The sequence below is a fragment of the Acanthopagrus latus genome, chromosome 10 (assembly GCF_904848185.1).
Source record: "Acanthopagrus latus isolate v.2019 chromosome 10, fAcaLat1.1, whole genome shotgun sequence".
Lineage (NCBI taxonomy): Eukaryota > Metazoa > Chordata > Actinopteri > Spariformes > Sparidae > Acanthopagrus > Acanthopagrus latus.
The window spans coordinates 21,196,226-21,339,389 of NC_051048.1; the positions used below are offsets into that span (position 1 = coordinate 21,196,226).

General features: G+C 44.1%; 6 protein-coding genes, 1 long non-coding RNA gene and 1 other non-coding gene across 22 annotated transcripts in view; 3 read left to right on the forward strand and 5 right to left on the reverse strand.

Moving 5' to 3' along the window:
* The window catches only part of dennd4c (DENN/MADD domain containing 4C), a 32,541-nt gene extending 23,752 nt beyond the window's left edge, over positions 1-8,789 (reverse strand). For all 3 annotated transcript variants that reach the window (XM_037111345.1, XM_037111344.1, XM_037111343.1), the window contains exon 1: positions 8,431-8,789. The gene's annotated coding sequence lies outside the window, so the exon portion shown is untranslated. The remainder of the gene's footprint in view (positions 1-8,430) is intronic.
* A 1,947-nt stretch (positions 8,790-10,736) lies between these two features.
* haus6 (HAUS augmin-like complex, subunit 6) lies at positions 10,737-17,643 on the reverse strand. Of its 2 annotated transcripts, none has more exons than XM_037112461.1 (16): positions 17,174-17,643; positions 16,923-17,018; positions 16,757-16,835; positions 16,039-16,171; positions 15,719-15,863; positions 15,148-15,210; positions 15,015-15,072; positions 14,637-14,810; positions 14,102-14,298; positions 13,737-13,866; positions 13,452-13,554; positions 13,289-13,352; positions 12,452-12,593; positions 12,224-12,322; positions 11,928-12,063; positions 10,737-11,694 (listed from the first exon to the last, which is right to left on the reverse strand). In XM_037112461.1, the coding sequence occupies exons 1-16, from the start codon at positions 17,314-17,316 to the stop codon at positions 10,973-10,975; spliced, it is 2,484 nt and encodes an 827-aa protein (XP_036968356.1). In that variant the 5' UTR covers positions 17,317-17,643; the 3' UTR covers positions 10,737-10,972. The 2 variants fall into 2 exon arrangements, with proteins under 2 accessions (XP_036968356.1, XP_036968355.1); XM_037112460.1 differs by having other exon boundaries at positions 13,289-13,367.
* On the reverse strand, positions 13,088-13,218 carry LOC119027918. Its single transcript, XR_005077530.1, has one exon.
* Positions 15,356-16,591, forward strand: LOC119027343. The gene is made up of 3 exons (XR_005077354.1): positions 15,356-15,552; positions 15,745-15,929; positions 16,067-16,591. It is a non-coding gene; the product is annotated as an uncharacterized LOC119027343 (long non-coding RNA).
* Positions 17,644-18,325: 682 nt separating the features above from the next.
* Positions 18,326-23,364, reverse strand: plaa (phospholipase A2-activating protein). Its single transcript, XM_037112462.1, has 14 exons — positions 23,065-23,364; positions 22,469-22,662; positions 22,276-22,376; positions 21,945-22,065; positions 21,489-21,659; positions 21,210-21,345; positions 20,926-21,095; positions 20,634-20,785; positions 20,332-20,551; positions 20,127-20,192; positions 19,973-20,044; positions 19,729-19,836; positions 19,126-19,296; positions 18,326-19,014 (listed from the first exon to the last, which is right to left on the reverse strand). Exons 1-14 carry the CDS (start codon positions 23,211-23,213, stop codon positions 18,446-18,448), a joined length of 2,400 nt encoding a protein of 799 aa, XP_036968357.1. The 5' UTR covers positions 23,214-23,364; the 3' UTR covers positions 18,326-18,445.
* An 819-nt stretch (positions 23,365-24,183) lies between these two features.
* zdhhc21 (zinc finger DHHC-type palmitoyltransferase 21) lies at positions 24,184-30,813 on the forward strand. The gene is made up of 8 exons (XM_037113129.1): positions 24,184-24,293; positions 24,926-25,103; positions 25,197-25,295; positions 25,394-25,505; positions 25,890-26,028; positions 26,454-26,570; positions 27,055-27,098; positions 27,344-30,813. The coding sequence occupies exons 2-8, from the start codon at positions 24,950-24,952 to the stop codon at positions 27,474-27,476; spliced, it is 798 nt and encodes a 265-aa protein (XP_036969024.1). The 5' UTR covers positions 24,184-24,293; positions 24,926-24,949; the 3' UTR covers positions 27,477-30,813.
* A 9,392-nt stretch (positions 30,814-40,205) lies between these two features.
* LOC119027076 (nuclear factor 1 B-type-like) lies at positions 40,206-108,291 on the forward strand. 9 transcript variants are annotated; one of them, XM_037111918.1, is made up of 12 exons: positions 40,206-40,564; positions 44,791-45,322; positions 79,372-79,428; positions 81,193-81,261; positions 84,759-84,879; positions 86,004-86,125; positions 89,824-89,958; positions 90,122-90,306; positions 92,812-92,950; positions 93,499-93,581; positions 98,544-98,632; positions 102,446-108,291. In XM_037111918.1, exons 1-12 carry the CDS (start codon positions 40,547-40,549, stop codon positions 102,579-102,581), a joined length of 1,686 nt encoding a protein of 561 aa, XP_036967813.1. In that variant the 5' UTR covers positions 40,206-40,546; the 3' UTR covers positions 102,582-108,291. The 9 variants fall into 9 exon arrangements, with proteins under 9 accessions (XP_036967813.1, XP_036967814.1, XP_036967820.1 ...); XM_037111919.1 differs by having other exon boundaries at positions 40,547-40,564; positions 89,827-89,958; positions 102,446-102,581; XM_037111916.1 differs by lacking the exon at positions 40,206-40,564 and adding an exon at positions 42,190-42,216.
* A 33,746-nt stretch (positions 108,292-142,037) lies between these two features.
* Positions 142,038-143,164, reverse strand: part of LOC119027075 (B-cell scaffold protein with ankyrin repeats-like) — a 20,551-nt gene continuing 19,424 nt past the window's right edge. For all 4 annotated transcript variants that reach the window (XM_037111913.1, XM_037111912.1, XM_037111915.1 and 1 more), the window contains 4 exons: positions 143,041-143,070; positions 142,723-142,799; positions 142,468-142,499; positions 142,038-142,389 (listed from right to left, as the gene is read on the reverse strand). In XM_037111913.1, coding sequence (XP_036967808.1) covers positions 142,470-142,499; positions 142,723-142,799; positions 143,041-143,070 — 137 coding nt within the window. In that variant the 3' untranslated portion in view covers positions 142,038-142,389; positions 142,468-142,469. The remainder of the gene's footprint in view (positions 142,390-142,467; positions 142,500-142,722; positions 142,800-143,040; positions 143,071-143,164) is intronic.

Genomic DNA, 143,164 nt, shown 5'->3' on the forward strand with positions numbered 1-143,164 from the left:
ACTGAGACATCGCGCAGGCTCTAGTGCGTGTCAAAGAGGCTCACATTAGTGACCAAAGGTTTCCCTGCAGAGCATTACATTGTCACGAGAAAATCAATCTTACTCACTTCACACGTTTGTGGTTTGAATGTTGGTGGATCAGCACCTGCCTTACTCATAAAAAAAAAGTTTTACAAGTGTCTGCTCCGCTCAGCAACATGCATACTTTAACCTGTCACAAACATTAGCCTCCACAATTTTTCTGCTCTCTGAAAAGGTGAGGTTGGTATGAACACATCGAGGCTGTGAGTCACACATTTTCCCGACAGCATGGGCACACATTGCCACAATGTGCCACAGCAGGGAACAAAGTCATGCGAACAGAAAAAAAAAAAAAAAGAAAAGTAAACACTTCCCTGGGTGACCAGGAGATCTGTTTGGTCCTGATTGGGCTTTGAATGCTGCCTTATAATTGTTAATCGTGTAGGTGAATCAACATGTACCTCACAGAGCTCATAAGACACAACATCAACCTCACAATGTCACATACTGACTTTTATTTCATATTAGTTGAGACTTTTTTTTTTCAAAATGCTGTGCAGACCTAGAAACTAGGCTACCTGTACCACCAACGCAGATGTTATCTCCCACTATACACAACCACAGACACCTGTTTTTGTGTGAAGGCCCAACCCAAGAACCAAATCAACATCCTTCTTCACAGGAGGAAGAACTTCTGTCAAGATCTGTCAGAATAAGGATTGTTCTGAGAATTGTGGGGTTTAGTGAAGTAAACAGTCTACTGTGATAATTGTACTTCTCTTAGCAGGAGAATGACGTGTTTGTATTTCAGGGACTTCCCATGAAAACCAAAAAGAGGTGTATTACTGTCTTATTATTTCCTGTTCTTAAATCAAAAATAGGGTTGACTGTTACTGTTATAAGTCAGATTAGTCTGTCATGCTACAGAGGGGGAACCGTCACTAATAACACCACAAATCCCTAAAACACACCGGCGATGTTAGCAGTGTACATGCTTTTAATGCCTGAACCATTTGTGATAGTCTCACTGACCTCAACATTAACCACACATATCTCTTTGTGACAACCCCTGATAGACAAACATCAGCGCTGCCGAGGCAACCGAGCCCCAACAATGCCCGGCTGCACGACCCTGAGCTGCGACTAGTGTTACTCTAGCTGAGGAAATCGATCTCAGAGTTTTTCAAGGGTACGTTTAATATAGCTGACATGTTCTCTGTAGTGTGCTGCCATCAACCGCTGCCTCTGTTTTAGACGTAAAATGGCAATGCTTGTTTTATTGTCCACTTTTTATCGCTGGCGAGCAAATAAAACATGGTAGAGGCCATAAAGGTTGATGGCGTTGACAGGGGATTAGACTAAAAGCTTTAAAGCTACTGTAAACAGAAATGAAGGTAATATTGAGGATTTTCTGCTATTCTTGTTCTACCCTTGTGACAGCATGCAGGGGTGGAAAACTTTTCTGCAGCTTCTTGGTAAAACTGACAGACATGCTGGTCCATTAAATTTCCACTGTATTGAGTCTTGCGTTGTAACCTGAGCCCCTGCCTCTAAAGGTTGTGCTCCGCCCCTCCCTTCACATGTGAAAACCTGTTCCTCTGTTACTCCTGAGCCCCAGTGATCGAATGTCACGGTCTTTGTCTGCGTTGCACTGAGGACGGTCACTACGAACCATGACGAAGAAGTATTTGGACGAGTCACTTACAATGAGACTGGTTTCTGGCTTCCTTGTGGCCATGAATTCTTAAAGTGTCAGCCTTGATGTTGAGAGTGCCCTGCACACTTCCAGTTTTAATGTATGGTACACACAGCAGTGTACACCGTTTATTCACCAAATTAAATGAATTTATTTGAAAAATTCATTCATATAGAATCTTTATTATCACGGTTTTATCGTAGTGTTGCAACTCTTTGTAGATTTATTGATTAGACAAAATTCAATGGCAACTATTTTGATTACTGATCAATTGTTTCAAGCAAAAACGCTGAATAATTTATAGCTCCAGCTTCTCAATGTGAGAAATTGCTGATTATATTATAGCTGATGGAACTTTTTTTCCCTTATGAGGTCCCCTTGTGCTCTCAGATGATATGATGGGCATTTGCACATAATGACCATGACTATTAGTGACATAAATTGATCTGTAAATCCTCACGATCAAGAAGCTGGAACGTGAAAGCGTTTGACATCTTTGGTTGAAAAATGACTGAAATGATTAATTGATCTTACTCATTTCCTTTGATCAACGAATCATTTCAACTACTTGTTATGTGACTGCTGCTTCCAAATGTTTTGGATTGCACAAGCGGGAGGTTGTGTAAAAATTTCCTTCCATTAAAAACCAAAAAAACACAAATGATTCCAGAGCATGTTCACTCTGCCGTGCCAAATGAAAGCATTTCTGAGTATTCTGACAATAACAACTCATGGCATGCCAGAAGCCTGTGAATAAAAAGGAGTGAAAGTCAATGTTTGCAGCTGGCTGATGTGATGGGGCCACTCTTCACTTTTTATTCAATTAATTTCAAATGTATTTTTCAGACTTTGAGGCCAGTCTGTGTTATCTCTTGTTAGTCATCATTACCAATTGTGGGAAAGAAATGCACAAGCACTTGTAAGTAATATTATCTGATGTTTCAAGCTGCTCTGTGATCATTTACACAAAGGCATGCAGTGGAAGGAAATCTATCCAGATCTTTTTGATAAGAAAACACAATTTTGGGAGGTGTAATGCAATACAACAAGATGTAATGAATCACTGCCTCCAGCACAATGGGCTATTCTTTTTGTAGTCGATAATTAGAAGTACAGAAGACTATATTAACATTTCAGATCAGGAAAGAAAGCAAAAGGAGTAATCACTTGAGGTAAATCTGTGACATTGAGGTACGGGTGTATGACATAAAAGACCCGACCGGAGATGAAACATTACATCTATGATCACTCCTAGGTCTGAATCCTGAGTGGATCATTCCTCCAGGCCCATTGTTTCCCAGCACTGGAAAGACTCGTTCCTTGGCGGTGGAACTGGTCTTAACTTGCTTGCAAATGTGCCAAAAGGGTTGCAGCCCAACAGCCCCTGAGGGCAGAAGAAAACCCTCTAGCTTCTAGTTGCCATTAATAAAACCAAGCAGGTGCTAATCCTCGTGTGCACCAATCCTAATGTTTGTTCACTTTTAGCACTTGTGGTGTTAATGGCATTCACCTGGCCGGCCCCTTCGTATCCAAGCTTCCACACTGAAATCTAGGAGCGACCGAAAGACGAAAAAAATGAGACGGAGACGGACATAAAAACTGAGATTTCTCTATTTAAGTACACAGAGTGGAACCCCTTACTCCATCCCCCCATCGTCTGCCCCACAATGATCTCATCCCTTTCACACAAAAGAGCCTGGAGGCTTGTTCCCCTGGGGTGAAAGAGCCTGCCTGCGTGTGCGCGCATGCACAAGTCTGTGTGTTTGTGACGGAGCGTAATGCTGGACAACAGACAGGGCTGTGTCTGTCTCGTTCATTTCAGCAGATGCACTCACAGCTTGTCTGAAACAGCAGCTGAGCATGACGAGCATAATTGTCATGTACTACTGAACCTCGGACACTGCAAATGAGAATAGAAAGCAGAGTGTGTACAGATGCAGTAATTGTGCAACGGAACGAGTCGACCCTTGCTTATAAATTATAGGACAGGCTTATTCGTGATCGTGATGCCAACCCCTCTATTGTGACACGTATGCAGGCTTCTGTGCAAGTGGTACTTATTCATGCTCATGCAACAGGGCTGCTGAGAGCATTAAAATCATTCCTGAAAGCTCAGCTGAACAAAAATGAGTCAAAATGAAAAGGTCATTTTATGTCTGCTGTGCTAGCCTCCGAAACATTATCTTTTCAGCTGCGGTGGCATACACTGTGTCAGCTCCTGTGGCCACTGGCCACCTTAAGTGCCACTCTGTAGCTCTGGGCTTTGGAGGATCGGAGCAGCAAAGTGGCTCCTGCCACCTGTCATCACAGCGTGCTGTCGGCAGTGAAGGCCAGACTGAACGCAAGGTGCCAATGAGGTGCCGAAAACTTTATTTTACAATGCGGCTAGTGCAGAAAACCCGAGGCTCTGGGCTTCTTTTTTTGCGTGGGTTTTGAGAGGGTGGACTCAAATTAAAGGCAGTCGAGCTGCTGTCTGATTGAATTCATGTGTTGCGAGCTACAGCATGCGGTTGCTCATAGCTGGCTTTTAAACTTTGCTCTGTAAATACCTCTCCATGCTAATTAATCTTAACAGCCTGTTGTGATGAGACGAACAGCATGACACAGTGGAATGAGCCACATCAGATACAGAAAAATAAGTCATAACACATGCACAAATGTGCTTAAAAAACACAGAACCGTCTAATATTTGTTTTTCAGAGTGTGTGAAAAGTGGAACATTCAGGGTCTATCTGCTTTCTGGCTCCAGATAAGCCGGTGTGATAGCCTGGCAGTATCATACATATGCTAACAACACCTCTCTCGCTCATGCACAGCCTGAACAAAAGCATAAGAACAGCAGTGAACTCTGCTCCTCACTTGTGTTTGTTTTTGCCTTATGCTGATTTTTTTTTCCCAACGGCAATAAGTATAATCAGTTTTTATTTAGGCAGGAGAGCCATTAACATATTGTAAGAATAGGTCCCTGACTCTCAAAACGAGAATCATCACCATAAACTAATATCAGACAATGTTTGTTGTTTTCTCTACAAGCTATTTCATTTTCTTCCTTTGAGCATTTGAGCTTATTTTCTAAGCTTTGATTGAGCATTATCTGTAATGTTACTGAAAAACTATCCTGATATTTGGTGCAACTTATTGAACAAAACAAAAGAGGAATAATCATTTAATTTTTCCTCTGATATGAAATACTGCTAATGACCTGCTATCCTGTCCCTGAGCCCTGACAAGCTGTAACCAGCACATGTTTAGTCCTTTTACTTGATACATAATTATTGAAACTGACTGAACCTGCATTTCAGCGCTGTAACAGACATCAATTGCAACCAATAACAGAGGGCTCAACCCAAACAGTCTCTTCCGTTCAAGTATTTTATCTCTGTAAATCTTTGTCGTTGCAACAGCAATCCAGCGGCACTGGATCCCTGTTTAATGTTTTGTCAAGATAACATCAAAGTTACTGGTAGCAACCAGTGACTAGGCCCAATCTGGGGAGAGGTGGCACAAATTCAACAACTACAGCTGAAAATGTCCACTTCTTCTCGCTGCGGTTCTGTAGTCACACTCTACAAAGACCTGTGCACATGATGATTTAAGAGGCAGGTGTGCCTAAAAGAGAAAGTGACAGACTCTCAAGGGTTTAATGAACTGTGTTAAAAAGCAACCTTCGCCTGCACAGGCACTACACGTGACAAAAAGGTTAGACAAGGACAGGGATTTTAAATCCAGTCAAATTATTTAAAGGTTGTTGTCAGAAACGATGAGAAGCTGCGAGGTTAGGCTCAGCAGAAACGTCACAAGACTGCCTCCCTCCTGGAGCGTGACAGCCCGGCGGACAGAGAGCATTCTTTCCACTCTGAGGAGAAGGGAGAGAGGGCAAACTCATTACCCTTACTAACTAGCTGGGCCTATACCAGCTTAGACCCAGGCTGAGTGAAAACTAAGGGGCGGCTGAAACACCACTGGTGCATCACACCAAAGTAAAAGGGTCAAAGAAAAATAGGTTACCTGAGAGGGTTCTTTGGCTGGAAGCGACTATCTGGAGTTAATATGTCTTAAGACATGCAAACAGGACAGGCAGCTTAACAAAACGCACTGAGGTGTTTCAGGTGAACACTTGCCTAGCAAGCCAAAGATTGTGCATTGTAAGTAGTTTCAGTTTAAATTCTACAGTTATGTCTGACTTATTATGTTGCAGCACAATGTTACAAGGAACATTTTTAATAGTAACAGCAATGGTGAGAAAGATGATTGGGGTTGCTGAAGCGTCCTTGAGCCAGACAATGTCTGCCTACTAGCTTTGGGGATGGTATTATGCTGCTGATAATCATCCCAGAGTTCTTTAAGTAGGAAGATGTCCTTGGCACAAGTAAGCTATTAATTACTAAATAGAAAAAGACTTGATAGAAAGATAATGTCAACTCAAATGTGAGTTGAAGTGTGAAGAGCAATCAGAAGTGGAAGCATTGAATGAAGATGAAGTGCCCATTTTAAGGGTGAGTGTTAGTATCAGAGGGAACGTGTAGGTGATGAAATGACTTGGAGGCGTCGGGTGAAGAAGTCGAAGCGTTTCTATCTACCAGTTTGAAGCAAATCAACAGCCTACACAGGGTGACGTTTCGTCTGAAGTTAGTGGGATAGGCTATGTAACGCATGTCTGTAATAAACAGAGAAGAGGACGCAGGAAACATTTCTTCCTCTCGCCATGCAGAAATAACCGATCCAGTGTTTCCCACACATACAGCTTACTTCAACGGGCTGCCCAGGTATTTTAAGCAACCCAATTAAGCATTTTCATAGGCTACTTTTATTTTTTCCAGTCCTACCACGGGAACAACTCCATCCGCCATCGACTAACTAGGTGACATAAGCTCTCGCTCTTTCCATCTCCCATTAGTACATTTGCACATTTTTAAAGAAGGGAATCGAGCGTATAAACTTTTTGCAAAATTGAGGATGTTTTTCTGTTTCCATCTTCCTTTCTTAATGCAATACTTCAATATGCTAACGTCAGTCAAAGGGTCATTTGTATGCACTGACAGCAGCTGACGCAACACTTAAAGTGTAGGTGATGAATTGACAGAGTGTCCGTTAGAGCAAAAGTCCTGAAAGAAATGAAAGCCTGAACGTCAGTTGAAGTGTTGGCTGAAGTGCAAGCACTGAAAGCAGTTAGGATGTTCTGAGTAGGAACAGTGGAAAATGTGGGTGTTACAAGGGCTGAAAAAAAGTTTTTTGTTGTTCAGAAAATGAAGAACTATAACCTGAAAGCACAGATTGAAGTTAAGTGCTACGAAGAGTTGAAGATTCAGAGGAGCTGAATACTTTGAAAGGAGTTGAAATGTCGGTCAAAGACAAAGTTTTCCTTGGGAAACACTCCTCTCACTGTTCGACAGAATGAGCTACTGGCTTTGCTCACACTCATCAAAACCCAATTTGACTTTTTCCTAGGCAACCAGCAAGTCCTTCCACAGTCTGTAGCTGCTCCCTCAGCCAATCTACTTCCTTTCCTTGGTCACCTGACAGAGCCTTTGGACGACCAGCAGTGGTGACAAAGTGCAAGTTCAATGTACACAAAGCCAGAGTGCAGCCATGACCTACTTATACCTGCTGCCCGTGGCAGTTAGTAGGAGGCAACTCCCCTTTTCCAGCCGCTGTCAGGCCAAGCCAAGGTCAAGACAGAGATTTTTCTTCAGTGTTTCCACGTGTCAGTGGCTCAGCTCTGATGCAACTCTGCAAGAGCTATTTCCACAATTCACTCCCTCCACAAATCTCATATTTTCTGTCATAATCAGACTTTCCTGCTGCCATCCCAGGTGAAAAAAGTACCTAAATTAAAATATTAATCAAACAACACATGAGGAAGTGCTATCCTTGGCTCTGCTGGGACTTGTGCCACGGCTGTCATAACAGGAACATCACATGAATGACATGAATCACCAAAACGGTGATGGGAAGCTGGAGCTGGGACTGCACTGCTGCCCTTAAGGGTTGGACAGACTCACTGCTCGCTGGCAGACCATCAAGTGCTGAGGCATAGATATGCGAGCACCTTGGCGTTGCATTCAATGGCACCTAACACAGAAAGCCAACAGTGGCATCTTACACAGCTCTATGCCCTGAGGTTAGGTTCACACAGCCATGGATGAAAGCAAGGCACATGTCTAAAAGGAAGTCAGGTAAGCAGTTCCTTATCTTGGGAAGATTCTTGAACTGCAAAACTCCCTTTTTTTAAATGTAGGTCTGTGATTTCAAGTAGGAAATTCAGATGAGAGTGAGGCTAAGGGCAAACACCTGCAAGGTTAGGCAGGCTCCAGGAGAGTCTGGCGTCAAGGAGGGCCGGGGAGGACAGTGCTGGAGGAGGAGGAGGTGGTGGAGGACGGAGGGGGAGGCTCGGGGGGTGTTATATTCCAACTGTTGCATCCGACCCATAACTAGGTCAACTTTCGTGCAGGAAATACACCTCAGCCCGGGTTTAACAAAAGAAATGTCCTGCTGTTATTGGCCTGTGCAGTGAGACGTGGCTGCGTCTCTTTCCGCGGTTGGATAACACACGATGGAAAGTGTAGACCGCAGCAGCCTAATACCAGGAACACGTATTTTCAGCGGGGTGACCTTACTTACACACAGCAAAACTACTATTTTTAATTCCAGAGATAAACTTCTTCTTCTCACCCGCAGCTACCCTTTCGTATTCAAAAAATATGAGCACTTACCAGCTGTTTACACTGCAGCGAGGGACAATGTTGACATGAAGGCAACTTGCTGTTTTTTCCCTCCGCTCGATATATTCCCTGTTTCTACGTTTGCTAGTGGAAACGGGTCAAACCGGGACGGCGCGCGGAGAATAAAAGCCACTTAGCAAAACACTCCTGTGAAACTTTGCCGGCCACTTCTTCGCCACACTTTCATCTGAAGTTGTCGGCGGAGGCAGGCGCCATGTTTGTGTCTGCGCGGATAGTTTAGCTGCTGAGCCTTTTCCTCTAAACGTCTCTTTTCAGATGGAACCGCCCAGAGAAGAGGAGCGGCTACCGTCCCCCGCTGCAACCGACACGGCCAGCCAGGCGCGAGCGCTTACAAGCTAGCCAACGGTCGGCTAGCATCTTCCGGCGCGCCCTTTCAAAGTAAGACCTCTCCTTGGCGAATAAACGAACGTTGCAATTTTCAGATTAAAGTTACATATTCATGTAAGACTCAAATAGTAAATGTAAAATAACTAAGTGTTTTATTATTAATAATATTATTAGCAATAGTAATACAGCATAACACAATTATTACCGTATGTTAATAATACTCATTAATATTGTATTCATTAATGATGTACATAAAACATCAACATTATTAAAAGATGCAAATGACACAGTGTTTTTGCACCTGAGAGGATTTGCCGCAAAAAAGGTGGTTTGACAGAAATAGATTGTCATTGAATGTAAGCAAAACAAAAATCATGTTGTTTGGAAGTTGTAAATCAAATACCTGTTCAGATAGATGGTGTGACTGTAAAAACATTTCTTGTGTGTTCAGCACATTTGTATATATGTATAGGTGTATATGTGAACAAATGTATATTTAATATGTGGTTTATTAATTGTACATAAGGTATACTGAATTGTGTATAGTTAGATGGCAGCATACAAAGGTACAGGTTCAGGAATGGAAGTAAACTGATTATGATTAAATAAGTGTTTACTTATTTCTATTCCATTTTAGGCATGTCAGTGCTTGTTAATGGGATTTACTTTGTGACATGCTTTTCATTTAATTATGCTTATTTGTCAAACTAATTGAAGTTATTGTTTTGTTTTCACATGTCCAAAGTGCATTAATTCATTCACAAGTAGTGTATTCATTATCTAGTTAGCTCATTTAGCCATACAGTTAGCATTTCAGATTGTGAACTTGGTGCACACACCACTAGCACAGGAGCTTCGGGGACAGGCTAGCTGGTTAGCATGCTAACTTCAGCAGATATCTCCTAAACATACTGTGCTACATAGACATCATAACGTCAGAGCTCTTGTTTCTTCACATTCTGTTGATAATTCTAGTTAGTTTTTTTTTTTTTTTTTAAATATTTTCAACTAATAAGTATTATGTATTATCCCTTTAAATATATGTAAAACTGCTGTTTTTCATATAGTATACATTTTAATACATGATAAACATATATATTGATATATTATACAGTATTTAGTAGTTTCAGTATGACTCTTATGAGCAAAAATTCTACCTACAGCCAGCACAGATGTTTTACTGCACTGAATACTTACTATGGCCTATACAATAGCACATTTTATGCACAATGCACAAATAATGACCTAAGTGTTGCAGTGTATACATCTTTTAAATGTAGATGTCCTCTCTGGTAATCCATAAAGTCCTGTCATTAGATTAATAGTTTCATCTAAGTCTTTTTCATGGTACAATAAATGGAATTTAGAGACTCTAAAGGCCCCTGATCGAAAATGTTTTATTGTGAAGGTAAAATTGTTTCGACTTCCGGCATTTGAGTTTTTACTGCTGCCATGACTTTTTTCCCCTTTGCTGTGTTGTGGTTCCTGACGCCCCCCATCTTTGAAAGGGAGACGTTACACCAATACAACAACAAAAAAAACAAAGCAACAGGTGCATGAGAAAACTTTGATATTTCGATATTTGTTGCTGTCATGAAAAGTCACAAAAGACAACATGAAAGGTTCTGAGGCACTGCCATAATTAACTATGTTCATTACTGGACAACCCATCCAGATATATGTTGACTACAAAGAGAATAAAGAATGTTATGCATTGTTTTTATTTCCGAATGTTTTTTTTTAAGACATATTCCCATCAGCCTGACTGACCTTGGTTCATCTCATATATCTAAATTAATTTTAACATCCTGTAAAGACACTGTGCAGTTAGAAACAAAGCCAATACTGCATCTAATCTGCTACCCAACATTTAATACAATGACCTACAAAAAAAACACAAAACACAAAAACACACACACACACACACACACACACACACACGAGTTCCATCCTCAAGACAGTCTGAAGTTAGCAATCTTTATTTATACACAAGGAAATGAACCATATTATTCAAGCAGCTCATGTCTTATTTTAAATTAAAACATACTTATGCACAGAAAACTAATATTAAAGTGGGACAGAAGTAGGGTTATTTCACAGCTATTTACAAGTTTGTTAATTGAGTATAAAATCAGGCCAAACAGTTTAAGACCGTTGAGGCTGACAAGTGGTTTTTAATATGTAGTTAACACTTCATGTCGTCTATTGGAGAGAATGTGATCAGTTTTGGGAGGCTGAACTCCTGCTTCTTTGGAGGTGAGGCTGTCTCCAGTGTGTCTAGGTCTAGTGAGAAGACCTTATCTGTGGCTTCCACTGACTCCATTAGCCAGTCTCTGTCCAAGCCAGAAACCATGTGATCAGACAGAAGACCCTCTGGTGTCCTCTTCCTGTCGTCCATGATGGATTCATTATTGATGGTCTGCCGGAGCTGACCAAGATGATAATCCGTGGTTTGCTGCGATTGCTTTTCCTCCATCTTTAGTGAAGGGATGAGCAGCTCGTCATCATCCTCGCTCTTCACATCCAGCGCTTCATCATCGAGGCTCAGCAGACTGTCACAGCTGGGCAACTCTGGAAGAGTTTCTTGCTCGAGACTGAAATGAACCGCGCTGCTGCCTGTGCCACTGAAACTGTCGAGGGCCTCGGTGTTGAAGGTGTCCCAGAGCAGCGAGGATTTGTGTGAGATCCCCTGATGGCAGACAGGATGTTTGCTGTGGCTTGTGACAGTGGGGTAGATACTTCCGGAGACACTTGTGGAGGGAGCATCGTGGCTCAGCAACACTTTGTCAGGCTCATAGAGGGGAGTGAGCCGCCCTGTGACACTGTCGTTACTTGTGAATGACCGCCCCATTTTCTCAGCTTTGTCCTCCTCAAGTGCCTTACGCCAGGAGCTCTTCACATCCATAACTTGAGGAAAAAAAAAAAAGAAAGTAGAAGATGCTTTAAAATTTTACCAACTGAAACACTGGTGATGAAATGCCCACTCTCCTAATCACTATAGCAACTCTTCATATGCGAGGCCATATTCATCATTCTTAAACCATTATCCGGTTATACATACAGTTACACCCTTCATGCATTCTGACAGAATTCACCAAGATTTTAGTCTGAAGGGGCAGATGTGACAGCTCACGACTTACTTAAGCTCTCAGGTGTGCGTGGCAGCTGCTTTCTCGTGGAGAATGGATCTCCATGAAGAGTGTTGAGGAGGCCCTCCAGGTCACGACCTTTGACCCTGCCTTCTGTAGGACTGGCTGTAGTAACAGCATCTGCAAACTAACACATACTCACTTTAGCAAGGATAAAATCCTTCACTTATTTTTGTCTCATAACATCTTTCCCCTTTTCTCAATTACATAAGACAAACACATTCATAATCCCTGTACTCCTGCATTGCATTTTTGCACATCCATTGGATTGAGAATAATCAATATACCTGATCAGCAAGGTTATCACATTCCATGTCTAATATCTGAGTCTTGGTCCTCACAGGAGTTGCCTTTGTATGAACACGGACCGGCTTCCTCATGCTGGCCTAAAAAGAAAAGTACAAATTTGTTAAACACGGTTTATCAGATGCACAACTTCAGAAAGAGTAAAAAAAACAAACAAAAAAAACTACTGAATTTTAACTCAAAAAGGTCAGCTGAAATATAATACTGGCCTGAGGTGGTGGTGCTGATGGAGCCTTAAAAGGCGGAGATGGAGGTGTGTCAAAGAGCCAGTCAAGAGAGGTGTTTGCTTTGGACAATGCCTCAGTGGTTACAGAAGGACTTTCAGTCTTCTCAGCTGTTACAGGACAAGAGCTGTTTAAAGAAAGACAAGATTGACATGTTATTCATAAACACATTTTCATGGCATCTGCCCAGAGTACAGTGCATTTTCCTCACAGTGTCTAGGTCCAGTGGGAAGACCTTATCTGTGGCTTTCACTGACTCCATTAGCCAGTCTCTGGCCAAACCAGAAACCATGTGAGTAGACAGAAGACAATCTGGTGCCCTCTTCCTGTCTTCCATGACAGAATCACTGCTGCTCGTCTGCTGGATATGACAGAAATGACCTGTGGTCATTTGTGATTGCTTTGCCTCAGTCTTTAGTGAGGGGATGAGCAGCTCGTCAATATCCTTGCTCTTCATAACCACTTGTTCATCATCGAGGATCAGCAGATTGTTGCAGCTTGGCAACTCAGACAATACAGTACTGCATATTTTCACCTAATTGTGCAGCTAGAGTTTCATCTGCTCCACAAACTATTTTAGTTTCTTTGTGCATCATCATTTAAAAATCATGCAGAAATACAGAGTGTCTGCTCCGTATCTGTCCGTGGCGATTTCTCTCAATTCGCCGCGGTCATCAGAGAGCACGGATGATGTAGGGAGGACTAGTGACGGACAGAGCACTGCTCAGGACTGCCCAGGTATCTGCCTCCCATCACAAGCCAAACATCCACTCAAGCCAAACTTAAACTGAACATAAGCTGTTCAAAGATGGAGTAATGTACCTCTGCAGGATAGAACTCCTCAGCTGGATGTCTTCCTTTGATTTACTCTCTTCAAGCTTTTCCTCTGAAAGCTTCTCCTCTGAAAAATGGTAAGCATGATTAGATAGACCAATGGAAATTATGTGACAAATCAAATGAGTACATGGTATGATATTTTGCTCACCAAGCAGTGTTGCAGGGTACTGGGAGAAGACACTACTTCTGTAAGTAGCATCCGCAGCCGGTTCAAAAGACAGAGGAGCCATTGGTGAGAGGAAGCCAAGAGCCTAAATTAAAAAGTTATAGTGGATTAAGACATGCAACTACAGTGAAATACCTCTTAAGCTGCATAGAAAAACTCTTGCTAACCTTTTAAAATGCACACAGAGCTTTTGGCACTACAGATATGACTATACTGCGATTCTGACAGGAAGGGTCAACAAGTTCAAACCTCCCAAGGACAACTCACAGGATCTTCATTAAGGAAAGAGACGAGTGGTGTTTCTTTCAGTGTATCCATCCACTTCTGGTCCCACTCAGCCTCCAATTTTCTAATGGCACTCCTAACCTCAGGAATTCCTTCCTTGGAAATCTTCTGCCTGGTGGAAAAATAAATGAGTAGTTGGTTTATTGCCCATGATTTTAAATATTCCATTATCCATCACAGCTTCTGAACAACCAGTTAAAGGTTTATTGACATCGATATCCACCTCAGCTAAGCCCTAATTAAGCTGCACAATTTAGGATTCACAATTAAGTCTAAATACAAAAAAGAAAAAAAAAAAAAAAAGAAAAAAATTGCAATTAATATCAAACCAGTATGTCAATATGTACCTGATGAGGTGGAGGTTCTGCAGTGTGCGGGCCATCTGCTGACATTTCTCCTGCAGGTGCTTAGGACTGAGCTGGGGTTTGGGAGCGTGAGCAACTCGACAACGCTCCTCCCTCAGGAGCTGTAGTGCATGGTTCATCAGCTCCAACACACACAGGGCGTTCAGCTGGCCGGCCTCATAAACATTCCCTGAACTCAACTGGAAAACATCCACAATCATAAACAATGCTTTGACTCAAATAGTTTGGCGCACTGATCTATGTCCATGTCTGCAGTGCCATTACAGCTTTCTCCATCTCTGTATATAGCTTGTAATTATGACCATTCAAAATTAAGGCAAAACTGTAGTGAATTTATAACAATTTAAAATTTGATATGGGGGGGGGGGGCTGTCCTCTAAGACAAATCACTGACAATGCATAACATGAGATAAAGGTGAATCTATCAACTTAAGAATGAAACAAGAACCGAATGTGCAGTGTTTAAGAATTAACGGACCTCTGCTAACAGAATAATCTGACTCATCTTCACCCTCACCTGATGTGGGAGCTGTTCAACTCGCTCCAGCAGACAGCGGGGAATTTTGAGGGTTTGATCCGTCCCGTCCAGGACGTATTGGTCTACATCCCCCTTCAGAACACTTGCCATTGAATGCTGCTCCTCTTTGGTAGTTGCCAGCATGTCATCAATTGCCGACCATAAAGAGCGTACCTTGAGACAACCAGTAAAGAGCAAATTTGTTTCAAATTTCAGAATTACTAAAGCTTCTTTCATACTTCTGGAAAACTGGCCACAGTATAAAGGGATTAAGAAAAGCAGAGCAATTGCCATCAGCACTTTTAGGTCTTAACACTTGGGGAATACAAACCATGTCTTTTGTTTTGTAGGAAGTTTAACAAATAGAACATTACATACCCTTTTGATTTTCTCAGCTGGAGAAGCTCCCTCCTGTGTAGAAGCACCACTGTTACGCCTGGAAGCAGATAATCCTTTTAAGCAACTATCAACATATACGCTGGAAGTACTGAGAAAAGAAAATCATACATACTTGAGTAAGTCATCATACTTGGCACCCTCAGCTTTGATGTCCTTCATAGACTTCACCAGGAGCCTTTAAAAGAAGAAGAAGAAGAAGAATTAACAAAAGCTCAAACATTTCAGCATGTGATGGCAGGAAATGTACAGGCTTGGCTCTCTGGTATGGCCTCCTTTAGTGGGACAACTGACTGGGCCCTCGCTAACATAAACTGTTTCACCTGTTCCTGTCTTGCTTCACCAACTCAACATGACTGAAGAATGGACACTGATTGCACCTTCAGCAGCTACCACCTGAGCTCGTTAACCAGAGGGTTACTAATTAGTTCATATAAAAACAGGTGGAGCAATGAAACATGCAAAATCAAATGCACTGACAAGATACCTCTGAAAAGAATGATATAATATATCCAGCAAGGTAAAAGACCAAAACATGAGCACATTTGTAAATGTTATATTTTAATTTGTATTTATCACACATGATCTGAAACTTTTTTCATTGTGGTGTTTTAACAAGGTGTACTGTAGCACTATTTAAATATATAATAACATCTAGCTGATAAGATGAACTATCAAAGACTCACTGAGCTCGTCTCTGGTACTCGTGGAGAAACCGATCCTGATCCACTGCAGTTCTCAAAAACCTGGAGGTGATCAGGTTGAGTCTCTTCTCTGCCATGTCGAGGGAGGAAGCGGGCATCGCTGCAGCCTCAGGAACCCAGGTGCCATCTGAGAAAGAAAATACTGAACATTATACAACAGTCTTGTGTGCCAACTCCATGACATGAGATTTAAGTAAGCAATGTTGGGACATCTCTTTGTTCTTCTATAGTTTTGCATTAAAATCAGATTGTGAACACAAGCTAGGGATATTGGGGAATAAAAGGTTTTCTAAGAGACATACCTGTTTTGAATGTCTTCATTTCCTGCAGCATGACATGATTGGCCAACTGTAGCATCAAGCTGATGAACTTGGGGCCTCCGGGTGAGAGGAACAACGATGCCACCACTTTGGATCCTGCGTTAGCAGTTTCATCCTATACACAATTAGAAACAGTCATTAAATTATGAGTGCGAGGGACTGAACTGCACCAGTGGAATACAATAATGTTTTCTTACAGTTTAGACAGTTGATGTGTTAGGAGAGAGTGGAATGACATGCAAAGTGACCGCAACAGGAGGTGAGGACACTGGGCAGCAGACATGGATAACAGGAAAGCCAGAAGGAATGAAGAAAAATTAGAGATGACCAATGCTTGATTTGTAGGGCTGATGTCAAGAAATCTATTAGGGAGTACGCCCCTATTTCTTTAACTATTCTTCAATGTTGTTACCACACACTTAAGGCAAACATTTGTTAGTGAGGCAGGACATTTTACGGTTTAACATTACACTTTATTGTCCTAAATGATATTGGTGCACTGAAACAATAAACCGCACAGGGAATTCAATGATAATACATTTTCCAGTGCATCTTTTTTCTGCTTTATAATGTGCATATTTCAGAAAAACCATATATACCCATACAGATATATCGATGATAGGATAATGGTCAATTCATCAGTCCAGCCCTAAAGAAAATAGGATAGGATAAATGTACTTGAATAAACTTGAATTCTTACCATTATTTCTCGCAGCCAAGAGCAGGTAACTTTGCGGAACTCAGCATCTGCTTTGTGGTTCAAAATAGGCCAACAGTTCCTAATCCAAAACAAGACGGACATTTTCCTTACAATACATTTTCCTTCTTATACATGGCTGGCAATAGTTGATCGTGTCCAAATTTACCTGTATGCTTCATTGAATCTTGTCGGGTTGAGCTTTTCCAACAGGAAATGGGTTACAAGGTAGCAGGCATCTTTGTTTGGTTTGTCGAACATATTCCTGGTGACATCAGAATTACATGCAACGTAGTTAGAACAAAGCTTTAATGATCTTGTAATGGATATATCAGACGTATCTGGTAAAGGCTGTGATCAATACTAACGTGACAACATGTCAAAAATATGTTAACGTTATGACAACACAAGCAGACTCACGGTCCCAGGTTCAGGTATTTAACATTAATGTTGGTTTTGCCGGCGATCGAAGATGTAACGACGTCTGGTTGAAATCCAAGCCCGATGAGAGCAAACCACAGATATTTCCCATTCTTTTTCTGCCATAATACCGGGTTCGCCATTATTCCACGAAGTAGCGTGCGATTGTCCGGTGCTCAAAATGCCAGCCTGGCTTAATATCAAACAGCTAGCCGGTTAGCTTTAGCTGCTAGCTAGTCACAAAGTTTACCGTTAGCTAAGTTAGCCTCCAAACTTGTTTTGAGTTTGTCAGCATGCATTTAACACAATTATGAAATTAGAACGCGCTACCGATGAACAAAGACAAGCACGATAAGAGCGGACTCCAGTTAGGTAACCTTTGACTTCATATTTGTCAAACTAACGTTCCCTAATTTCAGTGAAGGCAACGGAAACGCAGCAGCAACAACGCAGACCGCCAATTTTTATATTAACCCGGAAGTTGTTTAAATTACTTCCGGTGAGCGAATGGGTCACATCGTCCAAACGCTTTTAAAACTAAAAATATTTCATCTTTAATATGTCAACAAAAGTCTGTCACCAACGATTTCTTTATTAATGATTTTCTTATTCTGCCATTACCTGTTTTTACTTATTACTTTTTATTTACTTATTACTATTTTGCTCTCTGCTCCTACTACACTGACATGGTATAACTGGTCATTTTTATTATACTAAATTTAAAAAATAACGTTTAATAATTACTAGCTATATATGGAGACTTTTTTATGTACTATAATTAAGTTAGATATAACCAGCATGAGTTTCTGTGAGAACCTCGTTACACCCAACCATGCGTACAAGTGTGCCTCATTTTATTCAATTATGGACAAGGCAAACTGGTTTTACAATATCCAAAGAAGTGTTGAGGCTTCAGGCCTGTTTTAATATTCTGTAAACAAGTGGTCAGGTAACAGTAGCAGTCAACTCCACAAAGTGGGTAAAATAAAACATGTTGAAGGTGAAACAGATTTGACTTTACACAGAGTATTATTATTTCATACACATTTATAAGCCACTTTTACATGCATTCAACTTACATTTACCCAAACAGCAAATCATTCACGGGGCCCCTGAAATGTGTTGCAATAATAAAAACAAACACTAAACTTATGCAGAGATTTCAATTGTCCTTTTTTATTGCAGAACATACAATTAGAGTCCACCACAACTGATTAAGCAGAACAGAGTAATAGTAAGAAAAAAGTCATCTATTTTTTCTAATCATTCACATCACTGAAGTTCTTTTAAAACCAGCTGGCAACACTCGGCCACCTTAGATGGATCAGACACTGACGAGTACTTGGAAATCTGAGAGTTGACACCCAGGGAGCGAGCCAGGTCTCTGGCTGTCTGGTCTGAAGCCACAGTGGTTCCCAAGGACACCAGCAACCTAAACACAGCCTCCTTGTCTTGAACCGTCTCCAGAGCTCTGCTGGCCACAGACAGGCACTGGGCCTTGGCCTCCAGATCAGGTTGGCTGTGGAGGCAGCCAGCGTAGTTAAGCACCAGAGTGGCCAGGGCAATGTGGATGTTCTTATTGCAGACAGTGGCAAGGTCGGCTGCATGTGATAGCACCGTTTCACGCTGGGCCATGAGGAGGGCTCGGCCGTGCCTGCCGCTGAAGCAGTTACACAGAGTCCGCAGCGCCAGCATCTGGTTGGCAGGGCGCCCCTCGGGCCTCATCAGACTCAGCAAGTGGTTGCACAGCTGGACTCCCTCTGCCTCTCCACAGAGGCTCTCGTTAACCAGCGGGTGGCGCACTGCCAACCTCATAATGTCCAAGACTGGAAACACGATGTCTAGAGCCCAGGGGGAAGGAGAGTTTAGTTAGTGAACAGCAATGAACGAGGGAAATCATTTTCATATTCGTTACAAACATCATAAACTGGGTCAGGGTGCTGTTGTCGTACCTTCGGGCCAGTGAGTGGCCTTCCAGAGCAGGTTGATCTGTTGGATGGTGGGGGGAGGCTTCGAGGAGACAGGCTCACAGACAGCAACCAGCAGCATCTCCAGGCTTTCCAGATTGTCTTCAGAAAGCTTGTGCTCCTGAGGGGCACCTCCATTCAGCTCCTTCAGCTTGGCTGGTGAGGACAGAAGAAATGATTGACTTCGACACAGCAAGGAAATTTGGGAATGAACCAGGGGAGATGGAATTTTTGTTATATATCCTTATGACAAGAATAACAATATTTACTTGTAAAACCCCTGATTTGGTATAAAATCTTGTGCATTTTTCTATAACGTGAAATATTCAGGACAAAATAAGCAACATTTAATTAAAAAACATTTAGATATAATTTATTGAGACTTAAATTCATTGGAATGATTACTAAAAAGATGTTCTATGTATGGCTTCTTCAAAATCTACGTGCATGTCAGGCTGAGATTTACTACTAGGAAAATTAAGCTCTTTCTGATTTGACCAATTCAGAATCTTTAACATAGTTGAGAGTGATGATAACCTGATCAGCAAGACTTCATGTAGACATCAAACCAAAACTTGAAATACTCACAAATGATCTGTATGCTGTTGGCTTGCTCAAAGGTAACACCGTCAGTCTTGGGGAAGTAGATGTTGGTAGCTGTCTGTCTGAGGGCTGCCGAGGAGTAGGCGCCTCCTCCTGCACAGCAGAGACGGGTATAAATCAATTTGTGTCACTCTCAATGCAAGGGTTCAAAACAAAATTGCCTTGTATCATCTAAAGTACATGTGTCTGCCACTGAACAGCTGCCATAAATGAATCATAAGTGACTCACCTGTGAAGGGGTCTGCCACGCCTACAGGACCACTCGGGTTTGGACCCGACCCTGGGATGTAGCGACCGGAGCCTGTGGGGAGGAAAATCAAACGTGTAAAGAAAATCTCTGGTGATGTTCAGATTGTTAACATCTGTAAGTAAACATACTGTACCTGTAAAGGGATCAGCTCCAAAGCCCGGCTTATCATCAGCACCCCCGGGGATGTACCTAGCTCCTCCTGCCATATAAAGAGACAAGACACTGTTAAGAAAATATAAACAAATATATACAATTAACAACCTTTAGACACTGTGATGAAAATAAAACAAATTTAAAGTGTATGAGCCAAGACATGGATATGTTTCTTTTGGCCTCACCAGTGAATGGGTCACCTCCAGCGGGTTGGGCCGGTCCCACCACATGTCCTTTAGTGTTCTCTATTATAAAATTGGCAACCTGGTCGAGGAACATGGGGCTGAGGTCATTCTTCTGCAAAAAGTTATGTGCCGTCAGCCAGGGGTCCTCTGACACATTGTAAGGCAGCTTCATGGAAGGCCCTCCCTCGTTCACATCGATGGTGAAGACGTAGTCGTATTCCTGAGGGGAGATGGGAAGTCATCAAGGACTGTTCTCATTCGGTGTGCATAGCTTGAATTGTCATTAAAGCAAATCATCTCACCTTTCCCTCATACATCACGCTCTTGGAGGTCTGCTGGTTCGAGCCTCCGACCACATCTCCGATTTTCATCCAGCGGCCATCACTGACACTCCACTGATATGCCTCCACCTTCTGTCCATCTTTAATCAGCCGTGTCTGTCCATCACGATTCCCTGAAGGAACCAGGAATACAAAACAATCTTGATGCGAAAAAAGCATCTGCATTTTTTCATAATCAGACCAACTTGTGCAAAGAAACATCAGATACCGCTATCATACATAAGATAAAATCAAAGTCAGTCGATTTTCTTACCAGGCTCATTAAGGTGTTCCCTTCCAGGAAGGTCCTCCATTTTGATATCTCCAAGGTCACCTAACTTGGGGTCTATGGTGGCTTTGGAGAGTTCATCCTCAAAGGCCTGCAGGTCCTCTACACTCGCCATGCGGTCCTCAGCCTCCGTAAACACACGGATAATGCCATCACTGTGGGCAGAGGAGGATTATCTGGGTTAGCCAGAAAAATACTTACTAGTGTGAAATTATCAAGGAAATTTATGATCAGACCACACATTAGCATGTAAAATGCAGTTCTGTTACCTTGCTCCAACGGCTATATCACCATTAGGTAGAATACAGCAGCACCAGACAGACTGGGCCGGCAGCCGGATGGTCTGAGTGCACTCTCCCTGCCTCCATATCCTCAAACTCCTGTCCTCTCCTGTGCTTATGAAATCTAAGAAGGAAAGCATCTGTATGAGTTCAGGGCGAGCCAGTCACCATATTACAGCAGAAAAACAAATGTAGTCATGTACAAATAACAAGTCACCCATTTCTGCTCTTTCACAGGCCTTTAATTATTAATGTAAAAGAACATACCTTCGCTATTAGGGAAGACAGCCATGCTGTAAATGTAGTTGGTGTGGCTGTAATAGACTTGTGCACATTCGCCTGTGGCCACCAGCCATCTTCTGATACTCGCGTCATTGCTGCATGAGAAGAACTCAGCATTGCTGATCACTGCTAGCCCCCTTACACAGTCCTCATGACCTAAAAAAGAAAAGATGAAAGATAGTGGTCAAAAAGTGTTAATTATTACAACTATTTGTTATTATGTGATTAGACAAGATAGTTTTCACTTATCACCAAAAAAAGGACACCATTTACAATCTTAAATGTTTTTATATGACATAACTGTTGATTATTGAAGTGTTTTCATTACTTAATAAAATCAGTTCTAACATTTAACAGAATCGAAGGTGAACTGTTAACTGTAATCAGTTTGAAACAAAAACATATTTTTTTCACTTATACTGTGTCTCTGCCAGCTCTCACCTACAAACGTCTTCTCACATCGGCCCGCTTTCCAAAGCCTGATGGTCTTATCCGCTGATCCAGACAGCATAAGGCCTTGTTCAGGTAAGATTACCACTGCCCACACTGCTGCAGTGTGTCCCTGTTGCAAACAAGCAGAGATTTGGCTCTATCACACTGCCAGATCATATGTATACTTGTTCCAGTTGCAAAGATGTAATCTCTATATAAGTACAAATGTCTACAGCAGTCACTGGCACAGAAAGCAAACTTTTGACTAACCGCATATTAAGGAAAACCCTCGTACGAGAAGATCAGAGTAACATGAACCATCACAGAAGCGTTATTATACCTCCAAGGTCATCATGCACTTCTCATTGAGCCACACTTTGGCTGTGGTGTCCCAGGAGCCACTCAAGAGTGTCCCAAACTTGCCAGAAGACAGAGTGCAAACTGTGGAGATTAAGCAATTAAGAGATGCTTCTTAATAACAGCAGAGCAAGTCAGATGCTTATTTGAATGTAAAACCCTGAGGCACACCTCACCTGTATTTTTGTGTCCCTTGAGGGTGAACAGGGGCTGTGGTTGGTCCAACGTGAAAACACAAATGTTATTATCATTTCCACCTGTGGCAATGAGTCCTCTAGGATATGTTTCACTGGGTGCTATGATGCATACACAGGATACAAAGTTTGAGTGTCCGGACATACAGTGCATCTCTGTGAAGCCTTTGTCTGGGCTGTCAGGAGGAGAGAGAGAGCAAAGGCATGTTAGCGTACAGTTTCTTGTGTGGGAACAAGTGGCTGACAAAAGTGTGGCTGTGGGTCAGTAAATTTAAATCGCTGACACATCAGCATTCTAAGGTTGTTGAACTTTAACAAGTATTTCAACATCCGCGCTGTGTGTGTACTGAATGAATGACAAAGCTAATTTGAGTACTCGTTAGCAGAGCTAGCCAAGTTAGCGACCAACGTTAACACGAGTTCATTACAAATAAATTACTTCACTTTGGGTTGTTGGGTCCCTTTTCTAATTTCGCTGGTCAGGGCACATTTCCTGACAACACGGCCACTTATAAACTGAAGTTAACAGCAGTCAGCCATCATAATTACTGAGTCAGTATCAGGCTAATGCTAGCTACCTTGAGTTTGGTACCCAGACTCTTCCGGTTCGGTCTCTGGACACAGACACGAAGGCTCCCTCTGGAAAAACAGCCGATACGACTCCCCTAACATCCATTTCGTGGCCCGGGATGGAGCACCTGAGTTTGTATGAGTTAGACGATGCCATTTTTCCCCGATAACACAATGAAACTACCACAGTGGAGTTGTGCTAAGCGGCGCCGCTGTCAACAAACTCCGGCAGCTAGCGGAAGTTGAATTACGTCACTGATCTCACCATTCGAATTAATATAATTTAATTTAATTCAATATGTGTGGTGGTAAGTTTAAATCACTGTCATTGATAAAATGTATTCACAAGTATATTTTTAAAAAAATAACAGGAGTGGCAGAAACAGACTGCCTCCTCTTGTATTGATCATGTTTGACCGGAAGGCGGCAGCAGATGTTCCCATAGAGATGATGGCGCACTGCGCTCCAACCGCCACCTGTCACCGCGGCTGCGTCAAGCTACCGGAAACAGGATGGAACAGGAAACTGGAGCAAAAGCCTAAACTTTGCAAATGAAAAAATAGGTTGCTGTCCAAATATATGTATAATATAATATAATATAATATAATATAATATAATATAATATAATATAATATAATATAATATAATATAATATGAATTAATGGGATATAGATAATACTTGTGATGTCTTATGGGCCTGTAGTCTTTAAGGAATTGATAGTCAATTATGGAAAGCATTTGATTAGAAATAAAAAACCGTATACTTCAGTACACCTCTCATCATGTCTTTGTATGTTAAAGAACCCTCTGTAGCACTGTGTTGGAGGAAGTGTGGAAATTCTGTGAATCACACACATATCTTATATTGCCCAATAACTCAAGAGTTTGGAAAATGTTCTATTACTCTATTACTTACTTCTACTGATTGCCAAGAATATGATGACTGTTGGATGTAAAACAGGTGTACACAATAGAATGGAGATGTGTGCTCAGATTTGGAACTGTGTTACACTTTAAATAAATAAAAGAAAAGAAAAGAAAAGAAAAGAAAAGAAAAGAAAAGAAAAATCAAATAAAACAAAAGTATGTTTTATTTTGTAAAAGTACCGGAAACGTCTTTTTTTCACCGCAGGTAACGAGACAGCGCTCCTGTCCGGCCCACAGAGGCTCGGATGAGGAAGTAGCCACATTGATAGGAGCGCTGAACTGGACCGCTTAAAACAAACAAAAACACAAAGTATGTACCTTTTCATTATTGTGTAGCGTATCGGCACTGACGCCAGAACACGTTGGATTATTTTAATGTGTGTGTGATGTGTGTGTTAGCCCGCTGCTGTTAGCTAACACAGTGAGGCTACAGAGCCCAGCCCATCGCGGCTGTCAGTGGGCTCAGTGGTGCGGGTGATGGAGCGGTCGATGGCTCGGTAATAACAAGGTAATAGGTGCAGACCAGCGGGTTCATGAGGGCTGTTTGCAGACTGTGTTGGATCTCCCTGATTGTGCTGATGTCAGATCTGTGTGTGAGGTGTAGAGGTGGTCCCTCCTTGTTTACACCTGCTCCATGGCTCAGCAGTCAGGCCTGTTCTGAGGTCTCATCTCATTTCATGTCATAGAATACAGTCAGCCAGGCATCTGTACGCCATGACTCATACTGCTATGTCACAGCATTGAAGGCAGAATGTCATGATTTAGTGTGATTTATCATTTGGAACAGAGAATTTTAAAGGAGCACTACGTAGATTAATAGTTACAACATCAATGAGGCAATGATACACATTTCTGAATCTCTTCTCCACACCTCCATCACCTACACTGTTCCTCCATGTAATGAGGAAACTGTTTTATGTGTGTGTGCTCTGTACTCTGTAGGTTTCACCTGGAGTCGCTGCAGCCATGAAGCTCCGACTGCACTTCGTGGTGGACCCCATGGGCTGGCTGTGTATCAGCATGGTGTTTGGGATTTGGCTCTACAACAGTTTCTTCATTCCCAAACTGGTTCTACTACCACACTACAATGAAGGGCACATCCCTTGGGCCATCGTGGTTTGTGAGTATCATTGTTGACGCTGTATGAGAGAATTGTTCAGGAGTCACTGGTTCACTTATTTAAAATCAAACTGATCCTTGTGTTTTCATTCAGGTTATTACATAGCGTCAGCACTCTGCATAGCGGCGCTGTTCAGAGCTTCCACGGCGGATCCTGGTCGTCTTCCTGTGGACCCCCACATACCTCACTCAGGTATGGATACGGTCATGTGGAAATAGAGGTCGGCTTCTGATTCTACCTTTAGGTTTGCATATGTTATTAGTGTCACCATGTTGTTTTTTATGCCACAGAGCGAGAGCACTGGGAGTTGTGCAACAAGTGCAACTTAATGAGACCTAAACGTTCTCACCACTGCAGTCGGTGTGGCCACTGTGTGCGCAGAATGGACCACCACTGTCCTTGGTGAGGCTACACACACACACACACACACACACACACACACACACACACACACACACACACACACACACACACACACTCATGTGGGTCTCACCTTATACATCACACATGTACAGCTTTGAAAATACAAATAGAAAGTCAAGCTTACCCTCCAACATCTGAGTTTAGGCATCCAGTGTGATGCTGGCATAAAAAGGCAGTGGTACAGTGTTTACTTACAATTAACTATTGCATCAAGAGACATAAATGAAACAGTAAATAAATATAATATATATGCAGAGAGATCATTTATGCATCATTTTAGTCCACATCATATCAGTCCAATAGTGATAAAAAAAACAACTAAAATATGAGATCGTATGTTAAATCCTGTTCGTGTCCTTCCAGGATCAATAACTGTGTGGGAGAAGACAACCACTGGCTCTTTCTGCAGCTCTGTTTCTACACTCAGGTTCTCAGTTTATTCACCCTGGTGCTGGACTTCTGCCAATACTACTACTTCCAGCCTCTGACAGAACTCGACCAGGTACGTTCTGCAGGAAGATAAGTAAATGTCACGCTCCGCTGACGTGAAGAGCGTTTTAGAGCTCATGGACTAAAAGTAATCGCTGTATTTATTTATTTAGTTATCTCAAAAACGCAGTGTGGCAACCAGCACTAAATTCTGTGTTACATGACGCTGGTGGAAAAGAAAGATTGATATTAAAGGTCATGTTGATGCAGGTCTTCAGTCCTCCAGGTCACAGTGATTCTAAGTGATACATCGTAACGACTCTGAAACTCCCACGCAGGGTTCAAAGCCTGCAGCTCCTTTTGTGATTTATTATTAGCCTTCATAAGGAAGAGATCATTATGACCTGTAACTGTTTAAAAAATCATTACGTAGAGCTTAAGGATTATAAACTAAGATGATTTTACACTAAATAATTGTTCTGTGTTTTCCTCCTCCAGGAGAAGTTTACAACACGCCATGAACTGGCTCTGCTGCGAGTCTCAGCGCTCATGGGTCTGGTCATGTTTGGTGGCATGTCCAGCTTATTTTACACTCAGATGACGGGCGTCCTCTCTGTGAGTACTGAACAATGACGTGAAGACTAAACCTGAAAAAGACTTACAAAGCTAACGTCAGTTGATGCTACTCGTTATAATTATATGCAGATTCATTTCGCTTGTTCATCCTGTGGAAAACAGGATCCAGCAAACGAGGCAGCAGCGCACAAAGCTTCAGTCAGGGCGACATGACGTAGTGCACCAAAATAAAACTATCAATCCCAGTAATGCAGGGATCAATAGTGAAGAGACAAGAGAGAAAGTCTGGGGTTGGGCTGTGTGCACCAAAGTGTTGAATTCTTAATATCTTTGATGACATAACAAAATATTTTTTCTTGCAAGACAAAGTGTTTTGCAAGCTTTCGTTAAAACTTAAATGCTGAGAAACAGCTTAATGATGCTGATGTTTTTGTGTCATCATCACACTTTAATCAAGGTCCCAGATTATCACGAAGGAGCTTATTTTGTGAAATGCATTGTCTCTTTTCCTTTTTCCTGACAGGACACTACCACCATTGAGAAAATGGCCCACTTCTCAAATGAGATGTGAGTCTGTTTAACTCTGACTTAACAGAAACACTTCATATTTACATTAAAGAAATTGGTTGACATTATGTGTAATACACTAATTCTCTGGCTGATGCATCATTTTAAAGTAATAGTGTGACCTTAGGCCATAAGCTATTTGAAACATATTTTGATAAAAGAATATCACGTACAGCTGCTTTAATACGCCCTATAAAACACACATTTAACATGAATAATTGTTTTTTGTTTTTGTTTTTTGACAGATTTGGCTCAAAGAGAACCTGGCAGTGGGCACTAGCTGAAGTTTGCGGCACTCGCTGGAAACTCCTGTGGTTCATCCCGCTCCGAAGCCGGCAGCCGCTTCAGGCCAGCCACCACTTCCGCACCCACGTGTAGGTCGGTAGCACTCCAGCACCTCCTACCTGCACAGACGGTCGGCTGCCACGGTGAAACACTGTAAACACACTTAAGAATCCATCTGCTCGCCTTCACCATCCTCTTTCGTGCTATGGGAGCTGGGCAGCAGTCTTGGTTTGTCAGTGGATACTTTAAGCTTTTTTTTTCTCCTTTTTTAGTTTTTTTAATTTTTAATTTTGCCTTTCACTACAAGACCCAGACTGGCAGTAAACAGGGTCAAGAATCACCTGTGGGAGTGATGGGAAATTGTTGCTTTTTTACTCACTGTGAATGCTACTTTCAGCATTTGGAAACCACTTTTAATGGCTAATTGCATCAGAAGGACGGAAGTCTTCACTTGAAATCAGCTGGGACCCCTCTCAGGTTACTTTAATAAAGAGCCTTCACTACTGACCTTTAATCAACTACAGACAGAACTAGGGTAACTCCAGTGTCTATTAGAAAGGCATTTTTTGTATGAATTTTGTGCCTTGTTTATTTTAACTCTGTCCATTTGATTTGTTGCGCACAAGAAGTGTTTTTGTTTAGTGTTTCCTGGTTGGTTATCTTCCAGTTTGGAACGCTGAAGGAACCTGGCAACAACTGCATTCCTGCAATTGGTAATCATGTAATGATCTCTGACTGGTCCTGGCATAGTTCTATGACTGTTTATCTATGAAGTATTGTTTTATGAAGCATGGCCACAGAACAAAGTTCTTTACCTTGACTACTGATATGATATGACATTATTATGACAAATGACCAGCCGTACATGAAGACGTGTGTAATAGTAAGCAGTCAACACTTCACCGTGTGCTGGTGGAGGTTCCAAAATTAGAAAGAAGTTTATACAATCAATCTTGGGCTGTAGACGCTGTTGTCAAAGCTGCTGTGTAATCGAGTAGTTTCTCTCAGTATAACAAACATTTCGCAGCCAGTTGATATCTGATCTGACCACTATCTGTTGTGAAATCCTTATTGCAGGTGTTTATCATATACTGTCATCAAATATCCCCCGTTTGTCCTAAAACACTAGTTTGACATTTTGGGAAATATCATAAACTTTTTTCCTGCAGTTAGAGGAGAAGATTGACTCTCATGTTCGTGGCACAGGAGCTTTGAACCTGGACAGCCTGTGGCTAGCTGGTTAGCATGCTAAGCATTGCAAAAATATAGATGTTATGATGTCCAAACTGTTATTCCTCCACATGCTGTCACTAATCTTAGTGAAGTCTGGAACGTTTTCAATGAAATTCCTACATACGGCACCTTTAAAATGAATAGTCTGCTCCACTTTTGAGGGAATTGGTTTTCACACAGCCAGCGGGTGTTTAGCTTAGCTTAGCTTAGTTTATCTTAGCATTAAAGTCATAAACACCCTGTAAAACCACAGCTTTTTACATTTATGCTTAACAAGATTTAAATCCCAATTAGTGAGCTGTTGACAGGTTAATTTTGTACTTTTTACTAAGCGAGGCTAGCTGTTTCCTCCTGTCTTTATGCTAAGCTAAGCTAAGCTAGCTGCCTGTTTACTGAAATTGATTTGTCGTACAGACATGAGTGGCATCAATCTTCTTGTCTAACTCTCGACGGAAAGAAAAAAAAATCCCCAAATATTGTACTAATCTTTTCAATTGTCTTTTTAGCGTAAGTTTGCTCTGTCTTTTAAGCACTTCTTTCATTTTAGGTCTGCTGACCTTATGAATTGTTATTTATACATTTTAGTGCTACATCTGTTATAGTTGTGTCTTTAATGTGTCTAAACCTGTGGCTTTATAAATACCAACCATTATATGAAAACTAGCAGATTAGCCTACATGTGGTGACATACAGCTAGTCAACACAACACGACACAACTTTTGACAATTTATTTAGTGTTTTGCTGTAACACTACGGTACTGTTAAGAGATTTTATTGAATTCTTTAAGAGTATACTTAAGGATAACATGATTCAGTGCAAAGTCATACTAGCATAGCGTGGTTGTCCCGGTCTGTAATACTTGGCAATCCCATAGCTAAACCTGTATGTTAGCTAAGCTTGCCATGTGTGGGTATATAATACATTATCCAAGCAGTTTAAGTGCCTTTCTAGGTCTTCTTTTTACTCTCATACTACATCACCATCACGCTGGTCTCCGTTAAAGCCAAAGACCTGGGGAAATGTTGCAATAGTCAGCGAGCATTACGTAAAAATGCATGTTTCACCAAATTTCTGAAGGTAGCGGTTTGATATTATGCACTGATTTACACGTTAGCACTCTGTTTTACTGCACCACTGGCACTCTTGAAAGAAAGTCTTTACTTGAAGTTATTATACTCGATGTTTATCCTCTGTTTTATTCATATCCTTGATCTTGATTGTTGGCATTTGCATGAGCGTGTGTTGATAAATTTGCTCAGTGGTTTTTATAACTCAGATTCAGGTTCTTGGATGTTTGTGTGAACAAGTATTATAACTATATATATATTTTTGTGGTGGTGGTGTTGGTGGGATGTTGGTTTGGCAAATGTGTGATTGGTATTTAAGAAGGGGGACTGACAGATTATGTTTACTGTTTATTTGTTGTTGTTCTGTTTGTTTTTTTTTTACAAATAACTTTATGAAAGCAATAAGCATTGTGTTTCTGCCATTTCTCATTGTAACATCAGTCCTGAAAATCTGACATGTATTGTGACGCATATAAACCGGTCGGAGGATTTTCGCTCGTTACTCACTAACCGCCGGCTACCTGACTTAATTGTTTGTCAGTTTGGATGAACGCTGCTGTAGCTGCTGCGTATAGTTTTACAGAACATCTTCAGTTAACGGCGTGTCAGCTGCGACGCCTCTTGCCGGCTCGAGTTCATCTGATTTCAACCCCGAGCTGCTGCAGTAAAGAGGTGTGAGCGTGTCAGAGAGAATCTCCTGACAGCCATTTGTCCCGGTGTTCCCCAGGGCTCTCAGTTCGGACCGGTGCTGTTTTGTTCACATTGTTAATTTGCTGCCCGTTGGAATGTGTTTTATTTTCTAAGCTTTATTTTTGTTTAATTCAGACCTCAAACACTGGAACAGTTATGTTTTGTGAATTAAATGAACACAACATAAAATATCCTATCCATTTCCTTATGCAGAGGAAGCATATATATATATATAAATATAAAAAATCATTGATTTATCACGAAAAGCTGTATAAATTGTGATTATTGACAATATCATATCGGCATTCATATTCTAATAAATTAGATTCTGGGTAAGTTTGAGTTGATTCCTTTCTTCTTTTTCAACTTGCTGCTCAAGTTTGGCTGCAGCTGAAGCTCTTTGTTATACTGTGATCAAATAAAATGGGGGAAATCAGAATGTGTTTGTGATGTTTGCTTCTTTCAGAAACGTAATCATGCCTGGAGGAGGCTGGACTTTATATAAGAGAACTGCGTTTGGAGCAACAGCGCATCAATTTTGGCTGAAATCAGAAGATGAATTTCTTCCTCTCCTGCGTCCTCCTCATTTTTTTTTCTTTGTCGTCGTCTTCTTCTTCTCCTTCCTCTGAATCAGTGGTAGAGAACACCCACAGTATCCACATTCAGTTTAGTCCTCATGTACATATTTGAGTTATTGGTCAAAAAATATGATGCAAAACTACCCTTTACTGTATAAAGAAGAGAAGATGATCTACATCGTCACCAGCCACAACATTACAATCTGCTTATATGTTTATTATTTAAATGTTTTCTGTTAATTCTTCTGTTCTTTTACCTTGTAATTTAACTTGTACTTCACTATTTCAGCCTTGGGTTGGTGATGTGATCTGAATTATCTTCCAGCCTGGTTCTCAATGTGCTTCCAGGTCAAAAATCTGAGTGACCTCCGCTGGACACTGATGCCTGTTATGTTTCTCGTGTCATTTCTGAGGAACAAGAACAGGTGACAAACTGAGGAAGCAGCTTCAGTGCTGCTTGTTCTCCCGGTCGATGAACTCGGCTGGAGGAATGAGCGTGATCCTTCCAAAATATGTTCCCTCATCTGGTGTTTTGGAGGTGGAGAAACCTCCCACCTGTTCAGTTTGGTTGAGATCTTGTGATTGTGGAGGCCTCAGCCAGGGACCTTGTGGATATGGAAGCATCTAAATATCATCTGTCTGCATAAATCAGCTTTTTAAGACTTTAACAAGACATGAATTAAATCCACAGTTATGTGGTGTAACACAGACTCATGAGATTGAAGCTGATGAGGCAAAACATTTCATAAATCGTCTTTGTACTGTTTTCTATTTATTATATATCAAAAAGCATCAGTTTATTATTCTGTTTTCATGTTTACCACAGACTTGTTTTCTTCTATGGACAAGATGATATTCACTTTAAACAAAATAACAAATATTTGTATTCTTTTTTTCAGCTATCTTTGCAGTAAACACTTCGTCTGAAGGTCCCGGCTGCTTCTCAGCGTGTCACAATAAGAGCCGAGCAGCACTTCTGTTGTCCCGAACAGTTCTTAAGCCTCAGTGAGGCGTGTTTAACGTGTGCATGATCCATGAACGTAAGCTATGTGTGTTGTCACAAGTGGTAACATGTTCCACACACACACACACACACACACACACACACACACACACACACACACACACAGTCTTGCTCTCAGTCCTAACCGGGTCAGGAAGACGAGGATCTAGATTTTTATTCTTTACATCACAAGAATCGCGAGAACTATGTTTATATGCTTATATGTTAATTGACAGGGTTGTGACATTATGATGGTTCAAATGATAACAAGATAAAAAAAAAAAAGTATATTATTATAACATGAAACACTTCTTGTTATAATATAATCTTCAGTGCTGGTTCTATAATGTGAAAATATCTTGTTATCAGAAATACTTTGTTAAAGCAAAAAACTTATCATCTGATAACATGACAGAGATAGTTTTTCCTTTATAATATATATATATATACATATACACACTTTTTTTTAATGCCATCTGTATTAATTTTGCGACTGCTTGATGTTAGTGGAGGTACTTGACAATATGTTAAGAGAAGGCAAAGACAGCTTCTGTTGGTGTTTTTCAAGCTAATATCCAAACCGGTTATTGTTTAATCAGAAACACGCTCAGTGTGTTTTAATCGAGCCTGAGGTGAAATTTAATTTGGTGCCGTGTGATTTCAGGGGTCCAGTCTGCAGGGTTACATGTGCTCTTAATCTCTGGTAATGTTTGGTCAACTGGACTAATTAAATAAGTGACCACCTGCTACTTTTACAGTCTGACATCTGGCTGAACAAAAGAAATAATTAGCCACATGCTTGATAAACATAAACTATGCTTGGAGCAGTTATCTCTCCGGTTCGAGGCCGTCTTCCTGTCTAGGATTGGAGTTAGTGGCTTGGCGTGTTCTGGGGACATTTTGCCAAAGCCGAGACGAGGATTAAGTCTCGGAGATGGAAGATAACGTTTATTATCGGATCACTAATTATGGGAAGCATGATCATTTTTAGATTTCTATCCATATGGGCCGTGTATCCTGTATGATTTGTAAACGGGGTCATCCCCCTGCATCACTTCTGCTTTGCTTGGCGGCCTTTTTTTTTTTTTTTGTGACGCAGAGCTTCAGCAAAGATACGACATGTTTGTAGTCTTGATTCATCTTCCTTATCAATCAAGATGTCTCCAGTTTTCTGCATGTATAGAACAATCAGCTTTTTAAACACAACAGGATGTCTCTGTGATTCCACCTCGACACAGTAGAAATGATTCTGCCTGTTCTTCCACTATCAGTAAAGGCATAATTAGATTTTTCAGACCTCAGCGAGTCGTGGTGGCAGGTTGGCGGTGGCAGGCGTCTGCTTACGTTCCTCCATTTTCCAGCTCCACAGCTGAACTTCCTGAACACGGAGGTATTGATTGGCCTATTGATTTTCAAATAAGCTCTCAGTGTAGAAAGTAGAAATCCAATTAAAAAGTTGAACGTGAAACAGTTAATCCAATCAAGACGATGAAATGTATCGATTTTACCCTCAAAATCAATAAGCTGCACACGGCGCTCTCTCTCTCTCTCGCCTGGTCTTCGGCCCGGAACATTTTCCTTTCTCTAAAACAAATGAAGTGACGAGCAGCTGACCGACGTGTCAGAGAGGCTGATTATTTAAATTCTGTTTGTTCAGACTCTTGAAACACTTTCAGCTCCTGTGTTTTGTTGACGTTGGCCTCACTTCCTCATTGTTGGACTCCATTTCTGTATCCTGTACTTTTAAAAAACAAAAGATAAAAAGGTAAAATCACCCATTTTCTTCTGACCCTGAACCCAACATGAGTAAACTAACATGCCATACGTGAGAAGAAAAATTGATCATTTAGATAATCAGTAAATATGTGATACGTGTGTGACATAATAATGAGAAACATCTTGTTAGAACATCTAAAACATTTAGTTTACAACAATAAAATGTTTGTGTATTCTGTTTTTAGTGATCTAGAATATGGTAAATAACATCCACATTGAGGAACAACATGTAACGAGATATAACCGCTGCAGAATAAAGAGTTTTCTGTGGCAGCGAGGCTTTTGATGATTTCAGCCAAAGTGCTCGTCGAGACCTCGCTTGTCGTCTTTCATCCCTCAGCAGAATTAATTTGCCTTGAGCTGACATTTGCCTTCCATGATGACTGCTGAGTGTCTCATTGTTCTTTGTGTTAATCAACCAATTACACAGGCCAGCTCCTAATAAGGCTCCTAATAAGGCTCCTAATTAGCGCTTCATTAAAGTCAGGTGTGCTGTAAAGGTCAGCTGTGAACAGGTACTTATTACATTAACAGCAGCCGTACAGTGCAATCAGCTGTGAGGCAAACAGCACATGTTCCCTAATCGGAGTGGTTCACTCCCACTTTATTTCCATTGTGTTTGGAGTTTCTGAGGCTATTTACAATTAATTTTAAAACGTCTTCTGCGAGTTTAAACCCTAAGTGCTAACATGGTGTTCAGTAACTTCTCACTTGAGTGCGTATGTGCCCCAGAACTACAATATTCTTTGCCTCCGAACATCAGCTCTGTGTTTTTTCATCTATTTGTTGTAACTAATGCTAAGTTACTGTTGCTAAGTCCACCCACCGTCGCTGCGGGGAAATCCAGCTGCCACCGAGCGGCCTCAGTGAGGAGGATTGGAATGTGGCAGGGGAGAAAAGGTCTTTTCAACCAGCATTCAGATAACATTTACATGGACGCGCCAAACGTCTTAATTCATGGATCAAAACACAGTCGTGTCCCTGCAAAGCCTCCGACACAGACAGGGAGTTTAATTTAACGGGCCTCTGGATGGACGCTTGATCTTCACGGCTGCTCCACAGTCAATAGATGGGAGCAGTCAGCATCTCTCTTTGACACATCTTATTATTTTGAGTGACCTTTAGCTCAGAATCAAGCTGCCCCGGCTCTTGAGTGGATAATTCCCAACGCTGGCAGGTTTTTAATCACACAAATACAGGACTGATTGAAAACTGAGGGGCCAAATGTCAGCGCTGACTCACGAGCGGCTCGCTGCTGACTCTGTCTGGTAATTTTACTCAGGAACGATGCTCCTGCTGTCGGCCACGTCCAAATTCAAATGTTCAGGACAGATTTTTGCACCAAAAAAAAGCTGCTATCTTCATTGTGATTTTTCATTTCTTTTTATATAGGTCAAATAAATATCAATCAAACTGGTGTTGGTGACTCATTTTTAAGAATGTGTTTCATCTGTTTTACTCCACAAGTGGGAGGGAGGAGGAGGAGGAGGAGGAGGAGGAGGAGGAGGAGGAGGAGGAGGAGGAGGAGGAGGAGGCTGGTGTGGGGGGGAGGGGGGATGGTGGGGGTCACAGGGGTCATGGCTCTTGTAATTACCACAGTCAGGTTCAGGTCAAGTTTTTTTTTTTTCTCCCACAATGCAACGTTGTCAGGGACTGGCCCACATGCGACACAGCATGCCTCCACTGCAGCCGCTGTGATTAGGTGTCTCATCGTCCACCGGGCTGGTCACCATGTTGGCCGGGAGCACAGGGATGACCGGGAAACCGGCGGAGGGGTCTATTAAATGGCAGCTTTGTTATGACATGTCAGCCAGGACGTGGTGGATGGTGAGTGCAGCTCGTTTCTCTTCACGTGTTTTATTATGTTAAAAACATCAATTTCAAGCTAAATCAACTTAAAGGTGCAATATGTAGTTTTGGAGAAGAGAAAGATATTCATCAGCTGATTTTTATTGTGCTGAAAACAAAGTGAATAAACAAACTCTGTGGTTTCATAAAGTTTCAGAGTGTTTTACTTTGTTTGTGTGTGGCGGACCCTGCCACCTCTCTAGCTTCAGACAGTGTCGGGGAGCTTATTTTCCCTGAGAACAGCTCGTTTATTCACTTATAGAAAAATATTATTGCATTAATATCTTATTTGCTGTTAATATTTGTTTTCTGAGTTTGATTTTTTTCTGTGAAAACTACAGACAGCCCCTTTAAAAAAAATATTTCTTTCTGTAAGAATCCGAGTCTCGTCTCAAACTGTGACACAGTCCAATATCACATTACGCTCTCGAAGCTGAATTTACCTGCACTGTGTTTGGAACTTGTGGTTTGTGGTTGATTTCCCCGCAGCACTCGACTCGTGTTGTCACCCTCTCTAATTAGTCGGTCATGTGCTAAGTGCCGTCAACAAAGACGTCTATCAGCTTTCACCCCAGGAATATTTTCTACTTGTCACTTACGTTCATTTGAGTGAATGTGATCCTCAAGGCTAGAAGTTGTTAAAAAAAGTGATCATTGACACGTTTTGAATCCTCATTTCCCATGTGAAGAATCGAGGGGGTTTAAAGGTGACAAGCACTCAAATAGAGCTTGAAAAATAATGTTGTTTCTTGGCAGAGATGAGTGACTGCAGGAAGCGTTTCCCTCCCTTCAGTGTAAGAGCGTTCCTCAAGTGCACCTCTCTGTGCACCCTCTGCAGTGTTAACACGATAGTGTCGGACAAAGAGCCCTTGTCCAGCCCGCGCCTTTCCCATGCTGAAGAGGCAACGCAGGCTGACATTTCTTTCTGAATATTTATTTACTCGTCCAACTACAGGCGAGCTTTTATTGTGCTCCGTCACCAGGGTTTAAGTTGAAGTCTGTTAGTCTGTCCTCTATGCATATGTTGACCTTTCCTGCTCACATGCTGCTGCTGCTTGTGCTGTTTATAGTCGCTTTACATGTCAACAATGTGTGAATTTCATTTGAGGGATATTCATAAACATGCATCAAACATTTTCTGCACTTCCTATATATTTAACTGATGCAATTTTGAAGGGACAGTTCACCAGAAAATCAAAACGATCTACTCTACCTCTCACCTGTCGAGCTGTTTATCTGTCGAGATTATTGTGGAGTGAATTGCTGAGTTTTGGAGATATTAGCCACAGAGATGTCGGCCTTCTCGTGGATATAATGTAATCAGATTACTCAGCACTCAGCTTGTGGCGCTTCATTTGATAAACTCGACCCAGTCACTCCAGATGTTCCACAGACATTTTCATGCATTCATCCACTAGGCTAACCAAGCTAGCTGAGGTTACAGCTCAGCCACAGAGGACGCCTTAAATGTTAACGTCCCGCTCTGTCAGGAGCACGAGTAGATGCATGTCTCCGTCTGCGCTGTGATTCGGTTGTTACATGAGTGCCACCTCGTTCCATCAGGCCTTCATTCGAGAGAAGGCCAACATATCTCCAAAACTCCAAAAATACATATTTCTCCTTGCATCCTTAGTGTTTTTCACTAACTAAAACAGTAGCCAGCTTAATTAGCTAGCCTCTCATCTATTTTTTACTTAAACGGCTGTTGAGTTTTTTAAATGTAATTTCTGGGTGCCTCCAGAGAAGGCAGACATCTCTTCAGCTGATATCTCCAAAAGTCATAAACTCACACCACCACTGCTATAGGTAAGAAGAAAAATATGCTCTTTTGATTTTGTGGTGAACTGTCCCTTTAAAGGTGCAACATGCAAGAATAGGCCAGCTGTCAGTTGCACCAATAGGGGGCAGCATATCACCAGAGGGACCTCGAGCAGCTGTTAAGTGTATGTAGTTCGCTAATCTTGAGATACAAAATGGTGCTAGCTGGTTAGCACGCAAACCTCAAGCTTCAGCTTCATATCTGCAAGAGCTCCTGAGGGATTCTAAGAGCAGAGTCAGCGAAGATGCTGCGAAGTACATGTTGGTCAGAAACAGCAGCTAATTAAAAGTTCCTGCTAAAGGTTAGAGGGATATTAAAGGATTAAGAGCAGACAGGCTTACCTGCTGTCTCGTCTTCAAAACTTACCCCTGTTGTAAAAAGCTCACAGGAAATGATGCGACTGGTGGGAAATTGCACAACAACACAGCTCTGTTCTGGAGTTGACGATCTCATTTTAAAGGGACAATTCACCCCGAAATCAAAAACACATAATCTTCCTTTAACACAACACAAACTTCTCACAGCAAAACAATATAGATGGATTAAAAAACACTACAGATAAGAAGGAAAACATGTTCTTTTGATTTTGGGGTGAAACGTCCCTTTAATGATATCTCAATTTATATGTACATATACATTATGTCATATTGAATTGATACAAAGCGCTGGATTGTCACCAGATGAGAACAGGTGGTCACCACAGTAACAATACTGGTATATCGCCACCTGATGGTATTAAAACAGACCCTGGTGAGGAACATGCAGGCTCGATGTGCTCCGCCTGTCTCACTGGGACGCTTTAACACAACAGACTCATCGTTAAAGGGAAATCATCTTAAGATTTACATTATGAATGTGGTACGAAAACAAACTCAGGAATATATTTGTTTTTCTACACCAAGCGGTTCTCAGAGGAGAAGGATAACTCTGTGTTATTATAAGGACCTTCAGAGTATCTGAGCCTGTCTTCTTTTATTATCCAGTGATTATTATAACCCTGTTATCTGTGCCAGTCTTCAGTTTAATATATTTAAATGTCCTGCTGGCTTGTGTGGCACCAGCACACAGGCAGGTGTCGGTTGTGTCTGCGGCCACATGGGGGCGGTAGGTCCACATTGGAGGGGCTCGAGTGTGTGCAGGCTCCTGCTGTGTGTGCAGGGATGTCATGCTGGATTTTAATGGAGGGAGAGTTTAGAGTCAGGCTGTGCGATGAAGATCCAGCATTTCATTAAAGCACTCATTTACAGAAATTAAGAGGTGAAAGTAAAACTTTCTGGGGAGAGAAATAAAAATACAGAGCAATGTGAGTGTAAATAAAGATAAAGTGTTATGGAGTGTGCTTGAAACCTCCATTTAGCAGAGATTTAACTCAGTGTTTTTAAAGGCGTGATAGAGAGAAAAGATAAAGATCTATTCAAGTCAGCAGAGAGGTTTTCTTCAAGGCTACCACATCATGCATCAACACACCGACAGCAAGCCATCAGGAGCATAAAACCATCTCTACATCAGCTGACTGAACTGGTTTTAGTAGTGAATCATATCTGTGTGTGTGTGTGTGTGTGTGTGTGTGTGTGTGTGTGTGTGTGTGAGACATGACAACACTGAATGTTGTGTGAATATTGTCAGACTGCCCATTCACGTCACAAAGTCCCGCAGTGATCACTGGCACACACAGTAACGAGCAGCTAGCGGATGATTAATCAGAGCAACATTAACCTTCTTAAAAAAAAACAGCCAATCAGCTGCAGACGCAGCATTATAATACCATGTTAACCACTGTGTGAGTCACTTTTAGCACCACTGCACTGCTGTTCTTCTGTCTTAACGAGCTCATAACAGCACTGATGACATGACATACTGGAATATTAATTAAGTTTATTTTGTGGGTTTATAGCTGTTTTTGTTGCTATTCTATGACACAATTTAATAAATATTATTGAGATAATGGTACTACTTTATTAGCATTATTATTATTATTGTTATTGTTATTATTATTGTTATAGTTATTGTAATAGTTATTTGTGCCACAGTGATTACTGCGGTGTGGTGACTTCCAGGATGTCTGGGTGTCCGGCAGCGGCTCTGCTCCGTCAAGAGACCCGCACAGCACGTCAGAGGAGCGGAAGTGAGGGGCCCAGGGTAGAGAGTCCCGGGGCCACCGCGTCCGACCAATCAGAGGCCAGGCTGAGTGCACTGTTACGAAAAAAAAAAAAAGCTGCGTCAAGCTGCGGAGAGACAGACGGAGCGTCACCGGGGAGATCCTTTCAAAATAAGAGCGAGACGTTGTCGCGTTTAGAGGATTATAAATAAATAAAATAATTCTGATGTAACTGAGTTAATCCACAAATAATTAACTATATCAACAACATTAGCGCCATATATACTGACGTAGTAGTTTAGCTATATTTTGTATTTTTTTGTGAATTGTATTTTATTGTATTTTATTTTTTTTTCTTCATACTTTTTCATTATCAGTTAATATGATAATGATATCAAACAGGTAAATCATGAGCAGAACAAATAATAAATAATATGTATACATAAATAACAAAATATAAAATAGATAAACAATTATTAGTGATAATAACAGAACGACCAAATAAATAAATTAAAAAGATGTACGTAACTTTCATGCAAAAAGTGCCCGTGCTATTTATTCGTGAGTCAACGCACTCCAAAACTGGAAGAAGAATCGCTACATTATTTTGAAGGAGTCGCGCCGGAAGCCGCCGTGGTCAGGTGGTGTCCAGCTTGCCGGTGCGCGGCGGAGAGCCGGAGGGCGGCAGTCAGTCAGTCAGACAGTGAAAGTGAAGGCGGAGACCAGCCCAGTGCCGAAAACTCAGCCTCTTCTGGATCGCGTTCAACTTCACTGAACAACCCCAAAAAACCCGATCCAAAAAAAGTAAGACTTGAAGAGGAAGGAAGACAAAAAAAAGAGAGAGAGAGAAAAAAAACGCGAGGTGCTCCAAACTTCTGTTCGCCGCTATCTGCAGAGAATTGTCTTCCGGTGTTGACTTTTTTTTTTCTTTTTTTTTTTTGTGCTGCGAGAGAAAAGAGAAAAGCTCCAAAGCACAAAGTTGAACGTGAGAAATGTGAAGCTACCGGCTTGTGTGTTTCAACCCCAGGCTCCAGGATCCCCCATTAATCCATGCAGTACAGTGCGATGGTACGTGAACATGGATTATTATTGCTGTCAAATGTTGTGATGATGCCGACTGTTATTTATATACATATATATAAAAGAAAACAAGACAAATGTGATAGTGTTTGACTGAGTCGCGCTGGTGCTGTCCGCTCCGGGGGAGAGGAGGAGTGTGGAGGAGTAACACGGACCACAACACTGGCACGGTCGGGCCAAACATCGGACCAAACTTGGCACGGGTTCTCCGGCAGCCTATGTTAACATCCCATTCCCCTTAATTTGGCAAATGAACTCTATGTGGACTGCTGACAGCTCTGTTGGACACACAAACACACACAGACACACACAGACTCACGCGCTGCAGCAACAAACTCGCTTTAACTTCCAGTCATTTCTACGCGAGGCACACTTTAGCTGAGCCGGGGGTGTTTAAACACTTTTATTAAAGAGATAATTCAAGTGTCCAGGTGGAGGCCAGTTATTCGGCTCACTGGCAGCATTTAAAAATGTGAAATTATAAACAAAAAAAATCCCCCTTTTTTAAAAAGTGTGCGTAACGCGGCCAACTTTCTACGCGAGGTGTCAGTTTTACCTGTCGGGCTCATTCTTCCCCTCAGCTGGGGGGCCAAATAGAAAATGCTCCTTAATGTCTCCCTTACATACTGTTTGTGTCCTTATTAATTCTTTTGGGAACTTTTAAAGACGTTCCTGATGGAGCTCGTGTCGGTTTCCTCTGCTGGAAAGCGACTGTCAAGCAACAAACCACCTGAATTTTTGGTTTAACTGCTCAGTGAAGGCGCTTTGTTGGATGGTCTGAACTGGGAAATAAGTACAGTGAAGCGCATGTTGTTGACACGGGGTTCGGCTGGGGGGGAGAGTGTGAAGGTTGCCAGATCTGCGGGGGGAAATTTCCCCTTTTCCGTCTGTATGTGACCGAGGCTGTGCTCCAAAGTCCCTGAAGCTAATATATATATATTAAAAAAAAAATCTGGAGTGAGGCCGTAAATGTTTTCAGAAAGCTGAGGAGGAGGAGGAGGAGGAGAAGGTGCTGGATGGTGGATAGGGGCTGTGTGTTTGCAGGAGGAGGAGGAGGAGGAGGAGGAGGAGGAGTGTGACTGTGTAATTACGTGGGTGAAAGAAAAAAAAAAGGGGGAAAAAGTTGGGTCTGATTTGCTGGAATCGCGCAGGACCGAAGGTGCACCGGTCGATTTCATATCAAGTTTGGTGAAAGCAGGGGCGAACATCACACACTCGGCGCCCTCTGAAGCTCCCCACGATGCTTTTATGAACGAGATCTCAGAGCACCGTGACGCGCACAGAGCCCCATGTAGTAGAGGAGTACGCAGCAGCAGCAGCAGCAGCAGCAGCAGCAGCAGCTCGCACCGGCTCCGCGAGTAGAATCTGCAGAAAGTGCACGACAACTTAAAACTCTGCGTAAAAATCTCCTTTCCACTGCGGAGACGACAATCTTTGGATCGCACGAATTCATGGATGTTCTTGGATAACCTCGCATTGTTTTTTTTTTACGCGGATAGCTGCTCCACGGTCTCGCACGGCGCACGTCGGCCCCAGGAATGGCGCGATAAAGTGATCAGAGGAATCAGTCCAAGTGCATTCACGTTGTGCGTGTGTGTGTGAGCCGTCTCGTCATGTATTCTCCAATTTGTCTCACTCAGGTATTTGTGTCTCTCTTTTTTTAAACGCACATTTAATTGCCATGATTTGCATATTTGTGAGAAAATTGCCACAGACGAGTTGGATTGAAAAGTTGTGTGCACGGGAAATACTTTCATAATTCACAAAGGCAGCCTTTTAGGTAAAAAAAAAAAAAAAAAAAAAGAGTTAGAAATACTTCAATACTTGATCAGAAATGCGCAAATTTATGACACAATTGTGGTGATTTTTTTTTTCTTTTAACGAAAAATCGGTTAGAGTCACTGAAGTGCCAAACTTTACGCGTTCTTCGTGTGCGTAAAGTTGTGCGTAAAGATGATTTTTTAAAAGATCTCGCTCCATCTTTATAATCTTGTGCGCAATTGGCACAGGTATTCTCATCTTGTGTCAAGTTTAATTAGGTTATTTGCGTCCTCCAGTAACCTCTCTCACACACACATTCTCTCTCTCACACACACACACTCACACACACACACTCCCCAGCCTTGCTCGTGCTGTTTATATTTTCCCTCCACGTGTATATTTTTTATTTAGAGTAAAACCCCTATACTTCAGGGAAGTGAAGTTGGAAGAAGATAAAGCCACTTTCACTGTAGGAAGATCAAACGGGCGATAAGGTTGATTCAGCGGTTGGACAGAGTGGCTGACTGTTTTGGCTGACTCAGTTTTACTGTTTATATTTTACTTGGCATAAGTAAGTGATTGACTGAGATGTGGTTTAGTTTGTACTTAAGAGGATTGTGCTTTTATGGCCCCAGCTGAAGTGCACTGCACAGGCCCCGGCCAAGTCATTTATCTTTACAGCGCTTGGCTGTAGTCTGGTTGAAATAAAAAAAAAAAATTAACAGAATATTTAAAGTGTTTTTGAGCCGGAAAACAGAAGTGAGAAGGATTTCAGTAACAGTTGCTGCCGAGCACATTTACTAGCATTTACTTGTTACGTTTGTCAGTTTAATTGGCAGCGTTATGGTGAGGAGATGACATTTAAAGGAGTTCGGAATTTATTTTATTTATTGTTTTACCTCCCAAAAAGACGATGAATACGTATCAGATCTGTGGTGTTCATAGTAAATGTATTACAATTCAAGACCAGAATATGTAGAGAGTAAAATGTTTATTTGTGCCGTATTGTAAATGATTATAATTTGAATTTATCACACTGGAGCAGAGTTTTATTGGTCCGAACATGCGGAGCAGAAATGTGGCTTCTCAGAGGAGCACCAGCGGCCGGCACAGATAGGGAGTGGATGTCTGTGGTTTCCCATGCAGCCTGCCTCCCTGCCTGGCTGCCTACAAAAAGAACAATATGTGGTTTAACTCTTCAAAAGCCCACTCGAAAAAAAAGGGGCCCGCTCACACTTATTAAATTTGACATTTTAACGACCTAAAACAAAGATAAGTTGATGTTTCCACCTGTCACTCGGAGCTCCTGTAATTTTTCCTGACTTCTAAATCATCCGCACCACCTTGTGCATTCCTTCACCTACAGACAACGAGCATTTAGAGATTATTATAATTCGCCCGGAGTTCAGTGAATCTGCTGGGTTGATCTAGAAATGTTTCGCTTTTTCCTTTTCGTGAGGGTGAAGAGAATTTCTGTCAAACGCGGATTGAGAAAGTTTTCTTTTTTTTGCCTCACATTTGGAGAAATTTCTGTTGTTTAGAATGAATGATAATGTGTCTTTAACTGCAGAATACAACAGATAACCCGTATCAAAATGTAAAATTACTATAAATAAATATTAATCAGAGTCTTTGATAATTATTCCAAAAATATTTTTGAGTCAAACTTTACAAAAAAAAAAAAATAGAATAGAGATTGCAAATGTTCAGAGCAGGCCGTGGTTTTAACTTCTCTGTCTGTCCTCATGTTTTTGGAATGAAGCTGAGTGAGTGTAAGTCTTTGTGTTCACCTCAACACCTTAAATCATCTGGCATGAACTTCAAATCGAGTCTTAACTCGACCTAAGTAAATACCCTTTGCTCCGTTTGACACGCCGCCTTCCTCCCCTGCTTGTGTTTTTTTTAATGCATTTTGAACGCACCACGTTCGTGCCAGGAGACGAGCGAATCTCCTGCTTCCTATATTTTTCTCCCACTTGGCCGCTCAGCTCATCCTCCATCCTCTTCGTGACTGTGGGATAAGTTCACGTTGGAATGCGGGTAGTTTGATAAGAGAAATGCAACTGTGTGGGGCGCATGCTCGCTGTAGCAGGAGTCCCGCTCAGAGCATGCTCGGGGAAACCAGAGCAGAGAATGCGTTCAGTCACCGGGCCTGCTGCTATTGTAGTGCTGGCAGTTGATATAAACAGTGGAATGTCCTTGTCATACCTGCAGTCTGCCCAGAGACATCTAGGATGGTAAACCCAGAGTCGCTATGTGAAGAGAAACCACTGTTGAAAGTGCCAATAAGAAATTATGTGACTGATTATGAGGAATTGTTTATTTGTGGTCTGACTTCCCTTCTGCCACAGATTAGTAGCTGACTAAACCCATATTTCTTCTCCATGAGTTTCTGATTATATCTCCCTCCTTCTCTCTCCTCTCTCCTCGCTATGTTCCTTCGGATGCTCCAGGATGAATTTCATCCCTTCATCGAGGCACTTCTCCCTCACGTCCGTGCCATCGCCTACACATGGTTCAACCTCCAGGCCAGAAAACGCAAGTACTTCAAGAAGCACGAGAAGCGGATGTCCAAGGACGAGGAGCGCGCGGTGAAAGACGAGCTCCTGAGCGAGAAGCCCGAGGTCAAGCAGAAATGGGCATCCAGGCTGCTGGCCAAGCTGCGTAAGGACATTCGGCAGGAGTACCGGGAGGACTTTGTCCTGAGTGTGACGGGCAAGAAGCACCCGTGCTGCGTGCTGTCCAACCCGGACCAGAAGGGCAAGATCCGCCGGATCGACTGTTTGCGGCAGGCCGACAAAGTTTGGCGTCTGGACCTGGTGATGGTCATCCTCTTCAAAGGCATCCCTCTGGAAAGTACAGACGGGGAGCGCCTCGTCAAGTCTCCACATTGCACCAACCCAGCACTTTGTGTCCAGCCACACCACATAACAGTATCGGTCAAGGAGCTGGACTTGTTTCTAGCATACTATGTCCAGGACCAAGGTAGGTTCAAACTCACACTGTGTGTGTGTGTGTGTGTGTGTGTGTGTGTGTGTGTGTGTGTGAGCTAATGCGCATGTGTGAATGATGGCTTGGCGAGGTCAAGGGTCACATGTGTTACTTTTTGGCAGCCGTGCGGAGACTGGCTGAGATCATCACGTCGCTCGCCAGACAAATAAACATAAAGAAACTGGCTGGTCAGTAACGTACACGCCTCGAGAACGACTCGGTATGAAACCAAGAAGACCATCTGTGATCTGAATTAAACGTAGAACATGTTTTAAATGGGTTCCACTCATGTTCAGTAATTATCCAGTTACTGTAATTCAGACGGGGTATTTATTATCTCACACACACACACACACACACACACACACACACACACACTGTGCACTCATTCTGTTTGCCTGGATATTAAGTTGTGACAATTGTTGAAGTTATACAGACGATTTAAATTATAATGAACCCACCAGTAGTTCATTTTTCTCTTACCAAGTACCAGTAAAGCGTTTGTTATTCCGGCTCTGGTGTTACAGTTTGTTTGTGTGTTTATTCACAGTATTTTTATTTTTTTAACTAATGTTATGTTTGTTTTATAAAAAAAAAAATCATGCTCTTAATCCACATTCATACTCTGTTTTTTGTAATGTAACAGTATGTAATTTTCAAACCTCAATAATCACGTTAGCGCAATTTAAAAAATAAATAGATGTAATAAACGTGTTGCTGTGAGTAAGTCACAGTAAGGACAGAAATGTTCAGTTCAGTTCCGTATGAGAGATTGTGTCCGTTATAATTCCAGCGTGTGATGTGTGATGGTGTTTGTGCTGAAATACAAACCTCTGTCTTTTCTTAACGCCCTGAAAAGCTGCTTTCTTTAAGCCTTTTGCGGACACGGCGGCGGCGCTCGATGCAGAGACCGAATCAGGCTTTTCTTTTTTTTCCATCCACTGTGCGAAATTAGAGTTTGAGAAATTTTGTGGACAGGTGCTGGAGAAGGTTTCAAAACATGCGTGATTTTTTTTTCCCCCAGATTTGAATCATCATAATTTATTTTCCTCAGTGCTGTACAACCAAAATAATGCTGCACACTAAAAAAAATAAAATAACCGGCAGTCACTGAAACATTCAAGCTGATGTCCAAAACAGAATTTTAGCCCAAATGTGTGACAGGAAGTTCTGCCGTGGATTATCTGTGTTCTTTACTGTAAATTGGAAGAAGCGAATTTGGTGACAGAAACAAAACTTCTGAAGCTCAATCATTATTAGATTTAAGGAGAAGGGAAACATTCATTAAGGAAAGACAATTTCCAAGTTCAGCACAAAAAAATACTCCTCAGGTCGACGTGCTATTTTTTATTCTTATTCATCCTTTTTTTTTTTTCAGATTTTAACCTCTTAACCTTCAAACTGAAATGTTCTGTCTCCTACAAAATGTGCTTGTTACTGTTTCTAATTAAATTTCAGTCATTCTGAGTCTCTCACAGTTTTGAACTTCCTCCCTTTATCTGCTCACACCACAGGAATCCCCCCCTATAGTATTCCCTGCTGAAATTCCCCCGTATTAAATCCACTGCAGCAACACCGAATAAACCAGCGATACTTTGCTATTGGGGGAGAAATGGTGGTATAGCTAGCTCATTATCATCAAACCCTGAGCGCCATTTTGTGTTTGATAAGTGCCAGGGAAAGCAGAAGGCACAGCACACAGACAATAATGGTTGCCACTGGCACCGGGGTTGGCATCAGACCCTCTTTTGTGTCTTTTGTAGGATGCCACCGCTCCTCTAGTTTGCATCTGCTGCATTTTTAACTGTTCAGTACCAACCCGAGAGCGGCATAGTGCTGCTTTTTTTTTTTTTTTTTTTCCACAACGCACCATTTAGATATGTTAGTGCTTGTGTTTCACATTACGGATGGTGTAACATCAGCTATTATTTCAGGGGAATGTGTCCGCTATGGGGGAAGAGTGAAATGTTGGCAAGAAGATGAATTTTATTGTTTAGAATAAACGCTGAACATAATGTTCTCTTTCGCCGGAGAATTAAGTTCACTTGGATGCGACGTCGCATTGCGGATCAGAGCGATTATTCGCCGTTCTCCTCAAATTTTCTGAGTTGAAACTTTGGCAAATACAAAATAGAATTCTTCTGCCGGGATCACAGAGACGGGCGTGCTTTTTTCCCTCCTTTTTCGTTTTTTTGCGAGCGAAAGCGTCTTTTTCCTTTTCTTCAAGTTACCAAGCAGTGCCCATCTCCAGACAATGCAGCCATATTGTGGTAGCGTGCGGTGCGGCGCCATTTTGTTTTGCACCGTGCCAGGGAGGCAGGCAAATCACCAGTAATGGTTGTTAGAGGTTTGGAGGTTGGCATCAAACCCTCTTTGTCTGCTTGCAGCGTGCCTTTGATTCGTTGGTTGGCATCCGCAATGCAGTGGGCACGTTGGAAAGTTTTTTGACAGTGGCAGAATGGAAGCCGCTGCCTTTGTTCTGCTGCAACTGCACGAAACAAACAAACATACAATCAAACACAAAGAAACTAGCAAACGGCTCTGACTGGAACAGAATCTGGTGTTTGTGCAAACTGCTGAAAAAAAAAAAAAAAAAAAAAAAAAAAAGGGGGTCTGGACTGTGCTTTTAATATTGTTCTCTCTGTCCTGCTACCTGCCAGCAACTCACTTCTGCTGCGTGAAGTATGTTCCTGCCGTTTTTTTAAAACTCAACAGTATTTTCTTTTTTTCCCGGTTATGTTTTGTGGCAAAAATCAATAAGTTCACAGCGTATTTGCTTTTGAATCCGGTGGGTCGCTGCCTGAGAAAGGTCGGCGGGTTGGCAACGAGTGCGGCGGGTGAATTTAGAGAGGGCACTCAGCCCCCTTGTTCTGGGGCACAGACGCGTTTAGCCAGGCAGGGCTGCAGCACCCATGTGCATGCCCAGATGAATGCCCGCTGGGAAGTAGGCTGGGGGCTGGGAGTGGGGGTTGTGGCATCCATTGTGCCAACTGGCAGGCCGCGTTCAATACAGGGCCCTGGCTTCTCACACACACACACACACACACACACACACTGCTGTTGTACTCCGGTGCACTGTTTCATCTCCATCTGATAAAAAGAAGTGCAATTCTTTTTTTCTTTCTTTGAATCATCGCCTGCCCCCACCTGGATTCATATTTTACATATCCAGTTTGACAGCTTGTTGGAATAGTTGCAACAAGGCATGTAGACATCCGTCACGTCAGGACATGTTGGAATACTGCAGGCCTCATTTGTATTTGGTTTTGTTTCGCTGCTCGTCACTATTTCCTCAACAAACACAGGAATGTGGCTGTTATAGTCACCGAAAGGACTCGACGCAGCACATATAAATGTCTCGTTCTCAACACTAACGTGCACAAGTGATGGAATTAGAAGGTAAAATAATTTAAAAATATGTGTGTGAGTGTTGGTCAATGTTAAACATTTCACTAACAGTTAAAATATTTAAAATTATTCTGAGCATCAGTTGTCAGTCGGGCTGCAACTTAGAAATATTTTTATTGTTGATTAATCTGTTAATTATATCTTGACTGATTGATTATTTGTTTGGTCTAAATATATACATAAATGTCGATCAGTCTTTCCCAAGATAATCCTCCGATGTCCTCCGTCGATGTCGAGGAAAGGAATCTGAAAAAAGTCACATTTCAGAAGCTGGAATCAGGAGAATTTTTACTCAGACTGATCAATTGATTATCAGAATAGTTGGTGATTGATTCATAGTTGACAATCTATAAAACGGTGAATCGTTGCAGCTGTAGTTGTCGGTGGATTTCCTCACTCAGGTCGTCTGATGGGAGCTGAAAGCAGGTCGAGCAGACTTCCCATTACTGTGTTCCTGGAAGTTAACGCAGCCATAAAACATCATTACCTTGGCTTTTTTTTTTCCTCTCCCAGTAACGTTAACATTTTCTTTTTTTTTTCCTCACTGTCACGTTAGTTTGTAGAAACGGATGGATTACCTCCGAATACGTGCCGCCATGTTAATGGAGACCTTGTTTTACGAGCGCCAGACTTAACCTCTGCCCCCGGGTCACGACCTCTGCAGAGAGATGTGGCAGGGTGTCCTCTGAAGTTTAATTGAGCAAAACAGATCAGTGGAAACGCGCCGTTTTCAGGCCCAGGGCACGTGGAGGAGGAAGACTTTTTGCCCTGGGGGGGTGGCTGTCGGTCAGGGGAGGCTGGGGGGAGCTGCTCGTGAGCCCCCCTCGTTGACCTCCTCAATCGGGGTCAAACTGCGGCGGTCGCGGGATCACTGGTGGTCTCTTGGCAACTGGTTGTCTTCACTCCCCCGCCACCTACTTCTGGTCTGGCTGGTGGTCCCTTGGTTCACTGGCCTAAGTGAGGGGGAGTAGGTACCACTGACTCCCCACACCTCCTCACCCCACCTCCTCCAGGCCCTCAGGCTGGGTATTCTGGCCGGTCCCTATCTTCAAGGCTGGTCACTGCCTGCTCACCACACTGCGTGGGGTGGCTGTTTGCATCTTGTTTTCCGCCCGGCTGCCTCCGAAGGCTTTGGTCAGGCGGCCAGTGCGGAGGCCTGACCTTCTGGGTCACAGTGGAGGTCTGTGACTAAGCACAACATCCATCCCTCCCTCCCTTCATCCCCTTATCCTCCTCTGCCATCAGGAATCACCCCTGCGGCACGCTGCCCCGGCCAAATGACTCTCTCACTCCTTCTCTCTCCCAGCCTCTCTTTTCTTTTCTCGCTCCTTGGCTTTCTCTCAAGCCCGAGTCTCCGACCATGACAGCTGTCCCAGGCCCAGGCGCTTGGCCAGAGAAAGGGTGTCTGGGTTTATGCCAGAAGTGTGAAACAAAAGTTGTTGTAAGCAGACAGCGTTAAGGACACTACTGTTTGTCTTCCTTTTTTTTTTTTTTGAGTTAAGGCAAGATATCCAAGTTTCAAGTTTTCCTGGCGAGAATGATGTGCGGGGGGGAAAAAAGTCTCAAGAATGGTTGTTTGGAAGTTGTGTGGGATTTTATTTTTGGACATGAATTTTAACAGCGAACGTTCAGAAGAAAATCAGCAAGGGCGTAAAATACAAATGCTGGGAAAAACCTTAACCGATGACTCCAGAGCCATATAGAAAAACTCTTCAGCGTGAACTGCACAACCCTGTTCTTAGCTTCCACTCTGGCTTCCTTATTAGTATGCAATAGAGCCTGCGGTGTCTGGCTACCTCTCTCTCAGAGCCATAACCTATCGAACACATTCTCTCAATCTAATCCACTTAGAACTCCCTCCCAGCTTCACCGCTTGCCTTATTGATTTCCGCTTCCCACTAAATGTCTTCCCGATCCTTTTTCTCTTAACCCGGGAGCTATTTATGTTTTGCAGTGCTCTTTCTTTCTTTTTCTTTCTTTCTTTCTTTGCTTTCTTTCTTGCCTCTTTTGTCTTCCTTCCTTCCTTCTTTCTTTCCTCCTTGCTCACTTTCTTTCTCCCTTAATGTCTTTCCGCCCTCTCCAGGATCTTTGCTCGGTTGTGATCTCCATCTGACTTTCCTCTGCCTTCTTCCCCCCGCCTGCTCTTTCTCAAACACTAACCTGTGTGCAGCGCTGCCAGGTTGCCTGGCTCAGTATGGAGCTTGTGTTATTAGCAGCAGGGTTTTGCTCGAGCAAATACCTCAAGGCTTAAACAGGCCATGTTACCTCCTTAGCCCTCTTTTGTGTGCCATGTGTACATAAATCTCCATGGAAACAAGGCAACTCGGAGCAGAGGCCACTGAGAAATGTGGATGCCTTCTTTCTCAACCAAATTTACAACTCCCTCTTTTTCTCCGCTACACTGTGTTTAATTTGCTTGTGCCACAGTTTGCACCATTGCATCCGTCAAAAAAATGGGACGGATGCCTTTCTTTGGTATTCTAAAGCGCAGACATTGTGTTGAAAGGGCTTTTCTCGTGTAATTCAGCAGGAGACTTAGTTTTGCGTCTGTGGCCACACTTGGTTAAGGAGTGCAGTATGTGTCATTAGTCTATGGTTAAGATCTCAGCTTCACCACACTTTCCCAGGCTTTTGGGGAGGACCCCAAATGCATTTCAAATCCCCCCGAGGCCACTTGACTGGAGGACCGGCACCTCCCACTCCTCCCGGATAGATTCCCCACCCCCACCCTGTCTGCCGGTCCTCCCAAATGAAGACAAATGGGTACATTCACCCCCTATCCCAGGCACTACACTGTACCTCACTGTCCTGCCTTACAAAGCAGGCCCTCCCTGCTGCCTGAGTTTCTCCGTCCAATGGCTGCCCTCTCTCCTTCGCCATCATAGGAGTGGATCTGCTTAAAAAAAAAAACTTCCTGTTGTCCACTTGCCCCGTTAAACTGCTCATGTTAGACTCAAACGCTGTGGTGGAAAGAGGAATAATAAAGTTCAGAGACGAGAAAAAAAAACAAAAAACCGAGAGGCCTCAGCATTCACGTGAAGACGTTTTTTTGATCCTTGCATTTGTTCAAGTCAGCCCGGAGAAAAGCACTCCTTAAGTACCAGACTGAGACTTTCATGCAAAAGCCAGTCGCCTATACGCAGGAAGGAGCCTTGTGAACAACCAATGAAGGGGAGAGGGGTAGTAGGTGGGGTGTGATGGGGAACTTTAGGCAGGGGCAGACAATCAGAGTGGTTGCCCAGGAGACACTAACTTCTCTGTGGAGCACCCCCCACCCTGCTTTACCCCATCAAAGTCTTTTCAGTCCAGACAGGGCCGATCAGTGGCCCAGAGTGATGGTTGTCTCTTCTTTTGTCTGGCGGTACAGTACGGCCCATCACTGTGACGGCTCGACAAGACCTGAGCGGGACAGAAAAAGAAAGGCCTGCCATCGCAACCGCTGTGCAAAATGTACTTTTGGGTGGGCATGTTGCTGTTTGGGGTTTGGGGGGGCGAATCCCCAGAGGATTTCTTTCTAATGTCAGTGCAGCGGGTCAAAGAGGGGATATGGTGTCTGGGGCTTGGGAATGGCCTGCTTGGGACGGATTCATCAGCGCCCCATTGAGTTGTCAAAACTAGCCAAAGAGCTTCCACTCCTCCCTCACATATGTCAGGTTCACGTCTCAAAAAAGCTCCCAAATTTAGGAACCAACTCTTCATCTGCAAAAAAAAATCAAAAAAAAAATCAATGTAATAAACAAGACAGCCCCCATTGTGGTCGTTTGTTTTTATTGACCCATATAGCAAGAAAGGTTTTAGAACAGCAGGCAAGGCGAGGAGCGTAGGAAAAGAACTCATTTACATTTTTAGCTGGCAAAACATTCAGTCATTTATTACAGACAGACATCTTTGAGCGGTGGTGCCGTACATGATTAAAGTGAACAATAGGACCAAACTTGATTTTCTGCTAGATGTAGTGCTAATGATATTTCTAATAGAACCAGCTGATATTTGACTTTTTGCTTGAAAAAAAAAAAAGACTGAAATGATTAAATTGGTTACCAAAACAAAAAGCAATTATTTTCTTCCCTCTCGACTAATCGATTTAGCTCTACTCTAAAACAAGCACCAAGCTTTGCCAATTTCTGGAAAGGAAAATTTTAGACACTACCATCAAATACTTGAATTATTTCCTTTTGCCAAAAGTTTCAGTAGATGTAAGGAACATTTGTGAACCAGTTGGAAACACTGAGTCAGTGGGTTAGTGATGATGAAAGTGTTTGGCCACCGTGCGACTACTTCGTGTTAGGAACAAGCTAGTCCGGTGCCGCCGCAGCGCTAACGGGATGGTTAATGAAGCCCATTATTTCTACTGGGGAAGAACAGGGCTTGTTTCCATGATCTGGCTCCAGATATCTTGAATTTTTCTTAAATTGGCTCCTTCTCTCTGCTGGCACAAGCCTCCAGCTGGTCATTCAGCTGCACTGACTTTGAGAAAACTCGTCCAATTTTTTTTTTTTTTTATATGCAGGCACAAAAAAATGCACAAGCAGGGACACATGCTCGCACTCACACGCCCATATACATGTGCATGAACTCATTCACTGCACACACACACACACACACACACACATATCAGGCTGTTGCTCACCTGCACTTGAGCTGCAAAGCCTGCATTTAGATTCAATGAGCCGCAACTTCTCAATAGCAACCATGCTCTAGATCTGTCGGGCAAAAACTGAAAGTGAGCGCGCTTTAAAAGCTTGTTCCGGATTTACCAAGTCAAGATTGTAATTAGGCCTCCAACATGTGCGCAGACCTACAACCCACAATTACACTGCAGATTCTTACCAAAAAATAACTCTGCTCCACCATCCCTCCCCAAAGCCTCATGGTGTAGCCTACATTTCCAAGCTCATTTAGCTAACAAGAGGTCATCGGGCTGTAATAAAACACAGACCCTGTTTAATTTGAGATTTGCCCATTAGAGCCGTGATGTAATCGCTGATCTCTCCTCATTGTTTTCACAGAATTGTTTGCAACCTGTGGCGTGGGATTTCTGCAGGCTTTACATAGCTTTTTGAGCAGTTATGATAATGACCCTAGCTGACCTACAGATGGCTAAATGAGTAATGCTCAGACTCATCGTCTCATATGGGATCCCAGCTGAGTCTGTGTGGTGTTTCCCAGGAACATCTTCATCTGCTTATGCAGGTCTGTTTCACAAACTATTAGACGCTCACCAGACATTTTTTTTCTCCCCTTTTTCTGTAAAACCTCTGGCTGTAGCTCGGGCTGCCATGTGTGTCTTGTTAAGGGCAGTTATGACAAATGGCAGCAGCTGTACAAACTAATCTCTCTGTAGCTTTCACACATGGCGCCCAATTAACAATGGACCACTGTGGGGCCCTAATCCACGGTGCAGCCATCCTCTGGTCCCGCTTGCCGAGCCAACTGCCCCAGGAGACTCTTCTCCTCTGCACTCCTGTTAGCCGGCCTCTAACTCCATTCAGATGGGAGCTGGTGAGCACCGCGAGGCCCGCTCGGGCCAGAAACACGGTAGCCATCTTGTTTGTTTCCATGTTGGGGGAACGATGCAGGAGAGCCTGGGTTTTATTTGACACTTTGGAGTTCTCTGGGATTGGGTTGCAGAACTGAGAGAACGCGCTGTGTGTACAGTACGTCTGAGTGTTTGGACTCGTGCGCTCACATGCACATACGAACTCACGTGTTTTCAGCTCGCGTGCATACATTAAAATACATGCACGCAGCTGCAGTTGATGGCTTTAGCAAAGTGGTTGCTGAACGGGTGGGTGGGAGCCCTGTGTTTAAATATGTGTGTGTGTGTGTGTGTGTGTGTGTGATATAGCTTTTCCTGTCAGTGGGCAGAGTTCCAGCAGTTGTATGATGATAAACTGCTGTTTCTTGGGGCCTCAGATAGCTGAATGCACTGTGTAATGCACTTAAAGTGTGGGGTGAGTGCTTTACACAGTGCATTCACTACCTCCGCAGTCTTATAGGATAATATACTACACGAGGCTGCCCACACACTTTACTTAATGGTTCTTTTTTAAACTTTGGATTTATCCCAACACTGCTACTCACATACACAAACAAAATCCATCCACTTTCCCAGGAAAAGTTTCAATGTGTGAAGTCTGTCGCTCCATCCAAAAACGTGTCAGCAGCGCTCCACATGGCCCTGCTAAGAGCGTCTTTGGTTCAGTTTTAGATTACAATTAATAATTCCAAAAGTGAAATACTGTAATTTTCAAACGGAAGTCACTTGGATGCGAACCAGTGTGATTTGTTGTTTCCACATTTTTACTTCACTCTGGCACAAAACAAAGCCACAAACGGGAGTTCGGGACTCAAAAGAAGGGTGTTGAAGGGTCGGCGGCCATCAGGAAAACGACGCGGGCCGCTGCCAAATCTATGACATGAATGAAACAAATGGATGAAGGAAAATGAAAATGGTTGGGGTGTGATCTCTGGCAGCCACTGTGAAACCAGTGCCAACTATTATGAATGGGAAACCGCTGCTGAGCTAATGAAAAAAAAAAGAAAGAAAGAAAGAACTCTCACTTTTTTTTTTTTATCCGCCATCCAAGAATAATTAAGCGCACGCAGGCCGTCTGGTGAGGGTGGAGAAAACCACAAGACACTCGACTAACATCTTGCCACTGAGGAGGACGTGGAACACTGAGAGGGGAGAGTGGGAGCAGAGGACGAGGACACAAAGAGGAATTCTTAGTTACTGTTGTGAGAAGAGGGCAGGTGGAACCAAAACGCTGAGCTAGAATTGAAAACCGTCAAGGTGTTTTTTTAAAGAGAGGTAATAAAATACTGGAGTACTTTAAAAAGATGGGAACAGCAAACATTATCTTGAAATGAACCAACATTATTAAATGTTACAACTCTTTCTTTCTGTTTTTATATCATTATAAATGAAATACGGTTGAGTTTAAGCGTGTTGGCTGGACAAAACAAGCAATCTGGAGACTCTGACGGGCGTTTTTTAGATGAAGAAAATGAAAAAGTACTTCATCCATAACGAACATTCAGTAATACTCCCACTCTGAGTGCACAGTAATGTATCCCTCACAGCCTTCTCTGGAAGATGACATGATGGAAAGAGCAGAATGGGGGCCAGATGTAAGTTTATATATAGGACCTGACAAGGGTACAGGCCGGGACGCCGGGCAGAGGCGTTGCATATCACATGCACCCTATCACGTACACCACAGCTCATAGTGATAAGGACTATATGTACTGTATGTAAAGAACAATTGTTAATGATGGCATGATGGCCTGCTTGAAGACACCAGGGAGTTTATGGCTCAGCGAGAGTTATAAGAAAGAAACCGACTTTAAAGTTTCATTTTGTAGGTGTTTTGGTTGTTGGAGGGTTTTTCATGCTGCTGGTCTCTGGGTTTGTCACGTCGGGCCACGTAGCTGCAGACTTTATTTTAAGCCTGTATCAACTCGTTCTCGCAGCCAAGAACAACAACATTGTTTTTGTTTTACGGTTAAAGCTTTTTTTAATGGACATCTTGTATGCCGCGGACGTCACCCCGGTGGCGGACAAAGCGCGCACTGTTTTAGAGGCAAACGCTCAAAAACAAAAAAGTGGTTTCCCCATTATGGCAATCAAAGCAATGTTATCAGCGATCAGCATATTCTCACCCAGAGACAGAGAGGAGAAGAATGCCCCATTGACTGATACTGCCTGCTAGGGCGGTCGCGCTGATCTCCTGAAGAAAAGACCAGTGTCGCTGGTGGACCCCCCGCCCCCCCACAACCCAGCCGCCCCCCCACTCTTTGCCTTCTTCCCTCTATATATGTCTCAATACTTTGGGGGGGGGGATCGTAGGAAAGGGGGGAGCTGAAGAGGGCCGCATGTGTGTGTATTGTGGAGGTGCTGCCGGGCGGCTCTATCCCATGCTGGTGGTGTAAGCGGGCGGAGGGGGGCTGAAAGACGGAGCCGTCACCTGCCAGACTGCTGGAATGTTAATGCCGTGGCTCTGATAATTGGATTTTGTACACACCGTCTGTGAGGAACGTCCAGCAACTTTCCCCCTCTTATTGTTCGACCCGGCCCCGGACCCTCAATAGGGCTCGGCTATGTTTATACAAGCACTCACGTCTCAATAAAGACTGTTTACAATGCGTGTGTGCGTGTGTGTGTGTGTGTGTGTGGTGTTAGACGTTTGAATAACGGTGCAATTGTGTGTGACGGGGCGACGGAAAATAAAAGCGAGTAAGTGTCAGATTATCAAGATTTGGCAAATATTAAAGATATTAAGAGATTTGTCGGCTCTTAAAGTGGGACTTTTCCAGATTGTGCGAGTGTTGCAGTAAGATTCTGTAACACGCTCGGATTAAAGATTCCACACAATGGGAACATTCAAACCTAATAGATGGCCGATCATTCATCCCTCCGCACTCCGCACCGCGCCTTCATGTTCTGAACTTCATGCAGAGTCAACGGTGGGCACACCCACTCCGAGGTCAGAGGTGAAGAGGAAGCGCACCCCATTGGTGGAGCGCGTCCGAGGCGTACATGATCTGGGATCATTAGGGAAGTTATGGCTCTTGTTTGCGTCGGGGGGAGCCTGGAATCGGGCCGGGAGCTGTGACGCACTGGTTTCCCTCTCGCTGGCCTCCCGTGCTATTTCCACCCAGGCTGCAGCGGCTTGAGCTGGTTAAATGTCTCGGCTGCACTGACCTAAATTCTTCGTATTCACCTCAGAAGACCCTTGCCTTAGCCAACCAACCGTTTTTTTCCACCCCTATAGTCTTCCTATGCAATGAGCATACGCTTTGTTTGTGTATAAAAGTTCCTTCCTGCTCATGAGGAAGCTACTTTGAAAAAAAAAAAAAGTCACCCTACTCCCAGCTGTAATGCCTCTGAGCATAACTGCTAGAAACAATGACAGAGGTTTTTCTTTTGGCAGAGAGACTTGTTGTGGTTAGATAAACAGCCTCTAATTGCATTTAATCTGCGTTAAAGTACGGCATTTGGAACAATTACTTTGGTATGTTTACCAAACAGCTGTTGTGGATCTTTTTTTTTTACATCTCTGTAAAGTGATGAATTTGGCTCACCTCGCTGGTTAGTGGGGAAACAACACTGGTGCTACAGTAACTTGTGCATTTGTTGGTGTTCAGACCTTAACTGTTGTAAAATAACAGCATGAAAATCTCTTCATTTATACAATATCATTAAAGGTGCACTATGTAGATTTTGGGAGAAAAGCAAAATCTTTATCAACTGATTTTTTTATTCCTAAACGAACCAAATGAACAAACTTTCCTGTTCCTTTGTGAGTGATTTGAATAAACAAACTGACCTTAAAGGACAAGACAATTTTTCATACTGTTTGTTTATATTTGGCGGACCCTGCCACCTTTCTAGTTTGAAAATCTACACAGTGTCCCTTAAAAGTTAAACGGTTAAGGTGCCGACTTTCTCTGGTTTAAAGTAAAACATTTGTACAGGGAAGACTAACAGAGAGCGTAACTGGTTTGCAGGCAGCAGCCTCACATATTCCTCCACCGTCTTTAACCTGGCTGCAGTGTGCTGCTGTTGCATAAACAATGGTCTGGGCAGCCACCTTTGGGCTATTGTAGCCTTCCACGTGGGTTGAACTCTGGCCAAGTGGATGTTGTTGCAGGAGACGGCCCCGCAGCCAAACACACGAGCCAACCAGAGGCCTCCGTTCGAGGAGGCGAGCACTCACTGGACGACACCCGAGGATAGTAGTGTTTGACAGCACTTGGATCGCGTAAAGGAACTTGACTTTGAAATTCAAACAAGAGAGGGACGAATTGGCCGCAGCCTGCAAACTGACGCATTGGCTGCAAATGTCACAACTAAGTCGAAACTCAGGCTACACTTTGGACGAGGGATGAAGTGCCTGTGTGTGTGTGTGCGTGTGTGCGTCTGTGTGATTTGACATGCTGCATGTGTTTAGTATTCATAACGAGGTGTTGCAAAATGCATGCTCTCTGCATATCTTGCTCGACTCACCCGCCACCTGTATAAACAACAGTGCTATTGCGAAACGGTTCCAGGGAAAGGCTCTTCCCGGGCTTGTTGTCAGAATGAGGTCAGCGAACACTACTCTTTTCTCTCTCGGTTTCCCTCCTTCTCGCTGCCTCCTGCTCGCTCTTTTAGTTGTACTTTGTCCTTGTAAAGCACAGGAGGAATAAGGCCACTAGATCAACCTCAAGGCCGCCGTATCCACACGCCTGCCAGCATGTATGTTGTTTGGTGGAGACGGTTAGTTATTACCGTGAGTACCAGCGACAAGCAGCTACTTGATATTATTTTCTCTTCCTACCTGAGTTCAAGGAACATTATGCAACATGTTTTGAATCCTAGCTCGAACTTTCCAGAAAATGTACATGAAAATGATTTAGTGATCTCAAGCAGTAACATGCAGACGGTGCTCGAGCAGAGCTTGACTTTGGGGATTCCTGGAGCTCTGTTGGATCCACTTTTGTATTTTTCTTTGCTTGGAAACGGGGATGGGGAGGGTTGCTATATCTGAATTCTCGCAGCATGACATCATTTGACCCCCCTCGCCGATCATTTTACACCAGCGTGGCACAATAGCGCGCTCGCAGACGTAAGAGGAGTGCACATGTATCATATGCTTGAAGTCGTGGAAGCACCTAATCGCGCCGTGCCGCCAAACGCTGTGCTCCCAGAGGCACCGCTGGCGGACCGCGTCGTGTCTGGAACACTGTAACAGGATCTCCAGAGAGGAGCACAAAATGGGCGCTTTGTGTCCAAGATTTGTCCAGACAATCCCAGATAAGGAAACCCAACAAGGGCGAGCCAAAGGAGCCGCCTCTGTGACTTGAGCAAATAACCTTTTATCTAGGTCAAGCAGCCAGATAGGGGCAGCAGTAGCCTAACGACCAGTAATGGCATTAGCGGTGACGTAAGTGATAAAGAAAGGTTAATGCGGGCATTTCTATTGCCAGTTTCTTTTTGGAGGCTGTTGATGGAAGGCCAGCCTTTCACCCCATCTGATCTCAGGTCTGGGTTCGAATCCTCACGTGGTCGATTGTCAAAGTGTCCACGGGAAAGATGCTGAAGCCGTTCTACCCTGATCCCAACTAAGGCTGCAACTAATGGGTATTTTCATTCTGGATAAATCTGCTACTCAATCGTTTAGTCTATAAAATGTCAAAGAAACGTAAAAACGGCTCATCACACTTGGTCAAAGCCTTTTGGGCAACCAACGATCCAAAGACTCTTCCTACCATCAGAAAATCAATATAACATACTGTAGATATCAGCTCAAATTTAAGTGCTGGACTTGTGTAGCTGTGTGAAGATAACAGGACTTTGGGTACTTTAACTCCAACGCATTTTATTGCCAGAGTGCCTGAACCTCGCTGGTTTGAATGACCAAGCACTCTTTGGTTGATTCCAAACTCTGCGGCGTCACACTGATTGCAGCGGTAGCCCAACGGAGCCCGATTCTCATGGCAGTCATAACAAGACCCATACACACCTCCCGATAACTGTGGCCGGGCCCTGGGGCCGTGTCTGCCTCCCTCTCTGCCCGTATCTCCCCGCATGTCCCAGAGCGATCGATGGACGGGAGGGGGGGTGCACAGGACCGGATCGCTACACGGACCATATGTGTCGGCAGACCACAAAACGCTGAAGCCATTACTCGGCCCACTCTAGTGAAATTGAAAGCAGGAGCCAGCAGCAGCAGCAGCAGCAGCAATAGCTAGTTTTGGCTGCGTGTATCGGGGCAGTGTGAGGAAAGCCCGGTCAGATGGTTGTGCTCATGCTGACTTGTTGACGGCAGCAGGCTGCAGACGGCTGATGTCTTGTTGTCATAGCGCCAGCTCCTCCCTCTCATGACCTCCCGCTGATGACGTTCGTCTGCTTCGATCTGTTTCGACTTTGCGTGTGTCTGCATGTGTGTGTGGTTACTGAATCCTTCACACTGCCGTCTGGACGCTGTGATATGTTCATAGCTTAGAAGCTGAATTTATAGAATTATATGATAAGTTTTATAAAGAACATCATCTTCGCCCCGGTCCAATATAGCATCTAACATGTGAGATTCCATTACGTGTACTGAAAACATGTATTTCTGCAAAACTGTCACACGTTCATATTGTATTAATGATGAAGCATGTGTGCTCCCACCGTGTCATCGTAAGCAGCAACACTACTCCTGCTCAGTAAGAACAGTCTTACTTCTCTGGACGTTAGTTAGCCGCCCCCCGTATCCAGCTCCCCCTGTATCTTCATGCTTCTGTATGACTTGAAGGCACCACATGCATCAAATGCATTTGTTCAGGGTATTGCGTTACATGCAGCATACATCAAGCTTTGTGATTGTTGGTAATTTATGTGCGAGACACGATGATTTGTGGGACATTTTGCCAAGTTTTGCTTTTTGGAAATAATTCTCTCTCATGTGAAAGATGCTGGACTTTGAGGCAGCTGGTTGATTTTATTACTGGACGCTGTGTTCATACGCTCATATGTGTCTGACTCTGTCCTGTGTGCTGCTGCTGGTTTTAGGGAGCACCTCAAGGCACTTGGCTGTAAAAAGGGACGTATACAAGCAATCCATCACTTCCCCACTGATGCCTTCAAGGTGGACTCCCGTTCTGTTGTCTCTGGCATTTTGTAATCTATTTCTTTATTTCTTTATTTGGCCCGACGGCGGGTGTTGGTAGGATAAGAGCTCATGGAGAAGACTTATCTTCAAGCGCACGTCTGTCATCTGCTGCCGCAGACAGAGTGCTCTTTCATTCGCTCCAGTGAAAGAGGGTTCACAGAGATTTAGGGGCCGGCATTGTTTGTGCTCTGCGATGCTTAATCACTTTTGATTGGACACCATATTAAAACTTGGGCTCTAGACGGAGAGAACAGGCTCTTCATCCAAAACGAGTGCCCGTCCTCCACAAAAAGGTGGGATGACGGAGACAATGGCAGGCTGACAGTTCAGCCAAGAGATGGAGGAGATCTGGAGTGAAGGTCTGCACCTTAGTCACCAAATATACTGCCTGCACGAGACGAAACAGGCATCTGTCGATTTATTTATACTGTCATTTTCTTATTCTCACTGAAAAAAAGAAATGTATACAACAAAAAAACAGCATATAGACTTAGAGGTTCCCCAGATTTGCCTCCAATGTCTTATCTTTCCTCGAGCTCAAGGAGTAAGATGGCGGCTTATTCCTAAAGCACTCCACTTTCCCACACACAACCCCTGCACTCCATTTCACTGCAGCGCTGATTACACATAGTGTTTACATATTCCATAGAGCACTGTGACAGAGATAAACCTCTCCTGATGCTTATCCCCTGGCCACAATGTGGAAACCACTAAGATATAATGTAAACCAAACGTCGCAGCTGCCCTTTCATGTCTGAAGTGCCAGTTCTGCGTGCTGAGCGAGAACTTTGAGAGCTTGGCTTTAAGTGGCATTGGTTAAAATGAAGTTAAAACCATCAGACTTTTTACTCCTTTAATGACGTTGGCAAGCTCCTTTCATAAGTGTATTTTCAGACATTGCAGTCGGTAGCGCAGAAACACAAGGGTGGAGGTACTTCAGCTGAAAAAGCTTTGAATGATTTTTCAAAAACACACATTTAAACTCTTTAACCGGCTTGTTTCTCTGGATAATTGATTGTGGAAAGTTTGAATAGCTTGAGGAATATCTGACATACATAGCTTTGAGTTTCGGGAATGAGGCAAGGGATAGGCCTTTGATATGAAATGTGATTAATGATCCGCACATCAGCTAAACAGGGGAGCGTTCCCCATAAAGTAGGTTGTGGGATTATACAGGGGGCTGCACTCGAAGGACGTCTTCTTGGCATTACGGCTCTCCTGTGGCTCCCGAGTATCGCTGTCACTCTCCTCGGCGCAGTGCGGTGTGTGCGCATGTTATCACTCTTGAGGTCCTTCGCAGTAAATGTGTCACAGAGAAATTGCATCGGCCTAAAAATACCCTCGCGTGCACATTTCCCATCGTCTCACATTTGGGTTGCGGAGCGTCTTGGGCCGTTCAGGAGCCGGCGCTGTGTTAGTCCCTGCAGCCAGGAGTGAAACTCAACGGCTGAAATCATCAAGACGCTCAAATGTTTGGCAGTATTGTTCCAGTCTTCTGTCTGAGAGGATGAACTTGCTCCGAGTTGACGTAAACACACACGATGGCCTTTTTACAGTTGCAGTGTAATCTATAGGTTCCTCCACAGCACCTGCAACACACCCCTGTTTTATGAAGTGCTGTAGAGAGCCAGTGTTTGCCGCAGGGCTACTGCTCAGCATACATAACCTGCTATCAGCACACACACACACACACACACACACACACACACACACACACACACACACACTGTCATACCCTTACAGTTGACTTTACAGAACAGACTGTACTATCGTTGCCAAGGTTAACTAAGGGAAATGAGGTTCTTCATTAATAAGTCGAGCCGGTTTGTAGCGCACCACAGATCCTCCTCTTACAAGTCTTATTGTTGCGTCCTTTAACTGCAGTAATTTATGAGCCGCTCTAACTATGAGGATGTCTTCACAGCTTTGACAGCCTTGTTTTCTCTCTGCTCTGCATCGGCTCCAAGTTGCCTCCATAAATCTAAAACTAATCCACCAAGTGCGAGCTCATCCCTCTTAATTTGTTTGCCCCGCTTTACGTCCACGAAGATGTTCTCCAGTGACATCTAAGCCATCACGTTGCCAACCCCAAGTGGCTCCTAATGCTCCGACTGATTCGCCTCTATAGCTGCTTTGATGCTCTCTTTATCATGTTCGACGGGGGCTATTTTCCCCCTCCCCCTCTTGTTTACGAAAAAAAAAGGGGCCCGATAAGGCCTTCAGTGCCCAGAGCTGAACTTGCAGTCTGCTGCTTGGCCACTTGGGCAAAGCTGAGGCCTACTTTAATCAAGACATGAGAATGACCCACTTCATCTTATGCTAATTTGTTTTCTTTTTTGGAAAATTAGCCGAGACGAGCTGTGAAGAAATGTTTCTGCTCCTTTTTAATGCGCTTATATCAAAGTGATATCTGTGCATTGAAGAAAGCTATGCTGGCGTAATTCCTCTGAGGCTTTTAACTTTTTACATACGCTGGTTTTCCGTAGCGTTGGATTACTTTGCGGGGCTGTTTGTATGAACGCAGGGCCTAATCTGTTGTAAAGCACAGACGTGGCCCTTTTTTACGAGGTGCTAATGGCCTGCTAATTCTTGGGGAAAGGCAAAGTGACCAATTCCTTCGGCTGAGTGTTTACTACCTATTGCCCTCTGACCCCTCTCTGTCAGGGTGAAGTCAGACGCAAGTTGTTGTTCCGGCACAAGAGACGTGTTTACATTCTTCTCTGACATGTTGATTTTACACTCCTCGATGCTGCATACCATCACATTAGACATTACTGAGCACTGAAGTGATTTATGGCCGTGAATGATATTTTTATATTTGTATTTGATATTATAAATTGACTGTTGCTAGACTTATGTGAGACAGTGTCAAAGTCTGGAGTGTGAAGGGCGGCTGGTTATTTTCTGGTTGTTGTTTGATCTGTTAAATGTCAGAAAATGGTGAATCAGAACAAAATGTTCCCCAGAGCCAGTGATGACAGTGAAGCTCGTCAGTTTATGGTCAGAGAAGAGCAAAGACACCAGATAATATTCACAGTGAGTGAAGTTTCAGGTGTACAATAATGACCAGTACAAGATGCGTTACATTTACGCCACACATGGCGACCAACTATGACCTCAGAGGTTATGCTGCTGAATCAGCAACTCTCTAAATCTTGCCGTATCATCTCTCAAACCTGTGAATCCAAACTCTCCGTATCATTCAATTAGCTAATAGCCCGTCGTCCCTTCTTCCCAGCAAGTCCTCAGATGTATTTACTAGGCCTTGTTGTCTTTATGGCTTCCTCTGGTGAAACGTGCGTAAATAGCGGTGGATAAAACGAGAGGTGATTTAGTGGCCTCGCCACAATGCGCCCTGCTCCGGCCGCCGCTTCCTACCTTTGTGTGGTGGAGGGCTCAGGGGTGCGGCAGCGGATACATGGCCCAGGTCCCGGCAGGCTCCGAGGAGGGAAGGAAACCTGGTGTCAAAGGCGATCGCTTGCTGCTTCTGTTATCTGAGCAACAGCCGCCCGCAGTACGACTCAGAGAGGTGCAGACGCTGAACGTGTTATTAGGCACACTGTTAGCTGCATCCATAAAATGTTATGTTTTCTTTTATTAGACTTTAGAGCATCTATGGGCAACTGAAAAAATAAAGCGTTTGTCACAGTGAAAGCAGCAAGAAAAGCGAGTCAAGTGGGAAGCGTGTTGCGTGTGGACTGCTGCTGCATGCTTTCTTTCTCCTGCTGCACTCTGCACAGGCCTCTCCTGTAACCTTGAGAGAAGCCCGCGCAGGCCCCCAAGTTCAACGAGTGCATGAGGCATATTTTCGCTGAGCGTGCTTGGACCGCCCCACTAAACCCCTCGACCCCCCCCCACCCACCACCCCCACCTCCCTCCTCACCATACATACAGCTTTTTTTTCCTCCTCCCCTCCTCCTAAAGAGGACTCCCTGTAGGCCTCGCCTTTCACAGCGCCTGCAAAGGAAATACATTATGTGTAAAAAGAATTCCATATGGTGTCATATGATCTGTGTAATTCTCTCTCAATTGATAAAAAAAAAAAAAAAAGTCACCTTGTATGCACAATTCTGTCCTTTGTGGAAGGAACTGAAGCCTCTATGCTGTGTGTACTTCTTGTACAACTTCTTTCCTGCTAGTTATAAACAGATATATGAAACTACAAGTACTGAGCTCCACCCACACAGTCAACATGTCTTAGTTAATTAAAAATACTTGCTGAAAGAAAGCAGTTCGACCAGCTCAACATGGAGCAGTTGATTACGACTGATCAGTTCCTCCTTCCTTGATAAATACCTGGAAGTCAGCTGCAGCCAGTTTTTCTGGAGGTGTGTCTGACATCAGCTGTACAGTGAGGCCTCCTGCCTTGGCTGAGGGGGAGAGTCTGTGGCAGTCCTACGGGTAGGCTGTTCCAGGTACGCCCTGCCAAGTTCAAGTGGCTTGGACCAAGCCCCGCGCCGCAAATGGGAAGTGTTTCTGCAGGGCTGCCAACCTTATGAGGGCTGCAAATGCAATGATCCCGTCGTGCCGTCAGTGTCAGGCAATAGATACTGTTTTCTCTATGCACAGTCACTCCGACAGGCCCTCAGGAGGATTAGAAAAACATAGGAAAGTAGAGATGTATATATGTAGATGCGTGCCAGGAGGGGGGATTACGGACTCGGCTTCGGTGGTGGCCCTTTGATATTCCCTCCAGTTCCCGTGATGCAACCCTGTGGCGAGTATCAGGAGATCGTGTTTTCACGGCCTTCTGACTGATTCCACGCTGGAATCAGTGCAGCTCGCAGGATGATAAATGTATAGCCTTTGTGTCGGCTCCTTTGTGTTTGCTCGTATGGGTAGGCTGTAGTATTGTGATTATTCTGGGTGGAAGTCAGCGATATGATATAGATTTTTTTTAGGAGGAAAGAAAGGGTAAGTACGCTCAGTGAAGGGTAATTTTAACAAACCGGATCGTTTCTCAGACAAAGCAAAACCCCCTGGAAACACTAACAATCACTACGAGTGAAAACAGCGTATATTTCTGTTAACATCTGACTCCACCACAAAGAGTTTTCAAGCTACTTGCAGCAGTCTCGGCGGGGGTTCAGGGAAGTAGTTGTGATGAGCGAAGAAATCAAGTGACATTGAAATAGAAACAGGAGGCCGCTCGTTCTATAGTCTGCTGCTCAAGGACGAAACCTGCCAGAGACATTAAACATAAACAGAACTCGCCACGCTCGCCTTCCTGAGCTGAACCAGGACAGAACAGGAACTGCCTCCCTCCTCATCCTCCTACGGCCTTTACCCCAACCCTGTTTGCCCTCCCACCCACCCCTGATCTCAGTGAATGAACTTTTGGCATCCCAGATAAAGTGAAAACAACATGCTTGGGCAAGTGGAAAGCAGGGGCTGTGGGAGCTGGCTGTGAGACGGGTGTAAAGGCCCCCGCGGTGTGGCCCTGAGTGGACAAATCCTAGCAGGCTGAGGAAGTGGAGGAAGCAGTGCTGGGAGGGTTATATGGGTTGGTGGGAGGCGTGCAGGCGGGCGGGTTACAGGGAAAAGCGGCAAAAGGGGAATTCCTGTTCCTGAACTGAAAAGTGATGGAAAAAGTGACTGCTAGATCTCGCTCATGCCGCTCCATGTCAAAACAGCCGACTGCTGCCGTCATCTGTGCAAATATTTCAAGAGATTATGGTTCGAGAGCCTCGTGGGAAAGACTGAAGCAGCGCCGAGAGGACAAACTTACTTAAACTCGCTTTAGCAGAAATCCTTCCCTTCTTAACTTTTATCAGAGAGAGAATGTAACCACAAAACCACATTATGCAAAGTACCTGCAAACAAACAGAAACCTGCTCGGTGAGGCTGTATGATATACGTCTTTGTTCAGCGTATCATCCTCACATTTTGGCAACAACCCAGAAATAATTTGGAAACAAAGGCTCTTTAGATTCTCGTCCTAAATAGCGAGGGAGGACCGGGCTTGCCATGCCTGAGGACACGCTGCATGCATACCGCGTACACACCTTTGTTTCATACAGTGTGCTCAATATGAACACAGTTTCACAGTAAATACACAATATCTCAATACTTGCAGTGCGTAATGGTGTATTCCCCAAACCAGAGCAGCTGCTGATGTAATGTGTTCGAACCATGTGACCAAACACTGTCTGCGGCCACCTCGCTGGATGCCAGCGCCGCTCCAACATTGTTTATGACTCCTAAACAACAGAATATGAAATTAATTTAGCGCCTCTCCTCTTCCCACTGTAAACCGGCGCTGTGCAACCAAACCACATGTTGTTATTGCTGCAGTGGCAGAGGGGGCTGCCCCAGCAGGCCTTAGTAGCACAGAACAGATTCGCTCTCTGTTTTTTTGCCAGGAATGTGGAATCAAGTTCTCTCTCACTCTCTGGCTGTGAATACTTGCTTAAGTGTGATTTATAAATCGTAGGCCTGTGGTGTGGCGAAGGGAATGCTCCGTTAAAACCTGAGAGATTAGATTTGCATTTTGATCTCCTGTAAGACCGAGATGTTTTGTCATGATTATGTGGTGCTTTGTTGTGGTATGTGACGGGCTGTTGACTGCATTGAGTCTCTGGATGTTTGTGTTTGAATTGTGCATCTGGGACCTACAACCGCGAAGCGCAGAGATGGTTTGCACCTTAACTGCTGTTAGCTGGAGATCTCCAGACAGTTGGAGGGTCCTGACGGAGCAGAGGAGCTTCACCGTCTCTGGATGGCTGCCAACACTCTGACCTTGTGGCGGGCACAGACGCTGTCACTCCCTCTTGAGTTATGTGAGAACCTGTTTTATGACGCTGTTTCTTTAAACCAGCGCTCTGCGTCTGACTACGGCTCACCAAGTGAGCGCTTACCTGGTGCTGAGATTCCACGAGAACCACCAACATGTTTCTTTATAAGACTGGTGGTTTCGGTGAAATTACTCCTGTAATTTCCCTTGTTGCCCTAAAACCTTCTCTCCCTGGTCTTGTGCCAGCGGAGACACCCGAACCCCACTCCCTCAGCAAACCCTCCTGCCCCCCAGCCTCGATTCCCCGTGGATGCTTTGATTCGGGCCGGCTCTGACTGGGGGCCTCTGAAAGCCCCGTCTCCAGGCTCATTAACAGGAAAGGAGGGGTTTTACTGGCCATGCGGCAGGCAGCCGACATTTACACCACCAACAAGCTACTACATCGGCCTGCTGGATCTGAACAGCATTCACCCGAAAGAGTTAAGACATCTTTCCATCATTACTGCACTATTACGAGTAGGAAGTTCAGAAAGGTGTGGGCATTATTAGAAGTGAGGCTCTTAAAGATTGGTCTACACCTTGCGAGAAAGTGCCGTGCTTTCACACATGGTAGACAAGTAATAACTAATCCACATGTAGGATGTCTGCACAGAGCACAAAAGATGCAGAGGTGCTTCCTGCCGTACCTCCAGACTACAGAGCAGCTTGTTTCCTCAGGCTGGGAAACTCCTGAACTCATTCATTCAACCTTCCACCATAAAAACAATGTTTTTATTGTGTAGAATAAAGGGACTGCGACTTGCATTTCATTGTGCAACCCTCTGTTGCAGAAGGACAAACACATTTCCCTTCATCAGAAATTGAATTCCAATTTAAATCAGGAATTAGCAGATGAAAGAGTGAGCAAACAAGATTAGAAGTTCAACCAGACATTTGATCAGAGTTTGGACTTACAGTGGACTGGATAAGTATCGGGTGCTGATACTGACGTAAGCCACTAATCGGATATTAGACTGATGTCACTTATCCACGTACCGATCCAGATTCCACAGTCTGATGTTAATATGTAGTAATGAAATCTTAAACACAGGATGTAGCACAAATATTAAATTAATCACTGATTACATTTTTTAGTAGTCCCAGTTTTTTTGTTTGAGTTAGTGTGAACCCACTGCAACATGAGATTCAAACAGTCTTCAGATGAGTGATGATGAAATGTGTTAAAAGCTGATATTCTGGTGTTGTGTCGGTGTCAGCAGATATCTAAACTCAGGTCCTGGAATCAGACACACATGTCCGTTATCAGTCTCCTTGATTTTCAAATAGTTGGTCTCAGTACCTGCCCTGACCAGCTGGCATGATCAGAACTGAAGGAGAGATAAGTTAGAAACAAGATTCCGGTTTGATAACCAGACAGTTTTGATCTCCGCGATGCCTGACTGAGGAGAGCAGATGACGCAGCAGCAGCACAGTAGCCTGGATGGTATAGAAGAAAGCTACAAGACTGTATTCATTTGCACCTGCCGCTTCATTCCCTACTGGAGTTGTAATGGCAAAAATAAACTGGCTCGACATCTGTTGGCAATGTCAGTAGTCTGTTTTTATGCTTGTAATGACACATTAAACTCTGTGGTTGCTTCTCTCCCCCTCTCTCCACCCTATGTCCCGTTCCAGGGGAGCAGTGCCAGCAAAATCGTCTGAATGAGTGCAAGCTTTGTTTTTCTTTGTCTGTTTTGGGCCAAGATCTGGTCTTAGATGTGGTGGCATTCTATGATCGGATAATTCCTTCCACGTCACCAGTTCAAGGTGTGTGTGTGTGTGTGTGTGTGTGTGAGCTCGTGCTGTGTTTGTGTGCGTTTTACCGCTGCTCGCTTGGCAGAGCTCAGGGAGTGCAAACAGTGGCAATGGGTGGCAGGGATCCTCAGTGGCCTCTCGCCCAGCTGGAGGAAAGCCATTTGCCCTGCGAGGGAGCACCCAGTCGCCCTGGCTCAGCCGCCGCTCTCGCCAGTGGGAACTCCTCTTGGCTGAGGCCTGATGCCGTCGTAGGCGCTGACAATCACTGACACATCACTGGCAGAGGCCTCGCAGACGCACATTACACAGGGCTGAGTCAAAATTAAGTGACTTTGCCTTTTGAGATTGTAACGAAGAGAAAAAAAGCTGATTCTTTTCATGTGGAGATATCAAAACTGAAAAACAGTGACACAGAACAAGAGCTCTCTGCAACTTCAATATTTTCACTTTAATCACTTTAATTGAATTCAAAGTAGTTTTGTAAATTGACTTTGATTGGAATTCGTTGTCAAATACAATTGAATCTCTTGTGGGGTAAAGCTGTCAGGGTGTTAATGTGGTTGGTGTGAGATAAAGATTTAGGTACCACTGCAGTTCTAACTGTGCTGCCTTATCAGTACCGACCAGAACACCATCAAATACATGAATGAAACAACACATCGGTTCAGTCACAAACTCCGCCAGCTGCAAGTCACCAATCTGGGAGCGTGTTTCAGATGTTTCTCAGAAAGGTTGGTCTGAAAATCCAAACAGTGGATTGTTTCTGAACTGGATGTGTGCGTCAGTGTGGAAGTTGAAAGGAAGTTGGCGGCTAAAACCAGTTAAGCCTTGCTAGTATCACAACCAGGCTGTCCCTGAACTATGATCTGTGGGCCAACTCGCCTCTCTGGGGAGAGTGGGGAATTTCCCAGACCCCTGAACACCCCCACCATCTCTCATTCCCTCTGCACCAGCACCAGCACCACCCCCCTCCACCTCCCTCCAGACCAGTCGAGACGTGCAGGTTTGAACCCTCTCACTGTGTTTCTGGCCTCCCATGCCCGTTGCCACTCAAGCAGCAGGGGTCCAGTGCATTTGTCTCATAATTATCCGACTGGATAGGGGGGTTCTGAAGATGAAAGAGGCGAATCACAGAGCTCCTCTGTCAAAGGTCTGTCTGCCTGACTGGGGGGTTTTGGATCTATCTCCCTTGTCCTCTCTCTCTCTCTCCCTCTCCCTCGCTCTCGCAGCATCCACCGCCCACCCCTCCACCTCTCCTCCATCGCACACAGTCTTACTTTTCCTCAAGAGCTGCCTCCACAGAGCATAATCGCCGACAGTGAACGCTCGTGCACGGCCCCCCCCTCTACCAGCCACCCCGCTGATTCATTCACAACTACAAAACTGCAGAAATACCCCCCACCCTCACATCCTGAAAGACTTCAGACTCTCTTCTTTTTTTTTTATCCCCCCCCTCACATGCTCCGCCCACCATCGGCTAGCCGCCCACCTCACCCCCCCGTCCCTCATCCGCCTCCTCTTTTCTCCTCTCCACCCTCCCCACCACCACCTTTCTCCTTCTTCTCCTCTTAACTACTGGCTAGGAGTTAATGGACTGTTTTGGCTAGTCTCCAGACGGTGAGTGTCACCTCATTAGCCTATAGCGGCTCGCTCCCAGACTGCTCCTTGTGTGTGTGTGTGTGTGTGTGTGTGTGTGTAGGAGGAGGACTACAACGACGGAATGTCATTGGTCTACCCCCCCCCCCCCCACCCTCCCACCACACACCCCTTACCCTCTGCCTCTCCCCTTCCCACCACTACAATGAATGAGAAAACACGCATGCATAATTAAATCTATAGTCTCGTCCTCACTCCACCCTCCCGTCCCTCCTTCCTCCACCGCCGTGCATTAAAAAAACAAAACAAAACAAAACAAAAAAACGCTCCTGCTTGGAAGTTTGCCACTGTGAACTAAAAAAAAAAAAAAAAAAAGAAGCGGTGTCTTCGAACCAGAGAGATGTGGCCAACCTTCCACCCTCACATGGACCTATTCTCTTTCACCCCCAGCCCGTCGAATGGCAGGGTGGCAACAGCGGGCGAATGTAAATGCCACCCGGTCCTGCCAGTCAATTACGCCGCAACAAAGCTAATTGTTTGTTTGGCGCATACCAAAAAGATGCCGAGGTTGGCCATTGATGGGCCCATTGTTTCAACGCAGATGCAAAGTTCTTTTTTTCTCACAGGCCAGACTTGACGCTGATTAAACTCGTGAATGATGAGACCTCACTTTCAGAAAATCGGCTAATCCGCGCGGTCGTTATAAGTGTCAACTATTTTAGGGGCTACTTCTGAGACTTCTTTTCATTATCAGGGAATCTGTTAATCTTTTTTTCAATTAATCAGTTAGTTTAGTCTGTGAGAAAAAAAAAACTGTCCAAACATGCCCGGCACTATTTCCCACATCCCAAAATGAAGCGCTCAAATCGCTGGTTTTGACTCAGCAACAGCCTGAAATCCAAAGATATTTAATTTTAATTAATAAAAAGGGAGAAAAGTTTCAAATCTTTCCATTTAGGAAACTAAAAAGTTTGGAATTTTGCATTATTAATGACGTGCATCTTTATTAAAGGGGCAGTGTGTTGTTTTGGAGAATAAATTCAAACCCAGAATTTTGATATTTACAATATTAATGTGATGATGCAAACTGAAATATTATCTTATTAGTTTGAAGCTTGACAGGTGGCGGGGTCCGCCAAATACAAAACAAAGTAAGGCATAAATAAAATCTTTCTCCTCTGATTAAATTTCCTCCTTAAAATTGCACAGTGCACTTAAAGATGATCAGAAGCGTTAGAGGTTGACTCCCCTTCCATCTGCGTATTGATTGATTGATAACTGTTTCAGCACAAGTCGTTTTGCTAATCATACATGGACGTGGCTGCAGCACTAAATAAGATGGATGCTGCCAGGTGCCGCGCAGGAGATAGAAACTTTGGGCAGCGAGCTGGGAGGAAAGTGACGGGAGTAAGGAGGAATAAAAAGGGATACAGAAAGAGGAAAAAGACAAAAAAAAGGAATGTGATAAAAAAGCGAAAGGCCACATTGTGAGAGAAGGACAAACGGCGAGCGAGTGGGAGGAGGTGGAAACATTAAGTGGGGCGCAGAGTGCTGACTGGAGGCCGGCCTGCTCATTTTTCATGGGACAGATGAGCCAGTGTGTCGCGTTGTGTCGTGTAGTTTGTCTGCAGCTCGGCCGCCGACTGCATCGCACATGTACAGCACGGATCAGCTCGCCGCGGGACGCTGCGTGTGTGCCCTGTTTGTGCATGCATGTATGTCAGCGTGTGTGTGTGTGTGTGTGTGTGTGTGTGTGAAACACAGCGAGGACTCGGTGCTGCCTTTGAGTTGCTTTTGTGTTTTAATGCACAGTATATGCGTCCGTTTAGAGGTGGGTAAACTTTATTCCACAAATTAAAAGGTGGCGAAGTTGAATTTCGATGGGTTAACCCTCATCTGCATCCTTGGTTTTGTGGTTGTGTATCCTTTTGTGCTTGCCAGGTTCTTCCTTCTCCTCTCCCGGGCCGGTGTGGCTAATGATCCGTCAGGCCATTCAGTCCCTTGTTCAAGGCCCACTCGCCACTGAATGCGCTCCCTCCCCGTCCACACTGTTTGGTGACCTCAATGAGGAGCCTGTTGTCCTCCCGGCTCGGTTAAAATGCTCTCCTCTTTTCACTGCCGTGAGAGTTTACTGAGGAGAAGGCACAGACGCTCGGCGGACAGAAAGAGTTGCCCGCTCCTCGCCTGGCATTAGTATGCACCGATTAGAAACAAACACACACCGACGATCCACACACACACACACACACACACACACACACCGAGGTGGCGGCAACGAGAGAGAGATGCACTCGCACTAAGGGAGATAGGACACACACACACACACACATACACACACACTCACTGTATGGCTTCTCATTGTTCTTGTCTGGGCTGGGATCCCACTTGATTCCATAAGTCTCAAAACCCTGACAGTCCTACTGTGTGTGTGTGTGTGTGTGTGTGTGTGTGTGTGTGTGTGTGTGTGTGTGTGTGTGTCCCCTCCTGCTCTATTGAACAAGCCTGTGGTGTCTGGCTTGGAGAAAAGAAGGCAAAATGTCATTGTTCTCACAGACGTTTCAACTTTGCCCCTCTCACTTTCTCCCTCTCTTTCGCCTTAGTGTGTGTGTGTGTGTGTGTGTGTGTGTGTGTGTGTGTGTGTGTGTGTGTGTGTGTGTATGTAACTCATCCTACTGTACCTGCATTCCCCGTCAGTGGCGGTCATTTGATAGGGTAGCTATCCGGATTACCAGGTGCACCTCTAAGCCAATAAGAAATACTTGCCTTGTTCCAATTATGAGATAATCATTACAGTGTCACACAGTGTATGGGCACCACAGGCGGAGCGTAGTCATAGTTTGTCAAAGGGAACACAATCCTATCCGTTACTGTCTGTGCCGAGGTATCACTGATAATAAACCCGAGAGGTCATACAGGAGGCCGTTTTCTGCTGGGTTCAACAGATAAAGTGCTTAAAACCAGGAAGTTGTTCATTTGAAGCTCATCCTCCGTACGAGACAATGCCGCAACCAAGATGGCGTCCAGTTTCGCTTCACCGTCGGCGTCAATATCACTCTGTTTTCGGTCAGGTCAGGTGCCAGCCCTACGCAGAGCGCCACGCAGGAGTCCAGGGTGAGGGGGGCCTTGGATGCCAGAATTTGGTGTGTGTGTGTGTGTGTGTGTGTGTGTGTGTGTGTGTGTGTGTGTGTGTGTGTGTGTGCGGGAGGGGTCGGCGGCAGCAGGGGGGGGGGGGGCATCGCCAGTTGGCAGGCTGGCACACAATGGCTGGCACGATAAGATCCTCCCTCTTCTGCGGGCAGATTTCCTCGCCCATATCTTTTGTTTGGCTTGTTTGGGTTGCGGCTCATCCCGATAAAGGCCACTTTGTTTAGACAACAAAGCGCGAGGGAGGGAGAGAAGAGAGAGATAGAGAGACAAAGACAGAGAAACAGAGAGAGCGAGAGAGAGAGAGAGAGGGATGGGGGGCATTAAGAAAAGGCGGCAAAGGGGGTAGAGAGCCAACACAGATGGAGACATTAAAAGAAGAGAGAGAGTTAAGTGTTTAAAAAAAAAAAAAAGAGGGAGATATGAGAAAAGAATCAAGAAGATATAGTGTTCACTTATCACCGGATAAGACGATATCTCTGCAGATACACTCTGAATGGTAGATATACACAGAGACGGGGATGAAAAGATACAATAGAGGACGGATAGTGTTGCAGGAGCGGGGGACAGCGATAGACTGATAGCAGGAGGAGGAGAAAAGGAGGAGATGTGGAGAAGGGAGCAGGTTCTGCCGGCTGCTGGAAGCCGGCCCGAGCAGTGTGAGCTCATCCACAAAAGCTGCGAATGATAGAAACCAGGAGCACAGGAGGACACGGGACAGAGTACACACACATGCACATTCCACACCCGCACATGTACGGCCATCTATGCATACTGTCAAGACTTGCATGACCCCACACACACACACACACACACACACACACATATATATATATATATATATATATATTCTGGCTGTGCATCTCCAAGGAAGGACAAAGTGGAGTCTCCTGCAGCGGAACTGGAAAGAAAAGCAGGAGGACACTGAGCAGAAAGTCTGCTCGGCCACATCAAATATTTACTCAGGAGCAGCTGTATTGTCGAAACATTACGCATCGGAGCTGCTCCGTAATTAGGTCGATATTTTCTGCCCCCTCTCCCTCTCTCTGTTTCCCTACTTCTCCGGGAGTCCACCCCTCTCCACCTCTCCTCCACTCTCCCCTCCCCTCGCCTCCCCAGGCTGCTGAAATGCGTCTTGGCTCGGGACCCATGCCTCTGGCAGCCAGAGTGCTATACATGTGCACAGAACCCCGCTCGGCATAAAATGGCTGCCAGACAGGCTTCTCCTCCTGAAATGTCGACAGCGGTATGCATCTGCAGGGTGTGCGTGTCGCGCGTGCGCACTGTTTTTTTGTGGAGGGTATCTGTACGTGTCTGCAAGTGTTTGCGGGCTGGGGAGCGTGCACCGCCACCGTCCAAGAAAAAAAAAAAAAAAAAAAGAAAGTTTCCCCAAACTATGTGGCTAATTTAATCCACACTGTGTGTGTATGTGCATGTGTGTTCCACGATTTAGTGGGAACAGAATGGGTATCATGCCAAAAAACGAGAGGGTGGGTTAGGGAGAGAGTGTGTGAGTGTTTTAGTGATTATAAAATCCAGGCGAGCAACACACTTGGGCGTGGAGAAACCTCACAAGCACTGAGAAACTTTCTTGCCGAGCCAGTTTTCTGTTGCCATTACCCCTAATTACCCTAATCGTTACAGTGGTATGATAAGTATCCCACCGGACGAGAAGGTGTAAGAACTCGTGGACACATCCAAAATACCCACAAGCCCTCACTGCCCCCCCCCCCCTTTTTTTTTTTGCTGAGTAACAGCAGATAATCTGATTCATACGTGGTACAGTTTTTTTTCACTTCCTTCATGAACCGGTTTGTTTATTTAAACAAGTGGCCGGGACGAAGGGTGCCAAGAAATGTTGTTTTTGGAAAAGGGCCTTGTGTGTACGTGCGTGTTTGTGAGTGTGTGTGTGTGTGTGTGTGTGTGTGTGTGTGTGTGTGTGGTGTCTGGGCTTGCGATCGAGCCCTGCCAAGCTCCCAGGGCAGAGCCCAGCCTCCTCGACCGCAACTGTTTATTTACAGGTTACACTACTGTTTATTTGAAGACTATCGGATTGGCCGGGCTTCTGCACAGGACACCTTCAGATACGGATCCCAGACCTCAGGCTCCTGATATCACACTTCTTTAATTTATTTCTCTGCTGACTTTTTTTTTTAAATTCACGCCCAGTTTATCTGCGCTTGATTCCAACCTTTTGTAATCTGCCTTTGATGATTTAAAATTGGGGCTTAATCTAAATACCTGTTGAGTCATAACAGGGATTAGATCTCAAATAAAGCGTGTAGTGGATGTAATCACACTCAGGGCCTGACAAATGTGCAAACACTCTTCTAAACAATGTAATCACCCTGAAAGAGACGACGGAGCACGAAGCTGCCCTCTTTGGGTCAAAGGTAAAATGTAATGCAACAGGGGGAGGTGTTTCCAGCTCCGGTGCAGGCCTGGCAGATGCGCCATATGCTTGCATCCCACCTTGAGTCATCCAGGTGGTCTCTCCTGGTGCTACAGTGGGGCCTCATGCTGGAGGATGCTGCCTGGGATCTCTAATTGCCACCGCCATCTGCTCTTTTTGTCATGGCTGCCTGTTCAGCCATCGAACAACAAGAAGAAGAAGGGAAGGAAAAGACACAGAACTGTGATCCGATCGAAATGAAAAGCGGCGCACCTCTCCCACCTCCACCTCCTCGCTCCGTCTCTCCCCTCAGCCTCCCCTCTCTCTCTCTCTCTCTCTCTCTCTCTCTCTCTCTCTTCGGTCTCTCTTCCCCCTCCACACCCGTTTCTTCCCCTCTCAGCAGTTCTCAGGGCGCGAGCGTAGACTTGGCAGTCGTAACTAGACTGATGGATGACTCTGAAAGTGGCATGGGGGGGGGGGGCGGGAGAAGACATGGAGACAAGGCCACTGAGCTCCCTGCAATCACTTTATGGACATGTGCTGTGCCAAATCCACACAAACCTCCAACCGCCCACAAAAGCTGCTTCGCACACTGTGTGTGTGTGTGTGTGTGTGTGTGTGTGTGTGTGTGTGTGTGTGTGTAGGGCGAATGAAACTTGCAATGCCAACAACTTGTGCACAACTTCGAAAGTGATGCAGCACTGAAATGATTAAGTGAAACCTAATCTACAGCAGCTTTAATAATTCTTTAGCTGTGATTTATCAAAGACAAATGCTAATTATTTGTTGTTCCAGCGTCTCTAACGTGAAGATTTGCAGCTGTTCTCTGTTGTGTATCACTGTAAGTTTAATATATTTTTGGGGGGTTTTTGGATTGTTGATCAGACAAAACAAGCGATTTGACGACCTCACCGTGGGCTCTGGGAGGCTTTCTGCAGTCGACGATGAAATCATTCTGCGCGAGCTTTCTGTGTGTGCATGTTTCAGACATATTTAGGAAGCAGAGCTCAGGTACACTGTAGGACCACATCTTGTACGTTACTTGTTTTTAGGGCTGAATCCTGAAACGAGGGGGATTTTTTTTTCTCCTTAACGTATGGTCCCGTTCCCTCCCTTCTTTGTCATTGTTGAGCCCCGGCCAAGAACATTCTGTTTTTGCAGCGCTGTTTAATAGTCAAATTCAGGAGAGGGGGAACAAGAGAGAGAGAGAGAGAGGGGGAGAGAGACAGAGAGAGAGAACGAGAAAGGGAATAAATCTTTCAACTTTTTTTCTTCTCTCTTTCCTTCTGTAACGCAGCTCATGAGAGCTGCGGCAGGAAAAGGGGGTGTTGTTGCGAGGCGAGGGTATCTGAGTTCACTGTCTTTAGCTTCTCGTCTCGGCTCTCTCGCGTTAGATGATAATCTCCCTGCTGGTTCTCATCGGGCCCTCTCTGTGGCGGGGCATGTGTGGGCCTGGGCCACTTTGAATCATTATGGGGGTCCACTCAGACGCTGCTGTTCGCCGTTTGGCGTGGCAGCAGTTCAGTTCTGCACCATGTGTGATCGCAGGGCCTCGCTATGTTGAGTCACTTGTTTTTCTTTTTCCAGCATGCAGGATTTTCTACAGTTGATTTTGATCTTTGCAGTGCAGAGACAAAGGCACCTGTGCCAGTCAGAGATGAGCCAGTGCAGGAGGAATGATAGGTTGGAGGTAAAAGACGTCAGTCCGGGACAACTCATACCAAAGCCTGCACGCCGTAGCCGGTGGAAAGAATTCCACACATGTTTCCTCGCATTTCCTCCGCCCCTCCTGTCTTCTCTCTACGTTTTTTGTTCTGTGTGCTCGTACCTCGCACAGCAGGACCGAACACATTCTGTATCCTCCCCCAGCCCCGCTTTGAAAAATTACCCAGAGGTCTGCCTGTAAAAAACTTTTCAGCTATCCTGTGTCAGACACCGAGTGCTTTCCTTCTTTTTTCCAGCCCTCCCATTAACGATAATGCTGTTCAAACAAGACTGTCTTGTTTAATGTACAGCGGTTGCGCTCGCCTCCGCTGGTTAGATAAGGAAATAAACATTAGTCACAGAGGAAGTCATGAAATGCACTTTGTCTGATCGAGGGTCTTGACAGAAGTTGCTTTAGGTTTGATAACAGAGCGTTTCTGATAAACAGAGTGAGAGTTTTATTTTTATTTAACTCATCATAAATCACACGATACAGCCGCCAAACCTGCAGGAAATAATCAATGCTGACAAGGAAACTGTCTCACTGAGATGGTGTGTTGCTGTCTGAAGCTACAGTATACTGTCATGCTATACTAATCCCCCCCTCCGTCTCTCTGTGTGTTTGCAGACTCGCAGCAGTCAGGAAGTCCCAGTAACAATGAGCCAGGCAAGAACCCTCTTCCAGGTATGTACAGTAGCAGCCGTCCTCGCTCCTCCCTCCTGTCATCGCTCTATTGTTCCCGAGCAGCTCGCCCACTATGTACACCGCAACTTACCTAGTTTAAATACTGTTGATCTGCCGTGAACTCGGTGACTTGTAGTCCCTCGGCTGTAAACATGCTAACTGCAGCGCAGCAGCCGGAGGCAGCGTTTGACTCGTCCTTTGTGTTGTCTGATCCGGGGTCAACTATATTCCAGAAATAACAAAAACATGAACTTTCCAGCTATAAGTGATTTTTAAGTGAGTTGAACTGTATAAAAAGGAACCAACGGTGCAAACTAGATAAACTGAATTAGCACACTTGCTGTAAATAATAAAAAAAAAGGCCAGAGTTTTTAATTTTTCATGGGCTGAGGAGGAATCAAATTTAATTGGATCATTAAATTTGGATCGTCATCATCCCAGTGGCAGCATCAAACACAGCGTGAAAAACAAACAGAGAGAGAGACGGAGACACTAACGACCTGGAGTGGAAATGTGACTACATATTGCACCTTTGGCTCAGAACTGAGTGCATCAAGGTGAGCCAGCAATGCTGAGCAGCTGGAGAATATTCTCTGACAGTGCTGTTGTTCCCCCGGACTGACCCGCGCTGTGTCGTCACAATGTTGGAATGAAAATAGTTTGAGAAGTATAATTAGTTTTCTACCTCAAGAGCAGGGCCTGCCGACGCAGGTGCCAAGGAAAACATGCTAGCGAGCCAATGACTCAGGCCTTGGAGGCCCTCCGCAGTGGCACTGTTCCCTGCAAAAGCCGTCGGCCTCGCTGGAGACATGAAGCTTTGTAGGTGCCAATCGAGCCGCCCGCCTATCTGTCTGGCACGGCCCGGCTGCCCTTGGCACCGCATCAAAGACAAGCCGGAGTCATTTGGGTGTCAATAACTCGTCTGGCTGTTTTACTTGACTGACAGCCTCTGATTAGTGTTGCATCGTCCTCACAGAACGCCACAAACACGTCAACACTGCAAGAAAACGTCATTTCTTGTGTCTAAAAATAGTTTTCTGAAAACAGGAAGTTTATTAACGTTTGAAGGAGTCACGCAGCCTGACATTTCAAAATGATCTGTGTCATCACGCCGCAGTAAGTGACTCTTTAAGGTGCTCCCTCAGAGCAACACTGTCGATAGTGGTTTTAAGTTTTATTCGAGTATTTGACGGACGCGACTGTGTGTCACCTGTCACACCTGTCCTGTTACTCTTTGGTGTGCCGCACTGAGTGATCTGTTACTGTCAACATCACACAGGAAATATGCGGAGATGAAGATGAATATGATCTTTCGATGAGAGAAAGACGAGCCTGAAAAACACTGGATGAAACAGGAAACGTAGTTTATAGTAGTTTATTGTCTTTATTATCTTAAGCCTTTTGTTTCTGCATGAGTTTGTGTTCTCTTCTATTTAAAACATACTAGAAATAAAAGTAAAAGAAAGAAACTTGTGGAGCACCTGAAAACAAGAAATAAAGATTTTGTTTCTGGGTTTCAGACTGAAAGAAAACATTGTTTGTTTCCATATTTTATTCTAAAGATAACATCTTATTGATATGTATTTAAAACTACATTTTTTAATGAAAAGAAAATAAACAAAAATGATTAATAGTTCATCTAAAATTATGCAGATTGGTTGAGAATAATTGTAGAAACTTTAATTCTGTGTGTATCATGATTTGTGTGAAACATGAAATAAATAACAAGCATGATGATGATTTCCTGTGTGTCTGTGTCCACAGTCTACTTGGAAGACAGCTTCATCAAATCAGGAGTCTTCAGTGTTACAGAACTGGTGCGAGTGTCCAGAAGTGAGTACAAACACAGCCGTCTGTGCTTTTCCTCTACGCCCACGCAGGTGTTTGTCAGTTAGTCCTTCAGCTATCATTGGAGCGATTAGACGTCTGCTCAGGTCGACGCTGGGCGGAGCTTTTCCAGGAATCACATGAGGGCACCAAAGTCCCTTCGCCTGCAAGAATGTTGAAGGTGCAAGTTTTCCTGCCCTAACAGGTGCAGCCCAGTCAGTGTGAGTCAGTTAGTCCTTAGCAGCCATGAGAAGAGGTGCGATCAGGTAGTTTGTTGGTGTGCAGAGACTTTAACTCTGTCCTCAGACTCATGCGCTCGGCTGGAAAGCATCTCAGTCGCTGATTTGTGAGACTAACCGTGCATTTCCTCCTACCAGCTTTCCCACAAATCCCCCCCGTCTTTGTATTTACTGAAATCCACCATGCAGCTGCGGTGTGGTAAATCCAGTTTGGCCAGTCGCTTCTTGAAGCCGTCTCTGCGAGCCTGCGTGCATCTGTATAGACATGTCTGCCGTCTGCAAAAAGCCGTTGACAGTTGTTCTTCCAGGAGGCCTCTCGCGTCTCACAGCCGAGGGCACCCCGAGGCGCCGTTTACCTGCGCTGCCTCTGAGCCCAGGCTGTAACTGTGGAACGTGCCTGAGGTGCACAACGACTCCAGTCAGCCGCAGCGACCTGTGTTTAAAGCAAGCGTACCTGTGCTGTGCTGTCGGGGTGCTGCTGGTGTGTAGTTCTTGTTGGGAGCTGCAGTCAGTGTCTGTCTGAACTGGATGTAGAGTCGGTTTCACCTCGCGACAAATGAATCAATGGCATTAAAATAACAATAAACACATAAACTCTGTCTGCTCTGTAAAGTAATGTAGAGCTGAAACAAGATTTAATCGTTTCACTCATTTTTCAAGAAATGTTCAACAATCGCTTCTTAAAGGGGTAAAATGTAAAAAAGATTGAATTTAAAATAATTGAAAATCAACTAAAATAAGAGTTTTGATGTCATTCCAGTTTCAGCTGGGAGAAGTGTGCAAGCAGAGAGTCCGTCCAACTCTACCAGCTTTTTGAGTCTTATCAATAAATATGAAAACTCACAGAATGTCAGGAAAATAAATTATTACACATTATATTAAAGTTTTGACGAGCTAAGCTGCCTCGTTAACTCTTTTCTTGTCATTTTATGAGAGCTAATGAAGAGTTTAACTTCTTTTGATTGGACTGAAGAAGCTGTGGGCTCTGGGAAATTTCACAACACTACGAATACTTGTAAAAAAAACATACTGAGGATAAACTGATAGTGAAAATAATAGAGACAGGCAGAAGAAAAGTACATTTGTGAATGAATCCCTACGACGTCCAGCTATTAAACTGAGACTTTTTAGTTCCTCTGAAAAGCAAAAAAACTTTGGTTTCTGTGTACCTGCTGCATCAGAGTGTTTGTGATGTCGGAGTGCAGATCTGCTCGTCCTGACTGTCTCACACATCGTGCTTTGAAAGGCAGAAGCTGCTGGTTTCCCTGCTCAGACGCTGAATATCTTCTGAAGGCTGTGTTTTTGTTTAGTGTTTAATTTGCCCCCTGACCAGATGGCCGCTGCGCCGCCGTGTTTGCTCTCATGTGACCGAGCCCCGGTTTCACTGAAGTCGAGCTGGAATTTTAAAAAGGTCGACGGACACACAGGAATTGTCACTCACTCAGCCGGTCACTCCCCGGGAAGATATCTAAGCAGCCGCTTGTCCGTCATCGCGCCTCTCTGCCGACTCTCCAGCCTGTTGAGACATTCTTTGAAGTCCATCAAAGGGAGCTGCCGAGTTCAAGGCTGACTTGCAATCCAGCGTTTCGACGAGGACACTCATTAATGCAACAGGAGCCTCGACTGCGAGTGCGAAAATATTTTGTCAACAGAAAACGTGGGCATGCACGGGCACATGAAACTCAGGGAGGACAATACACTTTCTCTCACCGTCTCCTACAGAAAGATGAGCTACTGCGTGCAGAATCAGTGTGGCACATTATTTGTGTTGTTTTTTTAGCTTAAGATTCAAAGCGGAGATTATTAACTGAGATGACGGGGCAGGCCGGCCAAGTGGCATCACAAATATCAGGCCGAGCCAAGAAGAGCCAAACAGAGAAAGCGGCACAGAGAGATGGTTTTGGGGGGAGGAGGGAGGGATCCTCGTCCATGAATGAAAAAAAAACTCAAAACAATGGTGTTGCATTCAGCGTCCTCGGGCCGGATGCATTCCTCCACAGACAGCACGGTATGGGTAGCAGCGGGTAGGGGCCTTTGCCAGGGCTGCAGCGGGCTGCCAGGGCGGAGGCTGGCGGAGGGATCGTGCCAGTGGTGAACCTCAGACCACAACAGACGGCGCCACACACTCCATCCTCTCATCGACTCCAAACCAACCAACCGCTCGAGCTGCAGGCTGCCTCGCGGGCCACACACTGCAGAGAGAGACACACAGAGAGACAGAGGATGGGTGGTGAACTCCTTTTGTTCTGTAAACACTGGCCCGGCCTCCCCTGAAACAGAATCCCTCACCTTGACCGCAGGGAGAAAAACAACACCTTTTGCGCTGTAAATCAGTTGGAGAGGAGAGTGCTGAGTGTTAAACAGGACCGGAGAGGAGGAAGAAAATGATGACGACGACTGTGAGTTTGGCTTCATCTGACTTGTGATAGAGTGAGGCTCGATCGCAGCGTCCGGTCAGAACCTGAACCTGAGAGTAGTAACCGAGTCCGAGTCAGGACCGGCCCGTGTTCCTAAATATTTGACCCAGTCTGGCCTGTCGGGTCTCAACGCTCTGCTCTACATGTTCTAATAAACAAAACAACGGCCTGCTTTGCATACCTGATAACACACTCTGCAACCAGAAACACCTCTCTCTTCGTTATATATTGACATTATTTTCATATTTTCATGATTTATTGATCAGCTGTTTGTCTGAAAAATGTCAAGAAAATGTGAAAAATGCTTGTCAACATTTTTCACAGCACTAAAGGAGGTTTTCAAAATGCTTCTCTCGTCCAAGCGACCGTCCAAAAACCCAGAGACGTCATAAAAGACAAAGTGAATGAAAAACATGTTGCTTGCTTGCTTGAAAAATGACTGAAAAGATTAATAGATTATCAACATAATATCTTTCATCTGACTAATAGATTCAGTGGCTAAACACTGCAGATCTAAACTGGACTAATAATTAGAAGAAGAAGGAGAAAATGCAGCTCTGGTGAACTTCAGCCTCCAGCACTTTGTGAAGCAGTGACTTGTTAATCACAGCACTCAGCAGAAACGCCTGTAATGGTCAGAGACAGTTAACCTGTGAACGGGGAGCGCTTAATTTGATACACAGGGCCTCTAAACACAAAGCATCAATAACAGTCCGTCAAGCTGTTGTGCAATTAATTGTGCGTCTCCAGATGCAGAAGTCTGCAAACACTGCTGACATTGAACTCCTTGTGTTGCAGCGATCTGCAGCCTGACTGTCTGTCTTTGTTTGCTGTGTGTCCTCTGCAGTGCCCATCACCCACGGTGCAGCGGTAAACTTCTCCATGGCCGACATGCCCAGCCAGCCCTACTATCACGACCTGAACTCCAGCGTGGGGCTGCATCGCTCCCTGTCCTCCCCGCCCGGCAGGTCAGGACAACTTACAGCAACGAAACAAACTTCTGGGACCAAGTCCATCTATTGTAACATCATAGCAGATGTTGTATTCTTTTATGATATTATTACGAGCATGGAAATGTCTCAGTGAAGTTCAGTCGAGGACAGAGTTTGACCTGTGACCAGCGTATCTCTTTATATGGAGCTGAATTAACCACTTGATGGGATGTTTACTTCAACTGTCAAATACATTTTTGGAAATAGAATTATTCACTTGTCAAGAGTTATTTGAGAAGATAGAAACATAGCTAAAATATAGTTAGATTAGCATTGAAACCTCTAAAACACACGTATAACATGAGATTTTGTTTGTTTAGTCAGAAAAAAAGTAAACTAATAGTTTCTTTTCTTATCTTTAGAAAGCTCCAGTCTTACTGTTTTACCCCCTTTCCAGTCTTTATGCTAAGCTAAGCTAAGCCAACCATCTCCTTGCATTAGCTTTATATTTATCATACAGAAATAAGAGTGATATCAATCTTCTGGCAACAGGAAGTGAATAAGTGTATATTTAAAATAAAACAAGCAGTGGTGGAAGAAACACTCAGATCTCATATTTACGTAAAAGTACAATAAACATTTATTAACTACACAAAAAGTACAATAATTATTATTATTCAAAAAATACAATGAAAATATACTTAATACACAAAAGATACAATAAATATATACTTGTTATACAAAAGGCCCGATTAAAAAAAAAGTTAGAATTTTACCCTGGAGATCATCTTATTTAATCCATAATATGTCATCATAATATATATTTATTGTCTACATTTTGTGTTATTCATATGAATCTGCAGGACCAGGACAGTTTGGACACCATCCAAGCTGCTTGAATCACTTTACCCAGATCTGATGGCTGTAGTCCACCCCAGTGGGATTATTTAAGTTTTATCCTTAAGATTATTGGTTGTGGTTTATTTACCACATGCTCCAACTTTTGTACACAAACATGGACATAATAATGGTACAAAACGATGTGAATTAACTTGTAAGTTATTAATAAGTGAAGTGGAGTGAAATGTAAATGATTATCCCCTGATATGTAGTTTATAAAGTAGCTGAAATTGAAACTATAATCTTCTCCATGTCCACAGCAAAAGGCCCAAAACCGTCAACATGGACGAGAACATGGACACCAGCCCGACGGGACCGGACTTCTACTCGTCACCCAGCTCACCAGCCAGCAGTCGGGCCAACTGGCACGATCGAGACGGAGGTGATTCTCCTGTTTTTATTGGAGCGCTTTTTATTTACCTGTGAGAGTCAGTGACGGCCTCCATCTCTTCTTACAGTTACACAAACACTCAGTCAGGAGCGGCTCTGTGCCGCTCAGACGATGCAGCTTGTTGACAGAACGTAACCAGGGATCAGACGGCGCTCCGTCCTCATGGCATGCAAATAGATCCGATCAGAACACGCACCTCGTGTTGTTTTCTAACAAGCAGCTGAACTGTCTTCACGCTCAGCTTCTGTACATCACTGCTGCCACCCGTTTCACTGCGGATGTACTGCATCTGGTTTCCCTGTGTGAACCTGCTCAACCCTTTTAAAATACATACCATGACAGAGATAGCTGCAGGCATGGGCAGTCATATAAATGTTTAAACCCATTTGAACTGCCGTCTGAATGTAAATCTGTATTCTCTCACACCTGTCGCTCGCACAAAGGAAGCATCAGATCCTGCTGAGCCGAGCGTTCGCCCCGAGAACAAACTGTTCCAGCTGAAATTCACAACTCTAAAAAAAACCCAAAAACTGAAGGCGCCCCTTTCATTTCTGCTCAGCTTTGTAAATTGAGTTTGACTTTCCTACAAGAACAAGTTGTGAGTGGATCCACACACAGACAGTTGAAACAGCTTCCAAGCGACTGTTAGGGAGAGATTCCTATTTATAACCCCGCGGGGAGGACGCGTCAGATGATCTCTCCTCAGGAAATCAGGCTATACATCTTGGCTGAACTTGAGAGAACGTCCCCATCCGTGGAGTTCTGATGATCGTGAGCCAGCTTTTAAAAAGACGCAGGACTAGTTAGAGGGGAATTAAGAGGTAAAGCTGGCCTAATGAGCTCATTCATAGAGCTTACTGGATCCAGGAAAGAAAAGGGAAAAAGGTGGAGGTGTGTGTATGGAGCACTCCAGCGTGCTGTCTTGCATGGCTGTTTTGAAGGCGAGATCCTCACGGGACAGCTTGCATGTCTCATTACGTTTGTCTCCCGGTGCAGAGCCGAGCCCGTCACCCTTTTAATTAAGGCCTCACTGTCCCGTGTTTCCGGATCAGTCTCACTCTCTGCTGACTGCTTTCCACACTCTGCTGCCCGCACAGACTCCTGATTTTACTCAAGGAGGTCACAGGAAACATTTGTTTGACTGTGAGAGAGAGAAAAATCATTTCCTCATTAAGACTCTCCTTGTTTTATTATTTTTTAAAAACATTTTTAGTGTAATAAGTTGGAAAGCTGAAAGAGGGAAACACCAGATGACACACGCGAGACAACAGCACTGGTGGGATCCGACCACAGCCCAATGTGGCTACATGAAATTTTAGCCTGTCCCGTCGCACATGGCCTGGGAGCTCTGCTCGGAGTAAACTTAGACACTCCGGGCGAGGAGAAAGGAAAAGCAGTGGGTAGGAAACTCTCCAAAGACAGCCATTATTCTGTCAGGAGAGAATAAATGAGAAGTGGTGTGATATTAAACCCATATGAGGCCTCCCAAGTGCCAAGCGGTCATTTCTCGCACATGGTTGTCGTTCAGTGAAAACCTCACCCTGCAGACGGTTTCTCTCTGAGCGGAAGAAACCGATTCTATTTCTGAAGAGTTTTTTAACACGGAGGTAAAAATGTGTCTGTTTGAACCAGACAGAGAAAAATAATTAGTTTCTAGTTTCTTTCTTAAAAACACCAGATAAACAAACTCTCTCTGTTTCCATGACTGAACAAACAAGCGGACCTGAGAGGACGACACAGTTTCACACTGTTGTACTTTGTTTGTTTATATGTGGCGGACCCCGCCATGTCTCTAGCTTCGAACAGTGTCCCGGTCGTATTTTCCTCTGAGAACAGCTTGTTTATTCACTGATGGAAAATCTAAATATTTCTGTGTTTGTATTATTCCATTCTTAATATTGTTAATATTAAAATTCTGAGTCTGAATTTCTCAGTACCACTTTAAACATGTTGGAAGTGTTTAATGTCTTGTAATCTAGTTGTCCGGTTTGGTTTCCTGAGGCAGCCCAGCTGATTCTCTGATGGATTTAATTAGCAGGGGAGAGGAAAAAAAAAAGCGCCAAAACTCTGAGAAATGTCCCATTTTGTACACGGAAACATTGAGCAGCGATATCAATCTTCTTCTCAGAGGTATTTCTGCCTCTGACACACAAAAAATGAAAGCACTTAAGCCTGTATCCTCTTGCAACCTCAGACTGGGAAATCCCCCTGAATTCCCGCCACCTTTTGTCGCTCTGTTTCTCTGGAGATGAGCGATTCTTCCCGTTGGATCCTTCCCTCCGCCGCGTGAGGGAAGGGCGGTTTAAACGCTGGAAATGCCTCAGCAGCAACGCTTATTTTTTTGGGGGGGAAAGAGACGGAGGTCCGGAGGTTATACACCCAGAGAATCTGTGACGGAGCAGAAAAGCACTTGATGAATGCTCAGATGAAGAACAGGCAGACGTAGATCGCTGCCTCTCGCATCCAGGTCTTATCACGTTCGCCTCAGACTCTGTGTCTTACCATGGAAAATTGAAAACCGCACAGCCGTGACAGCAGAACACTGCTCATGAAAGTGCAGAGCAGCAATAATGAGCAACTTGTAAGAGTTTGCGCACATGCTTTGGAGTTTATAGACAAGTGCACAAATTTTTCTAAACAAATTTCATGTCTTGTGCTGAGCCTCCGGGATTATGCACGGGGAATTACAGTAGCTCGTCCGACAGCGTGTAAGGCCGCGGCGAGCAGATGTTACAGTGTAATGTTCTATTTAAGATTACGTGAGGGTCTCGAAAATTCCTAAATCCCATTTGAGCGACCGGCTGCTTTACAAGCGCGCATCAGTTGACTGGATTTAATCGTCTGCTCAGACATGACAAAAGCTGAATTTCCACAGGACTCGTCTGTCCCGGGGCCGTCCGCTGATCTGTAGTGATTCCAGAGATTAGAAGTGATTCTGACCCGTCGCAGGCCGTGACTCACAAAAATACATTTCCCAGTGTTCTGCTGCGTTTGCTAAAGACAGAGGGGCCTTTTGGTGATGCTAATCCCACGCAGATCAAATTCTGCTTAATTTCCACCATAATTCATTTTTGGCTCTTAATTCTTCTCATTCAGGAGAAACAGAAGCATGAGGGGAGGCTGCAGGGAAACGTTTGATTCGTTCAGCAGCACACCCAAAAAAAATAAAGTTAACCTTGGTATGTTTCCTTTTTCGCACTGAAGTTGTTTGATTTCATTTTCCTGTTGGAAACAAAACACGGCAGCTGTGACAAACGTCAGTGTTCTTCCCATCCAGTCGTGTGCCTTCTGATAATCCTGAAGACATGAATTCACTTTTCAGACGTTCGTATTAGTTCAGTCAGAGTTTTCTTTAATGAAACAAAACCAAGACGCAGCCAACAGCCGCTAATCTATCAGAGCAAACTCAGCTAGCGTGTCATGATGTGACGTCTCCTCTTTTCAAAGAAATATGTTAAAAGTGTTTCTGTTAAAGGACAAGTTCACCCAAAAATGAAGATTTGGTTATGCTGATTGGTTGAACCAAACATTTCTGGAGCCTTATGACAAACAGTTGCGTTCATGTCACCTCCATCTTTTATGGTTAAGTGTGAGTTTTAGGAGTTCCAGACTGACAGCAGCACATTTAGTCCTTGTCTGAAACACGTGAATATGTTCTGACCTCTATGTGTTCCTGTGTTTCCCCCCAGCAGACATGTCCTCTCCCACCATGAAGAAGCCAGAGAAGCCGCTGTTCAGCCCCACCTCCCCGCAGGACTCCTCGCCACGACTCAGCACTTTCCCTCAGCCTCACCACCCGGGCCTAACAGGTGTAGGACACAGTGGTGAGTTCTTTTTGAAAAATCTGGAGCTCTAATCCACTGTTTTCGTTAACACAGTCAGAAAATCCATGTTGATACTTAATTTACCCTCTGGGATCAATGATGATCGCTTTATCCTAATCTGTATCTCCCTCTCCACTCGTCTTCCTGTCTGTCTCTCTCGCAGTTATATCGACGAGGAGCCCCCCTCCACACTCGCCCCTGCAGTTCTCGGCCTCGGCCATCTTGCCTCCGGCCCCGTCGCCCTACTTCTCGCACACCACCATCCGCTACCCGCCCCACCTCAACCCTGCTGATCCCCTCAAGAGCTACGTGCCGTCATACGACCCGTCCAGCCCACAGAGCAGCCAGGTCAGTCGGACGAGCCGCTGCGAGACTCTCGCGGCCTCGAGTGGTTCTCCGTTATCTCGTTCAGCTCTAGAGATTGAAGATAAGATAAATTATAGCGTGCTTCTGTCATTATTTCATTACTACAAGTTCAATAACATCACCCTGTTCTGCTGAATTTTCTTTTATGTGAAAGCTGCTTCCGGTTAATTCTCTTTATTCATGCTGTGGCCTAGAATGACATGTTGCTAGAAATACTTCTCTCATGTCCAGGAAATCTAAAAAAAAGAAAGCGGAATCCTTTTACAAACCCCAAATTAGACGTTTTAAGCCGTTAAGCTGACCACAGTTTGATCAGATTTTGTCCTGGGAACCCCAAACCTGCCGCGCTGGATGAGTGCTGGGCCGCCTGTGCTGCTGCATCTGGGGACAGATCTGTAATTACAATAACCATCCTAAAAAAGAGCTAATTAATTAGAAGAAATTACAATGAATTAAATCATAGTTAAATTAAACTGCTCTTCATCTTGCAGTAAAAAATAAAAACCCTTGACTGAACTGTGCAGACCAGTTAAAGGGGCACTACGTAGAATTTTAACGTTTACAATATTAATAATAAGGTAATAATACAAACTATAAGTGAATAAACAAGCTGTTCTCAGAGGAAAATAAGATCCCCAGAACACTGTTTGAAGCTAGAGACGTGGCAGGGTCCGCCACATCCGCCGTTTATTTATTTAGTTTATTTATCTTTGGCTTCTGGTCCAAACTTCTTCCCCCCAAAGCTACATAATGCTCCTTTAATGTGACCGGTTTGATATAACGCTCATGCCAGAGGGTTATAGTGCGTTCCCAGCCTGATATTTGTAGCCCTGCAAGAAAAAAAAACAACACGGCCCGATGTCTCCATAAAGAAGTCAGCCTAACTATTGCGCTTGCAGTCACACGTGACATACAAAACTGTATCAAGACATTGTAGTAAATCAAACGGCTCAGGGCTTTTATATATTCTGGGTACACAGAGCGGCCAGTGTGCTGGAAGGAGAGAGAGAGAGAGAGAGAGAGAGAGAGCAGGCGTCTCTATAGATGAGAGAGCAGTGTGATATTTATGTGAGTTTTATATCCCCGCTGTTCTCACTGTAAACAAAGGCCTCGTAGACGGCTCCATCTCCAGAGCAGGCAGCGGGTTGGAGGGGAGGGCTGGATGAGGAGGGTGGTGGTGGGGGAACTGTTACTCTAGAGAAAAACCGCGGGGAATGATAAAGGTTGTAAATATTTGCCGTTGCCGGGGCCCGGCTCTTGCGCAGAATTAACTGGCCCTCTGCTGGGGTGCTGGAGAATGGAGAGAGAGAGAGAAGGGGTGGTGGTGGTGGTGGAGGTGGGGGTGTAGGTGGGGTCCGGTAGGGAAAGAGAGAGCGCTAGAAGACCAGTTGGGAGAGGATGGAGGAGGGAGGAGGGTGGAGGGGGGGTTCGGTGGGGCGCTCGGCAAATAACACAGCGCTTATAATCCCGTGGACGAGTGCCAGAATGTTTTTATGCTTGCTTTAACGCAGATTATATTACACTCTAATTAAACATTCTATTCACATGGGAGGGAACCCTGTGGACACAATTCTTTTCCAAAAAGGCCTGTTTGAGTTTTGAACTCGGGGCGGCCCTGAAACGAACGCCCCAGACAGTCTCCAGCCGTCTGAAAGAGTAGCTCCCACTAGCTTCCTTTATTTCTTCCTCCATATATATAGTCTGTCGGCCTCGCTCCCTCTCTGCACTCGCACATTCACACCATTGTGGCAGGTCGCTCTGCCGCTCTCGCTGCCTTTTCACGCCCGAGTCCTCCTAAATTCCATTTATGAGCGCCATTAAAATCATTGTTTGAAATCATGTAGGAAATCCATCGTAAGTGACTGAGGATCTATTGTTGCCGGTTCCCCCCCAGAGTTTTAGTAATAACTGTGACAACAGAGCGGCTGAAAGTGCTAAAATCTTTTTCTCCACGCCGAGCTCTAAATGTGGGACTGAGAGCCGTCCAGTCACCTTTTGTTGTTGGTTTTAGGTCTGCGAGGCCAGACGGAGCAGTTAAGATGAGTTAACTGCCACAACAAGGGGGACAGGACGCTCAGCTTGTTTGGCGCTAACTGTTCTGGAAGAAGCGTAGTTTGTTTCATGCTTGTATTGGGTTTATTGAGATCTGGCTGACTGCACATTTACAAGCGAGCGAGAGCTTGTAAACATATATCAGTGGACACAGTTTGCTTGTCCTCACACAAGTTTGGAGGTTTTAGTGGCAGACAAAACAAATGGAGTGTATTGGGGACCTTTACCAGAGCGTGGTCGCTGGTGATACTCTGATACTTTAGGTGGTGCTGATCGTTGTTCTCATCTTACCAAACAAACTGAAAACACTGGCTGATTAACTCCAGAGATGGAGGAGCCGCTCCACACGTGTCTGGCATGAACCTTCCTGGTCTAAACAAATTATTTTTTGGAAATATTACACTGGAGCTGATTGTGTTTTCTTCCCACCTGCAGCCTAACAGCAGTGGTCAGGTGGTAGGAAAGGTCCCAGGCCACTTCACCCCAGTTCTGGCTCCCTCCCCACACCACGGCACGGTGCGACCCGTCTCGCTGTCCATGCCCGACACTAAGCCCATCACCACATCCACAGAAGGTGAGTACGCACCAGCCGTTACTGATCCACCAAACACCAAGCATTGCTGCTGAGGAGAACTGCCAAGAACAGATATTACTCTTTTTTTCATTACTTCTTGGCTGTTGGAAACTGTATGTGTTTTTGTTCTTACCGTGTTTGCAGGAATATCGTGAACTCGGAGTGGTAATAAGAACAATCATATTTAAAGAGTAACTTAATACCAGGCTAAAAATCAGCTTCTTCATGTTTCACTGCCCTTGAGTACACGTCATCTGTAACACATCGATTGAGAGATTTTCACATTTAAAGAAACATGACAAGACTTGCAAAACATATTTGTAGAGAAATATCTCATGCTTGTTGACAGAATGTCCGAATTAAGGAGGAATGGAAGTGGGCCGAACACGTAACCCTGTGGGACTCCACGTGCACTTTTTACTATGAACTGCTGTTGTTGTTGTTGCTCTGAGTAACTCTGGATGAGAGCAGCAGCTCCTTGTGAATTCCTGACATACTATTTGTAATGCGAGCGTGTATTTGTGTTTTTGTGATGGCTTGTTACCCAGGCTACTCAGCCCCTGGCACCCCAACGGCTAACCGTTTTGTAGGCCTGAGCCCGAGAGATCCCGCCTTCCTGCACCAGCAACAGGTGAGATCCTCACTCCCCTCCAGCACCAGCACTCAGCTCCTGTTATCCTTTTTTTTTCTCTCCCACATCTCCCCACACATCATGCCCTCTGAAAGAAAAAAGCCAGTGGCATTCTGAATTTGATTTGCAGGAAGTCTCGTTAGGTCGGAGCCCCTCCGGAACAGATCAGAGCTCTCACAGGCCGAGGTCGAGCATCGCAGTTAATGACCTAAAACATTATCAACACATCGTTACTCATACCTCAGAAAGATTCAGGCTTAGCACGTCTAAGGATAGCAGGTTACAGTGATAATCAAATCATTTTTATTCAAGCACTATGATCATGTTCTCTCTTTACTACAGTGTTAATTTTTATGTTATTAACACATTAAATGTTTTATTTTAAGGGACACTTTAAGATTTTTAAATGACCCACAATTTAATATCCTCAGTAGCTGAAATTGAGGATATTATCTCCATTTTATGCAGCACATATTTTATAATTTTGTAATCAGAGTAGAATTACCTCATATTGTTAATCCATGTGGGCAAAAATGACGACAGCACTTGTACATTTTCTCTTGAATTTTCAGTATTGATAAATATATGGGTGTAATTTTGAGAGTGTGTGTGTGTGTGTGTGTGTGTGTGTTTGTGGTGTGTGTGTGAGTTTGAAATCTTACAGTCTAGACTGAAAAAAAAAAGAACGGCATCTGTTTCCTTCAGGTCACTTTAAAGAAAAGAAATGAAAGTGTCAGGAAATTCAGTGTCATTGTGTGGCCACTGCTCAGACGATGGATGGGACATGGGGGTGACTTTGCGAGTGTTAATGTGCTCAGCTCTATTTCCTACACACACACACACACACACACACACACACACACACACACACACACACACCGCTCATGTAATCAGCACACTGCCTCATTTGCGGCACACAAGCTGAATATTTAGCGTTGGCGTCACGCGGTTGCACCAGCGTCGGTCCTCGGAACATATGTGTTGACCCGGTGTGTGTCTGTGTGTGTGTTTGTGAGGTTAGGAGTGTTGCGGTGTTGTCGGACGGGGAGAGAGTGCTCTCCCCCACCCCGTCTTATTGAAAGCCCTGGTCTCAGGCCAAGGCTTTTCCAACCACAACTAATTGAATGCATCTGCACGCGGCTACATAATGATCGCTGGGTTTCTCCTCAGCTCGCCTCTTTTTTTTTTTTTATGTTTAGTAAAAATGACAAAGCTGGCCTCTGTTTCCTCACTCCTCTTTCAGGCTTTCCTTTTTCTCTCTCTGGCTTTCTTACTCCCCATTTTTTCCTAAAATCAGAGTAGGCAAAAAAAAAAAAAAAAAAAAAATCTGAATGTTTGTCAGCAGTAGTGGGATGCTTTTATTCCACCCGGGAGGAGAGGGAGGAGGAGAGGGAGGATTCACTTGGCTGATGTCGCGCAGTTTGTCACATTTTCTTGTAGCCCTGCTACTTCTTTCACCGAGGCACAAAGTGACTCCACTAGACAGCAGCAGTCTGAGTGAAACTGCATGAGACACTGAATGTTGTCCAAAGCTTTGCCCCCAGAGACTAAATGTGAGGCATTTTTGGAGCGTAAATCAGCCAGATATATAAATATCCTGCTCCGGTATGATAATAAAATGAGAAACACTGTTATTTTATTTCCCAATTTGTAATCGTCCCAAATGTAATGCTCCTAAAACATATTTTTCGTGATCCTGTTGCACTGACAAGACAAAACATAAATTATTTTCGGCCGAGGGAAGATAAACACATCAGCGGCTTAAATTCAGAAGAAGAACGGAGGATTTCCAAGCACAACAGTGACACCTCTCTAGAAGGTTATTACGTTCTATATCCAGACGGATGAATGTTCACGTCGGCTTAGAGAACTCTAAACAGTCTTCACGTTGATTCATCATGCTTCTGCTTGTGACAGTTGTTTTTGTTTTCTGCGGTATGGAATCTGGCCCGGCGGAGCGGGCCGACACCGAGCCAAGTCCATCAGGACTAAACACTTTCACAGAATCCTCTGTCATTGTCTTCATCTGGCGGTGGGATGTTTATTGTGTGGGATCTGTGAGGCTTACTGACACTGTGAGTTGTTTAGCTGCAGCCGTTAGTCGCTAGGCTCGGTTGGGAAGGGAAGAACGTCACACTTACATGCCGAGGTCTTTAAACGTGGTCAGCGGAGGGCTGGGATCATGGAGGTGCACTGTTCTTTGTCTGTCTGTCTGTCTGTCTGTCTGTCTGTCCTCTGGCTGTGTGATGGATAGAGGCATGACTCACACTGCATCCATCTCTGCTTCTGTCGGAGCGACCTTTGATTTTTTTTTTTCTTTTTCTTTTTGAGTAAAAACAGGAATCAGGAGTAGGAATGAAACTACAGATTATTTGCACAATGAACTGCTAAATTAAAGCTCATCACAGTTTCCCGCAACACAAACTGACATCTTCAGATTGTTTCTTTTGTCCAAAACACAAACACTCTTCATTTACTGTCATTACTGACAATGGAAAACAGCAAATTCTTACATTTAAGAAGCTGAAACTAGAAAATGTTTGACATTTTTGCTTGAAAAATGACTGAAATGATGAATCAATTATCAAAATAATTGTAGTATTTTTACATTTAAATCAGAGGATCTTCATTGACTGATTAATAAACAAACTAAATAAACAATCTGACCATAAAGACGTTAACACATTTTGCTGTTTTACTTTGTTTATGTGTGGCGGACCCTGCCACTATTCTAGCTTTTCTTCTGAGAACAGCTTTTTTATTCAGTTATGGAAAAAATAAATAAATCTGAGTTTGTATTATCACCATAGTAATGTTTTAAAAAATGCAATTCTGAGTTTGAATTTCTTTTCCAAAACTACGTAGTGCCCCTTTATTAGGCGACCGACTGAAAGTCAGAAGGCAATTTACATTTTTTTTGGCAAACTGGGATGATTGTTTTGATAATGTAGCATAAACATGATCTGATCCAATCTGCTGCTGCAGTGTTAATTCCAAACTATGAATAATAATCATATAAATTCATTACTATCAAATTAATTATAAATCATCTGATAACTTGATAATAAATCTGAAAACAACCTACTTTCTTTTTTTTTTTTTAGAGCAGGGCCTATTTTAAAATGTGGCACCACCAAACATACACACACACACACAAACACACACACACACAGTAGGCTTCAAAAAACAAAAAAACAACACCACCACACGCTCCCACACCTGCTCTACGATTCCCAGGCAGCGAATGTGTGAAAACCCTCCATTCATCTCTCGCCTTGGTTAACCCCTCGAGGGAATGCCACCATCTAGCATTCCGCTGGGAAAGATCCGTGATCAGATGTCATTTGGTATTATCTAAGGAAGGATCCTAATCCACAATCTGCCCGCATCTGTTTGCTAACGTTCCCCGGCTCCGTCCCCCCTTTTTCCCCGCTGCCCGTGCCACTCTTGATGTGCCGGTGCCAGCGGACAGATGGCGAGCCCCTCGAGGAGCGGTGGCACCGAGCGTCTGGCCCAGCCCGCACATTCTCTCCAGGCTTTTGTCAGGCTGGAGAGCGCGGGAGCGGCGCGGGGGTTTAGTCTCCCATCCCTCCGTAAATACAGCGGATGGAACAAGACGCATTGTTTCCTACTCAGTTTATTAGGCGGCTTTTAATGAAGTTAAACTGATATATTACAGTGGGATTTAAAGAGGGGCCATTATTAAAAGCTTGTCCTTAAAGGAGCAGTCCGTAGGTTTGGGGAAGGAATTCTAGTCCTTAAAGGACGACACGGTTTCATCCTGTTTGACATTGTTTATATGTGGCGGACCCTGCCACCTTTCTATCCTCCAACAGTGTTCTGAGGATCTTATTATCCTTCTGAGAACAGCTTGTTTATTCTGTTATTTAACACATTAATATTTTTTAAATTTGGATTATTCCCTCATTAATACTGTAAACATCACAATTCTGAGTTTGAATTTCTCCTCCAAAACTACGTCTCCGTTCCTCGCCCGCTTCACAAAAACAGATCGCTGTATGTAAGCAGGAAGCCATCATCTTCTCCCGTCGTGTTTCGTCCAGGTGCTCAGAGGAGAAAAGGGGAAAAAAAAGCATTTCTCAAACGGCCACAAATGGCTCTGAATATTCAGCGTGTGCGTATATCTGATTAAATCCCTCTTAAGAGCCTCTGCAGAAACGTCTGCCGCTGCACGCAGAGTGCTAACAGTGCAGTTTTTATCCCGATGCATTACTAAATGAATGTGTTGACCACAGGGCAAGGTTAGGTTGGTATTGGCAGAGATAGCTCTCAGCTGGATTGCCGACACGTGCGCTCGCATAATGCATGCAAAGGAGACACAGTTTGTGTGTGGCTTTTTTGTTGCAGTAATTTGTAATCTGTATGTGAGGTTGGCATGTCTTAAGAAGGGGGAGGAAGCGTGCATGTGTGTGTGTATATGTGTGTGTGTGTGTGGGTGCAGTTTTTAACTTCATTGTACAGATTTTGACCCCTAATCAATAAAAACAGTTAGCTAATGAAAAAAAGTCTGCATGCTGGAGGGCATGCGTACTCCTTCCTGAATCTTAAAGTGCACTTAACAGCGGAGCGGTGATTACGGACGGCGTGCATGCATCCAGCTCTCAGATGAACTACAGATATGATGCTCCTCACATTTGTAACTAACTAACTCCATTTTTTGCTTTGCTTCCAGGTTAGCTGTCACCACTAACTGTGACTGCATGCTTTTTTCCTTTATGTCTCTTTTATTTCCACCCCACAGATAATGAATACACTGATTCCATTGGCTGTTTTTTTTTTCTTTTTAACATCAGGACTCATTTGGAGTCTTTGTTGCATTTCTGCTGCTCCTGCTTCAGGCTCTTCTGCATGCATTCTGTGTATACAGTGTTGAGTTGTAGTGTAATCTGAAGTGGAAGTTGTCTTGGCCCAGTGAACTGACTGCTAGGTTTCAATTGACAGCTGAGGAAGTGTGACTGGAGCGTGACTCAAAACGGCAGGCATTATGGCCCCAGTGCCACTGACGACACTTTGGGGATTACTTGGCAAAGGTAACCTTTTCATTCTTTCATGCCGTCTCTCTTCCACCACACCAACACACACACACACACACACACACAGAGTTGAATTAATAACAGCATATAATAAATGACTGAGCTGATTTTTCTTCCTATATAAAGTCACATATAAATCTGCTGTGTCTGGCCTGTGGCTCTAAGTGTTCATGAAGTGGTTGTGGACTTTTTCAGATGAGGTCATGCATTGTTCTGAAGAAAAGACATTTCCTTGTTTCTGTTCCTTCACCTGCTTCTCACCTGTCTGTGTAACCTGCAGTGTTTTTACCGAGTTAAACATTTCTTTAACAGCGCATCGTGTAGTTTTGGGGAAGAAATTTGAATCAGAAGAGAAAGATGATCGTCATCGACTGATTTTTATGCCTAAAAAAAAAATGACTGAATAAACAAACTGATCTTTTAAGAACGACACAGCTCCAAACTATTTTACTTTGTTAATCTGTGGCGGACCCTGCCACCTTTCTAGCATCCAGCAGCGTTCTCGGGACCTTATTTTGCTCTGAGAACAGCTTGTTAAGTAAATATTAAAATTCTGAGTTTGAATTCCTTCTCCAAATCTACGCAATGTCCCTTTAAAGAGGGCCGGCTTCGATCGCTTGATCCTGTTACAGAATTTTTGATCTTTGTATTTCTGTTGAAGAGTTTTTTGTGTGAAGTGCAGTTTTCTTTTTTAAAACGCACCTTAAAGTACACAAACTCATGAAAACAGTAGAAACCTAATCTTTCTAGTGAGACTTGTGAAAGCAACGTATATTAAAAGTTTATTTCTCTTCTGATTTGATTTCACTGCTGTGTTATTCTCCCGCTCAACGACCACACAAATTGCACAATGATTCGGGGGTTTGAATTATGGCTTTGCTCTTGGACTCACACCCAACGAAAACAAAAATATCCTCATTTCATAACACAAAGCTTGATGAAGTCTAATTCGAACACTCGGAGTCCAAAACCACGCTGAATACAAGAAGTCATTCCAGGTCAGCTTCTACAGCCACGTGACGACGTTTTACTTTCCACATTTTTAACAAGCGTAGCTTTGTTTGACTTTATGCTGAAGTCATGCTTTACTCTCTTTAACTTAAAGCTACAGAAGAAAGCCCTCCTCCTCACCCTCCCTCCCCCCTTTCCTCCATACTGTATGTCTTCCTCTCTAGGGGGGAGAGAACCTGAACCGTTTCACCGTGGCAGAGCGAGCTGAGCTCAGCTTTTTCCTGTTACGTCCTTTTCCCCTTTTCTCTGGAAGTGTGTGTGTGTGTGTGTGTGTGTGTGTGTGTGTGTGTGTGTGTACAGCTCATTTTGCGCCCACTGAAGTTACAAATTCTTTTTTCTGCAAACACACACGCACACAGCAGAACCCCTTCAATAGGCCTCTTAATAGGCCAGTGGAGGTAGCAGAGAGAAAATGTCCCCTGCAGCAGCTCCAGGTCTCTTATTCCTCTGGCCGAGTCCTCAGCGCTCCGTGTGAGGATACAGTTAATGAGCGCAGACAAAATAGATCCCAATTTAATCCAGTTAATTTTCTCACAAAGATGGGATGGTAATTCTATTTTATTTATCCCTCTTGGTTGGATTATTCACGCAAAGCCCGTCCCGACGTATAGATGGGATCAGGCAGATTCTTCTTTTATCTGGCGCGGCCCTTTTAAACGGAGCGCTCCGCGATGCCTCTTCAGAACTAGCCCCCAAATTAAAACGCTGCCAGACTCGCATGTTGCCATTGTGCAGGAAATGGGTCAGCAATCCATTAAGATGCCATTAGATAATCTAATTTAGGGAGCTAATCCTTAAACGAAGCACGCTGTATGCCCGGGCTGTGCTTGCAGGGAGCAGAATTAGTGAGGTTTGGGAGCTCGGACAGGGTGAGCGGAGGCCATGTTGAAGGTTACCAAAGGAAAAAACGGAGCGTTTGGAGAGTGGAAACACAAAGCAGCCACTTGTAGGGAGGGAAAATGTAGAGGAGCAGAGGCTCTGCTGGCTAACAGAGCCACCAGACTGCAGCAGAACCGAGCTGTTCGTCACGTGAGAACAATACCCAGAATTCCTGTCGCGCTGCATCCAAAAACTGCATTTAAAACAACAGACCCTGCCACCCTTCTAACCTCAAACAGTGTTCTGGGAACAGCTTGTTTATTCAGTTATGAACTAATAGATATTTCTGAGTTTGCATCATAACCTCACAAAAATTGTAAATATTAAGATTCTGAGATTGAATTTCTCCAGCACAGTTTGTACTCGCAGTTCATACTAACAAGGCAAATGACAGGAGGACTTCAGCCTGATTGTAAAGCAGTTCTGTGCATCAGAACCGGGCCCAGCGCTGCCGCAGGTTATGGGATGCAGATACGGACTGACAGCCATCGATTTTAACAAGATTAAAACCGATCTGCGGACAAAAGGCCCCGCGAGTCTGCTTCTGTAGCTGTGTGGTCCTCCTTTAATGTAAGCCATTACCTGAGAGGAGTTTCATAAGGAAAGAGAAAAACACTGAGAGGATGGAAGAAAGAATGGAGGGAGGGTGGAAGAGAGAGAGAGAAAGAAAGAAAGAAAAGGGGGAAAGGGAAAGCAGCAGCCCTCGGCCCACTCTGTGCGCTCTTTGTTCAGCAAGGTAGGAAAAACTTAATCCCCCCTTTCCTGTCCGATGATTTTTGGCAGGGTGAAAGAGAGACGGGGCGAGCGAGGGAGGGAAGAAAGCAGGAGAGAGAGAGAGAGGATAGCATAAGGACGGGTCGGACAGGGGAGGAAAAAAAACCTGCGAGAGAGGATTAGCCTCGAGGTTGTCTTTTAACTCTTTGTGAGCGTAACCTCAGACTCCAGCGCTGTTTGCTATTTTGGAGCACATCTTGTGTTTCTTTCTGTCGCCGCTCATTAAAGAGTCTGACTCTATCGGGGCTGCGAGGTGAAGTCAGTTTGCACTCGAGTGACTAGTGATTTGTATAAAATGCAGACTGGTCGATCGGCGGCTTTCACCGGCGCAGACAGTGTTGTCTTCTGTCTGTTTTCCGTCATCCATCTTTTTTTTTTCCTTGCAAAACATTCCTCCTCATCTGCTTTTTCCCTTCTCGCTCTTTTCCCCATCCTTCCTGATGCGTACAGGTTGAACGTGAAAAAAAAAAGTTTGTCAGGTATCCTCAGACTTAGTGAGGGGGTTGATGGGTGGGTGCACACTGGGGGCCTGTTGGGGGAGGAAGGAGGGTGGGGGGGCTAATTATCTGACATCTACGTAGCGCAGCACCCCACGGGAACAACATGCTGCTTGTTCCCGCTCGCGTTTTCAGTTAGCGCCGTTGCTCCGCAGGAACAATCACTGTGTTGTTTTGCCATTAGCGTGAGATGAATAGGGATGGGACAGCTTTGTGTCGGGGCCCCCCCCCCCCCCCCATCACACACACACACACACACACACACACACACACACACACACACCCTTCCCCTCCTCCACCACCCATCACTCCCCCTCTCTTGCTTTTCTATACTGCCTTGAATGCAGAGAAGAGGACCTGCGTCACGTGACGTCCTTCACTGGGAATCAAGTGGAATCACCTCAGCTCAGCCGTCCCTCTCTTTTTCTTGTTTACCTCCTTTCTGTCTGAACACAACAGAAAAAAAAAAAAAAGAAAAACCAAGACCTTCAGCCCTGATGAGTGTCAGCAGAGCGGTGACGCTGCTCATTAGTGAAAGCGGTTGTTCAGGATAATTGAAAGAAAGAATCTGATTCTGACTGCACAAACAAGTTAACGGCATGTGACTAATCTCTCCGTCTGCCTCTCTTGTTTTTCTCTCTCCTCACAGTCCTGGTACCTGGGCGAGCTTAGTTCCATTCCAAGTGTCGAACGGGACTCCGATTCTGCCAACAAATGTCCACCACCAGAACTACAGCATAAACATCATTGGTGAGCCCCTGGTCCCCGCTGAGACTGGGAACTGAGCGTCGCAGAGGCCCGGATGAGCCCCAGGGTGGATGGGTGTTGGTGGTGCAGAGCTGCACTACAGGTGTCCGCAGCCATGGATGAAACCAGCAAAGCAGCACGAGCTGCACAATCGTCCCCTTCCTCGTCCCTCCCCTCCTCCCCCCGTCCCTCCCCATGAAGGACACTGGCCGTGAAGTGAAGACGAGGGTTGGTTCAGAGGGAAAAACAAAAAAAAAAAAAGAGCGCTTCAGGTCTGCTGTGTCCTCGCCCGAGCCCGGCCCACACATCCACCACCCACCAGTCAGTTGTTGTGTTTGCAGAACTTCTCAATCCATTCAAATACTGTGATGTATAGATGCCTTAATGTTTTATTGCATGACACTCTAGTCTCTTAGCGGCAATTCCTACTATTTTTCCATGTTGGGGGAAGATGTAAAATCCTGATTTACACACAAGCGAAGAGGTCTGCGTACCGACAACCTCTGCCTGGTGGATGGCTCCGAGGACGGAAGCTCTCCAGCTCAGACCTCTTGAAAAGAGGCTCAACCCCACGTCAAACGATTCACTGTGTACACCATAGGAACAAAAAAAAAAAAGAAAATTGTGAATTCAGAGTGTTTTCTTCTTCCGTTTTTGATTTCAGTTTACTGTGATACGACTCTTTGTTCGGAAAATGTGTTGACTTTTGCTTATTCTTTACTGCTACTTACTTTGAGAATTAAAACACTTACAGTAAGAGTTGAGAACTCTTGATGCGGTTTTCAAAAAACACTAAATGTTAGGCTTGAGATTGGACCCCTCATTAGAGAATTTGCAACTCCTTTACAAAAGGATTTTTTTTTTTTTTTTTAAAAAGCGACGGAGCATAAGAAAATCTCGATAGAGGCAAGTGCAATTGAATTTTTGAAGGGAAGCTATCAGTCTGTCAGCCCTAAGACTCTAAAGGAAGGGGGATAAACTAAACATTAAATGGATTTATGGGTAAAATGTTTGAGAAGACATTTGAATTTGATTTCAGTCACATATCCGTCTCCTCACATGAGCGAAACATCAAGCGTGAAAGGCAGTTGAAGGCAAGCACGAAGCTACCTGTGCAGCGCTGAGCGAAACCAGCACTTCTGTTGAGCCCTTCCCGTCATTCGGGGGAGATTTCTTTTAATTTATTTTGGGGGAAAAAAAAATAACCGAACATTAGCAAAGAAATGAGACGCACATAGTGTGTTCAAATGGCATTTCTGTTTTCTTTTTTTTTTTTTTCTCTTCTTCTTTGTATTAAATGTTCACGATAAGATCACGAGCATATGCATTTGGCCATCAGCTTCTAAAGCTTATGTTTACACACAAAAAAAAAATATGGAATGCAAAGTGTTAATTAAATGGAAATGTACAATTCATGCAAATGTACAGTAGGCTTATGTGTAAAGCTAGTTTGTGCAAGGTTAACTCTGCAGTGGAAGAGGTTGAAAAAGCTGAAATTATGAATCCAGGTGGTGGCAAATCCCTGAAATCTAGAATTGTGCACGGGCATGTTCACAGCCATTGCCTCTCCAGTCCAGACGTATTTATACAAGGAAAAAAATCTCTCCAATACTCTTAATTTGCACGATGACATATAGTCCACATTACGTGCCTTGCCTTTGAATATAGAGACATCACTACACTTGTTTTTTGCTGCATTTATCATTATAGATAAAAAAATTAACATTTTTATGATAAGAATTGTTTTGTACTCTGAATGAAATTGTTGATTTTTAACTTCATGTACTACTCTATCTCACAGTTCCATCGCATATCAAGGCTGTGTATAGTCGCCGTTTTAAAGTTTGTAATCAACCAGCATTCTTTTTTTTTTTCTCTCCTCAGTATTTTGGTGGTTTTTCTAATAACCTGTCATCTTTTTGTTTGTTTTTTTGTTTGTTTTTTTCCTTATTGCTCATTTTTGTTCATCTTCCAGTTACTATTGCGGAGGGTGGAATTCAGAATTATGAAAAATTATGCAATACCAAGTTTTGCCTATGTAGGTAGTGCTTATAGATGCGTCAATTATTAGAGGCTAGTTTGGAGATAGACAATATTGTAATGCATTTAATTTGTTGATATCGTTGTTTGTCGTTGTTGTTGTTGATGATGTTGTTGTTGTTGTGGGTGTTTTTCCTTTTTTATTGACCAAAGTGGGGACTGCTTTCTATGCAGTGTATGACAAGGTCTTTCTTTTCTTTTCCTTTTCTTTCGTTCTTTAGCGTATCGGCCTACCGAACGACGGTGTTCCAGTGTATTTTGAATTCGGGAGTTTTAGTGGGAGGGGCGGTTATTTTTCTAGAAGTGCTTATAAAAAAAAAAAAGAAGAAAGAAAGAAAGAAATGCACCCCTTGGTCTTTGTACGGCTGCAAAGTCACTGATTGCTCTACTGTGACTCTTACTTTCAACTTTCCACCTGGGGTGCTAGCGCGTGACCTTGAAGGAGCTCATTTTTTTTTCACAGGAGAGACGGCTTGACTTGAGCGTGACAATCATTTTAAGAAATCATTCTCGCCTAGAAAAAAAAAGAAAAAAAACCCACCCTGTCGTAAGAAAAGTCCCTTGAAGCTGGACGGATAGCGAACAACACCAGACGTCACCGAATGCAACTCCCAAGTAGATGCCTTAAACACATCAGCGAAGTGGCCTGTGACCTGCGCAACAATCACACACCGACTAATGCTACTGAGACCTGTCCGAATCAGTTGCAGACAGGCTCAAGCAAGCCTTTAGAAAGTATTTTATAAGTAGTAGATTTGTATAAATGTATATACGATGTGCACATATGTCAATTCCTGAGATACTTCCCCAGCGGAGCCCCGAGCAGTAAACATTGGACCGTGGTTTTTTTTCTAACTTCCTCTCCAGTGGCCCAGTAGAAGCTTAAATAGAATCCACTAGAAGAAAAATTATAGCACTTAAATAGCACATAGGCAATCGTCCTCTCCCCCAACGTGCAGTGTGTTCAACCTAGTCTTAAACTAAATCTCTCAGGCGTATTCCAGGGCATTATTTATATCAATCATTACCATTTTTAATGTAAAAAAAGAAGATATTTCCTGACAGAGAGAGCAGCGCCTCCGTAGCTGCCACGACACCTTTTGCACTCTTTCCCTACAATCGTGAAAGAATCGCCTCCCCTCGGAGGGAGACGCCACGACGCTCCGGCGCCAGCCGCAGGGTCCAGAAGCAGAAAACCTTCTTTTGAAAAATAATCCTCAAGTCAAGCTCCATCTCTCCGCCTTCACCCAGATATCTTATGCAGAAAAAAATAGAAGAAGTCACCCCGTTCTATGTGCACTGTTCTGTCTTTCCTTTGTTCTGTTTATTATTTTATCCTTTTTCCTTCTTCTTTTAAAAGAAAAACTATAAGTGCTTTGCAGCCTTTGGCCATTGGAGACCCCACTGAAGTGCATTGTCCCCTTGTGTGTGTGTGTGTGTGTGTGTGTGTGTGTGTGTGTGTGTGTGTGTGATACAGATGTGTCAGGGTCACTGTGCTGTTGGTGTTTATTTGAATAGGAGACTGTACATAAAGGTAAATATCCTGATTGCGTCGATAGCAGTAGTCTGTGGGGTTGAACTCTGCTTTGGCAGCTTGGGTGTGTACGTGTGTGTGTGTGTGTGTGTGTGTGTGTGTGTGTGAGTGTGAGTGTGTGTGTGTGTGTGTGTGTGTGTGTGTGTGATCGAGTGCCTCTGACGCGACACACCGAGAGAAGATGAGAGTCTTTCTATTGATTTAAGAAAAGGAAAAACAGCAGCCTGCCGCGGGTCAGGAGTTTGTACACTGTAAACTTTCTCGAGAGTTCTTCTCTTTCGCCCTTATTTGTAAATCTTCAATTCTGGGGAAAAAAATGAGTCAGTTCCATTTTAGGAAAAAAAAAAAAAAGAAAGAAATATTGGGTTTTTATTTGTGTCGGAGGCTGGATTTGAGTTAGAACTCTCCAGATTTCCCCTGATCGTAGAATCTAAAGTGTTTTCATCAGTTGTTGTGATCCTGTGCGTGAAAGTCAAGAAACAAAGGAGGAAATATTCTATACAGATCCATAAATATAAAAAAAAACAACAACAACAACAATGAAGGCTTTTTTATTATGAATATTATTATTTCTGATCTTGATTAGCACTTAGATATTTCCATTTGGGAAAAAAACACTTCATGAATCTTTGAATTGTTGTTCTTTCATTAGTGTGGCCATAGCGAGTGTGATGTGATTTATCTCCTTTTTCTTTTCTTTTTGTTTTGTTTTGTTGTGTGAATTCTTGTCCAACAAGACTCGTGGTGTGAGTGTGTTCCTTGTAGCAGCTGGGAGGTGACGTCACTTCACCAGTAGAGAGAGAATCGAAAAATAAAGATTAAAAAAAGGCCCCAGATTGCACCTGAAGCGAGAAGCAGGGTAAAATCTGCAGTGACAAACGTCCTCGATCAATCTATCACATTTCTTTTACTTCTTTTATTTTATTTTTTTCAGGATTGGTGCTACAGTTCTGTGTAGTTCAGATCGTCTCGGTTCGTACGCGGACGACTGCTCCTATATATATAAAAAACAGAAATCTATTTGAAGATCAGCAGCAGCATCTGGGCATCACGTCTTTTTTGCACATTCCACATGCTGTCAATGCCTGATGTGATGTAGGAAACCCTTCATTCACACTACAAACAAACATGACATTAACTGCAGGTGCTCCAGAGTCGGGTTACTGCACCTTCCAGCTGACGGTGTATCCAGGCAGGTTGCGTCTTTCTGCTGAATGTAGCCTGTCAAAATGAAAGCTCTTGATATTTTAATCAGTGTTCCACCCATCAGCAGCTGCGGGAGCCGTATCCCAGGCAGATTTTGACACTCGCTTTTTTTGTTGTTGTTTTTTTTTTAGCATTATGTCACCGCGATCATCGAGAAACAGGACGACTTTATGCAAGGAGGACCTGTGGCACTCATGCAATACGTGTGATTATTTTTTTCTCCTTCTTTTTCAAACGAATGTCACGCATTCTGTAGTCCGACAAGAACGTAGAGGAACTTCATTTCTTTCATCCCACACGAGCAATATACAGTACACCTTCCATACGTTGGCTAGCTGCTAGTCACTCGGCATCAGGTTGTTATAAAACATGAGAAACCAGCATTTTTACAGGATGTAACATTCACCAAAAGAAGACAAAAAGATAGCAATGCAGTGCCTGTTCAACGCTGTCCAAGTGTCTGTTGTATATAATTGTAAGATGTGATAGACTTAACTTTCATATGTGACAAGAAAAAAAAAAGAAAAATTACAAAAAACACACCTTCACGCAGAAGAGAGTGTGGCGAACTCGTCTGGAAAATATGCTCGTCATCACTTCTTCGATGGAGTTTTTTTTTTTTTGTTTTTACTGATTTATTAATTTTCAATGCCCACGTCAAGCTTGTTGGAAAATCTGAGAGGAAATGTTCACTCTTCTTTTTTTAATTATTCTTTTTTTTCTGAGGAGGAGGAGGAGGAGGAGGAGGAGTGGGGCGGGAGGTGTCAGTGCTACGTTAAATTGCAGTGAAAGGATCGAAAAATTATTTTCTTTTCTCTGAAGATTCGTCACCGTTTTTTTTTTTTTTTCTCTGCAGGGCTGATTTATTTTTGGGTCTTGTGGCACTTTTACTTCCCTCTGCGCACACGTTTCTACTTGATGAATCATGGTGGAATTATATATATATATATATATATATATATATATATATATATATATATATATATATATATATATATATATATATATATATATATATATATTTCTGAACAACAACAACAACACCAACAAAACAATATGTAAACAGTCTCCAGTAGTGATCGTAGTTACACTGCAAGTGTGTGCAAAGGTCTATGTATGTATCTGAATGTACGTTTTAGAGGACTTTTTGGAAACCTTTTTTTGTTTTTTATCTTTTCATTGACAGTTTAGGAGCCACAGGTGTCCATTGTGAACTGTATAGCGAAGGCCTTGATATCCCTTCTTTTATTGATTTTAGAAACGCCGAGCATTAGGCGATGCCTTCAAGCTGGTTACATTTGGTGCAGGGGCTAAAATTGCCACAAGATTAAAATCAGTGTAAATAAAGGCTCAACTTTTTGTGATTGTTACTGTTATATCCAGCCTATACTGCTAGCAGCTGTTTTTACTGCAGTCAATTACTGGAAGTGGATATATTTCCTATGCAAAACTGTTTAAACAATAAAATGAGCTATGCTACAAAAATGACTCTTGTGTTATGGCTGTTTTCTCCTGTTTATTTTATCATATTTAGTTTTTGAATGATTGCAGATTTTGAGAGCTGAATATGAAAGTTCTCACTTGTCAGACGATGTTTGATGGAAGAGGCGGAACATTTCTGCACTCCAGCCAGTTTGGCTGGAAACTGTTGGGAAATCCAAAAAGCACAGAGTTGGACTTTTAAATTTAGGGACTGTATGAAAATGATAACTGTGGGGAGGAGGAGACGATGTTGGAGGGTTGTTTCAGTAATTATTCAAACCGGTCCATGTCCCTGATGAGTTCTTCCATAGAGAGATTTATCATAAAATGAATGAACACACAATTAAAAGCTCAAGTAGTGAATCAGGAAGGTGTTTTTGTGTTTTTGACGATTTAACACCATCCAACTCGGACATTGTGTAACTGATTCGGCTATATCCGGCCGCTGCTTCACCTGATCTGACTTTAAAGCTATTTTCTTATTTACGATCTGTATTAGAGTGTAGATTAAGTGCACTGTTCAGGATCACCGCACGCAGGACAGTCTGTAAAAGCAGGCTAGCTGCCGCAGGGGTGGAATAAGGACAGCGCCAAATCAGACCAACGATGGCGATCTGACGTTAAGTATTAAACTAATTGGATTTCATCGATTCTAAAGTGTGTCTGTGGCACTTTTCCCCAGAAAGCAAACATTGGTTTTCGTGTCCTGGAGCGATCCCATGACCCCACATACCCATGCTCCGCCGTGGTATTACTCCAGCTAATCTACTGTAATACCCCAATCCCGGAGGAATGGGAGACAGACCAGAGTGTTTGGACCACAGCAGAATCAGTCTGTTGGGACCTCGGCGGGTCATACGAGGCAACATCCATCTGGGTCACTGTGTCAAGTACATGAAGCTCTGATCTAGTAAGCCCTTCTAATGGGATTGAGGACATTGAAGGAGGCAAAAGTCAGGCTAAAGCGCCAATTAAGTCTCATTACGGGGCTGTGTGATGGGCTCAGGGCTCAGCTGGACACTTGATGACAGCAACGGGCGCTGTCAGCGCTGCCCACAACACCAGGCGCCCTGTCCGCGGCAGGGGCGCCCTCCTGATGGCAGGTCGAGGCACTGCACACCAATCAGAGAAGCCCACCTGGCCTTGGGCACCAACCAGAGTTCATTTGGCTATCATTAAAGAGGACCAACAATGTGGCATGCTGATATAAAATTACCCGATCTATAATGGTAATCATCATGCCATTTATCAAAATTGGCCAGTTGAGTCAACATCTGGCTTCAATAGGGGGCTCCAGTCGGTGAGGGTCTTGGCAGCGCCTTATACCCTACATATTTTCCACTCTCTTTTATCAAGGCCTGCTGTCAGTGATTTGACGAAGCTAAATAGATGATGATTTGGCCCTATTATGTTTCGCAGGGCTCAAGCAAAGGGGATTTGTTGATTGCCTTTGTGTTTGTCCATTTTTCTCCCCCTCTCCTTCCACCCTCACGGATCCAGAGAGAGAGGTAACGGCGCCTTGCGGTTCTCCGCCGTGCGTCCGACTGTGTACCGAGGAGAGGATGGAGAGGGGGGAGGAAGCACAGCGAGTACTCTCACACAACCCTGCGAGTGCAGAGGCTGGAACTGGGCTGCTGGACCCGGGCCAATGCCAGCACAAAGAACTCTGTCACGTCCCAAAGTTTTATTGGAGGGATATAATATTCATCTTGTGTGCTGTTGGAATCAGGTAATGAATTAATCGGATCCTTTCGTCTGCTGGCATCAAAGTGTGAGTGTAATGCACTTTATCTCGCAGGAAGTCATTAAGGCAGAATTTGGCAGATTCTTTATTGGTTTATGACTAACGGAAGGATTTATATTGTAAGTGTTTTCGTGCAGACAATGCAGAGCTCATGATTTCAATACAGAAAGGAATCAAAACATTAACTTTGTCGAAACAGATAAAATCTGTCTCTTTGAAAATAAATCCACAAGGGAAAGGGGGCTTCAGAGACCAGGACTCCACATGGAAGTCCAACATGTGGGGAAATACAGTTATTCCACATCATGGCCAGAGTTAGAGGGGAAGGTCAGTACGACTCTCATGTCTTATATATGCTAAATACAAGGTTAAAGGCAGCAGATGGTTAGCTTAGATTAGCTTAGCATTACAACTGGAGACAGGGAAGCAACTGTTAATATTTTATTGCCAGTTCTTGAGTTCATACTCCCCAAAAAATAAGGGCAGCATACAACCAGAGTAGCTAACTGCTAACCGCCACTACTGTGTTCTCTCTGTTCATTAATGACATTAAAGCTGCTGGTAGCTTGTTAGCTCAGTTAGCCGTGCAGCTAGTTGGACTACCTGGAGCATGTTGTTTACACAGCTAAACTCTGTAACATTGTCATGAATATATACTCTTCAGTTAGTCAGAGCATCACAGCCTCAGAGCGGCAGAGCAGTCCTGGAAAAATGTTATTAAAATGGTAACACTGTTTTCATTAAGTTAGCTTCAAGTTATTAGCTGTCATGTTGAAACTCTAATGTTATTTAGCTAACGTTACGCTGGGCTGAGTTGAGTTGAGGTGGGACAGAAGATGGTGGGATGTTATAATGATCACCTGCTAAATGTCCTTCTGTTAAGGTGAGGTTATGCTCACACACACACACACACACACACACACACACTAACGACAGGACCAGGAACAGGTGAGGGGAGTGAGGAGGGAAGACGACAGGTGAGGTAACGAGGGGAGAAACACACAGGAGAAAGTGAAGTGTAGGAAGAGACACACAAGGGCCCAGTTTCAAAATATGATCAGAAATGAAACAATAAAATCCTGGATCATGACACCTTCACTGAACAGCCTCGGTGAGTAAGTTTATTTTACAAAATATCAAGCTGAAAAATATATTGGAATCAAAAAGTTAAGTCTGTTTTTTTAATGTGTTCGCTTTGAGGTATTGGTTGTTTGCATTAGAAAAGCATATTTGGCTAATTTGTTGTGGGACCAAATGTGGCACATTGCAGTCAGTGTGTGTGTGTGTGTGTGTGTGTGTGTGTGTGTGTGTGTGTTAAAGAGGTGCTAAACTAAGACTATATGTACTCTGTTTAATCTCAGTGTCAGATTTAGTGGAAGTACCACCAACATGCAGTCACAAATGCATTATAATTCCTCCACTTGGCTGTTTTATTTTGTATTCATCTGATAAACAGATTCCACCATGTGTCATTATATGATTGTCTCGCATGTAACGATTATTGCATCAATTGTGATATTATCAGTATCATAGTATGAGTTTCTCTTTGTTTCCAGTAAAACACTTAGATTACATATAAAACAGTAAAACCTCTGAGTTTTAAAAATTATCCTACGATACCAATGTCACTTCTTTGAGCTTCCAGGGTGAATACGCATATTTCCCAAAATATCAAGCTATTTATTTTAGCTCAAATACATTTAAAGAAATCTGCTAGAAGCCCATCTCTTCATGAGACCTCAGACAACGTCAGTTTGCAAAAATGTAGTTGAGGAGAGCCCGGGGAATAAAAGAGGGCTGTCTGAAAACACACTAGTCCTAAATAGTACTCTCAGCTCTGCGTATTCCCACACAAATTTGCATAAATTTCATAGTCTAAGTCATGGACTGTGGCTGGAGCGTGTTATTAGTCTATCTTTAGGTGGAAGTACAGGCCGATCACACTGAGGCTCGTTGTTATCTCATTGAATGCACCCTGGTATTACACCCGGCGGACTGAGAGTGGGTCTTAAGATCGTGGGATTTGTTCACATATTAAAGCATGTCTGTTTGGATGCGCAGAAAAGAAACAGGTGTTCAGCGTTTGTGTGTGTGTGTGTGTGTGTGTGTGAGAGGAAGCAAGTTCATGTGTGCATCTTTGTGTCGCCCCCTGTGATGTTTGTTCGAAGGCACCAACGCGCACATGGGATGAGAACACGCTGTTCATGTGTGTGTTTGTGTGTGTGTATGACTTGACAGAGGGGTTGGGGGGGGGTTGCTTTATTGAAAAGTACTCCTCTCCTCCCCTGTTCAACATGCTGGATTAGCACCAGCAGTTTCCCATGGAGCCGTCCCTCCCAGCCCCCTGCCCATTTGCATAAGGCGCAGACAGGCGGAGATGTGACAAACAAACCTGGCACACACAGCGCCGGCTGCCTCCCTTCCATGAACTCTTTCCCCGCTTCTCGCCACGACAAGGAGGAGACACAAGATAGAGCTCCAGCAGAAACCCACCTGCACACACTCCTCTTCATAAACAGCCTGGTTACTGAGGCCAACACCTAAATAAAATTAAAGGCGGCAGCAGACTGAGGCCTGTGTTGCTGCTGGGGATCATAGTGATTCACAAGGAAAGGAAAACGAGGGCCTTAAGGAGGTGAGAAGGGCTTTCATTGCTCTGTCATTTGGACAAAACTTCCCCTGAATCAAAGTATCCTCCCTTTTGGATTTTTTCTCCTTCTCCAAGATGGTAATGTTCACCTTAAAACATCTTTACAGTACTGTGGCTACATAACACAGCTCTCTGCGCTGCTGTGCAGATGCCAAGTTCCTATCAAGCCCCTGATTTATGGCGCTTGATGCATTCCTTGGCCCTGGCGAGGAGGCAGTTTAGCTGAAATATGAGAAGAGATACAGAGAACACACTCAAAGTGAGTTTCAGTTTAGCCTGCATGTGCTCTGCGAAGCAAAACCTTTGCAAAACCTGACAGACAACACGGGAGAGGGTTCTCTCTTTTGAAATCTTGAGAAAATATTTCAGCAATGTGGCCACATCAGCGTGTCCTGTTGGGTGATAACACGAGGAACTGTGACCCAGCTGTCATGAAGCCCACAGAACCTCTTTTGTTGATTGTGACGCACAGCTCTCACCCTCCTAAATTACATCAGGATTAAAAATGTTAACTCCTTTGCCTTTTCCTGTCCACTTACATGTGGAAAATTGCATGCAGGTGTACGAAGCAGAAGAGACCCAACAACCTTACAGTAGTGTTTTGCCACAAATGGCTTTCCTGCGTGTGCAGTAAAGACCTGTAATCAATCATGGAGGCTTTAAGTAGCTGTTTGTCTTCATTTGGGTCTTAATGTAAAATTGCTGATAAACTGAAAATCAGATAAGCAGAAGCAGACATTTCTTTAAAAGGGGGAAAAAGTCGGCGTGTGACGCGTTTTCGCTGCGCGCCTGCATTGCTTTGTCTGCTCCCAAGTTACAACAGCGTGATTACATGCTTTATTAAGTGCTGAAGTGCTCTTCCTGAGTAAAAGCAGATGTCACCACAAGGTCTGTCACTGAGTCTGGAGTCGGGGTGCCTGTGGTCAGTGTCTCAGCCCGCCTGGAGCTCCCTGTGGTTTCCCGTCAATGCAGCGCACAAAATCATCGCCAGAGCAGAGCGAGGGAAACATACACACCAGCGACGTTTATGTGTGTTTCTGCGTCCACTGAACATATATACCATATCAGTATGCAGCGCACTAGAAATCAAAAGACAGACAGATGTTATCCGCCGCACAATAATGAGGCCTGGCATGAATTTTACAGTAAAGTGAGTTTATCTGAAAGAAGGAGGGACCTAGTTGCTATTTCTGTTGGTTTACTACTATCACACATACGCTGAGGGCTGCGCCAGACCTGGTTAAGATACAGGATTGTTTGTCTTGTTATAGGGAGTATGGGAACAGTTCATACTGTCCCCTTGTCAGAGTCTGACCTTTGACCTCTCTGTTAAGGAGAGAAAATTAATGGTTTCCATACGATGCAACGTTTTTATCACATCACTTTGAACGCTGACACTTTTATTTCAACTTGTAAAACAAACTTTCTTCTGACAGGCATTTAAAACCATCAGCATTCAGTCCATGGATGTAACGTAAATATCTGTTCTGGCTTTTTGCCGAGTGCTCCTGTCTCTTTAAGGCTCAGAGTCTGCTCTGATTGGTCAGCACACACATGCCTGACCGACACACCTTACAAACACAGAGCAGCTTTTTCTAAATCAGTTCTTGCGTCCTAAACTAGCTGGTATTAGTTATGCAAATATGAGTGACGGTCACAGTCATTTAAAAACATTTTAGGTAAAATGTTTTATTCAAAACATTCAAAGAAATGTCTGTTAAAGTTAGCATGCTAATCAGCTAGCTCTGATGGTAAACACATCCAACATCTGAGTCCCGATCCAGTCAGACTCAGCTCGTAGGACCAGCAGAGACTGGGATGGGGACTATTTTAAAAAAAAAGTTTACAAAATGTATGAAAACTCCTACCAGAAACTGAGGAATCAACATATTTTACTGAGCAGATGATTCACTCGAAACACTCGTTTCGTCAGTGGAAAAAAAAGAAAAGAAACAGAAAAAGGGTAATGAAACAAAGATCAGCGTTAACCTGCGCCAACACCATTACTCCTCACACTAAATTTAACGAGAGCCATAAAAACAACAGAGAGAGCAACTCTCTTTTATTTAGCACACTGCAGCATCATGTCAGAGAGATAAATCTCCACACGTTCTCATCTAACAACATATATTAACTCTTAAAATAAGTGATTTTGCCCTTTTTCGTCTGACTCTTCACATGTGTGCCCCTGGTGTTTCCCAACACTGGGAGGGAGCCATGTTTAGGGTTTACCAACCATAGTATTAATTAATCATTGCACATCTGTAAGTGTGTGTGCCCATTTCCATGCCTGTTCTGTTTGTTGACGTGTGTGTGTGTGTGTGTTTGTGTGCGTTACAATGGTGCTTTGGCACTTTGGCACCTGCGCTACATTATAAAGCTAAAGGCTTGGATAATAAGCTGCAGGTGCACTCCTGGCAAACAGAGAGGAGATGCGGGGGGTGGCTGTGTGTGTGTGTGTGTGTGTGTGTGTGTGTGTGTGTGTGTGTGTGTGTGTGTCGGGGGGGTCACCTGCTGTTGCTGGTTGGCACTCTGCATTAGCAATCATATGACATCAACCTGGCTCCTATAACTCGACTCTACGGTGCGTTCACTGGACTTTTTAACAGAGGAAATGACGCATCTTCCAGGAAACGGCTCGAAAGAATAAAGGAAAACCTTTTGTCCAACGTTCCCTCCATTCTGTGGCGCTGTCAATAATTATTGACGTTAATTACGGCGATGATTAGGGTAATTTCTTTATGGCTGTGTTGGCAGGTATGCAGGGTAAAGATGGGCTGATGGAAGGGACCACAGAGGGACCTTTTCTCATTGACAGCACAGAGTTGAAGTGACAGCCAATAAGGAGCCAATCTACAGCATGAAAACTTAATTATATGATGAATGGTGCGATGTATAGACTGTGGCATAATAATATCGCACTCCCACCTGTGAAAATACGAGCTGGAATAATTGTTTATGTTGGGGGGGCGCAACTTTATTCATAAAATGCAGGCGGAGTTCCGTCCGTATCCTTCGTATCCCCAAACATCTGCCTGGCGGAACCCCGTGAACACTGGCAGCTCCGTGCAGGACGCGGCGAGGAGTTCGAGTCCTGCAGCACGATGAGAGAGCGACAAAAGATGTTTTCCAGTGTGAGTGAGATTAAAAGAAATAAGCGGCGCCAAGCTCAAAAATAAAACTTGCAGACTCCACAAAATCCTTTTCCAGCTTTTTTTTTTTCTTTCTCTCCGCTGAAAAGATTGATGAGTAAAATTCACATCATTATAGCTTTCGAATCCCTCACCTGCTTAACATTTACTGTACTTTCTGCTGAAGCCCCGCTACACTCGCTTGTTAATGGCTTCCAGACTTCGTCTTGGCTGAAGCGCGCCGACGTGATTGAGCGGAGAATTCTCCTCTGAAGCTGGAAACTGTGATCGACTTCTGCTGAGAAACGCTTAAAGGTGCGCTATGTAGTTTTTCAGGGGAAAACATTTTAATGATTGAACTGACTGATTCTTATGCCTAAACAAACCAAACTCTCCTCGTTTTCATGACTGGATAAACAAACTGACATGACGACACAGTTTCGTACTGTTATACTTTGTTTATATGTGGCGGACCCTGCCACCACTGTAGCTTCAAGCAGTGTTCTGACCTTACTTGTTTATCTCTCAGTTTGTATTATTAACTGATTAGTTTTGTGAAAATGTAAATTTCTTCACCAAAACTACAGAATGCCCCTTTAAACCATTCTTGAAACTTTTACCTTCTCTCAGGGTTTCAATCGATACCATCGTTTCCTAACAGCTGCATTTTGGTTTTAAAGTTGAAGTTTTCGCTCTGCAGCTAGTTAAACACTGACAGAGACCATCAGCCCACCTGAATCAGGCTGTCTGGTTGTGCAGCGAATCAAGACGACAAATCTGAAATCCTCGGTTTCAGAAGTAAGGTAGTGAGGCAGAATACAACATATGGCACCGCGTGTTCAAACCTGGCAACAGGCAGCGGATTAACAATGAAGATTTCCTCTAAATGAAACAGAAACCCTCAAAAAAGGGCCGTCATTAAAAAAAAAAAAAAAAGGGCCGCGAGTGTAACCTTGACTTTCATGTGCCCATGGGAGTGAGCGCGACAAGAGAGGGAGACTGTTTTGATTCTCTTCAGCTGCATTTGGAGGGAGACTGAACATGGCAACGCAGCGCTCGGATCTTCTCATCCACACTTTCCCATATGGCGCATGGATCTGGGTGTAGATCGAAGGATGAGACACACAGGAAAAAAAAAAAGAAGAAAAAGAGAAAAAAGGAGTCCCATATGTGTGTCTGTTTCTCTTCATTAGCTCCCAGCCAAACAGAAGTACCTCCTCAGCAGCTTGATTGAAATTAATGTTGTTAAAAATGTCAAGTTACACGAGGACGTGGCATCACAAACGCGACTGTTCTCAGGGATTCTGACATTGCCTCGAAAAAGAGGCTCTTAAATTTATGAAAAATATGTGCTGTTTAAGTTTTGCATTTAACACGTCTCACACCGCTGACGGTGAAACAGTAACAACATGGCTGCCGGGTATATTGGAGGTGAGCGACATGGAGCGCTAACCTGGCACGACCCTCAGGACGCTAACTGCAAGATGCATACTGGTCCAGAAAACTCTGGGTGTTTAAATTCAGTTCGACGTCTCAGTTTTTTATTCTGCAGGTTTGAGGCTGCTAGTTTTTCTGTGTCCCCTTTTCCACCGTCTTCAAATACTCCAGACAAGCATTTAATTACTTTAACCTTCAAACTGTACATCCACTCCAGCATTTATATGTATGTATTTTCTGACTGATTGTCTCAGTCCTCCTGCGAGTTTTGCTTTGTTAGCTGTTAGCTCTGAAGGCCGAATCAGTCGGTGGTTAAGTTATTATTAGTTGCACATATAAAGAAAAAGAAAGAGCTCTTGTTCTCGCTCATTTTCTAGCTTCCAAAATATTCTTTATGTGCATTTATTTCACAGACTAACGCGTAACGTTTCTCTGAGTCCGTCTGTGTGTTTGGCTCAGTTAGCTTTTAGCTCTAATAGCTCTGTTAGCTGCAGCACTGAGCTGCATTAGCTCTATTATCCAAACTCACCAGTGACTTTACTCTCCACCGGCTGCTAACAGCTCTTCTCATGCCAGTTTCAACATGGATTTGTTGTCCACAATTTAGCATTATCAAGGAACGAATATGGAGCGTTGCCCACTGATTGTGAGCTCATTTCGTTATTTCAGAGTTGTACGCATCATATTTTTCATTGGTCTCTGAGATGCCAAGAGAAGAAGCGCTTGGTTCAGTTTCTACGCATAACTTATACATACAAAGAAGAAGGAAAGATCTAAGTTCATCCAAAGCACACTCTCTAGCTTCCCTGGTACAACAGGATGCCATTAGTCCAATACAGACTCTCTTTTTGAGCTCAGTTTCAGCTCTTCAGTAGCTAAATGCTCCATTTTCTTCTCGAGCTAGATGCTAGCTGTGTCTTACTGCACAGTGTTGATCATAGTTTTATAGCGGCTGACAACAGCTGCCTGCTGCGGCTAAAAAAACGGTGAGAAAACGGTGAAGTTCGATCCATTAATGTCGCAGCTCCGTTTCCACTGCAGCGACCCCTCCCTCCCTCCGCCAGCTACCAACTTTAAACAAAGTACCCATTGTGCCACTGCCCTCATTTTTCCTGCAACACCAGCCTTTTAAGAACTTCCCTATACCCACCCCTGCGGACCTCAACTTAAAACCAGTATTATATATATATTTTTGATTAATTATATGTAATGACATGCCAAAACACCACTTATCTAAGTCATAAAACGTGGCCTGACCTCATTATGAGGATAAAGCACTTAAAAGTTACCTGCAGCTTTAGTGCCCGGCGCTCTCCACTCAGTCCTGTGACTTCTTTCTCCTTGAGTTTTCAGCTGAGGAAGCTTCTGGAAGTGACCAGTTTAGTTGGAGCGGGATTTAAGGGGGAAAACTGGCGTCGGATTTGGTTTCGCTGTCTGTCGTCGAGCTGGCGTCGCTCTTCACAGATGATTCACGGAATTAGACCGACAGCTTCAGGGGCTCAACAGGAAATTCCTGCATCCTAAAACCGATCCCTTTCTGGTGTACGTCTGCGCTGAAAAGCACATTTGCAACATTTCACATAACACACGCAGCATCAGTTCGCACGTGGCCTCCCCTCGACACTTTTTGCCCACGTCCCCAGTGGAACGAGGATGAATCGCCGTTACCTTGAAGAAGGTGTTGACACTGGGCCTGGCACCAATGAATTGCACTGTTGCCTCAATTAGCTGCTGGGGATCTTGTGTCAGAGCTATGAGGACAAGGGGGCGATGTGATACCCTGCAGTCGGGGCTCTGTCGCTTACCTGGTGGCCCCATAGTGTGTCTTAGCATATCATGTGCCCGCGCTCGCTCCCAGCTCTTTTTACATGTATTCGGCAGATACGCATCCGTGGAGGCCTCTGCAAGTCCACGACTCCTCCTTGGGGCAAGGCATGCACCTCTCTAACCAGGGCCAGGCCTGACGGGGAATAAGTTACAACTGATCTGATGTCAGATATTCTCTGGAAACTAGTTGTTGCCAGCAGGATTAAGGTTAAGGAGCATTCTGGTGCTGGATCTGCACTTAGGGGCATCTTGTAGCTCGGAGGAAGCAGTGCCGGCAGAAGGGGGCGAGTGTACCTCCCTGTTACCCCCTAGCCACCCTCCTCCAACTGCCATCTGATGTGAGGTAACATGTGAGGGCGAGCTTCCATCTGTCCACGGTATACGCTAGCAGAAGGTGCAGCTAATGAGGCTTGATTTGCTGCTGCACCTGCCTCCAATCTGGGGGGTGATGGTGGTGGTGGTGGTGGTGGTTGTTGTGTGTGTGTGTGTGTGTGTGTGTGTGTGTGTGTGTGTGTGTGTGTGTGTGTGTACTGGGGATGCTCTATCTCACCAGCCTCTCCTCCTCCTCCTCCTCCAACCGCCCCCTCTCCCCCTCAAGGTGTAATCATTGGTTAGCTTGTATGGGAGCGCCTGCAGGTTGATGGACCCTGGGAATTCATTAGGAAGTAGGTGAGGACTTGGGTTGAAAGGGCCTTTTGACCTGCCTCCAAACACCCTCACATTACAAAGCAGAGGACGATTCAAAGGGAGAGGGGAGTCAGCCAACTTGTCGATGCATCTCCACTGCTAGCGCGTTGTTAAAAATGAACATTTTGATACTCATCTCGCAGCTCCTCAAGAAACCGAGCTTGTTCTGAGCCAGTCGCTGCATCAGAACCTGCGACGAGTTAAGCTTTTTATGAAATGCGACCAAAAACAAGCTCTTTTTAGTGTTTGAGGATGAGGTTGTATTCCTCCAGATGGTGCGAGGGGGAGGTGTTATGTCCACATGTTAAATGCAGCATGTTTATCCCCCTTCTCTGTTCCCTGTCACAGATACCATTTGACACAAGAGCTCTTCGGGGGCCAGTTATTCCAGGCCATTGAATCCAGATCAAAACCAGCCCTGTGTTTTTGTGAGTCAGTGTTCAGTGCTCCCCTTTTTCTCCACCGTCAGTCCCCCTTGCTGCTTCTGGAACTGAGAGGGAAGGCAAACACTCGCTGCAGCCACAAACATGACCGGCGGTACTAAAGCACGGCATCCGTACGGATTTCAGCTCTTAAATCTTTACATTATTTCGTCGCGTAGGCTTGTAAAATGTTGCGTTCGAGCGTGCGACTCAGTGTAGGAATTTTTGAGGGGAAAAAGAAAACAAAAGAGGCTCGTCGCCCCGAGGCGGCACTTATAACTTGTAGTGAACCGATCGCTGGGAAACCTTCTCTGCAAGCTGCGTGAATAATCCGCAGGGTGATGTCATCGCCCACAAAAGCTGTGTGCCACTCTCGATTATTTTCAAATTAACTGCTCCATTCAGAAAGAGTTCGGGTTAGGGCTGCATATTAATGAGCGACCTGCGCAGGTTGGTGATGCTCAACATATTCACGTCTGACTCAGAGGATATAGTGAAAATTGATCTGGACGCCTCTCCATCAACACTCCGGTTCAATTTGGAGCGCAGAGTTGATTTTAACTTAAAGGGGCGCAAAGTAAATTCAAACTCAGAATGTTAATATTCAGAATACTAATGAGGTTATATTATATTCATATTTCCCATAAATGAATAAACAAGCAGTTCTCAGAGGAAAATAAGGTCAGAACACTGTTTGAGGCTAGAAAGGTGGCAGGGTCCGCCACATATAAACACATTTAAATAGTATAAACTGGGTGGTACTTTAAGGTCACTTTGTTTATTCAGTTTATAGAGTCCTGACAAGCACAGTGAGATGGTTTTGTCTCCTCTGATCACGTCCAGCACGCCGTACGCTTGACCATGTTATTCATCAGCATCTGGGAAAAGAAAACTGTATCCTTGATTTGCATTCCAGCCACCTCCACTTTATCCCACACCTCATGATTTCATGAATACTTTACGGCCCTGAGTTTGTCCAAATGGCTCACATTTCAAATTAGCTGAACTTAGTACAGTATCAGTGAACTGAAATGATCCAATACACACTCTCGGCATCTATAAATAATGCGGGCGGCTCCTCGCAGGCCCTGCAGCCGGCCTCCCAGTTTGAGGCTTTAATCTGTCTCCGCTTTGGATTTTCTCTGTTTTTGTCAAAGAAAAAAAAAAGAAAAAAAGAAAAGATGTCAAATCTGGGAGCTGTCATAAATCAGAGCTGCGCCACCGAATGAATCAAGCGCTGAGAGATAAATCCGAGGCCTGTGTTGAAATTATGAGCCCGCTCCATGGGAAAAAGAGTTTATGCTGCGAATCTGAGAATGCTGATCATCCCATCGGGCTCATTTGTTTACTTTCAAATTCCCTCTTTTGTGTGGTTTGGAATTGGAGCAATGTTTGTGCTTGTTTGTGGCCAAGAGGGAAATCACTTGAGATGTGATTAAGAAAAAGGATACTGCCCTCTTCTGGCAGAAGCAACGATCACCTCTGAGTGAGTCCACTGCAGTTACACAACAGGAGTATCCAGAGCAGCTAAACCCTCAGGTGTGCAGTTAAACAGATGATCTTTACAGAGAAAACGTACTCCTCCAATCCTTCCATGTATGTTTCCTCCTCAATTTATAATTTTAATGTGTGTCACATGACCAGTGGAAACCATTTTACTGTCTCATCATGTGAAGGAGAGAAGATCCTTTGAGTCTCGATCCTGAAATAAATGCAGAAAAAAAAACAATTGTTAAACAATTTACCGTCCCTCTCTAACCAGGTAATTGTCCAAAGCTTTTAACGACCACTGCAGCTCGTTCATTAAGGCGATGTATAAATCCCATATGTTTCCCTCCGCGTCTCTCTTGTGCTTAATGGTGCTCCATCCTCGTGGCTGACGTGGGTCAGATCTTCAGGCAGGTGGCTGGGAAATGGAGGCAGATGGGCCGAGCACGCCGCCGCTGAATCTGTGAAGTTCTCTCTTCAGTTTCAAGCTGCACCGATGGGCCCTTGAATTATTACCAGGCCCCCCATTCATAATTAGCCCGGGCCTGGTGGGGACCAAAGCCCCACTAATGATGCCTTTGTTGCCGCTGATCCACGCTGCACAATCAACAAGAGGGGACGTATGACGGGGAGAAGCGGTCCCACATTGAGCGATAACGTGCCTTTAGGGCAGCCTCTCTAAAACAATCACGCATGGTTTCAGCTCTCCCCTCGTTAAAGATGAGTGTTCACATGGGGCGTGAGACTGAGAGTGTGTGTGTGTGTGTGTGTGTGTGTGTGTGTGAGAACGAGAAGCTTGTAGGTCTTCAGATATGTCGGTTCCCACAGGAAATATAAAGCTATTTGATTTCATAAGCCGTCCTACGGTAGGCGCTGTGTGTTAAAGACGTCAACGTTTTCAACAACAACTGCTGTTCAAATATAGATAATTTTCTCACTGATTTTATCGGTCGTCTTTCTCAGTTTGTTATAAAAGACTTCATGTGATTTTTTTATTTCTCCACTTTACCCTGAGACAATCCAGTGTACATGATTTTCAGCATTTTTTCCAAGGAAGTTCTCTGATGTTGAGATGTTTTAACAACTTCTCTGAGGCTGTAAATCCTCCAGGGCAGAAAACTGTGTTCACTATTTGGACAATCTCTTTTCTGCAGTTAGTGTCCACATCAAGATTTTCCTTCCAAGAGATGAAAAAGAGGTTTTACTCCTCTGAATGGAGTTTAATATTATTTTGAATATTTTTTTTTATTCTGAATTAAAGGAAACACATTAAAACATATAAAAAATTGCTAAAAATTGCTCAGCCAGCCAGAAAACACGACTACATGTCTTCTACCTGGTGAAGCACTGATACGTTTCTCTATCAATAAAAGTATTAATATCCATGATATAGAAATACGTCTTACAAGTTAAAGCTCCTGCATTAATATTCTTGATGAGACGAGATTCAGAAAAGCTCAAACAAAATATACTAATATAACTGTAAATGTTCTCATGAGACAGATTATGTCATGTAAATATTATTTAATATGTTTTTTAAAGGAGCACTAAGTATTTATAGAGAAGAAATTCAAACTCAGATTTTTCAACAACATTTACAGTATTAATGAGGTTATAATAGAAACTCGGATATATTTATCTTATCCGTAACGGAATAAATGAGCTGTTCACAGAGGAAAATAAGGCTGGGAAGGTGGCAGGGTCCGCCACATAAATGTTTCTGACGGAACTCATACTTGTGAAGTTCAGGGGAGATGTGATGCCACATATCAGCATCCTGTGAGCAGTTAGCGGTTCGGTACCTTGCTCACGGGCACTTCAGCACTGCCCGGGGAGGGTAGCTGGCACCTCTCCAGCTCCTGTCCACACTCCTCAATGTGGTCTGTGCTGGACTTGAGCCGACCACCCTCTGATACCCCGGCCAAGTCCCCGCAGACCGAGCTGCTGCCGCCCCGCGGGGCTCGGTTAGCTTCAGGATCCACGTGCAGCAGGCTAGTTGTACATCAGTATTTCTACATCAGTATTTCTACTGGTAGTTGTTGCATTATTGTCTTATTTCACGACACTTGACAAAAACCACATTTTTAAAATATGGATGGACCAGAAATCCTCCCGCTGCCTCTGCTCTCCTTCACCTGCTCATTTCACCCCTGTAGCTCAGATCTGAAATATCTTTCTTCCTCTCGGTCGCGAGCACTCATCTTCTTCCTGGAAGTAAGTTGAAGGAGAGGATGAAACACAGGACAGGAAATGAATCACATGTGCGTCTTTTTTTTTATTTTTTTTTTTTTATAAATGAAGGACTTCGTTTGATATGGGTTGCCAAAAATGTTCACGTATGAGACAATCGCAGTTTCCTTCAGAGGATGCACTTGAACATCACTTGAGCCTCCTCCAGTGAAGGAGACTGATTTTTTTTTTTTTTTTGGCAGCTCCCGTCATCGTCGCTGCCATTGGGAGAGCTGGCATCATGGAGGCACCGGCATCTGTTTCTGGCTCACAGTGGCGAGCAGGAGCTGGAGGAGGGAGGGGATTTATTTTGCACTTTTGGGATAAACCTGCAAAATACCGGTCAACAATGCTTCTTCCTGGAGCTCCTGGTTCACTTTAAAGATGAGCACAAAGATAGCGGTTCCTTTGTCTGGCACCAAACTACAGACCCGGGATGATTCTCCTGGTTTAGTTAAAGCCGGTGCGTGCAGAGGAGGTTTATCCAAGTGGGGGTGGATCCCAAAGTCCAGAAACTTGGCCGTCTTTCAAATGAAAGTGTATTTGTGCATTTATTAGCGTGCATTGACAGCCCGTATTAAACGATTGCTCTCCACCCACTGGTTAAGTCCGGCTTTGAAGTTACACGTGGACGGATTACGAATCGTGTCCGTATAGGCAGAGTAAAAAAAGAAAATGTTGGAATACTCTCTCCCTGATCGCCTTCACACGGTCTCCCTTTTAAAAGGGATTGTCGTAAACGGAGATTAGTTTTAGGTGTGCAGACAGCAAACATCCTGTTAAACTCCATTTTTAATTCACGGTGCATTATGAAGTTTTGTTTAAGACATTTTAATCAGAAGAGAAAGATCTTAGTTAAAGAAACTGACCACTATATCTTCATATTCTGTTGATAATTGAAGCTACTTTTGTAATGTTTGAGTCTAAAACTCTACATATCACCCCTTTAAGTTGTTTAATGCTTATTGTTTAGAGAACTTATTAGATAAAAGATACACCGAGAGACGTTAGCCGCTAGTAAGGAGATGATCTGAGGAGAAAGAAGAAGGAGGATCATTCGTCTCTGACTATATACAGAACGTTATATTATGAAGTTTACCCAAAGCAGTGCTTAAATTAAATAATGAAAAATAAACAGAATAAATATGATACAGTAGACTGAAATGTTGCTAAATATAAAGCTAGCCTATTAGCATAAGTTAGCATAAAGGCTGTAGACAGGGAAACAGGTAGCCTGGCTTTGTCCAAAGATGAAAAGAATTAGCCTACAAACGGCACTAAATGTCACTAATCAACACTTTATATTGTTGGAATAATATGTATTAAAAATCAAGTGTAACCACACTCTAAGCTAAGCTAACTAGCTGCTGACCGTAGCTTTATATTAGGTGAACACACAACACACATCTGACTCTCAGCATTGTGTTCTTAAAACTATTTTCTGGAAGTATTTTGCATTTTTGTGCAGCTGGAAAGTTTTCGAGGCACCAGATGGATGCATCTATTTGTGCTAATTGTAAAATAAAGCTTTTTCAGTCTGTTAAAATAGATTTTTTTTTCATTTTAATTTTTTGAAAATGCTCTTCCATCTAAGGCCTTCGTTTTGACGCCTGTTTCCAAGACAAGTGTCTTGTTAATGTCAGCCTGGCATGTTTTCCGAGATCTACCAATTCAGTCTTTGGCACACAAACTCTGTGGAAAACATCATTGTTAAGACGTTGTCGCAGTTGTGTGAACGCTGTGAATTAACAATGTCTGAGCAGCGCGACTCACTGATTACATTGAAACCAAGATGCAGGAAGTCAGCTGTGGAGAAGCCCTTTATGGTTTTTGGCATGTCGGAGAGACTGTTTGCAGCCAATTGTTCAAAACTCTGTAGTTTGACAGATCTGAGCGGAGAGCGCTCGCTGATTCACTGAGCTGATTATAAGAGGACGAGATCACAGCGTTTGTTAAGCAATATAAGTGAAAATCTAGAAGCAGCGGCATCGTGACTCTGTAAAGAATCACAAGACTTCTACAATTTTCATATCTCACATGTTTCTGTTTATCTCATGGCTCAGTCAGACACCTCATGGCACCATTTTGGAAAAGTGTTTGGAATAAGACCCGGAGCTAACGTTTTCCAGATAAATCCCTCTCTCTCCCCCGACAGTCGCCCCTCTGACCTTCCTGCTGTCAGTAAACACATTACATTCATCGACATGGTCAGCACTACAAGGCTTCTTTAAAAAAAAATCTGAAAATCCATAATGTGAAATGTGATTTCCTCTTGTTTCCGGACATACTTTTCAGGAGGAACGCAGGGCAGACAGCCACTACTGTACCTAGTAGATTAGACTCCTCCACTTCTTCCTGTTTCATTCCATCCAGGTGCATACTGGGAACGCTGCCATGTATATCCCTCGGTGCACAACAGTACAGCGCAGCTGTGGAAGCCACCTAAATTTGATTCCTCTCGTTGTAGCCTAGCAACGGTGGGTATTAGCGCACACAAGCTGGATGGGTGCAGTTCTGGTGCCAGAGGCAGGATGGGCGCCTGGTTGCAGCTCATTGGCAGATGACATTGAGTGAAAGCTGGCATTCTGAGATTAGGGGATCAGATGCTCACAGCGCTCTATGCAGGAAGTAGTATGAAATGTAAAATCAATGCCAAGAGGGCTTGACAGGTTCTTTACACTTGACGTACAGATGTACACAGATACACCGTACATAATGTCGTTACACGCCGCATAAACCCACATTACATCACCTCCGTTTTAATTTGTCGGGCCGCTGTAATCAGCTTTTTGTAAGAACCTGGTATCTGGGATGAAAATGAAATATTTGCTGATGTAAAACAGACCAGAGGACCATTTTAAAAATCTGTTATCAGATCTCGGCTCCCGCTGCAGATAAGAAAAGTGGCCCTGGATTTTGAGCAGATGTACTGGCGTCTTTCCAGCGAGCACAAATTCCTAATGTCACCTTTGTTATTGATTCACTTTGAATAAATTAGCTACTGTTTAGACTTGTTGTGTGAGGAACTGAGCGCAGGGGGCGTCCTGGCAGCTCGCTGGTCGAAAAATGTGTCAACCATGTAAACAAGAATTCCTGGTTTGAGTCCAGGACCTTTGTCGCATCTTGCTCCTCTACTACCTGCGAGAATCCTCCCCACCCTCCAAAAAGAACCCAAACTAACCTCAGGACAGCCAGACAGTGCTCCTCTTGTGGATTTAAAACACAAGCCAGTAGCACTTCCACTGGCTTGAGGCCGTCGAGTGGGGGAGGCAGCTCTCCCCATAAGCGTTGGCAGCTACGCTAGCTTCTGTTTGCTAGAATACCAGATGCCTCACGCCACATGCTTCAGCCACTTTGATTTCATCTCGGTGCAGTTGTTGATCAGATCTGTCTCTGTTTGACGCAACCTGCCTCCCGTCTCCCTCCTAACTTTCATCTCTTCCGAGCCGGGCAGGCGGGCGGCCGCGGCTGTCTTGAGATGTCACCCGGTGACGTGCAGTGTCCATCTGGTATACGTTGTAATGGGCCCGGATGAATGAATGGCCAGCCACTCCACTGCTCCCTTTATGATTCTCAGCAGTGGTGCTGTCCAACTTTGATTCCCCAGTTATTAGGGAATCGAATTCCCCACTGAGGCGACGCCCAGAGGAGAGGAAGAGAAAGAGACACACAAAAAGAGTGTGAAATCTGTGGCAGTGCTACAGAACATACTGTACAGCCCACTTCTGCTCTCTTCCTGGAGCCTCTTCTCTTCTGGAGCACTTTAAAGCTGGGAGGCTGCTGAAGATTTGTGGCGGCAAACCAACATGTAGGACAAAATTATAACTCTGAGGTGTTGAATTGTGTGCATGTTGAGGTGGAGGGAAATTTTAGGCTTGTAGCTCAGTAAAAAAAACAACAACAAAAAAAAAAGCAATCTGAAGGTCATGTACGAACTCAGCGCCCTGCGACAGAGACAGACTCTGCTCGGTGGATAACCCTCGGGGGATTTTCCTTCATCTTAAAAACTATCGACCGGTTCCCTCTGAATTTAAAGGGCTCCTACTGGATCCCATCACAAGGAGATTAAAGAGGAAAAGGGCAACTGGGATCACTTGGAGAGCAAACCCCTTCCACTTGAGCCAGCACTCAAGCAGGGATGAAGTGGAGGCGCAGAGACGACCCAGAGGGAGAGAGCGCAGAGGGAAGGGAGAGGCGGGGAGGTGGCATAGTTTGGATTCCCAATATGTGTCCGGGGAATCCGAAGTGAGGCCAGATGGCACAGGCCTGCCGGTCTTTGGGAATCACAGCATACGGCGACGGGACGCATGGCAGAAGGTAGCGGGAAACAGTGCCGGGGTCAGCTCTTGATGTTGGACGCTCCCCGGAGCGGTTCCTTCCATCCCTTTGAACAAGAGAGCATCTCCACACAACTGTGCCGCTTCTCTGCTTAATGCGGCAGTTGACTTCAAACGCCGCGCTATTCCCTCCTGCCCAAAGCCTCCTGAGTTCTAAACATATGTTATCAGACCTGATGAAAACACCGTGCCAATAACATGCCACTGAGCGCCACACATGGACATATGTGTTCTGTTTTCGCCGCAACTTTCATCTCGTACGATTTCATTTGACTCACTCGTGAAAGGCGACACGCAGCGGCGACGTCACGGAGCCGGAGAGATCCACGGCAGCTCCTCGACGCCTGTCACGCCGCTGTGCCTCGCTATAGACTGAAGCGCGATGCGATGGCAGCCAATTATATCAGTCAGCTTTCTGAGACAGATGTCCAATATAACCTGGTTAGCGCTAATAGGGAGATTTTTAAACAAGAGTAATTATTCATCGCTCACAGACCAGCGAAAGAGACGGATTCTAATATGTGATGTTGAATGTGTGTGACAGGTGTTACCACCAATTTCCCTTCAGTCTCCCGTGGCAGCGCCCGCTACGAAAACATCTCCGAACGCGTCTGAATTCACATGGAGGTGATCTCACACGTTTCCAACGCAGACTCTTTGACTTCAGGGAAGCGGCGACTCTGCATGTGAACGCTGATTATCTGCCTCTGTCTCAGTCTGAATAACAGTTTTTTGGAAGCCAAGTGTGGTGTTATGCTTGTTGTTGCATCTCCATATCCGTGTATAGACTAAGATCCCCTCGTTATTCTCATTAATGGTCCATCTGTCATCTTGGCAGGAGCCCACTGGTATAGAGTTAGCTATGATTAACATTTAATCTATATGATTTTCTAATGAAAGCAGGAGTGGCACACTCAGTAATGATTGATTTGTTCGCTTTTTTTAATAATGGCTCAGATTGTTGACACTGATGTTTAACTGTGTGCTGATTATGAGGCCGTTGTTTAGTGAATTTTATACAGCGCTAATTTGTAATATGAATTTTGCGACCGTGTTGTTGGGGGCTGCAGTGGATGTTGTGGGCGCAGAACACTGTCGCTCAACCATTAGTGATGCAAATGTTTGTAGATGATCCCGTCCTTCATCTCATCACTCTGATCGATCGTATCGTGCAGGTTCGCTCGCTCTGTGTGCTTGTGTAGGTTTCCGTCACGTGCCTGGAACAGTCAGAGCTCGTTTGGACTGAAATAGACGAGCAAACTGTTTCTCTGGCCGTCAACCCGGTGCATGCTGGGATGCGTTCCAACCATTGTGAACCTGAACAGGAACAGCGAGTAGAGAAAACGACTGAATAGCTACAGACTCATTTTCTACGAGCAAGGGTTTAAAAAAGGCTTCAAAAATGCATTCAGGTTGATGATGATGTCCTTAAAAGGGGCTCTATGTAGTCAAGATATTTATTTTTATTTTATGTGATAACAAACTGACCTTAAAGGACAATTTATACCATTTCACTTTGTCTGTATGTGGCGGACCCTGCCACCTTTCTAGTCTCAAACAGTGTTCTGGGGACCTTCTTGTCCTCTGAGAACAGCTCGTTTTATTCTGATATAGAAAAGATGAATATATCTAAAATGGTATTATCACCTCATTAATATTGTAAACAATAAAATTCTGAGTTTGTTCAAAAAAATGGAGAAACTTGAGGAAAAAGCGAAGGAGGAGGGATCCCTCGTCCGGGATGAACAGACGCGCGAGTGCAACAGATGAATGTTTAGCAGAGACAGAAATAGTAAAAACGACACCACGCAGTAACTGAACGACGATATTAGGGTGCGAAAACATATGAAGAAATGTGGATCTGGTGAGATGTGGAGCTCGCCTCCACCCACCACACAGACACAAATACACCATCTCCAAATGCTGCGTGTTGCCTGACAGGTCGATAAAAACATTCAGAGAACAGCAGCAAATGTTTCGCGTATTTGCTTCGTGAATCACGTAAATGATCAATATCACATCAGCTTGACTTTCATTTCCTCTGAAAGCATTTAACACAAACCAGAGATTCATGTGGATCTGACGGTGTGGAGCAAATAAAAAGGTTATAAGCCTGAATGAACTGACTGTTTCTCACCGACACCCAGGTGTTCAACTTCCCCTCCTGACTCCTACTCAAAAACTATATCTGCAGATTAAAGCAACAACAGAATCTAAATGAAATACCTCCACAAGCCTCGGCTCGCGCTGCAGTCGTCTCACCGCAGATCTGCAACCTTCCATACGCTCACCGAGACATCTGCCATACATGGTGGCATGAATAGAGCTGTTGGCTTGAGTTCAAGCTTTCGAGAGTGCCTTTTGTGTGCAAACGGCCCATTGTGGAAGGATCGGAGGATGGTGTTTACGGTCGCCGCTACCTCTGTGGCCCCCACATCGAGGATAATGAGATACAGTTGTTATCGCTGACAGCCGAGGGCCACGAGGAGGCCCGGCCCGGCCCGGCGTCTCCGCTCTGATCCTCCCTCGGCGAGAGAGGAGATGAGTTGAAATTGAGATTGACGCGAAACCTTTTCTAATTGCTCCTTAGTATGAACCTTACGTGTGTTATAAATAAAATGTGTCTCAGCAGGAGGTCCGACGTGAATTTGAGATCGTTGGTCAGGGACGAGGTGAGAAAACCTTCCAGGATTCTTCTTTTTGACTGGGATGCAAATAACAACAATAATATAATCAATAATCCAATAAAAATAATAAACAGTAAATGACAAGAAGCCGGAACGAACACAGGACAGAAGCGACATGATGTTCTCAGAGTTCATGTCTGAGAAGCAGATTTCTGTCCGCTCGTACGAGAACAGAGGACAAATACTTGTGCAGAGTTTTGACTTGAAAAGCAGTTTTTAATCATGGCAAGAAAAGTCACACAAGGGTTGATGATGAATAATGAAACACATCCTGAAGTTTGCCATGTCGCAGGTTTTTAGTGTGGAGGAGTCAGGTTCTGGTGTCGGGAGGATTCATCAGAACGATGGTGTAACAGGTGGTTTGTTCAGAGTTATATCTGCCCGACCGGCCGACTCAGATCGATAAATCAGCTACGTGTCGTTCAATATGTGTTGATATGAATTTATATTTTTAACGTAACACTGTGTAGAAAAAGATGCTTGTTTTCATTGAAGTTCACTGTTTCACTGCTCTGACTTCATTTTGCACAGTAAAGTTTACTTTCAGGCTGTTAAATATTCTTCGTTCATCACCTCCGTGTCCGTACGTGTCAGGCTCTGTGACAGTTAACCAAAAGAAGAATTTATCTCAGTGAGACGGAAAATCAAATGTCATGTCATGTCATTGTCCGAACCGTTTATCCCTTTCCATGGGGTCACGGGGTGTTGCTGCTGGAGCCAATCCCAGCCTTGTCTCAGCTCATCGCAGGGCCTCACTAGTGAGCAATGTGGGGTTCAGTGTCTCGCTCAAGGACACTTCGACATGCAGCTCAGCCCTGCCCAGAGCTGGGATTTGAACCAGTGACCTTCCGATCACTAGTCAACCTGCTCTACCTGCTGAGCTACAGCCGCCCGAAAATCAAATGTATTTTTTCTTGCTTTGTTTTACTGTAAAATTCTATTATACTATTCCACATTTCTACAAGATAGCACCTCGTACTGATCGAACACACATCGTGACATCAGAAGTAATGAGCCTAATGATTGCCTTCATCACACAAGTCCTCCGCACAGTAAAGGAACAGTGCACCCACAAATTAAAATTCAGTCTGTATATTCTCAGGAACATGCAGAAGGAGCATCACAACAACACAGCAACTGAGGTAGATGAGGACTTGTTTTAAACATAATAAAAGCCACCACCTAACTTTAGCTCAGCCTTGGAGAACAAATCCAGGTGATTCTTGGCCGTAAAGCTGCTGGAGGCGACAGTCGCTCTCAGCCAACACAGAGGATGTCGTACACACGACAGCGTATGAGTCATGTTGAAGAAACGCGAATGAAATCCAAACTAACCGTCAGCAGCAAACAAGCAACCCTCAAAATGTTTAAGTACCAAACTGTAAAGTGCGTACTTCAGTTCAAACTGCACTGCTACAGTATATGATGTACTTTAGTTTGAACTTTGACTTTTCTATATTGGCCAACCAACCTCCCCCTACACACACACACACACACACACACACACACGTCATTCAGTCTTATCTCGCAGCTCAGACCAAAACATAAAAGCAAATCATTGGTGGCACACTTTACCCAACATCCATGCTGGATGTGGCACAACATCTTAATTGATTTGTTCCAAAAAACAGATGAAGTGAGTCACAAAAAAAATCTGCGCTATATGCTCCCAGATAAGTGCAAAGAAACACGCTTTCTGCTTTGAAGACTTTCCAGCAATTATGTGTGGTATTTGCGGACAAACGGCATTGTTCATGGAGTTTAGGGTCGGAGCTGAGGCCCTTACAGATGATTTATGTATTCAGCTGGGGATGGGGGTGGATAGAATGGGCAAATTTCATCTGGCTGTAGAAAGCTCCAGCCCAGCGGGCCTGGAGGAGGCTTAAACATAAGCAGGACGGGTGCCAGGTCCTGTCCTCGGCCATTGTGCTTTAATTAACCTACATATGAGCTGACTGCCTAAATGTGCGGTGATAGATAAGGCCCCTTGGATGATTGATTTATTTACTGCACATGCTAGTGATTTCCATAACATTACTACCCCAATTACTAGCCATATGAGGCACAGAAGTCATTAAGAGCCAGCCTCAATGTATGTACGGACATACGTACTGTACGGCTAAACGTCTCCGAGGACGGAGGCCGAAGCATGACGAAGCTTCGTGCAGCTGGAATCAGGAAGAGGAATCTCTCAGCCAAGGTCAGCGATGTTTCACTGAAGGACAGCGAGGAACAATTACGCTAAACGATCAAGAGATGGTGGATCCACGACTCTTGGAGACATTGTTTTACAAAAGCACACCGGGCCCGGCTTTGTCAAGTGAAGTCTGGCACGGGCCCAGCAGCAGTCTGAAGCTGTGATTGCAGCAGAACGTCTCCATCAGAGAGCACTAGAAGGTAACGGTGGGATTAAAATGGGCACTGCTGGCACATACAGGCGGGCAGAGTGTTTCTTTTTTTTTTTCCGCTAGGCCATTGTTCCATATGTGCTCCACCTGCGCCTCTCAGAGCCTCGCGCCAAACACACGGCCGGCAGGCTCTACCATCCTCGCTGATTGGAAGTTGCCATGGTGACGCTGTAAGCCAGCACTGAAAATGGGGGGGTGCGCTGAAAATCTCAACATGGTATTTTTTTAATTTAGGAAATTGGCAAAGGAAGTGTAGTAAATGAATCGTCGTTAATAATAATTCACATATGGGACAAAACACAATTAGGCTGTTTTTGGCTACAGGCAAAGAGCAGGCAGCTCCCTCTAAAATGTGATCTCATCTCATCAAAGGCACTTCAGCTCTCCCAGTAGTCCTGAGTGAGGACAGAGCACGCCTCCATCTGATAATGATGTTTATGGAAATAATATCGCTGAAGAATATCATTGGACACGGAGAGCAGCGAGATGGAGACATCAATCATGTAACGATGACCCAAAAATTGATTCCTTATCAGCTCATGCAAATGGATGATAAGAGCGACTCAGTGCAGGAAACTCAAATTTATTTTTTTTCCCTCTGGGAAGCTTACCCACCACCCAACGCTGTTTTGTTTCACAAGTTATTTTTTCATAAAGTGTTTGGAGTGCAGAGGAGAGGCGAGCAGCAAAGCTCACCCGTAGCTTTTAATAACACGATGGCCACCATCCAGCTTCAGACGAGCGCTGGGATTGGCTGATCCCTTCACACCCTGGCACCTGGAGCAGCCAGGAGTGTGTGTGTGTGTGTGTGTGTGTGTGTGTGTGTGTGTGTGGGTGAGAGAGAGAGAGGGGGGGAGAGGGAGCGGGCGAGAGAGACTGTTATTGGTGGCTGCACTATTGGAGGTGTGACATGACTAGAATCAAAGGCCCTCACCTGCAACCAAGTGAGAAGAAAAATCATTAAAATGGTTTCAGGCCAAAAGCCTTTGCATAAAATCCCCCCAAAAAACTTTTAGTTTAAAAAAAAAAAAAAAAACACGCACACACTTTCTCCTGGTGTTAAATTTAAGTTCAAAGTACGTTCAAGGAATTTCTTGGCTGCACTTTAGGTATTTGCAGGAGGTTTGTGAGGAAATATGTGAGGCGAGCAGGAGATCTGCAGGCTTCAGTGTGTGCGAGGCAGACAAAGCTGCAGCGATGCTCGCCGCTCGCCGTGGTGACCCACGTATTTACTTATGATTAGCACCCCCTGCTGCAAACGGCTGTGCAAATATGATATGTACATTTGCATGTTTGTTGTCATTCATTTGACCATTAATCCATAATCCAAATTAAACTGGTGGTAAACAGCATTGTGTGGCTGGGTGCTTGATTGTTCAGCTGTGGTTGCAGGATCATCCAGCGGGTTCACGTGTGCAAAGAGGAGCTTTAGGTTTTGGATCGCGCCGTTGATAGAAGATATTCCTCGAATAAATTCAGGAAATTCTGGCCGAATCTCTCACAGAGAGAGCAGAAAATGTGCGCCACTCCTTCTTCGTCGGTGCTGTTTTGTGGGGCTCTCGCTCCGGCTTATCCGGTGCGGATGTGACCTTTCTGAGTCATTGAAAATGCAGAGTAGCAACAGACAAACTGACCTGCAGAGGAATTAGCCGCTGCTCCTTTCGTCTCCTGCAAACCCAACAGCTTGAACACGCCTGGGCGCTGCCTCACAAAGGCGCTCTACAGAGGAGGCCTATTAATCTTCCCAAAGCCTCAAAAAGCAGAGGAGCCGGTGTGGGCCCCTGAGTCTGCTGCCTGGGGCCCACAGACAGGGGTTCTTGGCAGGCTCCGCGGGGTCACTCTTGGCCCCCGATCAAATAGGCGGGGGCGGGACAAGGGCACAGGACGGTGTACCTGTGCCCTTTAGCAGATGCCAGGCTGAGGCGTGCTCCGGGGAGAGGTGAGCGGATCAGTCCTGGAGCTGCTGGCCTTCACAACATCAATCAGGATGGAGCTGCTGCTCCTCCGTCATTAAAGAGGAGATAGATGGAAGGTAAATCTGAGAGCGGAGCTGCTTTTGTTCTCCGCCCGATTTAGAAAGTCGGGTGAATAAACAGCACCTGTGGCACCGGGTTTGCCTCGTCTTTGTTCAAATTATCACGCAGAGACATATTTTCACTACCAGTTTAATCTCTTGATACATGAGGCGATAATACCTGACAGCACGACACAATACACCTGGGGGTGTAAATCATTTGCTTATGGTTTGCGTATGTTCTGAGTAAATACTGAAGCACAACAGGCTTGTTTTGGTATTTTTTTAGTCTTTTGTTGGATCTCAGTGGGACAAAAGGATCACTTCTCCAGCAGCGAGTGTATTTCCATGTGCAGTGTACATACTGCGATGAGAGAAACACCCGCGAGGCCGCTCAGGTAGCAGCTGCACAGGTGAGTGTGCAGCAACATTTTCAGGATACTTTGGTTGAATTGAAGCGATCTCGACGGAGACTGAATGAAAAAGAGGGAATGTACCTTTTCAGCGAGCGCCACAAGTAATAATCTTTGTGGTCGTGATAAAATTAAACAAAATAAAATCACAAAAAATGAAATGAAATGATAGAGAATGAATAAATGAGCAAACAGTAATGAAAGATCCAAACAGTGATGCAGTCCAACAGGAGAGAGACTGAGGCAGCTCCAGTTCGTCTGCACAAGAAAACTAGAATGGCACTCAGTAGAGTGTATACCTCCGCCAAGGCCCAACAAGACCTGTAAGCAGATTTTTATTAGGATCCAAATAAAATTGTGCATTTTTTAAAAACAAGATCAGTGCATTGTTCCCTGACAAGTTAATGGAAAAGTCAAACAAATTTTAAGAAAGCTGGAAGTTAAATCTGTTCCTTAATCTGGATCTGCATGAAAGTCGAGAGTCTGTTCATGGCCAAGACTCATCCTCCATCAGGAGGTGGAGCGGGGCGTCCAGTAATCAGGAGGTCGCTGGTTTGAATCCCCGCCTCCTCCAGCTACATGTCGAAGTATCCTCGAGCGAGATACTGAATGAATAAGTGGAGCTGCCAGTAGACTGGAAGAGCACTACAGAAACTCAGGTGGAGGTAAAACTGGTTTCAGTGTTGAGGTGTTGATAAATTCCCCTCACCAATATTCTAACAATCCAGAACTCTCAGCTCTAGTTGTTCCATATCATGGTAAAGTCTGTGGTTGGGTCTGCAAAACATTTCCCACACAGGTTCAAACCTTTTCTGTCTCCACTGTTGTCTGAAAATGATTCTAAATGTTGGAGTGAAGGCATCGCTGTAGAGATTCACTAAAACACACAGTGTGGATCAATCCACCGCACAAAATAGTCCCCAACTAATACACTTTACCCCTGTTTTTACTAAAGTTGGCTTCAAAAATGACGGTGCGCAGCTGTTTTATGAAATTATGAGCATTTCTTTAAAAATGATACGATACGTGTGGGATCTTTTTACACATACGCGCACTGAAAACTGTAAAAAGTTGACCTACATTTAAAAAAACAAGTAAACCCGCTGCAGTGGTATATATACACCTTATAGATGCAATAAATGTGTGTAACAGCACTCAGCTGTCAGTTTCCAACACAGACGTACCATTAAAAAAAACCCTCAACACGTTTCACGCTCTGAGAGAAGTACAGCAACACCATCTGGACACAATTAACACGGGATGCACCAAATCCTCAAAACCATCAGAGACTCCAGGAGAGCCGATGATTCTGATTCTGATTAATAATGTCAGACGGTTACATGAGAACAACACGCACACGGTCCAGGAGCTCTGTGACAGAAACGTACGCCGCTCATTGTTTCACAGTCAGTAACAGAATAATAATAATAGTGTAGTCTGATTATTTCTCAGCCCTGGAAATGACGAGTATTCTCACGAGGCGTCTCGGAGTGAAGTCCCGCTTCAGTCCCCAGGGTGCAGTTTGGACTCCCAAACTGACCTTTGACCTTTGTGAAGGGGGTTAATGGAGAACCAGAATTTCACCTCGGAGATCAAACAGAGAATCACACTGTTCATCTCGTCCGCAGACATCAGCCATGTCTCAGCGATGAGGAGTGAGGAGGAGTGGCGGCTGGAGAGACGGGCGAGGTTCTGCCCTCTGCCAGAGAAACGTCCAAACGTTCAGCATAAATCTGAGTGAAAAGCCGGGAGAGGACTGCAGCTCCAGTGATTCATCAGAGCCTTTCTGCTGCTTTAACATTCAACTCCCAGGATGTGAGCATCGGCCTCCACAATACTTACAACTAGTCCCGTCAAATCATCTTTATTCCCAGTTAAATTAGTCAAAAATCTTTGTTTCAAGTCAGCGTTTTCTTCTCTTTTTTTTCTAAATCTGGAGCTATAATCGAGTTCCCTGAGCTGTTGATGCCTAAAGAGCAAACAGGAAACGTTCCATGTTTACTTGATCACCTTCACCTCGTCCCCAAAGCCAGAACCATAAACTGATCCTGTTATCGTGTTAAAGCGTCGGCATCCTTCCGCTGGCTCTGTTGCCTCTTAAACAAATAGACGGGGCTGGGGCTTTTCAGAGTGTGGAAGGACTTGTCAGAATAGATGTACCCTGCTGTGGCTGCTGCTCTTTTCACCCCGCAGCCTGCGAGGACCGAACAGAGCTCTACTGTGCCTCGGCGGACATTGAAATTCCCCCGCCGTTTGTACAGTGAATTCCATTTCCTTGCCTTTTGATTCATACTTTTTTTTCCTCTCTTCCCACTTCTTCTTCTTTTTTTTTTTTCTTTTTTTTTGCTGTGAAGTACCTTTTTGTCCCCTGTTTGAACTTCGGTGAAGAATTGCTCTTGCAAATGGAGGCTGGGGGTCAGACAAGATGGCTAAAGTGAATGACTTGAAAAGGGGGGAAACTATAAAGAATAATGGCGCGCGATGACCGAGGAAATGCATTAAATGAAGTCTCTGTAAACGATGGCGACGCCTGTCAAAGGCTGTGTGAATAACGAATTTAGCTCAGTCCTAATGTGGGCTGGTGCAAATTTCACTATTTTCTTCTTCGTCGTCGTCGCCTGCAGGGCTGATGGTTGTTGGTCGACACACATTATCTAGTTAGCTGCTAAAAAGGGAGTGAAGGTCGCCATGCAGCGCCGCTCCGGACACTTCTGTCCTGCGCCCCGCTGTTCGGCCCGCTCAATGTCTCTATAGCAAATGGAAGGTGTCCGCATCGACCGGGGGGGTCAGCTCAGAGCAGCTTGTTCTCATCGCCGTGCGGTTCATCTATACTGTATGCGGGGTGTGGATTAGGGGATGAAAGAATGCCACTGACTGTGAAATTGCCTGATTTTTATCGGGGATGTTGGGGAGCAGCTGTGCACAATCCTCTGCCCCTAATCCTGGGGCCGGAGAGAGGACCCGGCTGACGGAGGGGAGGTGTGTACGTGTGCTTACGCCTCCCTGTGTGTGTTGCCTGCATGCCAAGGTGCATAATGGAGGAGTTCTGAATGGTTGTGTTTATGCACGCTCCTTCAGTGGGCTAGTTATCCCTGATAAGTTATCCCAGTGTTTGTACTCTCAGGAGTGTTTTTTGCAGCAGCGTGGAACCGGCAGCGTCTCCGGGACGCAGGGAGGATTCGGCAGACGACCGAGGCGACAGCTCGGCTTTTCATGTTTCAATTGGTCGAGGCCATCGCCAGTTAAGAGCTGTGTCATAACAATATCATCGATGCGTTGACTGTATAATCCTGTCTCTCCAGCGTCTGACCAAGCATGCAGCTGGAATAGAGAGGGAGAGGAAATCCAACTGGGAAGTTTGTCAAGATTGTTGCAGCAGCTTTCAGTTCTCGCTGTATGATTGTGAAAACCTTAAAAGTGTCCTCAGTAGTTCTGAATGGAAACTTAAAGCTGCACTTAGCAAATTATTTGGATGACGGCGGGTCAGATGACCCGATGTTTGTGGTCATAAGCTGCCTGTAAGTGACCAGGTCTGTTCCCTGTATCAGCATTAAAAGGTGATGATATTATTATTATTATTATTATTATTATTATTATTATTATTATTATTATCATTATTATCATTATTAACCCTAAAGATGACAGTAAAACTTCTAAATATTTCTGTATTATGATGGAGAATATTATTTCTGTCTTACACAGTTCAAGTCAAATTTTAATCATGTAACAGTTTTACACATAATAAGTCTGATAATGTCCCGTCCATACTGCGGGAAGGAATTGTGGGTAATAAAATCAGTGAACGATGCAGAAAGTCTGCTTGAGTTCAGTCTGTCCACTTCCTGCCAACATGACTGCAGAGTCAGCACACTTGGATGCAGCCTTCATCTTAAGATCTTAGTCATTTGTTGTTGTTTTTTTGACCTTTTAAGTTACATATTTTCATTATCCCAGAAAAATCCATAAGTTTCCTCAGTGTAACGTGTGTTTCACTGAAACGTCTGGAAGAGTTGGAGAGTGAGGAAGTCGGTGAAGTCGTAATTTGAACAAAACTTCTTAAAAGTTCTGAACATTTTCATATATTTTCACCAGCAGTGACTGTTGTTTAACAATGAAGAGAAAATCTCCCATGATTCAATGCTGCTTTCAGCTTTTCTTTTGTTCTGACTGAGAGACTTTAACCAGCAGAAGTGACGCACTGTGCATTTAAGATAAAAGTTACGTCTCCACCTTTTCTTTTACTTTCAGTGAGTTTAAAATGGAAATAAAACTTTCACATTACCTTTAAGATTTATTAGTCGTAAAATGTAACCAAAAATTTAGATCTGGCAAAAAGAAAAATGTGGGACTTCCTTTATAATGTGCGCAGGATTTTGTCTTTTCACTGCTGAATAAAGACAGTTAAAAACACACAGTAAGGTCAGTTAGGTCAGTAAAGTGGCTTCATACTGAGACTTTGGGTGGTTTACATTCAGAACTATCGTCACAGTGGATGTTCAGTGCTCAGTGAATCTTTGATCCCTGGTTTTTTTTTGATGTGCTTCTGCCCACATATCGAAGCGCGTGTGCTGCGGGCGACACATGCCACTGAAGTTCTCTATCTGCTCGTCCCTCTGCGACGAGGGGGGAAATCATTCCTTGTGGCGGCGCTCAGATATTTGCATACACGATGAGCCGAGGCCTATCTCGGTGGCCGTGCCTGACGCACGGACCGAAATACACTCAGCAGGTGACAGGCAAACATATGCCTCAAATGCCATGGGGTCCTGAAGCCGGATCATCTCCAAAGGCTAACTGGCAGGTCTAAGTAGGGACGGCATTAATACATATTATTCACAAAGAGCATGATTGAACAGAAAAATGTGCCCGGCGTGTACCCAGCTGCTTTGTTGGCACGCAGCTCAGCCTCTGCCTGGGTTTCAAGACCGGGCTCGGATTTAGCCGTGCATTCACTGAATTCCCCATGCAGCTCTTATTCATTCATTCAGGCGCAGGCTGGCCTGTACCAACACACTGCTGCCTGTGTGTGTGTGTGTGTGTGTGTGTGTGTGTGTGTGTGTGTGTGTGTGTGTGTGCCATTTTTGGAACAGTTTTGTAAATCACAGCAAATTCAGATTTTTGACAGGTATATACAATAACTGGTTATTATTCAGAAGTTTTAAAGTGTTATTTTCTGCCACACACAGATTCCTGCAGCGTGACTTTCCCAGGAACATTAAGCCTCCGAGCTTTAACGTCTCACTTTGCTGTTCACAGCGTCGCTGTATGGACGTGTACATTCAGCCCAGTGAGCTAAGCTGTGATAATTCTCCAGTTTCATGTCAGATATTCTCCCTCTGTGGATTAATTCTGACACGTCTTGGCTGATGCCAGCAGAGATGAAACGCGCTTCCTGCCTGCGACCAGAGCTTCACTCCTGTTCTCACCTGCTGCACGACTATTTTTACCTTCCATTTACATTCATAAACATATACGGATACATTTTTTCCTCTCCATAGCTGCCCTGCAGCCATCAGGAGGTCAGCAGGTGCTTCTGGGCCACCAGATGTCTCTGGTTGCTCCATGCAGTGAGTGTGATGGACATATTTAGAGGGAGAGCGCCCTCTAGAGGCGAGGAAGTGAAAGTGTTCGTCAGGACAAGACTGGCTGGGAAATTGATTGCATTTTTCCCTGGAACACCGCGAAAACCTATTACACGTTGTATTTTAACCTTCTGGATGATTTACCTCCAGATTCATGAATGAATCTGATCACAGTGTTCGAAGAGACAGTCTTTATTTTAAATGTTTAATTTTCAGATTAACAAATATTTTAGCTGACACACACAGACATTTTACAAAATTAGATAGAAATCATACTGAAACTGTAAATTGTGAAGTTACACAAATGGAACATTATATATGAGAATACTTTTTCATTAAACCAGAAGTGACTTCAGTAATCAGAGCTGAACGAACAATGTGGAAAATCATTTCTTATTACTTTGAAATACAAATAATTATATCATACTAAAATTACTTATTATGTATTTACATATCAGGTCCTTAAACAGAGTAAAACTGATGTGATTAGAAGAGGAGAAGAATAAAGTCTTTGTTGAGTGACGGAGCCTGTCAAGATGAAAAATGACACATGATAAATTTAAGCTGTTTAAAAATGAAGATTTAAGATTTTCTTTTTATTCTCACCTTCACCGTTTGTCCGCCTTCGATAATTTTGACTGCAAAACAATTCAGAGGAACATTTATCACCTGTCCAATAACATGCAGAATCATGTAAACTGAATATTAAAGCTGCACAATGTAGTGTTGGAGAAGAAGTTCACACTCAAGTTTATTGAGGTAATAAAACAAACTCAGAAATATTTACTTTTTAAAATGTCTTCCCCCAAAACTTCACAGTGCCCCTTTCCTACACGCTAACCTCAGAGTGGGTAAACTTACGTGTCCTCTAAGCGGCTTGCTGTAAACATCCGACTCCGCCGCCTGGCCTCCTCTCTTACTGTCATTCACAGACACACCTGGAGGGAAATCATCCAACAGGCACAGCTGAACGACAGAATTGTTTGGTAGAAGAAAAAATAAAAGACTTCCGTTTAGTGCCACTGAAGCTGGCTACATCAGAACCTCGGCTCTGAGGGACTGGATTAAATAACACTTGCCCAGGGATTAACTCCCGCCTCTGCAGGACTGGGGGAACTACAAAGCCATGCAAACACAGGATTTCTCTGCGCTCACTGAGAGAGATTTTTAAAGACTCACTTGGCGTGTGATGGACGATGTTGATTTTGTCTGTGTGGAGAGAAGAGTTTCCAAGTCATTTACAGTTACAGTCTGATAGTCAGTCCTGTGCTGTGTGTCATTTGTCTTCATGTTGAAGCTCCTG

Excerpts from the sequence above, each read along its gene's own strand:
- haus6 (XM_037112460.1), bottom strand. The coding sequence starts at position 17,316 with ATGGCGAACCCGGTATTATGGCAGAAAAAGAATGGGAAATATCTGTGG. Across the intron at positions 15,073-15,147 it reads AAGTATGATGACTTACTCAA|GCGTAACAGTGGTGCTTCTA; the intron begins GTATGTATGATT and ends ATCTGCTTCCAG. Across the intron at positions 12,594-13,288 it reads AGGAGTTCTATCCTGCAGAG|CTCTTGTCCTGTAACAGCTG; the intron begins GTACATTACTCC and ends TTCTTTAAACAG.
- plaa (XM_037112462.1), bottom strand. The coding sequence starts at position 23,213 with ATGGCATCGTCTAACTCATACAAACTCAGGTGCTCCATCCCGGGCCAC. Across the intron at positions 20,786-20,925 it reads GGAACACCTTAATGAGCCTG|GGAATCGTGATGGACAGACA; the intron begins GTAAGAAAATCG and ends TGGTTCCTTCAG. Across the intron at positions 20,045-20,126 it reads TGGAGCTGATCCCTTTACAG|GCTCCGGTCGCTACATCCCA; the intron begins GTACAGTATGTT and ends TCCTCCCCACAG.
- zdhhc21 (XM_037113129.1), top strand. The coding sequence starts at position 24,950 with ATGAAGCTCCGACTGCACTTCGTGGTGGACCCCATGGGCTGGCTGTGT. Across the intron at positions 25,296-25,393 it reads CCCCCACATACCTCACTCAG|AGCGAGAGCACTGGGAGTTG; the intron begins GTATGGATACGG and ends TTTATGCCACAG. Across the intron at positions 26,571-27,054 it reads AGATGACGGGCGTCCTCTCT|GACACTACCACCATTGAGAA; the intron begins GTGAGTACTGAA and ends TTTTCCTGACAG.
- LOC119027076 (XM_037111916.1), top strand. The coding sequence starts at position 42,190 with ATGTATTCTCCAATTTGTCTCACTCAG. Across the intron at positions 79,429-81,192 it reads AGGCAAGAACCCTCTTCCAG|TCTACTTGGAAGACAGCTTC; the intron begins GTATGTACAGTA and ends CTGTGTCCACAG. Across the intron at positions 90,307-92,811 it reads CCAGCCCACAGAGCAGCCAG|CCTAACAGCAGTGGTCAGGT; the intron begins GTCAGTCGGACG and ends TCCCACCTGCAG.